Source organism: Scyliorhinus canicula, chromosome 1, assembly GCF_902713615.1.
Source record: "Scyliorhinus canicula chromosome 1, sScyCan1.1, whole genome shotgun sequence".
NCBI classification, from domain to species: domain Eukaryota; kingdom Metazoa; phylum Chordata; class Chondrichthyes; order Carcharhiniformes; family Scyliorhinidae; genus Scyliorhinus; species Scyliorhinus canicula.
Window position 1 is genome coordinate 154,752,293 of NC_052146.1, and position 144,179 is coordinate 154,896,471.

Consider the following 144,179-nt stretch of genomic DNA (forward strand, 5'->3'; position numbering starts at 1 on the left):
GGCTCTGAATACCTTCTGTCCACGTGCAGGATCGCCTCCACTGGCCTTTCTGTTTCCATCCACTCTGCCTTCTCCCTGTGTGCCCAGGGATAAGCTCCTCGAGATAAGCTCCCCTCTCACCACTGCCTTCAATGCTTCCCTTCGCGTGGCTGCCAAGATCTCCCTTGTGTCGTTTATCTCTACATGCCCCGAATGGCCTCATCCACCCACTCTCAAACCTCCTCATCCACCAAAAGCCCCACATCTAGCCCCCATTTTGGGCGTTGGCCCCCTCTCTTACTCACCTGCAAATCCACCCAATACGGAGCATGATCCGACACCATGTTCGCTGAATACTCCACATCGACCACCCCCGCCAACAGCATTCTAACCCGGACAAAAACATTAATTCCGGAGGACACCCTCTGCACATGCAAAAATAACAAAAATTCCTTTGCCCTCAGCCCCCCAAACCTCCACGATCACCCATAGCTCTTCCTGGGCCAGCCTCTAGTCCACGTTCCGTTCCTCCTCAGGCCCGCCCTCCAACACCCACCATCATCGACCCTCCCCATCCCAAGTTCAGCAGTTCTCCCCACCCCAAAATAACAACCTCAACTCCCATCAACACACTAACCACCTGCTTGGATTGACTCTTTAAATGCCTGCTAGTATGTTATCATTGTCGTTGTCGTAGCCAGTGGTGTCGTGCCAAATTCTGAAGTGCAGGAGTTCTAGGGCGGCACGTTGGCACAGTGGTTAGCACTGTTGCTTCACAGGCTTCACTTTTGATTCCAAGTTTGGTTCACTGTCTGTGCGGAGTCTGCACATTCTCCGTTTGTCTGCCTGGGTTTCCTCCCACAAGTCCTGGAAAACGTGTCGTTAGATGAATTCTGAATTCTCCCTCAGTGTACCAAAACAGGTGCCAGAATGTGGCGACTAGGGGTATTTTCACAGTAATTTAGTTGCACCGTTAATGTAAGCCTACTTGTAACACTCATAAAGATTATTATTGCCTCAGAAAATGTGTTGGCTATATAATTTCTAATGTACTGTTACATTTGTTTCCTATGTATTAATTATTTGAGTCCCCAAAAGTCAATCAGACTGTGCTTTTTAAGTGGAAAATATTACTGCTGGTAGGCATTTTATTTCAAACCATCTGATATTTTGAATCGTTTAGTCTTTAGCATAATTAGAATTTCATATGTAGCAGTTAATTGTTTAATTCAAACCCACTAAAATCATGAACTACAGAAAATGTTACTTCTGAATGTGGAATGGTATATAAAGGAATCACTGCTTTTCTTGATTTATGTTTATAACCGAGACCTGGGTGTACAGGACACAATTTCGAATAATTGAAGTTGATGCACGATTTGGAACTATTGTGGAGGATTTCATAGATTTCATCGACTTTACAGTGCAGAAGGAGGCCATTCAGCCCATCGAGTCTGCACCGGCTCTTCGAAAGAGCACCCTACCCAAGCCCACACGTCCATAACCCAACCTAACACTAAGGGCAATTTTGGACACTAAGGGCAATTTATCATGGCCAATCCACCTAACCTGCACATCTTTGGACTGTGGGAGGAAACCGGAGCACCCGGAGGAAACCCACGCACACACGGGGAGAACGTGCAGACTCCACACAGACAGTGACCCAAGCCGGGAATCGAACCTGGAACCCTGGAGCTGTGAAGCAATTGTGCTAACCAGTATGCTACCGCGCTGGATAGTGATAGACATGTGGAAAATGGGGTTTGGATCTGAAATGCACTGTCTGGGCATGTTGTGGAGACAGATTCAATTACAGTTTTCAAAAGGGAACTACACAATTATCTGGAGGGAAGATTTTACAGGGCTAAAGGGGAAAGGTTGAGGAGTGGGACTAGCTGAGTTGCTGTTGCAGAGAACCAACACACAGACAATGTGCTGAATGGCCTCCTTCTGTGCTGGAACCATTCTATGATCCGAGTATAAGTACATTCAGGGAACTTGATAAACACATGAGGAAGAAAGAAGCTGAAGGTTACCCTGATAGTGTGATCAAGAAGCATGGGAGGAGGATTGTGTAGAACATAAACACCAACTTAGATGGGGTGGGCCAAATGGCCTTTTTCTGTGCCGTGAATTGGATTCGGATTTGGGTTTATTGTCACGTGTACTGAGGTACAGTGAAAAGTATTGTTCTACGTACAGTCCAGACAGAACATTTCATACATGAAAAAACATAGGACATACGATAGATAGACAATGAAAGTATATAGGCACAGACATCAGGTGAAGTATACGGAGTACAGTACTAGTCAGCAGAGTAGATGTGTGAAGAGATCAGTTCAGTCCACAAGAGGGTCATTCAGGAGTCTGGTAACAGCAGGGAAGAAGCTGTTGAAAAAAATGAAATGAAAATCGCATATTGTCACAAGTAGGCTTCAAATGAAGTTACCGTGAAAAGCCCCTAGTCGCCTCATTTCGGCACCTGTTCGGGGAGGCTGGTATGTGTTCTCAGACATATGTATCTCCTACCCGATGGAAGAGGTTGGAAGAGAGAATAGCCCATGTGGGAATGGTCTTTGATTATGCTGACTGCTTTCCCAAGGCAGCGGGAGGTGTAGACAGTGTCAACGGATGGGATGCAGGTGTGTGTGATGGACTGGGTGGTGTTCATGACTCTGTCATTTCTTACAGTCTTGAGCCGAGTAGTTGCCATGTGATGCAGATAGGATGCTTTCTATGGTTCATCTGTAAAAATTGGTAAGGGTCAATGTGGACATGCTGAATTTCCTTATTTTCCTGAGAAAGTTTAGGCACTGTTGTGCTATCTTGGTCGTAGCATCGACGTGGGTGGACCAGGACAGATTGCTGGTGATGTCCACACCTAGTAATTTGAAGCTGTCAACCAGCTCCACCTTGGCCTCATTGATGCAGACAGCAGTGTGTACAATACTTCGCTTTCTGAAGTCAATGACCAGCTCTTTAGTTTTGTTGAGACTGAGGGAGAGATTGTTGTTATTACACAACTCCACTAAGTTCTCTATCTCCCTCCTGTACTCTGACTCATTGTTCAATATCCAACCCACTACAGTCATGTCGTCAGCAAACTTGTAGATGGAGTTGGAGCTGCATTTTGACACACAGTCATGTGTGTATAGGGAGTATAGTAGGGGACTAAGTATGCAGCTTTGTGGGGCCCCGGTATTGAGGACTATCATGGAGGAGGTGCTATTGTTTATTCTTACTGATTCTGGTCTATGGGTCAGAGCCTTGAGGATCCAGTTGCAGAGGGAGGAGCCAAGTCCTAGGTTTTGGAGTTTTGATATGAGCTTGGCTGAGATTATGGTGTTGAAGGCGGAACTGTAGTCGATGAATAAGAGTCTGATATAGGAGTCCTTGTTGTCGAGATGCTCCATGGATGTGTGTAGGGCCAGGAAGATAGCGTCTGCTGTGGACCGGTTGTGGCGTATGCGAGTTGCAGTGGATCAAGGCATTTTGGGCGTGTGGAGTTGTTGTGTCTCAGACCAATCTCTTGAAGCACTCCATAATGATGGATGTCAAGGCCACCATGTGGTAGTCGTTGAGGCATGTTGCCTGGTTTTCCTTTGGTAGCAGTCTGATAGTTGTCTTCTTGACACAGGTGGGAACATCGGAACGGCGTAGGGAGAGGTTGAAGATGTCCGCGAACGTACCCACCAGTTGATCCGCGCAGGATCTGAGTGCGCAACCAGGGAATTCCATGAAAAGCTGCCAGCAGGGAATAAAAACACTATACAGTGTCCCACATCCTTAGGCCATCAGAGCCAAGGAATTAATATGATTCACTCACTCTCCCCCAACCCCACAGCAAACCGCCCCTGTCCTCCCCAAATTCTCTCTCCCTTTAGCATTGTATCTACTTCCCCACCCCTCCCACTCTCTCCCCCCTCAACCCCACAAGCCGTCTTTCTTGCACTGTCAACTCAGTTGCCGGTGGATCCTGCTCTGACTGCCTTGCTTTCCGTCCTGGCTCATATAGGCCCCACTTGAGCTCAACTGGGCCCTGCATGGGCTTGTCTGGGTTCCACCCTGATCCACCTAGGCCCCACTCCGCCTGTCTCACACCCTACTCTGGCTCATCTGGCCAACCTGCGATTAGATGAGCAACTTTATAGCATTTTTCAAATATAAGTCATTTGAACATCCAACAAGTTTGGTGGGTTGCATTGAGTTGGACATGTCTGTTTTAAATAAAAGATGATGGAGTAGCGCTCCAGTGCACTCAAGCAACAATACACCACTGATCATCACGTATACCTCAATTTGACGATGGTGTTTATTCAGTGTCAGGAGCCTCTATTAGTTTTCTTCATGAGACTGAGCAAGCCAATTCTTGACCCATATATCTTTGAGCACATGGCGAAGAAAGTCCCAGGAGTTATTGTGATCTGGAGTACAGGGTTTGCTTTCACTTATTTCCTTATCTGCTGTCACTCTGCCTTATCATTAGGAAGCTGTGACTCACAGCTTGAAGCATGATGGACAAGTTGTCACCATTTTGAATGATTGGTAGCTGCTCCCAGTCCTTAATGTCAATGCTGCTGTGCTTCAAGGTGAACTTCAGAGTGTCTTTAAAATGTTTATATTGTCCTCCCCAAAACGTCAGTCATTGAGAAATTGTTTTCAAGTATCCATACACAGTGTACAGTCCATCAAAATTGATTGTGCAGGATGTTTTGCCTAAATGCTCAGGGAGCTGGCCTCAAGAAGGACACCAGCGTTTAGTCAACGGTCTTCCTATTGAATCTGGAGGATGGAGTGGAGGAATTGCTGAAGGAATTTCTCTTGAACTCTCATGTGTCGCTGGTACAAAGTCCAAGTCTCACTACAATACAGGAGTGTCCTGTCTACAAATATTCTGTGCAATAGAACTTGTGGTGATTAGCCGAGGCCTTTGATGTCAAACACTCAGCATGTTTGTCGGAGACTGAACTGGCCAATGGAGAAGACTGTGCGGGAGGTGTGTTACCATTCTGTCCTCTGCTTTTGATTGGACAGCAAACCTGGAAGTAAAATGATAAAGAGTCGATTGAGCTAATATGTCCCTGGCAGACATGCAGATTTCCTGCATGGTAACAGGCCCCATCCATTCCATTGTCTCCCAGTTAATATCACAGTCCAAATCTGTCAAACATTTTATTGAAAAACATTTGGAGCATTGAAGCTTAAAGAATCTGTGAAATAGTAAAAAAAATACAAACAACAAATAGAAATGAAGCTGGCAGATAATATATTTACTTTGAATTCTATCCCTTCATCGCTGAGACCTGAACTGAGCCCAGAGGCAGGGCAATCACATACTCCCTTACTGTCAGCTTTTAAAAGCTTCTAACTGGGAAGTGTTTGACCTACTCAACCCAGTTATTGAGAAATAACCAACCATTCAGCACAATTAAGATCATGTGAGTAATGTTATTCAAAGAAGTCATCAGCTTATACTGTTCAGCAAATAAGAAAGGCACACTGAGGCAGCACATTGTTAGTATATCCTCAATTCATCTCTGCCAGTTGGGTTGGCTGCAGATTGGCAGAATAAGCAGATCAATAGAGGTTAGCAACTGCTAACTGTGTCTTGCCAGGGACAATACCGAGGATTTTACTGGTAACGTAACCAGGGGCCATTGCCAGAGGCTTTGCTGGGGTCGCTACATAAAATATAGAAGCAGAAGTCAATTGGCCCTACGAGCCTGTTCTGCCATTCATTATGACCATTGTGACCATGGCTGATCATCAAGTTCAACACCCTGATCCCGCCTTTCCCTTAAAATGTTGTCAAAAAATGTCAACAGGGAAGCAAAATTTGAATCTACCCCACCAGACCGGCCCTCAACACCTCCACTAAAAATAACGGTGGCACAATGGTTAGCACTGCTGCCTCACAGTGCCAGGGACCCGGATTCGATTCCAACATTGGGTGACTAATTGTGTGGAATTTGTACATTCTCCCCATGTCTGCATGGCTTTCTTCCGGATGCTTCGGTTTCCTCCCACAGACCAGGAAAGGTAGATTAGGCATACTAAATTGCCCCTTAGTGTCCAAAAGATTTGGTGGGGTTACGGGGAATAGGGTGGGGGCTTGGGCTAGGTAGGGTGCTCTTTCGGGGGGTCGGTGCAGACTCAATGGGCAGAATGGTCTCCTTCTGCACTGTAGTGATTCTATGATTCTACAATACATTACATTACAATAAGCATTCTTTGAAATTCATTAATATGAAATTATTTTTGACCAGAACCTGAACTGGACCAGCCGTATAAATACAATGGCTACAAGAGCAGGTCAGAAACTGGGCACTCCACAGCGAGTACCCCACCTCCTGAGGCCCCAAAGCCTGTCCACAGTCTACAAGGCTCAAGTCAGGAGTATGATGAAATACTCCACATTTGTCTGGATGAGTGCAGTTCCAATAACACTCATGAAGCTCAACACAATCCAGGACAAAGAGGGTAGGAAAGTATGTTGTGAAGAAGACATAAAGGGTTTGCAGATGGATATAGATAGGTTGATTAAGTGGGCAATAATGTGGCAGATGAGGTTCAATGTGGAAAAATATTAAGTTGTTCACTTTGATAGGAAGAATAAAAGGGCAGAGTATTTCTTCAATGGAGAATGGCTGCAGAATTCGCAAGGTGCAGAGTGATCTGGGTGCTTGTGCATGAGTCATAAAAAGTTAGTATGCAGTTACAGCACGCAATCAAGAAGGCTAATGAAATGATGTTCTTTATTATGAGAGGAATCAAACATAAAAGTAAGGATGATATGCTTCAGATACACAGGGCATTGCTGAGATCACATCTTCAATACTATGTGCAGTGCTGGTCACCTTATTTGAGGAAGGATGTAAATGCTTTGGAGATAATTCAGAGGAGGTCTACTAGATTTATAACTGGAATAAGCTTTCTTCAGATTCATACAGACTCATAATATTAACTCTCTTTCTCTCTCCGCAGAAGCTGCCAGACCTGCCGCGTTTTTACAGTCCATATCCAAATGGAGCAAGACCTTACAATTTCCGGGCTTGGGCTGATAAGTAACAAGTAACATTTGTGTCACACAAGTCCAGGCAATGACCATCTCCAACAAGAGAGGATCTAACCATCGCCCCTTGACATTCAATGGCATCACTTAATGCCCTACTATCAACATGCTGGGGGTTACCATTGCCCAGAAACTGAACTGAACTGGACTAGCCATATAAATATTATGGCTACAAGAGCAGGTCAGAGGCTAGGAATCATGTGGCAAGTAACACACCTCCTGATTCCCAGAGCCTGTCCACAGTCTACAAGGCACAAGTCAGGAGTGTGATGGAACACCCTCACCTTGCCAGGATGAGTGCAGCTCCAATAACACTCAAAAATGTTGACACCATTCAGGACAAAGAAGCCAGTTTGATTGGCACCGCATCCACAAACATTCACGCCAAACACCACAGAAGCACAGTAGCGACCATGTGTACCATTTACGACAGTGGTCTCCAATCTTTTTAAGTATAAGATCACTTTCAAAATCTACATGCAGTACAAGGTCTACTTTAAAAATTTGACTTTACTAAAACTCCCAGAAATGCACACTGTTCATAACACGCGCCTATTTCTTCATGTGACACCTGTGCTCGCACACTATCTGTGAGTGTTGTGAAGTCTGGGTAATAGTTTGAGATGACCAGTCTCATACAATACATCTATGAGACGAGTATGATATTTGCACTTGGTGATTTTCACCTGGGAAGAAGCCATCTCACGGAGGTATGTGGAACCAAAGTAGGCCTTCACCTTGAGTGCACAGAACCTTAGAAAAGGGAACCTCTCTTTGTCTACAAGTCCCTAAAAGTCTTTGTCCCTTGACCTATCTTTCAGCTCTATGTCATTTTGCATGGTGATGATTTCCATGTCAAATCCACTGCTTATTCAAACACCTGCTGCAATTGTGCAGTCCGCTCTCCAATGCCAGCTTGAAGAAAAGGATTTGAGACAAACATAGTGATTCGTTCCCTTTTGGTTTGATCTCTTATTGGATTTTCTCCAGGTTTGGGAAGAGCTCAGTAATTTATTTCTTTCACTGAGAGGACCACAGGTCCAGTTTCAACTTGAACTTGTTGCAATGATTGCGTGTGATACGTCGCTGTACCTCCCCATCAGTTCGTGAATCAGCTCATTTAATTTTACACTTACGTGCTTGGGAAATGCCAAGTCTTACAACCACGCATTATCTGATAGTTCACCTCATTTCTTGATTTCAGAAAGATGACAATTCCAGGGAGCAGATCTAATAATCTCTGGAGGACTTTCCCTCGACTTAACCACCTCACATCTGCATGAAAGATGAACTCACCCTAGGTGGCATCAAGCTCATTGAGTAACGATTTGAAAAAATGTTGTTTCCGAGCTCTGGCATGAATTGAGTTGACGATCTTGGCAACAAAAGTCTTTACATGAGAAAAGTCAATAATCTTGCTCGCAAGCACTTTTTGGTGATAATACAGTGGTAATTGACAGTGGAGGGGAATTCAGGATCCTTTCTGCAAAGTGCAACAAAGCCTGTATTGACACCCAGCATTGAAGGTGCACCATCGACTGTGATTTAAAGCAGTTTCTTGATCAGAATGTTTTTCTCAGTCACATACGTTTTGAATTAGTTGGAGACACCCTCACCTCTTGTCCTCTCTTTGAATGGCAAAAGAGTGAGTAAGTCCTCCTTTGTTGTTGAGTCCTTGAGTGACTCGTGCGAACGAAAACAATCAACTGGGCCGCATCCGATATATCGACTGAATAATCAAACTGCAGTGAGAAACATTCACAGCCTGATGTCTTTATATATTTGCTTCGACGTGTTTCGGACAACAATTCCATCCTTCGGGCTACTGTTAAATCGCCAAGCAGCATGCTCTTGACGGCTGTGATAATTTCATCTTTGTTTTTAAAGTCTTTGAATAAAGTTGCAGCAGCAGCTGTCACAGTCTCCTTGATAACTACACCATCAGATAATTGTTTCTTATGTTTCACCAGCAGATGGTTAATGTGAAAAGATGCCCCTTTGCTAGCCTTGCCTTTAGCCACAGGTTTGGAAAACAGTGACTATTGAGCTTGCAAAATTCCCTTCGACTCCCCAACTTTCTTTGTCCAGATTGCACAGCTTAACGGGAGGTTTTGTTGAAATTTTGCATGCATTGTTTTGTGATGCCGTTTCAAATTACTTCTTTTACTGAAGGCTACACTCTGTTGACAAGTGAGCCAAATATTTTTTAACTGACATTCATAAAAGGAGATTTGCTTTTCCATTCCTGGTGGAAATGATACGTTTTTGCCTTCTTGGAGGTCCCTGGCTCCTCGCACAGTATTTTACCTTCAACCAGCTTATTCCAAATTTTGGTGCCTGCGAGAATCTCATTGCCTAGTCTCACACACTTTTGGCATGGTGCGACATGCAATGAGCTGATTCATACCTCATTACGAGAATGCCAAGTCTCGCACAATTTACTGTGGTTCGACATGCCAATGACTGATTCGCTCCTCATTACGAGAATCCCGAGTCTCGCGCAATTTCTGCGTAGTTCAGCAGGCAACAATAATCGACCTTTTGAGACCCTGGGATCGACCTGCCAATCACAATCAACTATTTGAAGACCGATTTAGAAGCTGTACTGCAGGAACTCACCAAGGGTCCTGAGAGAGCATCTTCCAAACCCACGACCACTTCCATCTGGAAGGACAAAGGCAGCAGACACATGGGAACACCACCACCTGGAAGTTCCCCTCCCAGCCACTCACCATCCTGGCTTGGAAGTATATCACCGTTCCTTCTCTGTCACTGGGTCAAAATCCTGAAACTCCCTCCCTAACAGCACTGTGGGTGTACCTACAGCACAAGGACTGCAGCAGTTCAACAAGGCAGCTCATTGACACCTTCTCAAGGACAATTAGAATGGGCAATAAATGTTGGCCCAGCTAGAAAAACCCACATCACTGAATGAATTTTTAAAAAATTGTATCAAACATACATTTCAAGCATTGGGACATACAGGCAGGACTTCAGTTTAATATAACAATCAAAAACACAGCAATCTCTCAGTATTGGTAAGAAAGATGAAAGGCAATTAAGAAAGACAGTAGGAGGTTATCAGTTAGGCTAATAGAGTGCCAACCCACAGCAGATTATGTGCAGCAATCAACAGGTTCAATAAAACAGTGTTGGACCATCTCCTGTGTCGGAAGTCTGTTTCTCGTTTCACTGCATCCAGTTGCAGTCGATGTTAGACCAACACAGATAACACATCATCTGTGACTGCATGGGTTTTGTCCGGGTGCTCTGGTTTCCTCCCACAGTCCAAAGATGTGCATGTTAGGCGGATTGGCCATTCTAAATTGCCCCTTAGTGTCCAAGGATGTGCAGGTTAGGTTGGATTACGGGGATAGGGTGGGGGAATGGGCCGAGGTAGGGTGCTGTTTCAGAGGGTCGGTGCAGACTCAATGGGCCAAATAGCCTCCTTCTGTACTGTAGGAATTCTATGAAAATTCTAAGTGGCATGGAACATGTACTACGATACAGCGGAGCTGCATTTGTGGTTGGAAGCTAAGAGAGATTTCGAGGGCTAATAAGCAAAGGAAGCTCTGTTCTGTAGACCCGACCCATGCTGAACCTTACCTGGGAGTTGGCAGGCTGACTGCACTACAAAGAAAGTGCCCCATCGCCCAACCTCTCGGGGTATTACTGGGCGGCCAACGTGTCGATGGGCCCAACCTCTCGGGGTATTACTGGGCGGCCAACGTGTCGATGGTGCGTAAGTGGGTGATGGAGGGGGAGGGGGCAGCATGGAAACGGATGGAGAGAGCGTCCTGTGGGGATACAAGCCTGGGGGCCCTGGTAACGGCGCCGTGGCCGCTCCCTCCCACGAGGTATACCACGAGTCCGGTGGTGGCGGCTACCCTCAAGATTTGGGGGCAGTGGAGGCGACATAGGGGAGAAGTGGGGGGCTCGATGGAGGCTCCGTTAAGGGGGAACCATAGGTTCGTCCCGGGGAACATGGATGGGGGATTTCGGGGATGGTATAGAGCGGGCATTAGACAGCTGAAGCACCTGTTTATCGACGGAAGGTTTGCGAGCCTGGGGGAGTTGGAAGAGAAATTTGGGCTCCCGCCGGGAAACATGTTTAGATATCTGCAGGTAAAGGCATTTGCTAGACGGCAGGTGGAGGGATTCCCTGCGCTCCCCGCGAAGGGGGTGAGTGACAGGGTGCTCTCGGGGGTCTGGGTCGGGGAGGGGAAGATATCCGATATCTACAAGCTTATGCAGGAGAAGGAAGAGGCGTCAGTAGAGGAGCTGAAAACGAAGTGGGAGGGGGAACTGGGGGAACAGATCGAAGACGGGACATGGGCTGATGCCCTGGAGAGGGTAAATTCTTCCTCCTCGTGTGCGCGGCTTAGCCTCATCCAATTCAAGGTGCTGCATAGGGCCCACATGACTGGGACGAGGATGAATAGGTTCTTTGGGGGTGAAGATAGGTGTGCCAGGTGCTCGGGGAGTCCAGCGAACCATGCCCATATGTTCTGGGCATGCCCGGCATTGGAGGAGTTCTGGAAGGGGGTGGCGAGGACGGTGTCAAGGGTGGTGGGATCCAGGGTCAAGCCAGGATGGGGACTCGCGATCTTTGGGGTTGGGGTAGAGCCGGGAGTGCAGGAGGCGAAAGAGGCCGGTGTGCTGGCCTTTGCGTCCCTAGTAGCCCGGCGAAGGATTTTGCTACAGTGGAAGGACGCGAGGCCCCCAAGCGTGGAGACCTGGATCAATGACATGGCGGGCTTTATTAAGCTTGAGAAGGTTAAATTCGCCCTGAGAGGATCGGTGCAAGGGTTCTTTAAACGGTGGCAACCTTTCCTCGACTTTCTGGCTCAACGATAGGGTACTGGGACAGTAGCAGCAGCAACCCGGGGGGGGGGGGGGGGGGGGGGGGGGCGTTGATTATGTTAGCTTATTTTATTTAAATTTGATTTATCTAATTTTAATTTATGGTTAAGTTCTCTTGTTTGGGGGGGGGGGGTGGGGGAATGTGATACATGTGATGTTACGGTATGGGGGGAATTGTGGGTGTTATGGGGCTGTTAGTTGCATATTACTGCTTTTTGCTATACTTTTTGTTATATTTTCTGCAAAAAATTCCAATAAAAAAATTAAAAAAAAAAAAAAAAAGAAAGTGCCCCATCATCCAGCTCCAGTATCATTTATCTTGACCATTAAATCCATCCAATTTTCAGCTGTGGCCTTGTGGCAGCACTCTCACCACTGTGTCAACACATTGTGCATTGAAGTCTCATTCAACTTTAGTATGTGTTCTAGGGAGCGCTGCATTGTTGCAGGTGATGTCAAGGTGAGACAGTAATCTGAGATTGAATCTGCCTTATCACGGAGATGTGAAGAATCCCCTGGTGCACTTGAATAAAAGCGCTGACTGGTCATAGAGTCAGAGAGATGTACACCACAGAAAAGTCCCTACAGCCTGTTATGTCTGCAATGGTCAAAAACAACCACCTACCTATTCTGATCCCATTTTCCAGAACTTCACCCATAGCCTTGTGTGCCTTGGCATCGCAAGTGCACACAATACTTCTTAAATGTTATGAGGGTTTCTGCCTCCACCACCCTTTCATGCAGCGAGTTCCAGGCTCCCAACATCCTCTGGGTGAAAAAGCTTTTCCTCACGTCTCCTCTAAACCACCTGCCCTTTAAATCAATGCCCCCTGGTCATTGATTCCTCCACCAAGGGTAAACATTTCTTCCTGTCTGCTCCAAATAATCATAACTTCATACATCTCAATGATATCCCCCTTCAGTCTCCTCTGCTCCAAGGTAAACAACCCCAATCTATCCAGTCTCTCTTCATAACTAAAACTCTCCAGCCCAGGCAACATGCTGGTAAATCTCCTCTGCACCCTTCCAGTGCTATCACATCCCTCCTGCAATGTGGATTGCAGAACTGCACACAATGTGGCCTAGCCAATGTTTTATACAGGTCCATAATCTCCTTGTTCTTAAACGCTATGCGTCAGCTAACAAAGGCAAGTATAGCATATACCGTCTTAACTACTATATCCACCTGCTCTGGTACCTTAAGGGACCAATGTACTCATACACCATGGTCCTTTTGATCCTCGGTGCTTCCCAGGGTCCTGCCGTTTATCATGTATTTATTCCCTTGCCTTTTTTGTCCTGTCCAAGTGCATCACCTCACACTTATCCGAATTCAATTGCATTTGCCACTGATCAGCCCATCTGACCAGCCCACCTGTATCCTCCTGTAATCGAAGGCTGTCCTCCTCTCTATTTACCACCCCACCAATTTTCATGTAATCCACAAACTTACTGATCAACCCTCCTACAGTCATAGAATCATAGAATTTACAGTGCAGAAGGAGGCCATTCGGCCCATCATATAAACCACAATATAGACCATATAAACAGCAAAAGCCCCAACACTGATCCCTGTGGGACCCCACTGAACACAGGCTTCCAGCTGGAAAAACACCCTTCGACCATCACCCTCTGCTTCCTGCCATTCAGCTAATTCTGGATCCAAATTGCCAAATTTCCTTAGATCCCATGGGCTCTTCCATTCTCTATCAGTCTCCTATGTGGGACCTTATCAAAAGCCTTGCTCCACACACCTGATCACCTCTTCGGAAAATTCAATCAAGTTGTTCAGTCATGACCTCCCCTTAATAAAACCATGCTGACTGTTCCTGATTAATCACTGCCTCTCCAAATGTGGATTACTTCTGTCTCCCAGCAGCGCTGAGGACCCGGATTTGATCCCGGTCCCTGGTCACTGTCCATGTGGGTCTCACCCCCACAACCTAAAAGATGTGCAAGGTAGGCGGATTGGCCATGCTAAATTGCCCCTTCACTGGAACAAATTAATTGGGTACTTTAAATTTTTTTTAAAAGAGAAATGCTTCCAATAGTTTCCACACCACTGAGGTTAGACTGACTGGCTTGTAGTTTCCTGGTTTATCCCGACCTCCCTTCTTGAATAATGGTACCACATTGGCAATCCTCCAGTCCTCCGGCACCTCCCATGTGGCCAGAGAGGAATTGAAAATGATTGCCTGCGCCTCTGCTATTTCCTCCCTTAGCCTCACTCAACAGTCTGGGATACATTTCATCGGCCCTGGAGATTTATCTACTTTTAAGCCTGACAGACCACACAGAACTTCGTCTCTGTCTATGTTGATCTCTTTTATTTTATCACAGTCCTTCTCTTTGATTTCTATACCCACAACGTCCCTCTAAAGAGCACGAACACAAAATATTCATTCAGAACTAATGCCCTCCAGCTTCACACACAAATTGTAAAACAATATAAGACTTTCCTTTATTTTACCTGCCAGTATCCTTTAATGTCCCCATTTTGCGCCCCTAATTTCCTTTTTAAGTTCCCTTTTGCGCATTCTATACACTTCTCGGACTTCTGCTGTTTTGAGCCCTCGATATCTGCCATAAGCTTCCCATTTTCTCCTTATCCAATGCTGTATATCTCTCGATATCCAGGGTTCACTGGATTTGTTTGTCCCCCCCCCCCCCCACTTTTTCCTGATTGGAATATGTTGGCCCTGTACTCTCCCTATTTCCTTCTTGAATGCATCCCACTGTTCAGCCACAGATGTACCTAAAAGTATCTGCTCCCAGTCCAACTTGGCTAAATCATAATCGGCCTTCCCCCAGTTTAAAACTTTTATCTCAAGTCCTTTTCCATAACAATCTTAAATCTAACAGAGTTATGATCACTGTCTGCAAAATGCTCCCCCATTGATACTTCAACCATTTGCCCAGCTTCGTTACCGAAAATTAAATCCAGGGCCTTCTACGTACTGGCTTAAAAGTTCTCCCGGATGCATTTTAAGAATTCTACTCCATCTAAACCTTTTATACAATGGCTATCCTAGTTAATGTTGGGGAAGTTGAAATCCCTCACTATTGCTACCCTATTATTTTTACACTTCTCTGAAATTTGCCTCCATATCTGCTCTCCTCTTTCTCTCAGACTGTTAGGGGGCCTGAAGAACACTTTCAGCAATGTGATTGCTTCTTCTTGTTTTTTAAGTTCTACCCATATGGCTTCAGTTGAAGCGCCTTTTGGATGTTGTCCTTCCTTACTGCTGTAATGATTCCCTGATCAAAATTGCAACGCCCCTCCTCTTTTACCTCCTTTCCTATCTCATCTGAAGATCCTGTATCCTGGAATATTGAGCTGCCAAACCTCCCATCTCTCAACCATGTCTCAGTGACAGCAATGACTGTCATCCCCCATGTTTTAATTTGTGCCCTCAATTCATCTGCCTTGTTCATCAGTCTCCTTGCATTAAAATAAATACCTTCCAATCTTCCAAAACTTCCTTCTGACTTAACTGGCCTCGACATTTTATGCCTTCCTGACTCACTTGATGTCTCTTCTAATTTTGGCTGTGCATCTATCCCTGCTGAACCTTCTCTCAGGGTCCCAGCCCCTGCCAAGTTAGTTTAAATCCTCCCGAGCAGCATTAGCAAACATCCCTGCAAGGACAATGGTCCCATTTCGGTTCAGGTGCAAACCGTCCAGCTTGTACAGGTCCCACCGCCCTCAAAAACGGTCCTAATGTCCCAGAAATCTAAAGCGCTCACTTCTGGTGTCCTGGCCAAAATTTATTTCTCAACCAACAGCACTAAAAGCAAAACATATTTTATACACTTTTAAGTCATTGCTATTTTTGGGAACTTGGCTATTATATTTCCTATGTTAGGCCAGTGAGTTAAAGAACAGGGGGCGGGCCGGAGAATCGCCGGGATGGATGCGAATCGCCAGGACGGGCGCGAATAGCGCCACGCACCCCGACACCGGTCCACCGATTTTCCGGGGATGGAGAATCGGCGCCATTGGCGCTGTCACTGTCGGCACGGTGACAGTTGGGGGGGGCTCTACGGGCCCCTCCCCCGGTGATTCTCCGCCCAGGATGGGCCGAGCGGCCATGCAGAAAAAGCCGAGTCCTGATGGCGCCATTCACACCTGCTCTTACCCGGCAGAACCTCGGCATGGATCCATCCGGGGGTGGCCTGGTGAGGGGGGGGGGGGGGGGGGGGGGTTCTGACCACAGGGAGGCCCTCCACTGTGGTCTGGCCTGCGATCGGGGCCCACCAATCGGTGGGCCAGCCTCTCGGGCTGGGTGCCTCTTTTGCCCATTTGACGGCGAGAATCGGTAGCTGGAGCGGCGTGGGTTACTCCGGTGCTGTGCTGACCCCCTGTAGCGATGGCGTTTACGACGGCGTCAACACTTAGCCTCAGGATCAGAGACTCCCGCCCAGGATTTAATTTTCTGAAGTGTTTTGGTATATGTTGAGGTCCTGAAACACATTATAAAAATGCTAGTCTGTAATTCTTTTCATGAATATTGCATTGAATATGCCGCAGATCCCTTTGCGATTGGATGAGCCTTGTCTCTGTACTGGAAAATGTGAATACGTGAGCTCATTAGCCAGCTGCAATCAAAATTCTTAATTTGTCTTCTGAATGAGACGCCTTGGATTAGAATTTCAACATCATGCAAATTGTAAACAAGAGAACTGCTGTTTGAATAGCTCCCTTGTGGAATTAAGTAATTTTATTACAAATGCAAATAAACTAACACAAACAACACACAGCTAAAGTCTGGTCAAAGCTTACTTCCAAAATGTTCTTTTGCACCGATGAATTTTCCTTTGCCTGACACCCAGGATACAACAACATTTCTCATTAAAGGGACATTAATCTTTTGGTTTGAAGGGCTCTGCATGAAAGATAAGGCTGTGCACAGAGCTGCAATGGAATAGCAATGAATTAGCGGAACAGAAAATGCTTCTTGTATCTTGTGACAGTTGTAAAACACCCAGCTCGTCAGTAAGATCAGCTACAATGCCAGTCTGTGTGGTCGAGTCCTTGCCAGCCTTGTCACTCTGAACTTTGCCCTTTTATGAAGGGAAACCAAAGTTGGTGGCTTTCCATCAGATTTATGACATCTTTTGGCCACCAGCTATTAAAAACCCCAACTCCCCATTGTACCTTACTGATCACTATTCCTTCAACCCTCTGTCAGCTATGGCATATTTCATCCACAGTGGGAGAAGGCGGGGCACAAACAGATTATGTTAAGCAGTTGGAAGTAGCTGTCCTTAGAAACGGAGAGGTTCTGGCAATGTAAAAAAGAAGAACAAAGAAAAATGACAGCACAGGAACAGGCCCTTCAGCCCTCCAAGCCTTGGCCGATCCAGATCCTCTATCTAAAACTGCAAAGAACAAAGAAAAATTATCTTAAGTTAACTTAAACTTAACTCAGGTTCAATAACAATGACCAGGATTTTCTGCCCGCGCTCACTCCTCATCCCGCGGCATGTTTTCTGGTGGTGGAGCTACCTCGCCATTGGCTGCCAGCAGGATCGTCCAGCCCCGCCGATATCTATGGCATCTTGTATGGCTCATCCGTCCCCACCCGCCGCCGGGGAGTCACCTTCGATCCCGCCAGTGGGAACGGCTGTAAAGTCATTCATTCTTCACTCATTCTTTTTTTTTATGTTAATTTTTCCAATTAAGGGGCAATTTAGCGTGGCCAATCCACCTACCCTGCACATCTTTGGGTTGTGGGGGTGAGACCCACACAGACTTGAGGAGGATTTGAAAACTCCACACGGACAGTGACCAGGGGTCGGGATCGAACCCGATGCTCGGTGCCGTGAGGCAAAATTGTAAGAGCCAGGAGTGCAATTAAATCATTGTAAAATGTTTGGGCTAATGGAATTTTGTTTTGATGAAGGGGATTCCTTGTGGAGTTAATTATATTTCAGCTTGGTAAGGTGATGTCATTGCTGGGTGGAGCTAGGCCATTAGGCATTTTCAGAAAGCAGTTCAGTTCTGATCTGAATGAAGCTGTGACCAGAAGTAAAACGGTTTTGCTCTCACACAGTTCAGTTAAAATATATTAAAAGCAGTGCAGACTTGTCTGAGAACAGGGGGGAGCTGAAACAAGCTGAGAAGTATCTTCGAAAGACATACAGCCAAGAGTTTCTGCATGGGTCTCAAAGTAGTCAGATCTTTTCTTCAACGCGGTATCAAGAGATCTCTCTTTCTCAAAGAATATCTCTGTAAAGCAAGTATTCCTATGTGCCATTGGTAGTGACAGTGGATTGAGAGCTTGTTTTTTTCTTGTTTAAGTAGGAAAAAATTAGCAGTTAAGGGCATTGTATTAACTGTATTAATTAGCATTGTTTAAGGGTAATTGTGAACTCTTTTTTGGTGAGATGCTAAAGATTTTAACACTGTGTTAGTAATAAAGTTTGTTTTAAAATACCATATCCCAATTTCTTCATGCAATCACACCTGGAGCAAATGAGGTAATGGGACCCTGTGCGAGACCCTCTCTGACTACATTGAGGGCATCTTGAAACCCAGCATACAAGGAACGCCCAGCTTCTGTCGCGATACGACAGACTTCTTACAGTAACTCAGCACCCATGGACCAGTTGAACCAGGAACACTCCTCGTCACAACGGACGTCTCGGCACTCGACACCAGCATCCCCCATGACGGCGGCATTGCTGCAACAACCTCAGTACTCAACACCGACATCTGTCAATCTCCAGACACAATTCTACAATTCATCCACTTCATCCTGGATCACAACGTCTTCACCTTCGACAACAGGTTCTTCATCCAGACACACGGAACAGCCATGGGGACCAAATTTGCACCTCAATACACAGAACACAGAACAGTACAGCACAGAACAGGCCCTTCGGCCCTCGATGTTGTGCCGAGCAATGATCACCCTACTCAAACCCACGTATCCACCCTATACCCGTAACCCAACAACCCCCCCCCCCCCCCTCAACCTTTTACTTTTTAGGACACTACAGGCAATTTAGCATGGCCAATCCACCTAACCCGCACATCTTTGGACTGTGGGAGGAAACCGGAGCACCCAGAGGAAACGCAAGCACACACGGGGAGGACGTGCAGACTCCACACAGACAGTGACCCAGCCGGGAATCGAACCTGGGACCCTGGAGCTGTGAAGCATTTATGCTAACCACCATGCTACCGTGCTGCCCCTTACGTCAACATCTTCATGCACAAGTTTCAACAAGACCTCCTCACCACACAGGATCAGGTTTGTGATCTGTAGTCCTTTCGGGATCTTGGCTGCTTTCTTGCATATTTGTAGAAACTTAATGTCAGTGTCTATATGCGCCGTGTCTATATCAACTGATGTTATACACCAGATACATCGATGCCATTTTTTTCTTTTGGACCCACGGTGAAGAATTACTGAAACAACTACATGATGAGATCAATAAATTCCATCCCACCATCAGACTCACCATGGACTGCTCTCCAGAATCGGTTACATTCTTGGACACACAGCTCCATCAAGGACAGTCTCCTCAGCATTTTGCTTTACCGCACGTCCAGGGATAAACTCACAATGCTCCACTTCTCCAGCTTGCACCCTAGGGGCTGGTTTAGCACAGTGGGCTAAACAGCTGGTTTGTAATGCAGAACAAGGCCAGCAGCGCGGGTTCAATTCCCGTACTGGCCTCCCCGAACAGGCGCCGGAATGTGGCAACTAGGGGCTTTTCACAGTACCTTAATTGAAACCTACTTGTGACAATAGTGATTATTATTATTATAAACACATTAAAGAAACCATCCCCTATGGACAAGCTCTCCATATACACAGGATCTGCTCAGACGACGAGGAGCGCAACAGACATCTACAGATGCTGAAAGATATGGCGCTTGACTCATCGATCGACAGTTCCAACGCGCCACAGCAAAAAATCGCACCGACCTCCTCAGAAGACAAACACGGGACACAACTGACAGAGTACCCTTCGTTGCTGTCCAGTACCTCCCTGGAGCGGAGAAACTACGATATCTTCTTCGCAGCCTTCAACACGTCACCGATGAAGATGAACACCTTGCCAAGGCCATCCCACACCCCCATTACTTGCCTTCAAACCACTGCGCAAGCTCAAACAAACCATTGTTTGCAGCAAACTACCCAGCCTTCAGAACAGCGACCACGACACCACACAACCCTGCCATGGCAATCTCTGCAAGACGTGCCAGATTATCGACATGGGTACCACCATTACACGTGAGAACACCACCCACCAGGTATGCGGTACATACTCGTGCGACTCGGCCAACGTTGTCTACCTCATACGTGCAGGAAAGGATGTCCCGAGGCGTGGTACATTGGCGAGACCATGCAGACACTGCGACAACGGATGAACGGACATTGCATGACAATCGCAGACAGGAATGTTCCCTTCCAGTCGGGGAACACTTCAGTAGTCAAGGGAATTCAGCCTCTGATCTTCGGGTAAGCATTCTCCAAGGCGGCCTTCAGGATACGTGACGAGGAATCGCCGAGCAGAAACTGATAGCCAAGTTCCACACACATGAGTGTGGCCTCAACCGGGACCTTCGATTCATGTCATATTACATTCACTCCCCACCATCTGGCCTGGGCTTGTGAAATCCTGCCAACTGTCCTGGATTGAGACAATTCACACCTCTTTAACCTGTGATTATCCCTCTCTCCAGTCGCTCCGTCTGGACCAGTAAAGACCTGCAAAGACTCGCATTCAAAGTATCGTCTTGCATCATTGACTTTGTCTATTTATGTTTCTGGAACCCACCTCATCATTCACCCGGGGAAGGAGCTACTCTCCGAAAGAAACCTAATGGACTTTAACCTGGTGTTGTAAGACCCCTTCTTTGTATTGGATGTGATGTTCTTTGCTTTGTGGATGATGATGGCTTTGAAGTGTAGTGTCTGACACAGAACATCAAGCTATGATTCAAACGAAGCTTGTTTATTAACACTACAACGAAACTAGATTCGAACTAACTTACTAAGATTCAAATATTTGTTAACAGCAAATTCAAGGTTGACAAATTATTAATTTGCAGTGTGAAATGCAATATGTAATAAAGAAATTCATCAAACATTGTTTTGCTCCAGTCCATATTGGGCATGTGTATAATTGCAAGCTGCCGGGCAAATGGTTGACGGAAGATTCACCAGAATCAAGAGTCATTAGCACATTGGCTGCAGCTGGCACAAGGATTGCTGCACTGCGGAGAACAGATGGAACGAGGGCCACAAATAATGCAACTGGCACAAGGGCAGGTTGAGCAGACAGCGAGTATAGTTGGTGCCTTTTTGAAAAGTTAATGAGGGCAGGGCAAGATGGTAAAAGAAGCAGGTATGAGGGGCCTGCATCCATGAAAGCGGGCAATAATGTTAGTCCTAGTGCTCCCACCTCTGAGTCAGGAAGGTGGGGAATCAAATCCCTCTCCAGAGACTTGAACACAAATCTAAGCTGCCCTTCCAGTGCGATGCTGAGGAAGTGCTGCACTGCTAAATTTGCCATCTTTCGAATGAGATGTTAAACCGCCTGTGCCCTCTCGGGAATCCACGCAGACACGGGGAGAACGTGCAAAACTCCACAGTCACCCAAGGCCGGAATTGAACCCCGGTCCCTGGCACTGTGAGGCAGCAGTGCTAACCACTGTGCCACTGTGCCACCCATATGGGACTGTCAATTATACATAAGCGGTTAAATCTCTACCATCAAGTCATCAATTCATTGTTAGGTTGCTCAGGTCCTCCACCTACCCAACTGTCGTCCCATCAGTGCCCTTCACAACACTGAGTTATACTACAGCTCCATCTGACCCTTTGATCAGATAAGAGGATATCTGTGCAGGTACAGAATGCCACATATCGCTAGATACATTTCAGTGTTAGAGCTGAATCGATGCAACAGTCACCTCTTCACTCACTCAAATAATTTGAAAGCATATGCCGGAAAACCTCCCCAGGTGGGCCTGCATTTTGAAATTTCACTTCAGACCAACTGTGGTTGTACTGTGAACGATCACGTACAGAGCAAAAGCCAAGGTGATATCAATCATGCTAAGATGTCACACCACCGCACCACCTAATACTGCAGATTTCCCATTAACATGACGCATAAAGCTTGGTGCACTATCAATTACGACGAGACAAGAGTAGAGAGTAATCGAGGCTTTATTACGCAGAGATGTGTAGCCGCCCGCAGCTGCTGCCGAAATGGCTGTAGCTCGGAGAGCACACACATTTATACTCCGCCTACTGGGCGGAGCCAGCAGGCAGGGATCTACCCCCATACCTGTAGTACAGGAGCCTTACCGTAATACTCCTCGTATGTGGTATATACAATACAACAATGGTGACTACCACATTCACCTCCTGTTAAAAAAGAGTCCAGTGGGGGTGGTGGAAAACTATTTACATACAGGTGTGTAACATTTAAGAAAAGATTTACAAATTCAGACGATCGGGCGCCTTGATCCGTCGTTGTGAGCACCGCAGTTCTGCTGTCGATTCAGGCGTCGGTTCGGTCGTCGGTGACTCCGGGAGCGTGTCGACCTCGTCTTCATCCCCGGGTGGGACCAAGGGGAGGGCGGATCGTCCTGGAGCGGGGGCTGTGGTGGGGTGCGCTGGGGGGAGGGAGAGTGGGTGGCGCCGGGGCGGGGGGGTGGGGGTGGGGACGTGGCGGCTGTCGGGGTATGCTACATAGGCGTACTGCGGGTTCGCGTGAAGTAGCTCACCCTCTCAACCAACGGGTCCGCCTTATGGAGCCGCACGTGTTTGCGGAGGAGAACAGGTCCTGGAGCTGCCAGCCATGTTGGGAGCAAAACCCCGGAGGTGGACTTCCTGGGGAAGGAAAAGAGACATTAATGGGGAGTTTCGTTAGTCGCAGTGCAAAGTAGCGACCGAATGGAGTAAAGGACGCCGGGGAGGACCTCCTGCCATCGGGAGGCCAGGAGACCTCTGGACCGTAGGGCCAGCTGGACGGCCTTCCAGATCGCCCCATTCTCCCGCTCCACCTGCCCATTTCCCCGGGGGTTGTAGCTGGTTGTCCTGCTCGAGACAATGCCCCTGTTGAGCAGGTACTGGTTGTTTTGTCTGTCCGCAGAAGTAGCACTTGGGTCCCCCTGGGTTGGTTGGCTGCCGCGCGGCGCAGGCATGGGGTTGGCTGGGGTCGGTCGCTGATGGGTTCCAAGATGGGGTGTTCGCTGGCGGGGTCCATGATGCCCAGGAGGGGTGGGCTGTGCGGTCGGAGGCATACGCCTGTACATTGCGTGAGGCAACTGTGAGCGAGATCGCTAGTTTCTTGGTCGCCGCGAGGTCGAGGATAGCCCCTTCTAAGAGGCGCTGTCGGATGTAGGCCGACCCTATGCCCGAAACGAATGCATCTCTAACTAGCAGGTCAGAATGTTCAACAGCCGACATGACCTGGCAATCACAGTCTCTCACCAGGGCCTGCAGGGCACGCCAGAAATCTTCCACAGACTCACCGGGGAGTTGATGCCGCGTGGACAGGAGGTGCCTGGCGTAGAGTTTGTTAGTCTGCTGAGTGTAGTTCTCCTTAAGTAGCGCCATGGCCTCAGTGTAGGTCAGCGCGTCCCGGATGAGGGGAAAGATATCGGAGCACAGCCGCGTGTAAAGGATCTGGAGCTTCTGTGCCTCAGGGTGGTTCTGTCGCAGATCCGATGTATGCTTCAAAGCAAGCTAGCCAATGTGCGAAGGCCGACGTGGCATTGTCTGCTTCAGGAGATCCATCGTTGTAAAATCTCTGCTCAATAAGTTGATGCACTATCAATTACAACAAGAGTAGAGAGTAATCGAGGCTTTATTACGCAGAGATTTACAGTATGAAAACAGGCCCTTTGGCCCAACTTGCCCTGCTGCCCAGTTTTTACCACTAAGATAGTCCCAATTGCCTGCATTTGGCCCATAACTCCCTCTACCCATCTTTCCCATATCACTGTCTAAAAGGTTTTTAAAAGACAAAATTGTATCTGCCTCTTTGGGGCAGCACGGTAGCATTGTGGATAGCACAATTGCTTCACAGCTCCAGGATCCCAGGTTCGATTCCGGCTTGGGTCACTGTCTGTGCGGAGTCTGCACGTTCTCCCCGTGTGTGCGTGGGTTTCCTCCGGGTGCTCCGGTTTCCTCCCACAGTCCAAAGATGTGCAGGTTAGGTGGATTGGCCATGATAAATTGCCCTTAGTGTCCAAAAATTACCCTTAGTGTTGGGTGGGGTTACTGGGTTATGGGGATAGGGTGGAGGTGTTGACCTTGGGTAGGGTGCTCTTTCCAAGAGCTGGTGCAGACTCGATGGGCTGAATGGCCTCCTTCTGTACTGTAAATTCTATGATCTACTACTACCTCTGGCAGCTCGTTCCAGACACTCACTACCCTGTGTGTGAAAAAATTGCCCCTCTGGACTGATTTGTATCTTCCCCCCCCCCTTACCTTAAACCTGTGGGGTGGGATTCACCCATGGGAGCTATGTCCCCCGCCGGCGTGGGAAAGGTGGAATTTTATGCCAGAAAAAATTATGCAAAATGTTCGATTCCCCGGTTTGCTGGGGACTAGCAGGGCGGCAGCGTAGAGCACCCGGCTCGAGCTGCCGATATGCCCCGGAGAAGTGCTCGGTCTGTGGCCGCGCATGCGCATGGCGGCGGCCTGCCGCGGCCGTGCCGAGCTACATGGCGGATGCAGCCCGCGGACCATCTGTCACAGTGCCCTCAGCCCCGAATAATGTCCCCCCTGCCTGTGGATCGGCCCTCCGCTGACTGTGGCGTCGCTGGACTGAGTCCGCAGCCACCACGCTGAATTCCCGACGAATGAAACCATGAGAGATCCACGCCATCGAGAACTCGGCTGGTCGGGGGCAGCGCATCGGGGGTGGGGGTGTGGGCTTCAGGCAATGTCCTGAGGCCGTCGATACGTGGCACAGCGTACTCCTCGAGTTCACCGCAGTGGAGGGAGCGGAGCATTGGAAAGCAGCGGCGCCCCCGATTCTGTCGTAAACTTGGATTCTCCAGCCGATCGCCGAACGCGATTTCGGTGTATAGACGTCTATAAGATCACCCCAAAGCTTCCTATGCTTCAGGAAAAAAGTTCCAGTCTAACCAGCCTCTCCTTATCACTCAGACCATCAAGTCCCAGTAGCATCTTTTCTGCACTCTTTCTAGTTTAATAATATCCCTTCTATAATAGGGTGACCAGAACTATACACAGTATTCCAAGTGAGCCCTTACAAATGTCTTGTACAACTTCAGCAAGACGTCCCTACTCCTGTATTGAATGTTCTGACCAATGAAACAATGAAAGGAGCTATGAACCTGTACTCCTAGATTTCTTTGATGTGTAGCCTCTCGCAGCTGCTGCTGAAATGGCTGCAGCTCGGTGAGCCCACACATTTATACTCCTCCTACTGGGCGGAGCCAGCAGGCAGGGATCTACCCCCATACCTGTAGCACAGGAGCCTTGTAGTATAGTTACACCTCGTATGCGGTATATACAGTTCAACAGTGGTGACTACCACAAAGCTTGAAGTAGAACTGGCATGGGAGAATTCCTCAAAAGGAAGAAAGCAACCCATGGGTGAAATGTGCAGAACAAAGAAGTGTAAACTGAACATCCAACTTGCCTCCTTCAGTGTTAATATATTTAAAAATTAACTGACATTCAAGAATTTGTGATTTAATGTGGGATTTTTAAATTGATCTTTAAGCTCTAAATCACTCTTGCTGTGGGTTCTACTGAAAGACCGTGAAGGGAAATAATGAAGAACAAACACACCCCGGAAATGAGTTCTGTTACATAAGCTTCACATAAATGAACCAGATATTTACATATGGACTACACAAACAGAAACCCTCCATTACCTGGTGGGTTTTACTTCGCTGCCGTCCTCATACACAGCTGCAAATATCATTGCTGTAACTTGTCATGACCGGTACAGGCTTGGAGGATCGAAAGGCCTGTTCATGTGCTGTATCGTTCTTTGTTCTATGAACAGAATACTACGGCTGCTGCAAATCGGAAAAAGCGGCAAGTGCTGCAAACACTCAGCAGGTCAGGCAGTAATTGTGGTGGGAGAAACAGAGGCCTGGATTATTTTTGCCCACTTGAGGCCCTCAATCAGGCCCCACTGCCAAAGAAAAGAGTTGGGCAGTAGAAGGCGGCCAAAAGTAAGAAGGCCATTTTTTCACCCAAGCTGGTGAAAAGCTGGGAGGGGGGAAGGGGGTGTACACCCTTTGTGGTGGTGGGGGACAGGGGCTGTGCACATCAGGGGCTCCCTTCCTAAGTACTCCCCCTTTGTGCCAACCCACCCGGCCTCCAAAACCTAGCCTCCCCCACTTCCCCTGCCTCCCTCCCTAGGGCACTTGACCCTAGAGGCCCGGGGCTTTCCCGTTTCCAGCTTCCATGGAACCTCTTCGTGGGACTGCTTGCAATCCCAGCAGCACCCACTGCTGAGTCCTGGTGTTGCTGGGACTGTAAGACTGCAAGCCCCTGAGGGTGCGACTTCCATCCATTGTAAGTGCAGAGGCCCGACCCTCAGATTGCTTGGGCCACCCACAGCATGATATCGTTGCAGGACAGCGGTTCTGGAATCTAGCCCAGAGTTAATACTTCAGGCCAATGACCTTTCATTAAAACTTGATGGTGCAGATGTAGCAGCTTAGGTTTTAAGCAAGCATGTGGGGAATGGGGGAAGCAGGAATGGGAAGAACAAGAGGGGAGCTCTATGAACGGTTTGAAGATAGGAGAGATTAATTCATAAAAGAAGCGATGGTGCAAGGCAAAGGAACAAATAAATTGGACAAGTAAAGAGAGAAAAGAACGGTCTAGAGGGGGTGTAAACGGGAAAACGTAAATGGTGCCAAAAACTGCTGAACAAAAACATCCGGTGCAATGGTTATGATCTGAAATTCTTGAACTCAGTGTTTGAACCACAGAAAAGATACAGCACAGAATATGCTCATCTTGTCCATGCCGGCCCAAAGACACCCAGGTGCCCTTTCTAATCCCACCTTCCTGCACACGGCCCATAGCCCTGCAGTTTACAGCACTTAGGGCGGCACGGTGGCACAGTGGTTAGCACTGCTGCCTCACAGCTCCAGGGTCCCAGGTTCAATTCTGGCATTGTGTGACTGTCTGTGTGGAGTCTGCACTTTCTCCCCGTGTCAGCGTGGGTTTCCTCCGGATGCTCCTGTTTCCTCCCACAGTCAAAAGATGTGCAGATGAGGTGGATTGGCCATGATAAATTGCCTTTGGTGTCCAAAAACGTTAGGTCGGGTTACTGGGTTATGGGGATAGAGTGGAAGACTGGGCTTAAGTAGTGTGCTCTTTCCAAGGGCCGAATGGCCTCCTTCTGCATTGTAAATTCTATGATTCTATGACTTAAGGTGTAGATCCAGGTACTTTTTAAAAGAGTTTCAGGTCTCTGCCTCCACCACCAATTCAGGCAGGGAAGTTCTGACACCCACTACCCTCTGCGAAAAAAGGGTTTTGCTCATGTCCTCTCTACACCTTCTGCCACTTATCTTGAATCGATGAACCCTGTTTTTTGAACTCTCTGCCAAGGGAAACAGGTTCCTCCTGTCTACTCTATCTCTACCCCTCACAATTTTGTATATCTCAATCATGTCCCCCCCCCCCCCCCCCCCCCCCCCCCCCCAGCCTTCTCAGTTCCAAGGAAAACAACCCCAACCTCTGCAATCGCTCCTCATAGCTGCAATTTTCTACCTCTGGCAACATTCTAGTAAATCTTCTCTGCACTCTCTCTAGAGCAATTACGTCCTTCCTGTAACGTGGTGACCAGAACTGCATTGAATACTCCAGTTGTGGCCTCATCAGTGTCTTCTACAATTCCATCATTATATCCCTAATTTTGTATTATATGCCTCTGCCAATGAAGGAGAGCATTGCATTTGCCTTCTTTACAGCCTTATCTATCTGTACTGCTACCTTTAGGGACCTGTGCACTTATACGCCAAGATCTTTCACTTCATCTGCCCCTCTCAATGTATTCCCATATATTCCCTTTACTGTTTGACCTCCCTAAATGCATTACCTCACATTAACTAAGTCTGGGAGGCTGTAAAGTATTTAATTGAGACATAAAGTGCTGGCCTTTGAGCTTACATCCATATTCATTGGGAAAGCAAAGAAGGAAAAGGACAGACAGAGGTGAGATCAGCAGCAGGAAGAAGAATCAAACTGACAGGTGTCTGGAAGGTGGACAAAGGTGATCCACAAATCAATCCCCTGATCAATATTCAGTCTCACCAATGTAGAGGAGACTGCATTGTGAGCAGCTGACACATAGATATCAAATTGAAAGAAGTGAATCACTTATTTACCTGGAAGGAATGTTTGGGGCTTTGGGTGGGGAGCAAGAGGACGTAAAAGGGCAACTGTTGCACCTCTTGCATTTGCATGGAAAGGTGTGTTGGGAAGGGGAGGGGCTGTTGGGAGTGATTGAGGAGTGGAAAAGGGTGTCATGAAACTCAAGCAGGCTTTACTGGCAGACATCACATGCAGGCAATTGCATTATGTAATCATGAGGGCCTAGTCAGAATCCTCAAAGCAGCATCCCCAAGAGCTCCGCATGTTCTTCACTATCAGAGATGGACTAACCGTACAGGATGGACTATACTGCATGGCCAGCGAATCATCATCCCTACAGTACACAACAACTTCACCAAGGGCACACAGGATTGGAAGCAACCAGATACAAGGCCAAGAAATCACTGTACTCCATGTATGGAGACTTGGCATGAAAGAAATCTCCAGATACACACTGTTCAATGTACTTAAGCTGCATCAGGCAAAGGAACCGTTGCATTTGCATGAGATCCCGGACATCCCTTGGGCATTCACAGCAGCGATATTTTTGAGTGGAATGGTAAACAATAATTAGTTTTAGTTGATTCATATTCTGGGTGGTTTGATCTTGTCTACTTGCCAAACACGGTGTAAGACATTCATCATCAAGCTTACGATGCACTCCACCACACGTGGCATCCCGCAGAGACTCATGACAGACAACACTCGCCAATTCGTCTCTATAGAGTTTCACAACTTTGCACGCACACATGGGACTTTGAGCATGTCACAAACAGCCCCCTATACCCACAGTCAAACGATTTGGCAGAAAGGGTGGTTCGCTCAGTCAAGCATCTTCTCGAGAAATATGCTCTGGATCATGCAGGCTACTATGCTGCACATACTAGCCTGTGAAATCTACCACAACAATCCAATCGCACCAAGACCACGATTCTGACTGACAAGGGTCTGCTGCAGGGTCTCCAAACATCAAACCAATGTGAATGAGGCTCTCCTGCATCACAGATTGCAAAACAAAAAGCATTATGATCAAGATGCCCACAGGCCCGGCCCCTAACACCAGATCAAATGGTCAGGATTGAAACTACACATGGCTGTGATGTTCTCTGTTGGGTCTTATCAGGAGGTCTTGAGAACATAGTGTTAACAAAGAATATCAAGCTGAGTTATTGAACAAAGCTGATTTATTTACACTGCTAAATTAAAGATTCTAACCAGTTAACAAGGAATAAGTTAATAAATAAAACTATATGGTATATCTTAATACAGAACTCTACACTATGTAACTAATCTATCTCACGCCTAAATACCTTCTCCCAGAATCCTAGAATCCCAGGAGTTACATGGGCCGGGATTCTCCAATAATGGGGCTATGTCCCCACGCCCGCCAGAAAACAGGCGGAAATCACTCCGGACTTTTTTCTAAAAAGTCCGGGGTGATTCTCCATTTTTAAGAGGGCTTGCATACGCTGCACAGCTCCGGCTGCCGATAAGGGGTCCTGCACTTCTGGCCACGGGTCTGTCACGGCCCAGCGAACCATGGCGGACCCACACAGCGGGCCGGTGTGGAAGAAGGTAGGCCTCCCACAGATCGCGTGCGCCAATTGGTGGCCCCCAATCGCGGGCCTGACCGTCATGGAGGCCCGCCCCGGGGATTGATCCCCCCACCCCCCACCAGGATGACCACCGCAGCCGCGGCGTCGAGCTCCCGCCGGGTGGAACCATACGAGAACCATGCCAGTGGGAACTCGGCCGGTCGACCACAATGGCCCCCAATTGGCGCCACGTCAATGCGCGTGTGCGGCTGCCGGCGATTCTCCGGTTGCCGGAGAATTGCGCGACAGCGTCGCAGGTCCGACGCCCCATTCTCCGCCCCTGCGCCGGGCATGATTGCGGAGCGGGGTCACGGAGAATCCCAGCCATGATATTTATACGACTGCTCTTTATCTCCATCTGTTGGTGAGAGGTATTAGCATCATATTGTTAACCCTTTGTATTCCTAACAATACACATATTGTTACAGTGGCCATGACCAATTGCCGATGGTACACAGTAATGCATCACAACCAAACAGCTACATGGTAATCACAGATGGTGCCCACTATGTATGCAATCGGTTTTACCTACACTAGTAGCAGAACCAGCACCAGCACCAGCAGACATGCCAACTCCTACAGAAGCCACCGCTGCGAATCCTGCAATTGATGTACATGCAGATGAAACATCCCATCTTGCTACCAGTGAGGACACTGGTCACAGAAACACGGCAATGCTACCTACTGATGTAATCACACACTCTGGGCACCTGAACAGTCAGATTCCGGACTTTATTACCAGATAGCCTTTAGCTGACTCTTGAAGTCCGTTTATTTTCCCAACAGGAAAGGGGTAGAGAAGGACAGGTGATGGGCTATACAACAGTTGCGTATTGAGCAAAACGGTGAGTCTCACTTTAATGTGCAGATTCCCAAGGCACCCGAGGCATGGGATCTATCTTCTTTGCCATAGAGACCTCGGATGAGCGCTGTTCAGTACTGGTCTCCACAAGCGGGTACCAGACGGAACGGCACTTTGGGGGTCTCCCAGGAGATCCAGGTTGGCGCTGTCAAGTTGGCATTTTTTGCACGGTGGTGATGAAACAGGGGGTGCCATGCGTGATTGTTGGAGTCCCATCGTGCGTTGGGTCTTGGGGGCGAATCGCTTCGGGGGCTCCAGAGATTGGAATACCATTCATCACCTCTCTCGCTGAGGTGTAAGGCTATGTGCAGCCTCGAGGCTGAGGCCTCCTATCTAATACGAGTGCCATTTTATAGCATTGTGTTTCTTGGCACTGTGAGCACCTGAAAACACAAGGCTAACCACACTTGCTTTGAGACTTTGTTCCCAGTTAGTTAAATCTCGCCCAAATTTGTTCACTGTGAGAAGAACTTCAGACAGATAGTAGGGCATCAGATGAGTCACGGATGTAGGTGAACAGAGACAGGGCAAGGGGAGAAAAAAATAGAGCCATGCTTGGAAAGAATCAGTTCCATGAGGCACAAGCAAACTGAAATGATGGGTGCAATAGGGCGGTCTAATTTGTTGATGTTAAGACTGTTCAGGGTTGGGAGGCTCCGAGTTTGGGTCCCATGGGGAAAACTACCAGAACAGATGAAGCCAGTGACAGACTAGGAAATTCTGGCTTGATTTATGGTGGCGGTGTCATATTGTGGAGAGGTCAAATGAAGTATCAAGGAGTTGGCATTTAGCCTCTTAAAGGTAGAAGTTGGTTCACTGAAAAACAACAGAGCCATTCTAGTCAACAGATTTAATAGCAGTGCAAAGATTGGACATGAGAGAATGAAGTGCTCGAACTGCCGTGAGAAGCAGGTTAGAGAGATTGAAGAGAGCAGAGAAATTGAGACAGCCGATGTCATGTTAGGTGGGGTTACTGGGGACAGGGTGGAGGCATGGTCTTAATTAGGGTGCTCTTTCGAAGGGCCAGTGAAGACTCGATGGGCCGAATGGCCTTCTTCTGCACTGTAAATTTTATGATTCTATGGCAGCAGTTCTCAATTGAAAGATCTAGGGAGGACAAGAGGCTGGGGGGAGGGTACAAATCAAACAAGGATTATGAAGATTGGAGGAATGGGGCACAGGGGTGAAGGTGACAAAAGAAGAGCTCAGTTTCATGCCAAGCTCAAACTTCATTGAGGTGGGGGTTTAAAACATTGAAACTGAGGGCTTTGTTGTGGATTAATTGCTCGGGGTCAGAAAGGAGAAAGTCATAGGTCATCGTGAAAACACGGCAAGAATTGAGATTGAAAGAAGGAATTGGGTTGGAGGAAAGTGAAGGGAAAGAAGGACCCAGAAGCTCGTTAGTGTTAAAAGTTGTTAAGCTTGCAAATATGAAAGGAAGAAAAGGGATTAAAGTGCCAGATGAGATGGACATAGAATTCCTACAGTGCAAAAGGAAGCGATTCAGCCCATCAACCCTTTGAAAGAGCCCCCCACCCAGTCCCCGTAAACCCACCTAACCTTTAGACACTACGGAACAATTTAGCATGGCCAATCCACCTAACCTGCACATCTTTGGACTGTGGGAGGAAACGGGAACACCCGGAGGAAACCCACACAGACACGGGGTGAATGTACAAACTCCACACGGACAGGCACCCAAGGCCAGAAGTGAACCTGGGTCCCTGGTGCTGTGAGGCAGCAGTGCTAGCCACTGTACCACTGTGCCACCCATTGAAGAAAGAAATGAAACTGCGGACCAGGACAACTTTGAGGTAGGGCTAGTTGGTGTTGTTGAAGAGAGAGCTTGAGAATGCGCATGTGGCAGTTCATGCTATTGACTTTGGATTCCTGGAACTGTGAGATCAGTTGTTTGAGGCGCACTTGGGGATATTTGTAACAGCAGGTGGATCCAAAACATGAAAGGTGCACGTTCAGTTGGAGTCTATTTGGAATAAGTCAAAGCCCAAGACAATTGCTGAGCAAAGAGATGTGGTTTGAAAATCAAGGTTCAGTAGATATCTGTGAACAATTACGAGAAAGGAAACAAGGCAATGAAGATGAAAAAGGTAAAAGAGACAAATGAAAATTCCACCAGAGTGAAGAGAATAATTTCTTCAAAGTGGACATACCCGGGAGAGGAGTGGGAGGGAATAAAATACTCAGACAAAAGCAAAATTCTGCAGATGTTAGAAATCTGAAATAAAATCAAAAAATACCAGAAATACTTGGCAAATCTGAGAACCTTTGCCCCCATTTTCTCAGACACTAACTGCTGGTGACATTTTTGCTGTTCCTACTTCCATCTCCTCTGGACAAATTTTTTCTTCCTTCCCTTGTCTCCTTACCATTTCCCTTTGACTTGCACCGTCAAGCTTTGAATCATTTAATTTGCTATCTTCCACCCAATCAGAGGGCTCTCCCAGCCCTCTTCCCTGCTTGTGTGTTCACTTCAAACCTGTTACTTAGCTAGGAGGCTGGTTTAGCTCAGTTGACTGCTTTGTGACTCAGTGTTGAGGCTAACAGTGTGGGTTCAATTCCCATACTGGCTGAGGTTATTCAACCTTCTCAACTTTGCCCCTCACCAGCTCCAGCTAAATCACCACCAGTCAGCTCTTCCCCTCAAAAGGGAAAGTACCTATGGTTATCTGGGAATATAGTGACTTTACTTAGCTAACATGTTCCAGTTCAGATGAGGGATCATGATCCGAATCCCCTGTTTCTCTTTCTCCGTTTATACTGTCTGACCTGTTGAATATTTATGTTTTTATTCCTGTAAGTGATCCTTTGTTTCCTGCAAATCAGAGTCTGCATCTTTGATGCACAATATCCAGGAGTCTAGATATTGTGACTCTATTTCATTTTCTGGGCACGTCATAAGCCAGTTTGTGATTTCCGAGGATTCAAAGGGCAACATGATAAACACTCTATCATGAAGGTGGCTTCATGTATTACCTACTCTGCTAGCATTTTTTTAGAAATTTAGAGTACCCAATTCATTTTTTCCAATTAAGGGGTAATTTAGGGGCTAGGGGCTGGTTTAGCACACTGAGCTAAATCGCTGGCTTTTAAAGCAGAACAAGCAGGCCAGCAGCACGGTTCGATCTACGTACCAGCCTCCCCGGACAGGCGCCAGAATGTGGCGACTAGGGGCTTTTCACAGTAACTTCATTGAAGCCTACTCGTGACAATAAGCGATTTTCATTTCATTTTTTTTCATTTAGCGTGGCCAATCCACCTGCCCTCCACATCTTTTGGGTTGTGGGCCCGAAACCCATGCAAACACGGAGAGAATGTGCAAACTCCACACGGACAGTGACCCAGAGCCGGGAGTGAACCTGGGACCTCGGCGCCGTGAGGCAGCTGTGCTAATTACTCTGGTAGCATAATAATTGGTAGGATGTATAACTTACACTGGGGGTTGGTTTAGCTCAGTTGGTTGGACAGCTGGTTCCCGTAACATCTGAGGTTATTCATAAAGGCCCCACCTTCTCAACCTTGCCCCTCACCCGAGGTGGTGATCCTCAGGTTAAATCACCACCAGTCAGCTCTCCCCCTCAAAGGGGAAAGCAGCCTATGGCCATCTGGGACTATGGTGACTTTACTTACTTTACACTGGTAGCAAATGAGTAGTTGCAAAATCAATAAAGCAGATCACAATAGTGACTTTTGTCCACACCTCAATGTAAAAATAACAAATGTGCAACATTTGACTAAATCTCTCAGTTGTAATGAAGCATCCTTCATGGCTTAATTTGCATAGACGTTCATAGTATATACAGCAGAGAAACAGTTGGTCCAACTAGTCTTTGCTGATGTTTATACTCTACATGACTTTGTAACAATTCCATCTGCCACAACTCAGCTGATCAGTATTACCTTTTGTTTCTTTTTTCTCTCAAGTACTCATCTAGTTTCCTTTCGAAAGCATCAAAACTATTTTCCCCAATGGGTGGCACGGTAACACAGTGGTTAGCACGGTTGCATCACAGTGCCAGTGTCCCAGGTTCGATTTCCGCTTGGGTCACTGTCTGTGCGGAGTCTATATGTTCTCCCCGTGTCTGCGTGGGTTTCCTCCAGGTGCTCCGGTTTCCTCCTACAAGTCCCGAAAAACATTTGTGTTAGGTGGATTGGACATTCTGAATTCTCCCTCAGTGTACCCGAATGGGCACCAGAGTGTGGCGACTAGGGGCTTTTCACAGTCACTTCATTTCAGTGTTAATGTAAGCCTACTTGTGACAATAATAAAAAGCACTTTCTGTTGTAGCAAGTTCCACAATCGAACACCGCTCGGAGTAAAATAAATCTCCTTAATTCCCTATTGGATTTATGAATAACTAGTATTTGTAGCCCCGTCTTCTGGATTCTCCCCCACCCTCTCTACATCTACCCTGTCTAACCCATGGATAATTATAAAGTTTCATTTTGCCCCACCAAACCTCAAACCTCTCTCCTCACTTCAGGAGAACCAATGGAATCGTCACAAGTTAGGCCATAATGTGCTTTCTGTATCTTTGAAGTTTGAACAGAGACCAACCATCAAATAAAATTCCAAATAAAGGTACCTATTTTAGGTAGAATTAAAGACACTGAGAATTTCTGCAGGCATAGGGCCTGCAGAGTGTCAACAAATACTATCTATCAGCTATTTATCGTTTCTATTCTTCACCGTGTTCCAAACCCGACTAGCCTCTATCGACCACTTTCAGAATAAAGCCAGCAATTAAAAGGAAAATGTTCTGGTGAGGCCAACTGAAGTGCTACAAAACTGCCATTATTATAGTACATCAAACCCATTTTTCGTAATGAGGAAGTTTATCTCTTAAAGTGGAATCACTGGCCAAATGAGCGTTGTAGCTCTTAAACTGGGTTACTCTTTTAAGTGAATCTAGTTTTAACTCTGAAAAAATAAAGTAAAAGACAACGGAAGAAAAATACACCATGGGGACTCTCCATTTTATGACAATTTTTGCATACGGACATTAAGAAATACATCTGATTAGTCTGATTAGTAAGTTTGCGGATGACACCAAGGTTGGTGGAGTAGCAGATAGTGTTGAGGATTGTCAGAAGATACAGCAGGACATAGATAGGTTGGAGACTTTGGCTGAGAAATGGCAAATGGAGTTTAATCCGGACAAATGTGAGCTAATGCATTTTGGTAGGTCTAACATAGTGGGGAAATATACCGTAAATGGTAAGACTCGTAGGAATATAGAAAGTCAGAGAGATCTGTGCATGCAGGTCCACAGATCTTTGAAGGTGGCAACACAAGTGGACAAGGTAGTCAAGAAAGCATATGGAATGCTTGCCTTCATTGGATGGGGTATCGAGTATAAAAACTGGCAAGTCATGCTACAGTTGTATAGAACCTTGGTAAGGCCGCACTAGGAATATTGCGCACAATTCTGGTCGCCACACTATCAGAAGGATGTGGAGGCTTTGGAGAGGGTGCAGAGGAGATCTACCAGGATGTTTCCTGGTCTGGAGGGTGTTAGCTATGTGGCGAGGCTGAATAGACTCGGACTGTTTCCATTAGAAAGATGGAGGTTGAGGGGTGACCTGAGAGAGGTCTATAAGATTATGAAGGGCATGGATAAAGTGGATGAGCAGTCACTCTTTCCCAAGGTGGAGGGGTCAGTCACCAGGGGCCATAGGTTTAAGGTCCGTGGGGCAAAGTTTAGAGGAGATGTACGAGGCAGATTTTTTACGCAAAGGGTGGTGAGTGCTTGGAATGCGTTGCCAGGGGAGACTGTGGAAGCAGATACATTAACAGTGTTCAAAAGGCATCTTGACAAACACATGGATAGGATGGGTATAGAGGAATACGGCACAAGGAATTGCTGAGGGTTTTGGCCATAGACGGTATCATGACCGGTACAGGCTTGGAGGGCCAAAGGGCCTGTTCCTGCGCTGTATTGTTCTTTGTTCTTTTGTTCTTTATCACTTTCTCCCCAAGCAATAAACAATGGATAGAGCAAATTGTATGTGCCAAGAACATAATACTATTCACTAACACGTGGCGACTTCCCATTATAATTTTCAATAATGTCAAATCTCAGAATTGAAATCTTAAAACTATCACCATAAAAGCATTAAAAAATTATGAGCTGAAACCTTCTCCTTCACAAAGCCTTGCCTCATGAGAATAGCAAAATGGTTTTAAAACCTATTTGATGAAAATCATAAACTATACTGAGGTGCATTAATACCTGAAATATGGTTCAGACCTATCACTGAATCTCACTTGGGTCTTTCAAAAGATCACACAATTAGAATAGATTATGTTGAATGTTCCTTTGGAGGCTTCCTTGTGGATTATAGCTGTGACAACAGAAGGATGCTGTAGAAGCCTCTATTAATAATAGCTTTGTTGCTCTCTGGGCTGATTTATAAAGAGGCAAGTCCCCCTGTTCCAAACACCAGCTTTCAATGTAATGTACTGCATGCCTGAGTTGGCCTTTCATTCAACCTCTGATTTGCATTAAGTTTTCTAATCTCAGTGCAATTTGCTTGTGCTCTCTGAACCTAAGAAAAATAACATTAGCTGGTGTTTGTACTCCTGTTCATTTATCCACCAACTTCTGTGGGAAAGTACCCATGTGTGGACATTGAGTCAGATTTGGCACAGCTTGGAAAGTCCATTGGTTGAATATACAGGCAGAAAAGTGGGGTGAGATTTTCCAGCTGTTCACGCCAACGGGATCTTCTGTGCACCCCTGCCACGGGTTTACCCGTAGCATGGGGTGGATTCAATGGGAAATACCATTGACAGCAGTGGTACCAGAAGATCTCACCACCCGCCAATGGCAGGCTACCATCGGCTGCCGAGAAACACGCCAAGGGGAGACCAGAGAATTTTGCCCATGAAGTTAAGGCCACAATCAAATGATCTTGCTGAATAGCGGAGCACACTCACTGAGCCAAATGGTCTACTCCTGCCACTATTTCATATGATCTTTTGATCTTCTAAATAGCCACTCACCATTTCTGGCCTTGCTCCATCAGCTCCCAGTCCCTCAGTTAAGTAAATGTAGGAGAACATCTAGGCAATAGTGACCATAACGCAATGCCATTAATATAATATTTGAAATAATTAGTAGGTTAATAAATAATAATTGAACTAATAATTACGACACAAACCAAATTAATAAGATTGAAGAAAAGCTCATTTTGAGCTGCAAACAGAACCTGGAAAAATAAAAAGAGCATCAATATTGGCAGCACAATTTCTAAATTTGCAGATGGCACCACATTGCCAGGTGGGAGAGCGGTGGTCGATTTTGGGAAGAACACATTACAGGAGGAATTAATAATTAACTTGCGAAATGGGAAATTAATTGCGGTAGTTCACTTTGGCAGGTAAAGTAGCAAGGTTAGCTACTACACCGAAGTTACGAGTGAGGTAGAGGAACAAAATGATCTTGGTGTACAAATAGATCAATGTCTCAAGATTGCAACACAGATTAGCAAAGCCAATGAAAAAGCAAACCAAGCACATGCCTTTATTTCCAGAGGGATAGATTTGAAAAGTAGAACACTTTGTTAAACCTGTATTTAACCTTAATTAGACCATGCTTAGCATCCTATGTAGATTTCTCGTCTATATTGGAAAAAGGATAAAGAAGCACTGGAGTGAAGATTTGCAAAGATGATACCAGAAATGCCCGGCTGTACACATCAGGAAGGGATTGACATGTTGGGTTTCATTTCTCCTGAAAAGAGGCCGAGAGGTGACCTAATAAAGGTCTTTAAAGTTACGAAAAGTTTTAATAGAGTGGTTCCAGACAGAATGGGCCTCATCTTTAAAGGTCTGTGGGATTAACAACCACTGCAGGCAGGGTTTCATAGTCATAGTCCTTGAGGCCATCACAGGATCCTGATGTCTCCAGGATTGTTTGTCATTTTTAAAGATGGTGAGGACGAAAGCCACTTGCCAGTAATTAATGATCTCTGAAGCTCCTTAAGGAGTTTGTTGAGGGGCCTGTCAGTGCAGAATGGGATTTTTAAATTTTATTTCAGTGAACCTGAACTTTCTCTTACACATTAATGAACAGCTATTGGGTTCACCACAGGGACAGGTAAAGTTTATTTGGCTTAATCTTGAAAGAAACTGTGTTTTAATGGGCCTAGTGTTCTATGTTCTATGTTAGTTATGTCATTGCAAGCACTGGACTTACATTTCCTGCATGGCCTCTTTCATTCCCATCAATGGTGCTGGCCTTGTAAGGGGCTGCCTGTCTTATCCGGCAAGGCAGTAGCAGTCCCCATCGTGGCTATCTTCTGCTTTTGCATCTCACACTCTGCAGGCAGCTCCCGCCACCTGGAGACAAATTGGGTGCTGAGCTCAACTTCAGCCGAATTATGACATTTAGCTTTTAAAACAGCTGTGCAGTAGTAGTGCAGCTTGGGTGTGGTGTTGGGAAAAATCCCGCTCAATAGTTCCACTTGTGCGAAGGAGCATGGCCGGAATGCTCCAGCCATTTGCTGGCGGCGGGATTCTCTCGTCCCAGCAGCAGAAGATCCCACCCATGGATTTCCCAGCAGCATGGGGTGGGTTCAATGGGGATTCCCATTGACAGCAGTGGGTACAGAGAATCCTGCCACCAACGAATGATACACCACCTTCCGCCACCAAGAAACACGCGGCTGGGGAGCCGGACAATCCTACCCCACAACTAGAGACAATCAATATAAGATAGTCAGCAAGAAAACGTTAATAGGGAATTCAGAAGAAACTTCTTTACCCGAAGAATGGTGAGTATGTAGAACTCGCTAGCACAGTGGGTGGCTGAAATGAGTTGTATAGAGATGCAAGGGGAATTTCAGCTCGCGTATAAAGAAGAATGAAATTGAAGGTTAGAATGAGGAGTAATGGGGGGAACTTTGAGTGGAGGATATACACCAGCATAGACTGGCTGGGCCAAATGACCTGTTTCTGTGTTGTATATTTTAGCTAGTAATGATCTGCTAAGGACCGACCCTCTGCTCATTGCTCCACACCTTGTGCTCCTGTGCTTTCTTCTTCAGTTGCTTATAAGAAACCCCCATTCTCAACTTCAATGAGAAAGGAGCAATATGGCTCTGGAATGGACATATGACGTGGTTTCCTGTTGCCTTCCTCATGTGCACTTAAAGAAAACACAATTCCCCCTCCGGAAGGATCTTCCACCTGGAAGCAGCTGTTTTAGCTCGAGGTTCTTGGCCTTCTGCCATCGCCGCCGAAAACCCACTGCTTCCGTCGCCTTTCGTCATGGTTCGTAACCTTGTGCCTGGGACCCTCACCTAGCCTGAGGTTATCGGGTCTAATGCAATCCCTTACAAATTGTTGTCTTTGTGTCTAAAGCCCTCTGTAGCCTCACCCATCCCTAAATTTGTAGCCTATCCAGTTCCACAACCAGCACCCCAACCCTGAACTTTCATGCTCTTGTTTTCCCCACTCCTCCTACAAATTTAGTGTCAACCCATGGACTTCTCTCACTGAACATTTCTGTCTCTCCACGTCCCTCTTTAAAACCCAACTCTTTGACCAAACTGGATGTCTCCACTCCTAATATCTACTTCTTTGCCTTCCTGTATGAGCTGGTTTAGTTCAGTGGGCTAGACAGCTGGTTTGTGATGCAGAACAAGGCCAGCAGCGCGGGTTCAATTCCTGTACCAACTTACCGGAACAGGCACCAGAATGTGGCAGCTCGGGGCTTTTCACAGTAACTTCATACTTGTGACAATAAAAGGCTATTATTAATTTTATTGTTATGTCTGTGCTTCGGGATTTGGGAGGTCTTTTATAGTATACCAGCTATTAGTGGCCTTGAAACAGTTTTGCTGCAGAAATATTTGTGAAATTGTAAAAGGGATAAGTTACAAGGAAAGATTGTGTCAACTCAATCTGTACAAACAAGAGAGAGGATTAAGTGGAATATCACTGAAAGATACGGGGCTGGATTCTCCGGCCTCCCAGCTGATTGTTTCTCGGCAGTGGCAGGTGGTGTGCCATTTGCTGGTGGCAGGAATTTCCATTGAAAACACTCCATACCTCCAGGAAACTGCAGGTCGGGGTGCGCTGACCGGTGAATCCCGCCGCCAGCGAACGGCTGGAGAATTCCACCCATGATATATGAAATAGAGTTGATCACCGACCAGCCATAATCAAATTGAAGAGTGGAACAGGCTTGAGAGGCTAAATAGCTTACTCCTTTCCTTACATACAAATTAGGAGCAGTAGGCCATTCAGCCCAACAAGTCTGCTCCACCATTTGATAAGATCATGGTTGAGCCAACTCATAGAATCATAGAATCCCTACAGTGCAGAAGGAGGCCATTCAGCATAGCACCAAGCCTTCGAAAGACCACCTACCTACGCCTAATCTCCCTGTAACCCCACCTAAACTTGGGACATTAAGGGGCAATTTAGCATGGCCAATCCACCTAACCTGCACATCTTTGGACTGTGGGAAGAAACCAGAGCACTGGAGGGAACCCACACAGACACGGGGAGAATGTGCAAAGTCCACACAGACAGTAACTCAAGGTCAGAATTGAATCCGGGTCCTTGGCTGTGAGGGAGCAGTGCTACCCACTGTGCCACCTTGTCGCCCCGATTGTGGCTTCAACTCTACATTCTTCCTCCTCCCCCCCCCCCCCCACCCCAGCCACAGCATTTTACCCTATTGTTAGTAAAGAATCTATCTACCTCTGCCTCAAACATTTTCATTGACCCTTGTCTCAGGGGAGAGACATCCAAAGATTCATGACCCTCAAGGAGAATGGTTTCTTCTCATCTCCATATATGAACTGTTCTAAGTCCCTTTGGAGTAAACCTAGAATAATATATCAAAGTAAATCTATTTAATATGACCAGTGAGTATAAATTTCAGCAAGCAAAGAATAACTTGTGAACAGACATTGGAAATTCTTCACCCTTTGGGGCAGATTTTGACTTTGTGCAGGAGAGGGAAACAATGGGGCAGCTCCTTTAACATCTGTCCGAATTATTTGCAATGAAATAGAAACATAGGAACATGAGTAGACCATTCAGCTCATTGAACCTGCTCAGCAATTCAATAAGGTCATGACTGATTGGCCACTTCAATGTATTTTACACCGATCAATCCCATAACCCTTCATGTTATTGTTAATCAAAAATCTATTCATAGGAAATCCGTGGGTGAAAAAAGGGTGGGAGAGATAATCCAATGCCAGGGAACCATTCATGGGGTCACTGGAATAACCTCCCAGTGTTACCTATAGCAAATCTGCCTATAACACTCAACACTTGAAAGGAATCAATGATGAGTTGCATTTGTACAATGCTTTCATGTGGTAAAATAAACCAAGGCACTTCACAGGCAAAACAGGTAAAAAGACAAAAAGGGGAATAATAGCCATATACCTTGATCAAACAGGTTAGGGTGTCACAGTGACGCAGTGGTTAGCACTACTGCCTCACAGCTCCAGGCACCCGGGTTCAATTCTGGCCTCGGGTGACTGTGCGGAGTTGGCCTCCTTCTGCACTGAAAATTCTATGATTCTATGAGGAGCAGCTCAAAGAGGCTGCTTGCATGGTGGAGATGCAGAGAGATTTAGGTTAAGGAGGGAATTGCAGAACTCAAAGTTGGCACCAAACGTGGGACAAAGGGCGTGGACCTGGAAAACAGAAATAATTAAAATGGCAATCAGCAGTCCTTGCAATTTGAAGATTAGGAATGGAAAAGTTCTACTTTTCCTCCCTTAAAGCAAAACTCAGTCATCTGTTAAATATTTATCCTCCTTGGCATCAAAAATTAAGATTTATACTGCCTGATTTCATTGCCTCACAGTCTTTTTGTTTTCAATCCACTTAAAAACAAGTGATTTTTTTGTGTAAATTTCCTTTCAGGCTACTGACAAGGATTGATGGCTTGTGATTTGGAAAAGGGTGGCGATTCCCCTCAGCGGAGGGGTCAGTAACCAGCAGGAACCCTCACAACATTTAAGAAGCCTTTGGATGAGCACTGCAAACACCATAGCCAGACAAGGATAGGGGGCAAGTGCTGGGAAGTGGGATTAGAATAGATAGGGTGTTTGATGGCCAGCACAGACACGATGGGCCGAAGGGCCTCTTTCTGTGCTTTCTATGTCTTTCCCCAACAAACCTCTCCCCTGCTCCCCCCCCCCTTGTGATTTGGAAACGAGGTACCTCAAACACCTCGAAACCCGAGTCACCCAAGAGACTACCGAGGAGCTCCTTACATATCCAGACGCCCCTCCCAGTCATATTGACAAGAGGCAATCATTTTTGCCACACACAAAAGAGAGAGAGAGAGAGTAAAGCTGCACAGTGCAGCAGCAGTACGTTTCCCCGTTCGATCTCTACCGTCAACATACCGGGACTGAGGTGTCTGCAACTAAAAGCTAAGAAGAGCAGGGGGACTGACAGGCTGGCCTGGACATCTCCTGGTGATGGCTCTCTGGAGGACGGGGAGGGAGGTCGGGGAAAGGTTATGTTGTGCGTGCGTGTGATTGAAGGTCCCTTTGCATATTGCCTCTTCATCGGCGGCCTCTCTGGCATTGTCCCTTATACTTAAATACAGCTCCATCCACACGGGAGGAGGAAAGAGGGGAAATAAAGAGGGGAGGAGAGAAAGAGAGGGAAAGAGAGGAAAGAGTGGAGAAAGGGTAGGAGGAAAGGGGGGGAAGGGGCTGAGGAGGGGGGGAAAGGGGCTGAGGAGGGGGGGAAAGGGGCTGAGGAGGGGGGGGAAGGGGCTGAGGAGGGGGAAGGGGCTGAGGAGGAGGGGAAGGGGCTGAGGAGGGGGGGAAGGGGCTGAGGAGGGGTGGAAGGGGCTGAGGCGGGGGAAAGAGCTGAGGAAAGGGAAGGGTCTGAGGAAGGGGAAAGGGTCTGACGAGGGGAAAGGTGCTGAGGAGGGGAAGTGGTCTGAGGAAGGGGTAGGGGCTGAGGGAGAGAAGGGGCTGAGGGAGGGAAGGGGCTGAGGAGGGGGAAGGAACGGAGGAGGGGAAAGGGGCTGAGGGAGGAAAGGGGCTGAGGGAGGGAAGGGGTTGATGAGGGGAAGGGGCTGAGGAGGGGAAGGGACTGAGGAGGGGAAGGGGCTGAGGAGGGGAAAGGGGCTGAGGAAGAGGAAGGGGCTGAGGAGGGGAAAAGGTCTGAGGAGGGGAAGAGGTCAGGAAGGGGAAGGGGTCTGAGGAAGGGGAAGGGGCTGAGGAGAGGAAAGGTGCTGAGGGGAAAGGGTCTGAGGAAGGGGAAGAGGTCTGAGGAAGGGGAAGGGGCTGAGGGAGGGAAGGGGCTGAGGGGGGAAGGGGCTGAGGTAGGGGAGGGGGAAGGGACTGAGGAAGGGGAAAGGGGCTGAGGGAGAGGAAGGGGCTGAGGAGAGGGGAAGGGGCTGAGGGAGGGAAGGGGCTTAGGAGTGGGGAAGGGGCTGAGGAGGGGGTAGTGGGCTTGTTGAGACTGTCAGTGACCCAAAGGACCTGGGCTTTTTTGTGGGAAGTTCTTGGACTGAATGCTGTGTATCTTCCAGGAGGGTATATTTCCAGGAGGGTATATATGGCTTGGCGAATTTAAACTGGGGCACCTTTCTCTATTTTTCTTGTTCTGAATATGTACATTTAAAGGAAAACAAGAAGGTGCCGAACAACAACAGTGATCTGAGAAATTATGGCCAGATTCCGCAGGAAGACCTGCATCGCTCTGTCTCTCTTCACAATCTTCATTTTCGGCACCATGATGGGTTTGAAGACGCTGAAAGCGGCCGATGGCTTGGGGGACCCCGGCCCCGGACTCCAGCGGCTGGCCCCCGCCGAGCGAGTGGACAGCCGGCGGCCCATCTCGGCCAAGGCCATCCTGATGCTGCCCCCCACCGTGACGCGGGCGAACGCCGCCCGCCTGGCCGGCTACCCTCCCGCCAACCGCGACCTCCACATCTTCTACTACGCCTGGTACGGAAACCCCCGCGCCGACGGCAGGTTCGCGCACTGGGACCACCCGCTGGTGCCTCACTGGGACCCCAAGGTGGCGGCGAGTTACCCGAGAGGCCGGCACAGCCCTCCCGAGGACATTGGCTCCAGCTTTTACCCCGAACTGGGAACCTACAGCTCCCGGGACCCCCAGGTCATTGAGGAACACATGAGGCAACTTCGATCTGCAGCTGTAGGTAAGGAGTCTAACAGCTTTTATAGTGAAAAAAATATTAATTCCGAGCCAGTATTTTAACAAGGCATTTGTAAGTGAAGCCAAGCTAAATCCTTGAACAAAAAGTGCCAACATATGCGTGCAGTTTTATAGATGCATAATTGTATAAGTCTGGTGCATTGTCTTTCATCTATCCTTGAACAATCTTTCTCCACTGAATTATATTTTCTGCTGCTCTCACTGTCCGTCCCGTAGAGAGGCCAGGCCACTCTCTGAGACTATCTGTCTATCATGGGTCTTCCTTGTGCACGTTTTCAGGGGTTTTTGTCTGGCATTGTCTCTTTCCCCCACCCCCAACCATTATCCCCTCCTGTTCACATCACATGTCCAAAATATGTGAGCTTCCTTGCTATCGGGTGGCACAGTGGTTAGCACTGCTGTCTCACAGCGCCAGGGACCCGGGTTCAACTCCAGCCTTGGATGACTGTCCGTGCGGAGTCTGCACATTCTCCCCGTATCTTTGTGGGCTTCCTCCGGGTGCCCTGGTTTCCTCCCGCGGTTCAAAGAAGTGCAGGTTAGGCAGATTGGCCAATGCTAAAATTGGCCCTTAATATCCAAAGATTGGGTGGTTTACCGGGATAGGGTAGGGGCGTGTGGGAGGTGTGCCTGAGTGGTGTGCTCTTTCAGAGTGTCGGTGCAGACTTGATGGGCTGAATGGCCTACTTCTGTACTGTATGAATTATGTGATCACTGCCTCAAACAAGTTCCTCTTAACATCAGCTCTCTCTTCCAGCACCCACTCATTTGCTTGGCCAGCCATAACATACCTAATATCTATCCAAGTCCTTTCATTTCAGATGCTCTTATTCGAGGCTTGCCTATTGTATGGTATGTGTATTATATGTATAATATCAATGTGGGTATATACACAGGCTGCATATAATGAGACACTATAATAGCTACAGAAAAACATTACCTAGGTTTAATTCTCTATCACTATATTTTAAACAGGTTTATTCCCTGTTGTGTGTCAAAGAAACATAATCAGGGGTCTTGTTACAGATTTTGATCACAAATGTGGAGATTAAAGTCTCTCAACAATGAGATTAGTTTCACTACTTCTGAAGAAGAGTAAAGGTCAGGCACAAAGGGGGGAATTTTCTGGCCGCTCTCACCAACGGGATCTTCTGATTCTGCCGATGGCAAACCCGCGCCGTGGGTTTCTGACATTGGAGGGGGGGAGGTGTGCGGATTCAATGGGAAATCCCATTGACAGGAATGGGGCCAGAGGATCCCGCCACAGGGCAATGGCGGGCCACCTCCCTCTGCCAAGAAACAAGCCACGGGGGCGTATGGAAAATCCCCCCCCCCCCCCCCCCCCCCATGGTTTATCAAGTAAATATAGAAAATGCTGGACTTCCACAGCAGGTCAAGTAGCATGTGTGGTATGGGAATTCTCTGCCCCCCACACGTATTCTCCAGTGGCGGAGACAGCTCACCATTGGATGTTGATGGGTTTCCTCTGGGTGCCCCGGTTTCCTCCCACGGTTCATTGATGTGCAGGTTAGGCAGATTGGCCATGCTAATATTGTCTTTTCATGTCCAAAGGTTGGGTGGGTTACAGGATGGGACAGGTGGGAGGTGTGCTTGGGAACCTGCTGCGAAGAAGATCACCAAAAAGTTCCACCGGCGAGAAGGGCTGGAATATTCCTCCCAATATTTCAGATAATTCAGACTTTTTATCAGTGCTGAGGAAAGTGAGAAATGTAATAGGTTTTAAGTAAGCGAAAGTTGGGGTGTGGAAAAGAACAAACGGAAGGTTTGCAATAGGGTGGAAGACAGCAGAGGTTAAATGATAAAAGAGTTGATGGTGCAAGGTCAAAGGGAGTGGTAAGGGAACAAGTAAAGAAACAAAAGACATCTCTAGAGGGGGTGTAAATGACAGAATGGTGAACAACTTCAGTCCGAAAGCAAAACAAGGGAACAATGAGACTAAAACCAAAACCTGAAGAGAAAGGAAACAAAATGGGGGGGGGGGGGGGGGGGGGGGGCAAAGATTATAGCCACAGTATTGAGTTTAGAATGTTACATAGACTGTCTAATTGAGAGATGAGATGCTGTTCTTCTAAGTTTACATTAAGCTTCACTGGAATATTGCAAGAGGCTGAGAACAGAGAGGCAAGCATGACAGAAGGGCGGAAAAGTTATTATGAGAGGCAGCCGGAAGCTCAAGGTTATACTTGCAGACTGAACGGAGGTGTTCTGAAAAACGGTTAGCCAATCTGTGTTCAGTCTCCCACTTGTAGAGCAGACTGCATTGTGAACAGCAAGTACCGTGTATAAAATTGAAAGAACTGCACACAGATTGCTATTTCACCTGGAAAGAATTTTTGGAACCTTGGAAAGGAAGGGGAGAAAAGTAACGTGGCAGATTTTAATCTTTGCACTTGCACGTGAAGGTGCCATGGGAACGGACAGGGGATCGGGGTGACTGAGAAGGTGACCTGAGCATCAAGAAGGGAACTGTCCCTTTTGAATGCTAAAAGGAGAGGAGAGACCAAAATGTGCCTTGGTGGGTGGAATCATGCTGCAGGTGGTAATAGTGAAGGATGATCCATTATTGCCACCTCTAACGTGTGGCAGGTGGGGTGGAAGGTAAGGGCAAGGGGAACACGATCATGATTTGAGGAGGGAGGGGATGGGGTGAGAGCAGTTGTGCAGGAAATAGAATAGACGTGTTTGAGGCCTTGTCAATTTTGAAGGTGGGGATTCCCACTGACCAGTGGGCCCTTCCTTAATAGTGCCCACCTTCAGCCTTCTGTACTCAATGTTGTGTTCAACAATTTCGGACTGTGATCTCTTTTTTGTCTGCAGTTTTGGGTTTCAGCTGTTTGAATTTGCTTTCAGAGGGAAGGTAGTCCGCATTCTGCGATTCACGTCTCCTCTCGATATTCCAATTGTCTCTTTACTTGTTCCATTGCCTTTTGCCCTGCACCACCAACCCTTTTGTTATTTAATCTCTCCTGTCATCCACCCAATCACAGACCTTCCCCTTTGTTCAATTCCTCCCAACCCTTCCACTCGCTTAAAACGGATTGGGCTGGATCCTCTGTCGGCGGGATCCTCCATTTTCCTAGCAGCGCACTCATGCCTGTGGATTTCCTGACAGCGTGAGGGTGCCGACATTGGGAAACCTCATTGGCTGGCTGGCAGGACGGAGGATCCTGCTGCCGGAGAGGGTGTGCATCATCAGAAAATGGATGCGGCGGGACGGAGAATCCCGCCCATTATGTTTCTCATTTTTTCTCGTTCCAATTGAAGGTCATTTGATCTCGCTTCACAGATGCTGCCTGACCTGCTGGGTATTTCCAGCATTTCCTGTTTTTGCTTCAGATTTCTAGAGTCCGCAGTATTTGCTTTTGTACCATGGTTTTTCAGAAGCGCATGGAGTGAAATTCTTAAGCAACCCAATATTCATATTGGAAATGTCATGATATATTGATTTGAAACAGAATTTCTAGCTGTTGACTCAACAATAGTAGATGTGGGATCAAGGTTACAATTCTGCAAATGTTTAGAGCATTCGTGGAAGGCTGCAGTATGAAAATCGTAAGCAGACACTGTGCTTGCTGAATGTGAAATTGCCTAAAATCTGTACCAAAATAGAGATCTCCAGTTCCAAAGGAGAATCATAATAGACTCAAAACATTAAGCTTGTTTCGCCACAGATGCTGCCAGGCCTGCTGAGTTTTCCCAGCGTTTTCAGTTTTTATTTCAGACCTCCAGCATCCGCAGTATTTCGCTTTTACTGCAGAACTTAGAACATAGAACAGTACAGCACAGAACAGGCCCTTTGGCCCTCGATGTTGTGCCGAGCAATGATCACCCTACTTAAACCCACCTAACCCGTATACCCGTAACCCAACAATCCCCCCATTAACCTTACACTACGGGCAATTTAGCATGGCCAATCCACCTAACCCGCACATCTTTGGACTGTGGGAGGAAACCGGAGCACCCGGAGGAAACCCACGCACGCACGGGGAGGACGTGCAGACTCCACACAGACAGTGACCCAGCCGGGAATCGAACCTGGGACCCTGGAGCTGTGAAGCATTGATGCTAACCACCATGCTACCGTGAAGCCTACTGTCTGCATCCTTTCAATTGTGCAATTAATTCCTGATAACTATTTAAAAAACACAAGAGTATCAGGGCCTCACAATGAAAGGGAACGTTGAGTGAAAGGCTGCAGCCAGTAACTGACAGAGGGGAGCTTGGTGAGGAGAAGACAAGATATGTTAATATGGAGAGCAAGCATCCGCCATCAAGCCTTTAGGTGACAGTAAATCTTGCTGAACCTTGATCAAACAACAATTGGATTCGTAAATCACAACCCAAGAAAAAGGGCATGATAAAAGTTAGATGAAAACATCCATTTCTCTGCAAATGAGAGAACCAGCATATAATAATTTCAACTTTTGAGGAGTGAGGATTTGATACTGGATGTAACAATGACTTGCTACAATCCTAAATGAAATGTGACTTGTAAAGAAATTCTGATTTTTGATGCGTGTAGAAAATGGGATCAGAATGTGCCAGAAGGACAGATTGTCAAACCCACAAACTGACAGAATCACAATTTGTGGTGTTCAAGATAATTGTCTGAGAAAACAGCTGTCAATGAAACACGGTCTTAGCTTAGCAGGAGTTGTGAACTGAAAAAGAAACCTTTAATGCTACAATTTGTAAAATGATCAATAAACAGTAAAACGAGGGCTCAAAAATGCTACCCACTCTGGGGGAATGAGTTCAGAGAAAATTGCGTGGATGATATAGAAAACAACATAGATCCAAGGGTTGGATCAAGAAAATGACTAGCTACTAAAGCATAATTATTTTTACAAGACAATTGTAGTTACCAACTGTCTGTTTGGACGAGCTTGACTAACAAGCGAACCATTAATGAGACGTGGAAGTAATACTGATGGCTGGCTGGGTGTGATTGGCAACTTGGATGTGATGGTTTGGTTTGTGTGCGCTAAATATGTTGTTTAAAGAAGACTGAATTGTCGATTCATACTATACAGAAGAAGACCATTTGGCCCAACATGCCTGTGCCAGCTTTTCAAAGGGTTAGTCAATTAGAATGTCTTCTTCCCCTTTTCCGTTTCAAGCATTTTTGGCCCCTGGCCCCTCAATGCTTTTGGAACGTCTTTTGCATGCCAATTCCACATACTATTCCACTACCCCACAATAATAAACATGGGTTCAAAGTCATTTCAAACCAGCTTTGATTTCCAATTCAAGTCAAAGTCCCAAAGTTTATCCTGTTGTCTTTTTACTCTGATGCCCTCTTACAACATTGTCACCTCTTCCTTGTGCAATACGCTTCAACTGAACTTCACAAAATAAATTGGAAATATGCTTTGAAATACGTTTGAAAGGGATAAGATGGTGGAGACAGGCTAATTGGCTCTTTAGCCATTGCTGTGACTGCTGATTGGTAACTTGTAAATTTGAAAAATGGAACGTGCAGACTTGCAACATATTTTGGGGGCAGCGGATAGAATCATAGAATCATAGAATTGACAGTGCAGAAAGAGGCCATTCGGCCCATCAAGCCTGCACTGGCCCTTGGAAAGAGCACCCCACTTAAGCCCACATCTCCACCCTACCCCCGCAACCCCACCTAACCTTTTGGACAGGAGGGGCAATTTAACATGGTCAATCCAGCGAACCTGCACAAGAGAATTTGTGAAAAGAAACATGAGTTTTTCTGTGATGGGCCACTAAACCCCTTGACTGAAACTTATCAGTGGAACTTCTCCACTTAAAATGCTGCTGACCCTATCCTTGCCACCTTTTAGCTGGTCTGCATTGAACAGCTCTTGAAAACCGACTGGCTCTGTGAAAATTTGGAAAGATTCAAAAATTAACTCCTCATAAATTCCTTAAATGGCCTAATCATTACTGCGGGCCGCCCTCCTTCCACCTTTACGCAAATCACCTGGGTTAGGAATGGAGGCAGCAGACCAGCACATAGGACATCAATGCCATTTATTGGAGACATATAACATTTTATATGTTTTTATCCATTCATGGGACATGGGTGTCACTGGTTGGGCTAGCATTGCCCATCCCTAATTGCCCTTGAGGAGGAAGTTAAGAGTCACATTACCAGACCAGGTAAGGATGGCAGATTCGTCAGTGAACCAGATGGGTTTTTATGACAATTGATTCATGGTCATCATAAGACTTTTATTCCAAAGATTTTGATTGAATTCAAATTTCACCCTCTGCAGCAGCAGAACCCGCATCTCCAGAGCATTGCCCCGGGGTCTCTGGATTACTAATCCAATGACAGTACCACAATGGCACCGCCTCTCCACTTCCATTCTGGCCTGCCCCCAGCAGCGAAGATCAAGGAGTCTGAACTTGTTGATGTTACAATCGTGTCATAGAGAAGTGCTTGCTCTTGTTGCAAGTGAGAGCAATTGTTAATAATTGGGGAAAGGTACGGGCATTATTCTGAAGTATATGTAAGAGCCTGTTTCCACCTGTCTGGGGAAGGAAAAGGAAGACTTTTGTGAATAAACTGTGTTAAGGAAAGACTGGCTTCAGATTCTTCCTTTACTCAGCTCAGATGAGGGTGGCAACACGGGATGGAGTCCACAAGCAATGTCCCAACTGTGGAGAAGATAGGTCGTTGCAGAAATTTACTTAAGTGCCACAGTTGAAAGACGAGCAAACAAGAGCCGCGTTGATGACCATAGGCTGCTTTCCCCTTTTAGGGGGAGAGCTGATTGGTGGTGATTTAACCTGCAGGTCACTATATCTCAGGCGAGGGGCAAGGTTGAAAAGGCAGGGCCTTCATAAATAACCTCAGCCGGTACAGGAATTGAACCCATGCTGTTTGCCTCGCTCCGCATCATGAACTAGCTGTCCAGCCACCTGAGCCAAACCGCCCCCTCCTGGTGTGTCATGAATAGTACTGCCCATGGCTCTTGTTTGCTTGTCTTTCAACTGCTGCACTTAATTAATTTTCTGCAACGACCTATATTCTCCACAGATTGGACTTGAGTTTTGTTGTTCTGTGATTTACAATCATCACTGTTACAGCTTAGAACCAATATACAAAGTCACATAGTGACTTTACTCTACAGTATTTAAATTAAATATTGGAGCCCAGGTGAAAGCATTGCCTCAGCAAGTATACAATCAGTTACAGAGTCGGCAGACAGTAGATTGGAGCTATGGTAGCAGTTTTATGTTACTGGACTACTAATGGATTGATGATCCAGAAACTTGGATTCAAATCCACCATAATAGCTGGGGGAATGTAAATACCATTAAGTAAATAAGTCTGGAATGAAAAGCTAATCTCAGTTATGGTGATCGTGAGACATCAGGATCATTATAAAAAACCATCTGGTTCACTTGAGGGCAAGAAATCTGAAATCTGCTGTCCTTACCCAGTCTGACCTCATGTAACACCAGGTTGACTCGAAACTGCCCTCTGAAACGACAGAAAATGTCTCAGTTGCTTTCAAGAAGGGAGTTCACCAGCACCTTCCCAGCAACAATTAGGAATGGACAACTAATGCTGGTCTTACCAGCGACGCACATTTCCTTTGAATGAAGAAAAGCACACTTGAGAACAATCGTAACTCATGAAAGGCAGGTGTTTACAAACATATAAATAAAATACTTAAATCTACACAGCACTTTCATGAACATAGGACATCCCAAAGCACTTTTTTGAAGTGACGTCACTGTTTCAGGAAACATGATAGCCAATTTGCTCATAGCAAGGTCTCGCAAACAGGCAAGTAGCTTTGGTCAGATAGCCTATTTTTGTAATATTGGTGGAGAGATACATATTGACCAAGACATCAGAGAGAATGCCACTGCTCATCTTTAAAATTGTGCTTTGTGACTTTTTATAGACCAGGATCAACCTGGTTTAATGACTCATCTGAGAGTTAGCACCCACCTGGGATGTACTGTATTGGAATGTCATGCTGGGTCAATAACTGAAACTGCAAGCACTGAAACAGATGCCTCTTTGTCTTGTGTAACTAAACATTATACAAATGACAGAAGAGATCAGAGAGCCAGAGCGATCAATCAAGCAATGTTTTCCCTGGGGCTCAGGTGTTTATGTGCTCTAATGAATTTCTGGGCTGTCAGCAAAGCCTCAGGGAAAACATTACTTTATTGACAGCTCTGGTTCTCTGATCTCTTCGGTCATTTGCACAATGTTTATTTACACAAGATAAAGAGGTATCAGTTTCAGTGCTTGCAGTTTCAGCTATTGATACTTTAAGGGGCCTATAGTAAAAAGGAGTTGTTTTTTTAAGAAAGTGGAAGGTTATTACTGAATGACATTTTTTTAAAAATCTATTTTATACATACTATTGTCACTACAGGATTCATTGGTTCTGTACCAATGGTATAGTGAGTGGCTGGGCATTAAAGTGCCATAGCTTGGCAGGGGAAGGCATTAGGGGTAATAGAGGGCGGTGGGAGCCATACCTTAGCATGCAAGGTCATAGGAGATTGTTGGGAGCATGGGGTGACATGGACAAACACAGGGAGTGTGTGGGATGGGAGAGCTGAGGGCCTTACTTTTTTCAGAACTAGGACGAGGTCCCGCAGCACAGAGGTGGGCTTTTTAAACAGCCCCCCTCAGCAACCTGCAGCTCCTATGGCTACTTCCGAGCTCTCTGCCGGGTCGGCTGGCCCAACTGGAGCTCAGAACCCAACTCCCACCCACCCCATACAATGCAAATCCAATCTTTTCTGGCATTTTCTCCCGAGACGAGCAGGCCAAGCCGAAAATTCTCCCGGCTCCCATTACCTGCCTCAAGGATGAAAATCCAGCCGACTAAGAGGAAAATCACAAGCTTCCGATTTGAAATGAAATTGTAGTCTAGTTTGCTGTTGTGAAATATCGCAGGAAGTCAGATCCATTCAGGCAGCTGAAACTGAATGAAGCACTTTTCATGTTCAGGCATTTTTATAATACTTCTTATCACAGATGACTGCCCTTTGGCATAGCCTCTGCTCTGGAAGTTCATACTAAACTACTCTTAACAGACTGAGTAGGTTAACTGTATCAAAATGATTGATGGATGGTAAAATGGTACAGTGTTCATCCAAACAGCAACATGAAGATCGGAAGATACCTAAAATTATTGCAAGAGTCGAGGTAAAATTCAGAGATAAATATCTATCTGATCCCCCTGAGTTGAGTTTGTTGGTGGAGGTGTTAAACCGGACAATATGAAAGTCTTACAATTGACCAGGTACTAATTTCTAGACCTCATGAATTAACTTGCGTCAAACCTTTAAAGGAGAAAAGAAGTATCAGATTTTGCAAAACTGTGAGAAAGTACTACTGAATGAAATTAGATTCTGATACAACAACTTTAATTTTAATAGTGCCTTTAATCTAGTTAAAGTACTTCACAAGAGAGTAATAAGGTAAACAAAAATCACAATGAGCAAGATGACATTAGGACAGCTGGCCACAGCGATAGTTACTATGGAGACTTTTAAATGAGGAGAGTGGGGTAAGACGTGGAGTGAAAGAGTTTCAGAGATTATTTGGATAAAAACATTGCTGCCAAGAATGGGATAAGGGGTATGAGAAATACACAAGAGACCAGAGCTGGATAAAGTTACAGAGATAGAGTAGGCCGAGACCATGAAGGGATTTGAATACCAGAATGAGGATTTCAAAACCGAGCACAGGGAGCTATTGAAGGTAAACAAGCACTGGGACACAGAATGAATGGGTTACAATATAGAAAGCAGTGTTTTGGACGAATAGGAAGAAAAATGGCTAGCCTTAAATGGGCTGCTCGGGTAAGAACTGGTTCCAAAGTTCTATGATCCTGAAAAACCAATAACAATTCCAACTGATGGAATAAGTCACTGCAAAAGTGTGATAAATGACATTTATTCACTGGTACAGGTTAAATATATCCAGATATTGAGAACAAACTGTTATTTTGAGCATCTTCCTGTGAAAATTCATTCAATCTGTCATGGCTCCACTACTAGTCCTGAAAGTCGGCATGTAAGCATTGCTCTCAAGCTGCCAGTCACTTAACGCTCACTCTAGCATTGATTGGCAATGGGTGGGATATGTGTCCACCTTCAGATTCAGGGAGCTACACCATGCGGGGAGGGAGTCCCAGAGCTCCAAGGTGGCAGAGGTGAGAGCGTCGCAAATCTGAGGGGGCTTCAGAGTGAGCCCCCTTCCCACCCGAGATAGGGAAAAGTTTAAATGTCACTTTTGCATCCTACCCGCACGGGCTCCCGTCAATTGAGGCGAGGTGGTAAAAGGCCCTTTAGTGCCCCTTCATAGTGAAAAGGCAGGATTCCCGCACAAGGTCCTGCCCACTTGTCATAACCCACACAGGACTTACGAAGTGACAATGATTAAACTCCCTGTGAGCCTCACTGAATGTGAGCTCTCCCGTTAAAGGGAGTAGGGAACCATAAACCATGTATTGCTAAACTTCTGTATAAAGTTGGCAAGTTTGGGTACCGACATAGAAGAGAGACCCAGCTGGGATCTTTTGTGCCATGTAAATAATAGTTATTGTAATAAATCATTATTTCCTTCTACGACTTGTTGGATTCCCTTTGTGGTCTACTAAACCACCAAAGCGTGAACTTGCATCTGGGTTTGGGCGGGTGGGTTCCCAGGAGGCGGGGGGAGGGGGGTGTGGGGGAATTCTATCCTTTCAACTTTATGTTCCCCGCCCCTCCATCCCGCCGCCTCAAAACCTGCCTTGGGGAAAGGGTAAAATTTGGTCCCTTGCAACAATTATTAGGCAGCAAAAGTATAGCATGGAGGCGATACACACACTGGGGAAGCTTTTAATACAGCACTGATTCAGCACCAAGAGCAATAGACCAGAATGCAAATGATAAACAGACTGGAGTATTGCATGGTTAATAGCTATTGTGAGTATTATAGAAGTGAATCAGAACTCAGAATGAAGGGCATGAGGTCCCTGTGATACTGAAATAAACAATATTGAAGGATGGTCACAAATTTTTTTAAGTCTTGAAGAACTATTAGAATGGAAAAGGGGAATTAATAGCAAAAGATGGAATTATACGAATGAGATCATGCAAGACAAATGTGGTTTAAAAAAATTCATGAGGGCATACAAGTGACGAGAAGCATAAAAATTGGGTTACAGAGTCACCACTTTCTTCTGGAACAATTCAGGACATTGATCATTCGGGTTAAAATGTAGACTAAACCATTGAAGCTCACATCAAGCGTACAAGAGTGTCAGTACTGCATTGTTCACTTGGCAGGGGAAAGACTGCTCGCTTGTGACTAATTACTATTCCATTTACCCAGAGGTGAGCAAACTGCGCACCGCCACTTGCAAAATGGTGATAAATTGCATGAAACCAATTTTCTCCAGACATGAAACACCTAATGGGCTACAGTTTGTAAAAGATTACTTCAGGCAGCATGCCAAAGAATGGGATTTCATTTCACACCTCTTCAAGTCCAAATTGTCCACTGTCAAATGGACTTCTGGAGGAGTAAGTGCATGCCATAACGTGGAAAAAATAGGACAGCGAGAGTGAAGGGTATGGAACTCCCATAGTTTAATGTGGCACCCTAATACAGAGCGAATTATCATTAGTACAAGTACTTACAGGAAGACTGATAGGAGCGAATCCACCTACAGGGAGAAATACTGGAGAACTACTAATTCAAAGCTGGCAAGGCAGAAGAAAGAATAAACATTTGTTCAAAAGAAATCTCACAGCCCAGAAATCTGCTGATCGTGCCTGAAAAATAGAACCACAAGTACATGAATACAGAAATTTCCAACCTACAGCAAATGTAGCCAAGTTGCAAGCTTGTGTGGTCATACAGAAGAAATAGAGGCCGTTCAGTCTATCATGCCAAAGCTGGTTCTTTGAAAGAGCCATCCAATTAGTGCCACTAACCTCATTGTTTCCCCAAAGACCTTTTCCAAGTGTACATCCAATTCCATTTTGAAAATTGCCGTTACATTTGCTTCCACTTCCTTTCCAGTCGATGCATTCTGGATCATAACAATCTGTGGCACAAAATAAATTCTCCTCATTTCAGCCGTGGTATTTTTCGACAATTATCTTAAATTTGCGTCCCCTGGTTATTCACCCTTCCTCCCCTGGATCGGTTTCTCCCCAGTTACTGTATCAAAACCACTCGTAATGTACCAGAAGCATAGAATCTTCGTACCATTGGAGATGTGTTTCTTATGCCTACGTATATTTTTAGTGTACGATGTATGAATAAATGCTTTTTGAAAGTTGTAATGACACATTCCAAAATGGATTCCAAGCTCTTAACTTAAAATGGTCGCTCTGAGGCAATAATGAAAATGAAATGAAAATCGCTTATTGTCACGAGTAGGCTTCAATGAAGTTACTGTGAAAAGCCCCTAGTCGCCACATTCCGGCGCCTGTCCGGGGAGGCTGGTACGGGAATCGAACCGTGCTGCTGGCCTGCTTGGTCTGCTTTAAAAGCCAGCGATTTAGCCAAGTGAGCTAAACCAGCCCCTAAAAAATTGCCTCAAAGCTGCTGTTGCTTTGTCACCAGAAGCCTTAATTTTACCACAGTTCCGAAGGGAGTAGCTTCAAGGTGATTCGCAGATATATGTCTCTTCTGTGACAATATTGTCTATTGCTTGTATCATTCCTGACTCAATGATACAGGTTGATTTGTAACTCTTGATCATCGGGTATTAATCAATAATAAGCTTTATTATTGTCACAAGTGGGCTTACATATACACTGCAATGAAGTTACTGTGAAAATCGCCTCGTCGCCAAACTCTGGCACCTGTTGGGGTACACAGAGGCAGAATTCTGAGTGTCCAAATTACCTAACAGCTCGCCTTTCGGGACTTGTGGGAGGAAACCAGAGCACCAGGAGGAACCCCACGCAGACACGGGGAGAACATGCAGACTCTGTACAGACAGTGACCCAAGCAGCAATCTAACCTGGGACCCTGGTGCTGTGAAGCAATGGTGCTAACCACTGTGCCACCATACCACCCATAAACAGGCCATTGCTCAGGGAGAACAAAGTAAACGGAGTGCCATCCCACTGTTTACTAAGATGTGGAGAGCGTTAATGCCGGACTGCTTCGAAGAAATTGCTTCAACTTCAGCGGGGAAAACAAACTTCAATTCCCAATCTTTCACCACCCCTTGATTTCTGTTTGTTGTGGAGCTGCCTTAGCCATGGCCGAGTACCAGCACACTTGCCTCAGAGTCAGAAGGTTATGGGATCAAGTCTCTCTCCAGAGGCTTGAGCACATAATCTCGGCTGAGACTTCAGTGCAGTGCTGAGGGAGTGCTGCACAGTTGGAGGTGCTATCTTTCAGGTTAAACTCAGGCCCCATGTGCTCTCTCAGGTGGATATAGAAGATCGCATGGCATTGTCTTGAAGAAGATCAGGGCAGCTCTCCCTGGAATCTTGGCCAATATGTATCCATCAAACATCACAACACCAAATCATCCAGTTATCCCATTGCTGTTTGTAGGAGTGAACTTGCATCTGGGTTTGGACGGGTGGGTTCCCAGGAGGCGGGGGCGAGGGGGGGGGGGGGGGGAATCTATCCCCCACACCCCCTCCTTATATGTAGATCACCTCACAATTAAATCATCTTGAATTTCAGCTTCGACCAACTGTCTACCAGGAAGGTGGTGCGCCAATTGAGACGAGCAAGGGGTACAGTTTATGAACATGGAGATAAGGCGGGGCATATTTAGCAGATCAGCTCTGGAGGGAAGCAGCGGCAAGGGAAATTCTTCAGGTGAGGGATAGGGCAGGGAAGTTGGTGGTGGCTCCGGAGCTGATTAACAAGGTTTTTGAGGAGTTTTATGAGAGGTTGTACAGGTCAGAGCCATCCGGGGGAGACCGTGAGATGCAGGAAGTTCTAGATGGGTTGGAGTACCCGAGGCTAGGGGAGGGGGACAGGGCTACATTAGAAGGAGCAATAGTGGAGCAGGAGATAAAGGATGCGATTGGCAGGATGCAGTCGGTGAAGGTGGCAGGGCCGGATGGGTTTCCGGTGGAATATTATAAAAAAGTCAAGGATAAGCTGGCACTCCTGATAGTGGGGATGTTTGAAGAGGCGATAGGGAAGGGGGTGTTGCCACAAACCTTGGGGCAGGCATCAAATTCACTGTTGCTAAAAAAAGATAAGGATCCGACGGAGTGTGGGTTGTATAGGCCCATATCACTTCTGAATGTGGACGCAAAAGTATTGGCGAAGTAGGCTGGAGGAGTACCTCCCGAAGGTGATAGGGGTTCACGAGAGGGAGGCAGCTTTTTTCAAACATTAGGAGGGTTTTGAACATCGTTATGGCACAGGTGGAAGGGAAGGAAACAGAGGTGGTTGTGGCATTGGATGCCGAGAAGGCGTTTGACCGGGTAGAATGGGGTGCCTGATGGCAATTCTGGAGCGGTTTGGGATTGGACCAAGATTTGTGAACTGGGTAAGGCTATTATATAAGGAGCCGAAGGCGAGTGTCCGCACAAACAACATCAGCCCGAGATACTTTTCTCTCCACCCTGGGATGAGGCAGGTATGTCCTATGTCCCCCCTGCTGTTTGCGCTTGCGATTGAGCCGTTGGCCATCGCATTAAGAAGTTCGGGAGCGAGAAAAGGAATAGTGCCGGGGGGGGGGGGGGGTTGCCAGACGTGGGTGAGGCTTCGCAGGTACAACATCTCTAGTTTGGTGGGGAGAGTGAAGGCCGATCTGCCAAGGTGGGATGGTCTCCCTCTGTCACTGGCGGGTCGGGTACAGTCAGTTAAAATGAATGTGTTGCCGCGATTTCTGTTCATTTTTCAATGCCTACCGATTTTCTTGCCAACGGCTTTTTTTTTTAAATTTAGAGTAGCCAATTATTTTGTTTCCAATTAAGGGACAATTTAGCGTGGCCAATTCACCTAGCCTGCACATCTTTGGGTTGTGGGGGTGAAACCCACGCAGACACGGGGAGAATGTGCAAACTCCACAAGGACAGTGACCCAGGGCCAGAATTCGAATCCGGGTCCTCAGCGCCGTAGGCCAAAGGCTTTTTTCAGGGAGATTGAGGGAAGGATTACCTCATTCAGATGGGGAGGGAAGGTGGCCAGAGTGAGAAAGCACTATATGCTAAATAGAGTGCTGCTACAGAGGGGAAGGCAGGCAGGGGGTTTGGGTCTTCCGAACCTGATGTACTACTACTGGGCAGCGAATGTGAAGAAGGTGCGGAGCTGGGTCAAAGGGGTTGATTCCCAGTGGGTCAGAATGAAGGAGAGTTCGTGCAGGGAGTTGGGGCTGAAGGCACTAGCAACAGCGCCGCTCCCGATAGCTCCAGGGAAATACTCAGGGAGTCCGTTAATAATAGCTTCATTGAAAATCTGGAGGCAGTTTCGCCAACACTTCAGGTTGGGGCAGGGTCGAGGGAAATGCCGATTCGGGGGAACCACAGATTTGAGCTAGGGAGGTGGGATGAAAATTTTGGGAAATGGGAAGAGAAGGGGATTAAGACGCTAAAAGATTTGTTTCTTAGGGGTCGGTTTGCAGGATTGAGAGAGCTGGAAGCGAAGTATGGGCTGGAACAAGGAGAAATGTTTAGATACATGCAGGTTTCGGATTTTGCCAGAAAGGAGATACAGAGCTTCCCAGAGGAACAGGCCTCCACATTGCTGGAGGAAGTGCTAACGACAAGGGAACAAGTGTCAGCGGTGTACGGAGCTATTTAGGAAGAGGATAAGGCACAACTGGAAGAGATCAAAGCAAAGTGGGAGAGAGAGTTGAGAGAGATTATAGAGGAGGGGGTCTGGTGTGAGGTGCTCCGGAGAGTAAATGCCTCCACCTCATGTGCGAGATTGGGGTTGATACAGCTGAAAGTGGTATACAGAGCACACCTCATGAGGGCAAGGATGAGCCGATTCTTTAAAGGAGTAGAAGATGTGTGTGAGCGTTTGGAGAGGGCCCCGCTAATCACGCTCATATGTTTTTGTCCTGTCCAAGGCTAGAGGACTACTAAAAGGAGGTTTTTAGGGTGATTTCCAAGGTGGTGCACGTGAAACTGGACCCGGGTCCCCGGGAGTCCATATTCGGGGTGTCGGACCAGCCAGGGTTGGAAACGGGTGCGGAGGCAGATATCCTAGCCTTCGCCTCGTTGATCGCCCGAAGGCGGATCCTGTTGGGATAGAGAGCAGCCTCTCCACCCTGTGCCCTGGCGTGGCGGGGGGACCTGTTGGAATTCTTGACTCTTGAGAAGGTTAAGTTTGAACTGAGGGGAAGGACGGAGGGGTTCTAAAAGTCATGGGCACTATTCATTATGCACTTTCAAGAGCTAAGTAACATCAAACATTAGTTGGGGGGATGGGTGGGAGGGTTGGGGGGGGGGGAGGGGGGGGCTGTGTGTTTTAAGGGTGACTACGGGTAATCCCTGATTCCTTTTTGTAATTTTTTATGTTTTTTTTTACAAATTAAAAAAAAATTTAGATTACCCAATTATTTTTTCCAATTAAGGGGCAATTTAGCATGGCCAATCCACCTACTCTGCACATTTTTGGGTTGTGGGGGTGAAACCCGCGCAGACACGGGGAGAATGTGCAAACTCCACATGGACAGCGACCCAGAGCCGGGATCGAACCTGGGACCTCGGCGCCGTGAGGCGGTTGTGCTAACCACTAGGCCACCGTGCTGCCCTATCAATTGTTTATGTTAATGTGCGGGGTGATGTTTGGTGGGAGGATGGGATTGTTGTTATTGTTATGGGGATTAACATATTTGTTGCCGATTATTGTTTATTGTTGGTGGGTGTAAATTCGGGAGAAAATATGAAAAAGGAGGAGAATAAAAATCTTTTTTTAATAATCTTCTTGAATTTCGATCATGTCACAATAAATCCCCTCGCTTTTAAATCACCTCATAATTAAGTCTCCTCACTTTTAGGTCACTTCACAGTTATACCCCATCAATTTTAGATAATCTCATAATTACATCTCCCTGAATTTAGATCCCCTCACATGTAGATCCCATCACAAATAAATCTCCTCACATTTAAATCGCCGTGCGATCTTCTCTTTACAAATTGCCAGTTCAGATTTCCCTGATGTTTCTTCTCCAAATGTCTCGCAAGGACCATAACACCCATCCTATCGGTGATCAAAATTCCACACCATTTTCCAAATGGACCCATCAACCCGTATTATCATGTAATTTTACTTGTTGTTTATTAACTCGGCTAAAATAATCCTGTTCCATTTTTGCCTTTATCTGTGTGTTTACCTCTGAAGGAGCTGTAAAGATTGCTATGATATCCTGGTGTTAATAACCTTTGTTATGATTTCTCCTTACTTGCCCTTCCCTCTTCGTAAGTTCCCATATACACCTTTGATCCTAAAACAGCAGACACCTGTTCCAAGGCCTCTACCATGATCACTCGATGGCTGACTGTGAGCAGGAGTGGAAGGCTAGCTACGGATGGTTCTTGAAAGGCTGTTATCTGACTGTGCACTCCTTTGACATCACTCTTGCCAGTCACTGTCTGGGCTACACCCAGATCCCCCTAATCTGTGCATATTGAGTTTGACGGAGACAAGCAACCTCTTTTTAAGACGTCCTACTCCTCTTTTCCCAGGGTTTTCCCTCACTACCTTTCACTAAGAACATAAGAAATAGGAGCAGGAGTAGACCATAAGGCCCAGCAAACCTGCTGGCGATCGTTCATCTTTGACTTCAACGTTTCTTTACTACCCGCTCCAAATATGCCATAATTCTCTGACAGACCAAAAATCTGTCTTCCCAGCCTTAAATGTATTCAACAATGGAGCATCCGCAACCCTCTGGAATAGAGAATTCCAAAGATTCACAACCCTTTAAGTGAAGAAATTTCTCCTCATCTCAGTGCTAAATGATCAATTCCTAAACTGAGATTGTGCTCCTGTGTTCTACATTCAACCCATGTTCTACATGGGTTACGGGTATACGGGTTACGTGGGTTTAAGTGGGGTGATCATTGCTCGGCACAACATCGAGGGCCGAAGGGCCTGTTCTGTGCTGTACTGTTCTATGTTCTATGTTCTATTCCCCAAAACAATCGACAAAACAATCTTCGCCGCCCCAGCGCCGATCATCAGACCAGTGAGGGACTAGCAGCCGCGTCGCGTAAAACACACAGCCTTCACAAAATAAATGGCCAGAGAATTGCCGGGTCCGTGGCTGCGCATGCGCACGGCAATGACCTGCAGCAGTCGCGCCATACAACATGGTGCTGTCTGTGCGTGGACACGACCTGCCAGATAGTGCCCCTGGACACCACCTCTCCACCCCCCACCAGTCTTACCAGTCCTCGCCGAAGCCCCCAGAGCCAGCAGCACGGTTCCCGCCCGACTGTGGTGGCGCTGGACAGAGTCCACAGCTGCCACGCCGGGTTCCCGACCGCTGAGACCGCACGTCAACCATGCGGTCGGGAACTCAGCCCATCGGGGGCAGAGCATCGGGGGAGGGCCTCAGGTGACACTCCTCGATGAGGTTGTTTTTGGAGGGGTGGAGCCTGTGAAAAAAGGCACCGCCTCCGATTCCATCATAAAAAGGATTACGAAATCTGCGTCGGGGAACGGAGAATCCCGCCCTGAGTGTTGATGCCGGGACTGAATTGAGTGTGGTTTGTGTTCGCTTGGGGGCTCTATTTGTGGAGCAATTCAGGACCCATGCGAATGGACCAACGCTCTGCTGGCCCGAATTCCAGGCAATTCTCGGCCCACCGGACGTTCCAACCACTGGGCCGGAGTTAGCGCTAAAGAGCCTGTAATATTTTTACCATTTTTTCTAATTAAGCGGCAGTTTTAGTGTGGCCTATCCACCTCCCTTACAAATCTTTTTGATTTGGGGGTGAGACCCATGCAGACACGGGGAGAATGTGCAAATTCCAGAGACAGTGGCCGGGATTGAACCCGAGTCCTCAGCACCATGAAGCAGCAGTGCTAACCACTGCGCCACCGTGCTACCCAGCTGGACCTGTTTTTAAGCACTCCGCTTACAACACACTCACTGCAGCCGCCAAGATGCTCCCCACCCGCTGAGGTAAGGAGTCCCAGGTGGACCCACAGTACCACGCCAGTGAGGAGTGAAGGGCCACAGACTCAAGCCTGCCCTTCGGAACATTGCCTGGGAGATGGTGGCAATGTGGGGCACAAACCTTGATTTTGGCCCGATGCCTGATTCTCCACCTGATTGTGATTTGCGTTTTCAGCATCGCAAGGTGGAGAATTTCACCCAATACCTCAGTGTCCACTCTTTCAAGCCTCTTCAAAATCAGATATGTCTCAAGGAGATCACCTCTCGTTCTTCTGAACTCCAGAGAAATTGAGACCTAATTTATTCAGCAGCTCTTCAGAGGAAAACCAACTCGTCACAGGCACCAATCCAGTGAATCTTTGCTGTTCTGCTTCCAGGTGATGTAGAGCGGTTCCATAACCCTGCTCAGAAACTAATGGGTATGTATGAGTTGCCCAGGATCATTCTGCTCCCATAAACCCAAAGGTCACTGTTATCATCAAAGCAAAATACTGCAGGTGCTGGAAATTTGGGGCAGAATTTTACGTTGTTCAGGTGTGAAATTGCACAAGAAGACGATGGCCGTGCACCCCAACATCTTCATAGACTGGTTGCGGTATTTTGGTCTCGAGTGCGAGTGTGAATCAGATGCATACCCGCTGACAATTAGGAAGCACAGTGGAAGGATTAAAACTCCAATTGACCTGGATTTTACGTTGCCGGTGCACGGGCAGCATGGACAGGCGGACAAACTGTTGTTGTCAATTTGGCATCCAATGGATAAAAGGGGGCAGGAGCAAAGGCAGGCTGAGTTGGTTATTGAGAGTTTGGGGTGGGCTCAGACGAGATTACTGTGAATGTTTCCACTGCTTTCTTTTGAGGTCTGTACACCATGTTTGGAGTTTTCTGGACATTTCAGTCTTATGACATCTCTCTGAGATTTCCAACACTTTGGGCATCCTCATTTGCATGGGACAGCCCTGTTATATTACTCTTTGGTAATATAGTGTTACTCTGCTTCGTAATCCAGAGTGGTCTGATGGTATAATTCTGAATTATACCACTCTCTAACTTAAAGCAAAACTGATTTATTGAATAATGATTCAATAATGATTGCCCTACCTGCAACAGTAGTGAACACGCCAACATTGAGGGCATTTAAAAATTTATTGGATAAGCATATGGATGATAAGGGCATAGTGTAGGTTAGATGGCCTTTAGATTTTTTCCATGTCGGTGCAACATCGAGGGCCGAAGGGCCTGTACTGCGCTGTATCGTTCTATGTTCTATGTTCTATGATTGATTAATATTGAGTTTGCACACTCCACAGAACTATAACTAGTAATCAAGTAATCTATATTAAAGTAATAACTAACTTAAACTACACGTGCTGCTCCTATCTAATATTAACTATGCTGTGATCTACCTCTCTTACACTCTACTGTCTAGAAACTCCTGGTTAGAAGTACCCAAGATCCCCTGAGTTCTCATATTTATAGTGGGAACTAGTGGTGCCCTCTAGTGGTTGTGTTACACTGAGATGTAATAATTAACCCTTTACTCGTCTACATATATACATATCATTACAAGCCCATTTGCAACTCTGCATACGGGTCTTGTGTGTTCAGCAGGGAGCACCTGCTCTGAGGAGGAAGACGGGGGCCAAAGAAAGAGGAGGCCAAGTTGTCATAGGCATCAACTCAGAGGAGAGGTGCAAGCACAAGGTGTTCAGGTCTAGCAGGGAGGGCAAAGAGGACATCCCCATCAGAGGATGTCACCATCTAGCTGCTTGGGTGTATAGGCAGCAATCCAACTACCTCTACACGACAGAGGTCCATTGTCACAGGAGGCTCCGGCTTTCAAGAAAAGCTGTCACGTCCATTTGCCAGATGATTGGCCGGAGATAGTGCGGGTGGATAACCAGTGTCTGTGGCTGTCAAATTCACAGTGGCACTTAACTTCAATCTTTCTGGGGGGGTTAATGGGGTGATCTTTGTGGATTATGGCCGAAGTCCTTATGAGGGAATAAAAAGATCCTACATTCTTTACACTCTCTGCCTGTCCTGCTTCTGCAAACTGGGCTCTTACCTTCCTCAGAGACTCCAACCTCTCCGGACCTGGACACTATCCTCTTCTATCGCACTCAAGCTTTAGGTCTCCCAGCTGGTGAGGATTTCCAGGTTCACCACCAGTCGCGTTACTAGGGATGCGCTTATCTGTCAGTGCTAAGCTCAGTTCAGTACTTAACCCTCCACCTCCAGCACCATACCATACTGTCCCCTATCCCATTACTTCACCCCCGCGAACCCTGGGGACGTTCCCAACACTGTTGCACACCTGAGCTTTTGATGGACCCAGGGTATCAGATCTTCTCCCAGCGGTAATATACAGACGCAGAGGTGTGTTCTGAGATTCCTAATTCCTACACCCATGAGCGCAACTCAGGATGGGAACCTTTCCTCAGTTCTCCACACTGGGCCATGCCAACTCAGAACTCACCTCTGCTGAGCAGAGGAGAACATTGAACTTTTTCCAGAATTATATCCACCTGTGCCGGGTCAGGTTGTGTCAGCTGACCTCAGCTGCCAACTCTGCCCGGGCCTTCTTGGTGAGTTGAGTGGCCTCCTCCTTCAATACCTTGGCATAAGAATGTCCCTCCTGGCAATCTCTGCCTCCACAATGACACACTGACAGTCTTCCGAGAATCTGGGGGCTGGCTCCCTACTTGATGTGCGCTCCCAGCTGGAGTGTTTTCTGGGTGTTGCTGCTGCCATGATGCAGACCTCCCTCTGACCCCTGACTTCATCAGTCTCTGGCAGCCACCTTTAAACCCCTCCCCATGCCGCCATTGGACCTGGCACCCACCACGCTCCCACCCCCATCCAGACTTGCTTCACGCTGACCGTCCACTTAAGTATGTGGGTTTGAGTAGGGTGATCATGGCTCGGCACAACATTGAGGGCCGAAGGGCCTGTTCTGTGCTGTACTGTTCTATGTTCTAGCCAGCCAGCATGATATTCGGCTCTTTCATTGATCTTGTGTAGAACCGGAAAATGCGAGCCATTCCTGGTTGCGCAGGTCGTGTGTAAAACCCTCGCCCTGTAGTAGAAACAGAAAGTGCAGGAAACACTCAGCGGGTCTGGTGGCATCCGTGGAGCAAGAAATTGAGTTGAAGGCCGGGATCTACTGGCCGCGTTGCGCCCAAAAAAGCAGTGTGGAACGGCGCTACACGACCGGTAGATGCCGGGAGATCCACTTCCAAGATCTACCCGGCTCGCCACACCTCACAAGATCTAACGGATCCCGCGAAGCATCGTGATGTGAATCCCACCCATTATGGGTGGGATCACTGTCTGGAAAATCTGCATATTAGAGTGAGATAGCGAGTTTCATTCTAATATGCGTACCTGAGGTTTAACCAAGGCGTGGGACCTGAACCTCTCACCTTGGAGATCTCGGGAGAGCGCCGTTCAATGCTGGCCCTCATAAAGGGAGACCAGGCGGAACAGCACATGTGGGGGTCACCCATGGGATCGGAGGCACTCAGGTGCATGCCCTCTGGGCAGGGTAGTATCCTGGCACTGCTGGTGCCACCTGGGCACCCTGTCACTGCCAGCTTGGCAGTGCAACCTGGGTGGCAGGCAGACATGTTTGCACGGTGGTGATTGGGCTGCGGGATGCCCTGTACAGGTGCGGAGGGGGGGAGGGGGGGGGGGGCGGAGACACCTTATAGTGAATTGAGGCTTTGGGGAGTTCGGGGGTCTCGGCAGGGGCTCGGGAGATTGGGACGCCATTTAAGGGATCGCTCGCTGCACTGAGGATTTGAGGTGGGCGGAGCTCCTCAGTTGAGCGTGGCCTCGTCAGGGAGCTCCCCGCTGAGGCCCCCGATCTACCCGCATCGCCGTTACCCCCGGCTAATCTCACACGATGGGACTCTGGGGAGTCTGGGAGATTGCGCCCCAATGTTTTGAATCCAACATGACTTCTTCAGAACAGTTAATGATTGTGCTGTCATCATCACCATTCAGCACTGTTGCATTTCATGTCCCATACTCCAGTGTATAGTTCATGGACCACTGATGGTCTGTGAAGGTCCCCCCGGTGGTCCACTTGCAGCTGCAAAGTGCGAGTCACTGATGCACAACCTCACAGTGAGGCCAAATGACAGAATAGGCTGGAGTCCCCATCCCCATCACTTGCATGATGGTCACACAACCAGACCGGCTCCCACACGTGCAGCAAAAGCTGACATAAGCACTAGCAATGTTTTATAAGCAAGATTCATGTTTATGTTGATATTTTTTCATTAATGTAGATGTAAGCTGAATTTTAGTTTCTCAGAAGATTAGAATAATGATGCTATAACTCATATTAAAATGTTACAAATAAACATGCACTCATGTAATATTAATGTTTATGATATGAAAATATCTATACTTCTGTTTCTGTCATGAATTAGTAATACACTTATAATATCTAATAAAATGATTGCACATAAATGTATTAAAAATCAGTAAAATATTTATAGTTCCCATTAATTCCCATTAAGCGTGATGAGGTTTTTGCAGTAAGAAGAGAAAGTGGGTGGAGTAGGAGTGGTAGGTGGGGGAGTGGGAGGGAGGCGGGGAGAGGGGGTGGGGGGCGCGTTTTGCCTGGTCTAAGTAGTCAAAAGAAATTGAAAACCACTGCCATGTTCTGTGATTTCTCACATGCCCGGCTCCTGTCTATCTCCCAATTTGGTAGATCCCAGTAAACGATTGAGTCACGGTGAGAAGTTTGGGTTGTTGATCTGCCATGGCGATACAGGTAGATTTGTGGCGGGAACCAGCACCTATGCAAGAGGCAAGTTGCCCAAGTGTAGCTCTGCTTGATTGGCCTTTACTAGTAGTTACCATTTCTGTGATATAACTGTGATAACAAGCTACCAACTTCAGGTCCACTGCTCCTCATGTGGAAAGTATAGGCATCTGAAATGAAAATGAAATGAAAATCCCTTATTGTCACGAGTAGGCTTCAATGAAGTTACTGTGAAAAGCCCCTAGTCGCCACATTCCGGCGCCTGTCCGGGGAGGCTGGTACGGGAATCGAACCGTGCTGCTGGCCTGCTTGGTCTGCTTTAAAAGCCAGCGATTTAGCCTTGTGAGCTAAACCAGCCCCTGATGGGTTAAATCATGCTGTTTGATGGAACCATCAATTCACCAGACACGTGTTTCCGATATGAATATAGGCTTTAATCGACTTACTACAGAGCCAGCCTGTTACCCGTTGATGAACTCTCAGTGAACTGCAGGCTGACTCTGGACAAGGGTCTTTATACAGCAGCACTAGGGGGAGGAGTCGTGGGCAGAGCCAAGGGTGGAGCCCTGTACAAGCTCCTGAGCATTCCCAGAGCTATTCCCCCTAGTGGTTGGATAACGCTACTGCGCTTACAAAGACATAGTGTGAATTATCATATTACATTCACCACACTGTTCAACGCCTCACACGTCTACGAGATGAGTAACTGGATTGTCCGGTCCCCCGGCCACATGTTTCTCGGCGATGCGCCATCCTCTGGTGGTGGGATTGACTGCTACCTCCGCTTGTCAATGGGACTTGCCATTGAAGCCACCCCAAGCCACTGTGTAACCTGTGGACTGTGGTATGCTGCCGGCAGGAACAGAGGATCCCAAGGCCGGAGAATTTTGGCCCACATCTTAGTTTTCATTGTTTGATTTTTAAGTTCTCATCCTTTGATTCAAATTCATTCATGGCTTTATTCCTTCTCTATCTTTGAAACCTCCTCCAGTGCTAGAACAATCCAAGAGCTTTGCATTCCATCTGCCATCTACAAGGCGAACTGGGGCAGCACAGTTTGCACAGTGGTTAGCACTGCTGCTTCACAGCTCCAGGATCCCAGGTTCGATTCCCGGCATTGGTCACTGTCTGTGCGGAGTCCGCACATTCTCCCGTGTCTGCGTGGGTTTCCTCCGGGTGCTCCGGTTTCCTCCCACAGTCCAAAAATGTGCGGGTTAGGTGGATTGGCCATGCTAAATTGCCCTTTGTGTCCAAAAAGGTTAGGTGGGGTTACTGAGTTACGTGGATAGGGTGGAGGTGTGGGCTTAAGTAGGGTGCTCTTTCCAATGGCCAGTGCAGCCTCAATGGACAAAAAGGCCTCCTTCTGCACTGTAAATTCCATTATTCTATGATTCCTCCAATTCTTGCCTCTTCTCTATCCCCAATTTTATTTTATGTTCTTTCCTGGGATGTGGGTGTTGCTGTCTGGACTAGCATTTCTTGTCATCCTATTTTTCCCTAAGAAGGTGGTGGTGAGCTGCCTTCTTGAACAGCTGCAGTCCATGTGGTGTAGGTACACCCACAGTGCTGTTAGGGTGGGAGTTCCAGGATATTGACCCAGCAACAGTGAAGGAACGGCAATATATTTCCAATTCAAGATGGCATGTAGCTTGGGGGAACTTGCAGGTGGTGATGTTCCCAAACTTCTGCTGCCCTTGCCCTTCTAGGTTTTAGAGGTTGCAGGTTTGGAAGGCGTTGTCGAACAAACCTTGGTGAGTTGCTACAGTAGAATGTGTAGATGGTTAACACTGTTGCCACTATGCGATGGTGATGGAGGGATTGAATTTTTCCAATTAAGGGAAATTTAGCGTGGCCAACCAACCTACCTTCCACATCTTTGGGTTGTGGGGTGAGATCCATGCAGACAGGGTAAAAATGTGCAATCTCCACACGGACAATGACGCGGGATCGAACCCGGGCCTCGGCGCCGTGAGGCAGCAGTGCTAACCACTGCACCACCGTGCCGCCCTTCAGGGAGTGAATGTTGATGGTGATGGATAGGGTGCCAGTCAAGCAAGCTGCTTTGTCCTGTATGGTGTTGAGTTTCTTGAATGGTGTTGGAGCTGCACTGATCCAGGCAAGTTGAGAGTATTCCATCACACTCCTGACTTGTGCCTTGTAGATGGTGGACAGGCTAAGGAGAGTCAGGATGTGAGTTACTCATCACAGAATTTCCAGCCTCTGACCTGCTCTTGTAGCCGCAGTATCTATATGGCTAGTCCCGTTAAGTCTCTGGTCGATGTTAATCCCGAGGACGTTGATAGTGGAGGATTCAGCGATGGCAATACCATTGAATGTCATGGGGAGGTGATTAGATCCTCTCTTATTTCGTTCCACCATTGACCACCGTCTAGGCTCCGACACCTGAAATTCATTTTCAACATCTAGCCAGGGTCTGGTTTAGCACAGGGCTAAAGAGCTGGCTCTTAAAGCAGACTAAGGCAGGCCAGCATCACGGTTCAATTCCCATACCAGCCTCCCCGAACAGGTGCTGGAATGTGGTGACTAGGGGCTTTTCACAGTCATTTCATTTGAAGCCTACTTGTAACAATAAGCGATTTTCATTTTTTTTCTGCCTCTCAATGTCTCTCCCCTCCTTCAAGATGATCCCTACAGTTGATCACCAGTTCTAATTTCTCCTTCTTTGAATTAGTGTTTGTCTTTTAACACTTTTATGAAACACCTTGAAATGTCTTGCTTCGTTAAAGCTGTTATCGAAATGTTGGTTATTTTTATAATTAAATGGTATTATACTATATGAAACTGCATTATTGAAGTCTACTGTTGGCTTTGTCAAGAATTATGAAGCAGAGTGTCATTGCCAGAACACTAGAAGCATTTTGTAACCATTGCCTCAGCATCAAAAAGCGCAAGTTAAAAAATAAGTAGAAGCAGGAGCTCCTCCCTGTCAGAACTACTGAAGAATGGCCTGGAATTATTTCCCACCTCTGCATCCTAAAGTAGCCCAAACAGATGAAAAAATACAAACAGGTGGGACTTCAAAATTGCCATATTAAGGGTTGACACGCGCTCCTTTATTGATTGGGTGTAGAATGTAACACCCATCAGGAGTTGCGCGGGAGTTGAATTTGATCAGTAAGATCGAAGGCCGACATGTTGCCATGTCAATGGTTACGAGCCCCACCTCCCTCCAAAATCTGCCAATAGAAGGGACCTTTGTGGGATGGCCAATCAGGTGCAGAGAGCCCACTGAGGAAAAAAGCAAATTACTACGGATGCTGGAATTTGAAACAAAAAACGGAAATGGTGGGAAATCTCAGCAGGTCTGACAGCATCTGTGGCGAGAGAATGGAGCTAACATTTTGATTTTGGATGACTCATTATGAGAGCTAGAGAGAACTGGAAATAGGATGAGATTTATACTGTGTTGGGGGGAGGGGGAGCTGTAAGAGCTGAATAGAGGGTCAGTGATAGTTGGAGGCCAGGGAGAGATTGACAAAATGTAGTGGACAGAAAGACAACGGGTATTAAATGGGGGTGATCATTTAAGAGCTCAGAATGAGAAAGCTCACTAGCTTTTCATTTTTTCAAAACTATTTCATAGGATGTGGGCAGCACAAGGAAATCAACATCTGTTGCCCAACATCTGTTACACAGTAACTTAATTGAAGCCTACTTGTGACGATAAGCGATTTTCATTCCTAAGTGCCCTTGAGATGAGTGGCTTGCCAGGCCATTTCAGAGGGCAGTTAAGAGTCAATCACATTGCTGTGTGTCACGAGTGATGTGTAGGCCAGACCAGGTAAGGCTGGCAGATTTCCTTCCCAGTGGACATTCATGAATCAGATGAGGGGCTGAATTCTCCGCTTTGCGAAGCCGGCAGGGAAATCGCAATCAAGCGGCGAATAGCGTGCAATGGAAAAATCGCAATTTACGATATCAAAGTTTGCTCCTTGCGGTGGGTCCATGCAAAACTGTCATTTGCATGGATTTAAATATCATTTGTGGCTTAGACACGTCCTTCTCCAATGCCCCGCGATGCTCTGTCCTCCTTAGGTGGACATCTCACAGGCGGAATTTGGTTCAAGTGTTGACAAACTGGAACTGGTTACCACAGCTGCTGAGGATGAGCAAGAGGCTAGAAAAACTCTGAAAACCCATCAAAGATTGTCAGACTCGCTGTAGTGGGGAACGGCCTGACTCAGGCCACCATTGCTGCAGCAGGTGATTTAAATGCACCCCTTCAGTGTTACAAACAGGCTCCTGACTGCTCACAGTGCTGAGTGCTGCCTGTGTCCTTTAAATGCTCAGAAGGCCTCTAGTCATCTGTGACTCCACTCTGGATACCCTCATACCCCAACCATATTATCAAGGTGATGGTCGTGGCCAAGCTCAATCAGGAGCCCACCAGGTGTTGGCACTCCTCGGAAGCACAGCCCCACTCTAGAGGAAGTAGGGGAGCAGCAGAGCTCACCCCAACCAGACTACACCTGCCACACAGCCTTTCGAACCCTCCCTGGTTCTCCGCTCCTCTCAGGACAGAGGCCTCACCAGTGACCCCCACCCCTCAGGATCACCAACTGTCTGATCCTGGTGAGGCTGGCAGTGCTGACTGCCTCTGCCACCACCTCTGAAGCGGTGTGCAGGAGGGTGGGCGTGAGTCTGCAGCCCACCATGGGGAAGAGGATGACCCTCCTCTCCTCATTGGCATCGCGCAGTGGATCCACCTCAGGCCACCGAACTCAGGGGGCAGGTCTTCTCTGAACCATCTTGGTGGCTGCAGTGAGTGTATGGTGATTGGAGTGCTTAAAAACATCTCCAGCTGTCAGGCTCTTTTGCGCATATTCCGGCTCCAGCGGTTACAACGCCCGCTGGGCAGGGAACAGCTTTCAATTTGCGTCGGCAGAGTGCTGGCCAATTTGTATGTCCTGAATCGCGGAACGGATAGCGCCCCAATGGAATCGTGAATCGCATGATATTCTGAGGGCGCAATCTAGCAGCGGACTTGATGAGGCTGGCAAATCTCGCAAGATTTACGAAGCCCGTTACACTCATGAAATTTCAGATCGTGCAGGTGCCCTGTCCATATGAGGTGGAGTGCGAGGGGCTCGAGGTGGGCTGCGGCGGATTCGAGGTGGGCTGCAGGGGGCTCGAGGTGGGCTGCGGGGGGCTACGGGGGGCTCGAGGTGGGCTGCGGGGGGTTCGAGGTGGGCTGTGGGGGGGCTCGAGGTGGGCTGCGGGGGGGCTCGAGGTGGGCTGGGGGGGGGCTCGAGGTGGGCTGCGGGGGGGCTCGAGGTGGGCTGCAGGGGGGCTCGAGGTGGGCTGTGGGTGGCTCAAGGTGGGCTGTGGGAGGCTCAATGTGGGCTGCGGGGGGATTCGAGGTGGGCTGCGGGGGGGCTCAAGGTGGGCTGCGGGGGGCTCAAGGACCCCCTGATTACTACGCTGGGGCATTTGGGGGTCCAGAAATCAGTGCACCATTTAAAAATGGTTCCCCGATCTCTTCCTGCACTGGCGAGCTGAGCTCATTAGTGCGGGAAATGAGCCTAAATGCAGCCTGAACGGAGCGTTCCTCACCGAGGTCCAGAAATGAAGCAGAATCCTGTTTAATAGCGGAGTCATTCTCGGCACTGCAAGTGCCAGGAAACACTAGGCTAAACACACCCAAAATGGGACTGTTTCTTTCCGTTAAACCATGCCCATCGTCTCCCAAATGGAGCATTTTGGCAGAGGTTTTACAACAATCCATGATAATTTCATGGTCACCATTACTGAGACGAGCTTTCCAATTCCAGGTTTTTTATTAACTGAATTTAAATTCTGTGGCTGCCATGGAGAGATTTGAACCTGTGATACCAGTGCTTGAGTCTGGGCGTCAGCATCACTAATTCAATGACATTACCATTTTACTACATTCTTCCCCCCGGCCCCCCAAATAACGCAATGATTACTGACATGGCAGCTGGCCACATGTGACGCTAATGGCACCATGCTGTTTAGGGTTAGGAATAGGAGCTGGAGTTAGTGGTTTGGGCTAAGATCATGGTGTTAGGATCATTGGCACGGGTCTATGGTTCTAGTTATAAGTTAATGGATAAGGTCAATGGTTAGGGGTCAGGATTAAAGTTACAGCCACTATTACCAACACTGTTGTCACTAGACTTGTCCTTAGCTCTTTCCCATTGCTACCATGGAAGTTTGTATTGAGGGCTTGAAGCAGTTCAGACTGCACACCCTCTCATCTTCATTCTTTAGATTTGGAATACCAGGGCCAGGATTCTCCAAAATCGGAGCAAAGTGTTGACGCCGGCGTAAACACTGGAGTGTTTCACGCCGGCATCAACGGACCACTTGCCACTGCGATTCTGCAACCTGCAAGGGGCCAGCACGGCACTGGAGTGCTTCATGCAGCTCCGGCTGCCGATACAGGCCCCAGCACTTCCGACCGGGGATCCGTGCATGCGTGTGGCGGCCGTTTTCGCACCGGCCCCCGCACAACATGGCGGAGCCCTACAGCGACCCGGCGCGGAAGAAGATAGGCCCCTCCGGAATGCACGCGCCTCCCGATCGGTTGCCCCCGATCGCGGGCCTGGCCATCATGGAGGCCCCCACTGGAGTCTGATCCCCCCCGCCCATCACCAGGATGGCCCCTGCAGCCACGATGCCGAGCTCCCGCCAGGTGAAACCATACGGAAACCACACCGGTGGGGTTCGGCGGGAACTCGGCCGCTCAACCACGGAGAATCGCCACGGGTGCCTCTTTCAAAAACCCCCGACCGGTGCCGCGTCGACAGTGCGCGTGACTGGTGCTGATTTTCCGGTCGCTGGAGAATTGCGTCTCGGCTTTGGGCCCGATCGCGGGCATTCTCCGCCCCCGCGCCGATTGCGATTTTGCCACGGAGGCTCGGAGAATCCCGCTCCAGAACTTTGGAATGAATGGAAAGAACGGTGTTCATTCAAAATTCCAAAACTTGAGAAAGATTTAGTTCCACAGAGAGAATTCTCAGTCATGCAATACGTTATGGCATCATGGTGGAGGTTAATTGGAATCAGTTTGACCACATTTGTTGTGGGAATCAAACAGCTATTCGACTATCATGTTCCTCACTCCCCAACTGACCAGACGACACTCAAGCGTTTCAACTCAAGGACTTTATTCGAGCTCCTACAGGGGAACTAAACATCCACCAAGTGGCTTGCCAGCTCCTCAAACAAAGAAAATACAGGGCAATTATACTTTTGTTTATCTTCCAAGTAATTAACATGTACCAATCAAAAAAATACATCTCTTTAGTAATAATCTATATCCATTCGCAGCTAATAATTCGGATTACATAATGTATAGCTGTAGCGCTAACAATTATACTCAAAGCCGAGAGACTGGTACAATAGAGGCTTTATTGTTGTACGATGTTGTCCCTCCATCTGCAACTGTAGACTAGGGTCTGAGTGACTCACACGCATATTTATACACAAGCTCCCTGTGGGCGGAGCTAGCCGGCAGGGGCTTACCGGAGGAACCTGTATTACAGGTACAGGCATACATCCCCCTACTGCAGTACGCATAACTACAGTGGTTATCTCACCACAATAGCATATGTGTATAATTATCTAATCACAATTTGGGCACGTATACTTAATTATAATATCACCAAGCACATATTTGTCTTTGCTTAGGCACAAGTAAGATAATAAAATATGCCTGACCAATGGTGAATGAAATGAAATTTGCTTATTGTCACAAGTAGGCTTCAAATGAAGTTACTGTGAAAAGCCCCTAGTCGCCACATTCCACTGTCTGTTCGGGGAGGCTGGTACGGGAATTGAACTGTGCTGCTGGCCTGCCTTGGTCTGCTTTAAAAGCCAGCTCTTTAGCCCAGTGCTGAACCAGCCCCAGTGTACCATATGGTGTACCATACTCCCTTTATATTGTCCTGTGTGTTAGTGAACACACATGACCTACCACTGCATAATGATCAATTGAATTTTTGTGTACGCGCTGTGAAATTACAGCCTCCCTGTAATTGATATAGCAATGGTCTTTGAATGCTGTCTATAGGCAGTCTCAGCTGAAACAACTACAGCAGAATTCTCTGTCGGCTGGATCCTCCGGTCCGACGACAACGCTCACGCCCGCGTGTTTCCCGACTGTGTTGGGTGGCCACAATGGGGAACCCCATTGGACAGCTGCGGCAACAGAGAATCCCGCTGCCGGCGGAGGCGCACCGCGCTGGAAAACGCATTTGGGGGAACAGAGAATCCCACCCTTTGTTTCTCATCACTAGTTTTATGTCTTTGAGAATTTAGCAGCTTGTGTGATTTTTAGCTAATTGTTAACTAATCAATTTAAATAGCTCATCATTCCTGAACTGGTCAAATAGAGTTTTGAAATAAAAACCTTTCAAATGTGTTTAATCTGTCCTATTATTGTCAATCTCAGATGATACTTGACAAAGTAAATGGAGTTATTTCTAATGCAGCAGACTTTATGTGGATTACAGATATGTGTGCAAACTCACTGGAAAATCTGTTTTACACTGAAGTCCTTGCAGGGCTGGCTAAGGAGATCTAAATGAGAACTAATTGGAGGTGAAGCCCATACTTTACATCAATGATTAACTTATTTTGGCCCATAAACTGCACAGAGGCTCCCGGCTGCATTACGATTCTAATTGAGAGCCGTGCTGGCAATGCTAATAATGCAGGAGCTCAATGTTGCTGCCATTGCATATCTGCTCTCGTTTACATTGCTGTAAAGTCGGCGCTGTGAAAACAAAGCCCCGTAATGTTGCAATAGTGGAAGCAAATTGTTTCGTCATGGTATTCCCTGTGTGGCACACAGAATCATATACTGCAAAAGCCTTCCGAAAACTTTGTGAAGAATTTTAAGGTCCGCCCAGAAGCAGGCTGGAAGACGGGGGGGGGGGCACTAAATTTGGTGCAATGCCGTGGGTGCTGCCCCCACCACAATTTTAGGAGCAGCAGGGGAGGTGTCAGGCAAACTCAGCTCTCCCACCAACAAATGAATGGCCTCTTAGTAGTGTTGCCAACCCTCCCGGATCGGGCTGGAGTGTCAAGGAATTAAAGCTCAATCTCCAGGAAACGTTTGTGGGCAACCCTGGGGAAAAGATCATTTCAAAGGATTTTTTTTTGTCATTTTCTTTGAACATTTCTGTTTACAAGTTATAGAAATATTAATCTTCAGGGAAGGAAATCGGTCTGGCCTGGCGTACAAGTGACTCTAGATTCACATCAATGTGTTTGGCTCTTAATTGCCCTCTGGGATGGCCGAGCAAGTCACTCAGTTCCAGGGATGGGCAACAAATGTTGGCCTTGCCAGCGACACCCACATCCCATCAAAAGATTTTTTTTAAATGCCCAGCAACCAAAGGAATGCCTCAAGGCCCCTGGGCGACTGCTAGCATCCCAAACTTCATCCATGGGTTATGGGCCACACGAATGGCACTATGATAATCACAGCAATTGTATCAAGTTTCAAACAGCAATTTATTGAAAGTGTATGGTGACAAGACATATTCCAATAAGGTCTCAACTTCCTTTCTATGCGATCGTCACTGTATTTCCTCTCATCCAATTCCAGGTGTATTGGTATTATCCTGGTATCCTTCTGGATTAGAAGATGAGAACAGCGAACGGATGGATGACCTTGTACCTGCCATACTGGACGCTGCCGACAAGTACAGTCTAAAGGTAGTATTATAGGCAGACAGCAGTATATCAATGTCATATCCACTCTTTGGCAGAACATCTTCACTTCACCATGTCCGAGGTGATTTTCTCTCCCTTTGTCTCTCCTTTCACTCTTAGAAAATCCTGAGAAATATCACAGGAACAGTAAGAAGATTTTAAGAAAAGGGAAATCTGAAGCGTTGGATGTGAATATGAACATGTGCTAGCAGATGTCATAGTAGGAAATAATAAATCTTTTACAAGCATCCAAAAAGATCATTAAGAGAAAGTATAACTGCCCAGCATGAAGTGGGGAATTAATTATGGATGAAAAAAGTCAGAGACAGTAAATAATTAGTTAGCAGATGGTAGAAGCTAATACAGAAATATGTACCAGTAAATCATTGCTTTGCCTGGAATGAGTATTTGTCGGCGTGAAGGGGTGGAGGAGGGAAATATGATTGACTTTGACTTTCAGTTTAATAAACTGAATTCATTGCTCACGGTATGGTCTCTTCTACACTTGAGGCGATTAAATGCAGGCAGGCAGAACATCTCCAGTCTGCAAGAACCTCACTTTGGCATTTTAATTCCCTACCTTGTTTGCACACCGAAAAAAAAAGATCAATTTCAGATTGTAAAGTCTGTCCACCCATTTTGTTTCTTTTGCCTTTGTTGATTTTGTTTTTTCTACCTTTGGCCAGATTGGCTGGCCATTGAAATCTCCATTAACACCAGCTGGACCAGAAAATACTGCCAGCTGGAAGGGCTGGAAAATTCTAGCCTTAGTATTTTGCTTTCAGATGGCGTTCTTGATTCTGCCATTCACACCTCCTCTACGTACATCTTTTGTTTCTTTACTTGTCCCATTACCAATCCCTATTGACGTGGACAATCAACTCTTTTAGCATTTAATATCTCCTGCCTTTGACCCTATCACAGATCTTCCCTGTAATTCTTTTTCCACCCTTCCCCCATCCACTTGCTTAAAACCTATTCCATCTCAAACTTTACCCAGTTCTGATTAACGGTCACAGACCTGACGCATTGGTAAAGATTCTCCGTTTGGGAGTTTATGGGCTGGATTTACCAATTTGGAGGCCAAGAGTCGACGCTGGCGTGGGGACTGTGGCATTTTACGAAGGAAAAATCGGCGCCAATCCTGCGGCCGGTGAGGGGCTAGCAGCCGCGCCGAGTAAAACCCCCGGCTCCCACGACAAAAACGGCTGGAGAATGACCAGCAGCAGTCGCACCTTAAAACAAGGCGCCGGACGAGCGTGGACCCGGCCTGCCAAATACAGTGTTCCATGCCATGCAAAATTATGCCTGGTGTGGAATTCAAGGGGATTCCCGGGGGAATCCCGATATCGGGCCGCCATCTTGAATGAGCGGCCCAATTGCGGAGTCCCGCAGCCTCCTTTCCCTGCACTGCAAATCGGCCATGACCCCACCCACCGCACGCAAGTTAGCCCCAATCCCCCCACTCACGGCAACCCCCCATCCCCGGATTGCCTGGGTGTCCCCTGACCCCTAAGTATGGGGGTTACCTGGCCCACCACCCACCTTCCCCAGGGACCTCTGTAATATGGGACCCCCCCACAGGGACCCTGTAATATGGGGACCCCCACAGGGACCCCTGTGATAGGGGGACCCCCAGTGACCCCTGTAATAGGGGACCCCCAAAAGGACCTCTGTTATAGGATGAATCCCCACAGGGACCTCTGTAACAGGGGTCTCCACCACTGGGACCCCCTTGCCTCAAGGAACCCCCTCCACAGAACTCCCCCAAACCCCCACACAAACAACTCCCCACACACAGATCCCCACCACACACAGACCCCCACCCCGCAAAGACCCCATCCTGTCTTCCCCCTAGAAAGAAAACCCCTATCTGGAAGCTAGAGAGCAGTCCAGATAGGGGCTGTGGGAAGGACATTAGCTGTAATACTTACTTTTCAGCTCCACGTGTCCATTCCTCGAAGGAGAGCAGCTGTGCCTGCATCTGGATCCCACAGATCCCCTATCTGTAATCCATTTATGGCTTTCGTTTATGACTGACAGCTCGTAAAAAACATCTATCTCTTTGATCCATTCATATCCCTTCAAGCTTCAGTGGCCTAACTGGTGAAACCCCAATGTTTATAAATATTGTCCAGATCAAAGGGAGGTAAGTGCAGTGAAATCACTGAGTGATTGGAATGCACTTAGGGGGAGGGCCCAGGCAATCCGGGGGTTAGAGGCTGCTGTGTGTTGTGGGGGGCAGAGGCTGATTTGCGGCTCGGGGGAGAGGATGGCATCAGATAGTCTCTACAATCATGGGCCTGACGTGATGGACCTCGCAATGGGCCATTGGGCCACCGTGAAGTCCACTACATCAGGGCCATGATTATAGAGACCACAAGTGAACGTCAGCCATGTGCTTCCCAGCTGACTGGAGAATCACCGGAGGGCGCAGAATAGGGCGCAGGCCCGCTAAATAGATGCGAATGAGTCATTATGGCCCATATGCATTTATTTACATGCTCCCACTCACATGCTGCCTGGAACTTGTTCATGCCACCAGCGAGGGATCAGAGCATGGCATTTGAATCGGCGCCCAGCACCGATCCCGATTTTGCCCCAACAACCGATTCTCCGTCGAGGAACGCATTCTGGGCATCCCAGGGATGGTTACCCCAATAGGAAATCCCGCCCATTGTTTCTCTCTCCATAGATGTTGCCTGACTAGCTGAGTATTCGCAGTATTCTCTGTTTTTATTTTGGATTTTCAGTATCTGCAGTATTTCACTGTTGCATTCGTGCTCGGTTGCTTCCTGTCCCTTCTTCTCTCTTCCATGAACTCGCCCTCTGTTTTATTTTGTATCTGTTGGCTCTCTTGTTCCCACTTAAGGGGGTGTGATTTTACTCCCATTTGAGCTGTCAGGGAGAACGGCGATTGCAAAAGATCGCATTTCCCGATTTTTAAATAATAATGATCTTTATTAGTGTCACAGGTAGGCTTACATTAAAACTGCAATGAAGTTACTGTGAAAAGCCCCGCGTCGCCAGACTCCGGAGTCTGTTTGGGTACACTGAGGGAGAATTCAGAATATCCAATTCACTTAACATACGTCTTTCGAGACTTGTGGGAGGAAACCGTAGCACCCAGAGGAAACCCACGCAGACACGGGGAGAACGTGCAGACTCCGCACAGTGACCCAAGCGGGAATCAAACCCGGGTCGCCGGTGCTGTGAAGCAACAGTGCTAACCACTGTGGTACCGGCCATCCCTCACCCACCCCTCACATCCCTCCACCGGTGATGTAACTAGGTTCCCACCACAAAGGGTGAGAACCTCATTGTATTACATTTACATATAATTAGCAAGCCCCCACCCCTGGCAGATGATCCCCTCTCACTGAATAATCATGATTCGTTGATGTGAGGTTTACAACAGCTAATTAAAAATGTGAATTAGTTGAGGGGATCCTCCCACGGCGCAAAGGCAAATATAGCCCCCCGGGGCATGCGGTGGAGGATGGGAGGAGGGGTTCTCCTTGTGTGTGTGGAGTAGGGCTGACGCCTGTGAGGGGCGGGGGGGGGGGGGGGGGGGGGAGAGATTGCCCATGAGACTGCAGTGCTGAGGGGAGAAGGCGGTAGAGTGCCTCCGAGACTGTGGTGCTGGGAGGAGGAGAAGAGGGAGATTGCCTCCAACACTGCGGTGCTACGGTGGGTGCCCCAGTGTTGGTGCCCCAGTGTTGGTTGTGGGGGAATGGTGCCCCCATGCTTGCGAGGGAGGGTCTGCATGTCCATTGGGTGACGGGGGGTGCTGGGAGATGTTTACTTTCTTTGCTGATTGGAGGCCATCTTTAAAGGGTGCCCCCCCTCCCCCCCCAGACTGAGACTGGAAACCCCGCCCACTCATTTTGTTTCTCAGGGAGCCTGCAAATCTGGAATAAAACCTGACTGCAGTTGGAGAGCTACACCCTGATTTTCAGCCTGAAACTCTGAACAAAATGGAAAAATTCCATCCAAGAGCTGCATCCTCATTTGCTTTTCCTCAACTACCCTCAGTGGGATTGCTTTCCTCAATGTTTGTTCTTGTCACTCCATCTCTCTTTCTCTCTTACACTTATCATGAAAGTCAATAACTCAAGGTGTTTTCCTTTAGGCTGATGGAACTGAATCACGGATATTTTGTTCAGTATGGAAATGAGGTGGACAGTATCCATGGTTACCACATTATGCAAATACACCGCCCTCCGCTGTGATACTCCTATATTAAAAGATTCATGGATTGGACAGGGTGCAGAGATGAGCAATTAGAAAGATTCCCATCTGTGAAGAGCATGAGTTGTGAGGAAAATTAAAACTTATGAAATATAAATTTTAAGCAATTATTCAAAAAAGCCTGTTTATTCGAAAAACTGCTGAATATTTTCAATATTCTGGCAGGCGTAACACAAAAACATCTGGGGAATTCAAAATGCAAATGAATACAAATTCGGACGGTCAGGGTAAAAGATGTGATGAATGGACATTGCTGGCCAGAATGTATGAACAGGAGTGGGTCATTCTGCCAAGCCTGTTCTATTAGATCGTAACTGATCTTTCACTCCTTCCTCTTTACTCCATATCCTTTATCTAATCCCTTACCAAAGTTTTAAATTTTTAAATTTTTCCACATCCTCAACTGGTTTTCGAGTCAGAAAATTAGCGATTTCCACTACGCTTGTAGAAATCCTTCCTGACATCACCCCTGAATGGCCTTTGTGATGGAGTCATGTTCACACAATGGATATCTTTGAAAATGTTGCCCAACACAAAGGTCTGGAGCTTCTGTTCGTTTGACGAGGGCCGTCAGCATGATCTATGCAAAATCAGACAAACTGACCCAAAAGCTCATGTTTAATTAAGTTATGCCCCAAACCACAATGTTTCGTGTTTACTGCGATTTTGTTTACACCAGTTTAAGATTCATTTCGCCAGATCATGTTCTGCCCTCAGGGTTGGCCGCATCTGAAGGTCAAAACTCAAGAGATTCCGACGATTACAATTGGTGCGGAAAGGCTCTTCAAAGCGCATTCATTTTCTGAGTTGCATGAAGGCACCAGGAGGCACAAATTAAGTTACTTCAAGTGAAAAAATACTTAATTCACTCGGAAGCTGACTTGTGTACGCCAATGAAACTGTTAAGTGATTCAGTATAGTTTTATTTAAAGCAATTTTTTGGGTGATTTTATATCAATTGCTCGTAGATGGAGGACTGGACGTCCTTCTTCTCTTTTCAGTTGCAGTAATATAACTCTGCAGGTTATCACTCAAGGAAGACTTTCTAATTGAAAGAAACAATTATGCTCTATTACACAGCTAATTGTGCAATTGTCTGAGGATTTTATATTTGTGCAAATTAAGTCTATTGGAAAATTGAATTATTATCTAACCACTCCTGTTTGCTCCACAAATCTAAATTTTACCCCCAAAATAATACTTCTCTGTATATGCATCTTTGGTAACAGTGTCAACGATAATGTCACCTGTGTTTAGCACTGCTGCTTCACAGTGCCAGGGACGCAAGGCCTTGGGTATCTGTGCGGAGTTTGCACATTCTCCCCATGTCTGTTCGGGGTTCCGCCGGGTGCTCCAGTTTCCTCACAAAGTCCAAAGATGTGCAGGATTTGGTGGATTGGCCATGATCAAAGCGTGGAGTTACTGGGATTGGGCAGGGGTGTGGGCCTAGATAGAATGCACTTTGAGAGGGTCAGTGCAGACTTGATGGGCTGAACAGCCTCCTTCTACACTGTAGGGATTCTATGATTGTGTAATCCATTGCTCCCAGGAAATAATGGGGCTCCCAGGAAAGTGTATCGTGGGCCTGGATTTTACAGGGCTGCAGGGAGCTTCTTGGCCTTTTGGCTAAGATCAAACATAGGATCAAGCCCGAGAGCAGGTGTAACGCCTGTCCTTGTCAGCTTGGAACCTTTGTAGGGATCATGAATTGGATTCAGTTTGAATTTGAATTGATTTTGGAGATGGACTAAGGGCTCACCCTGTCCACTTTCTGCACTGACTTTGTAACTTTGAGAAAGGAATAAAATGTTTCTTTTAAAAGACTGTGGGATGGCGTGGTCATTGAGAGGTTTATCACGTGGTGACTGGCAGCCTCCCTCCAGGCTTGGAAGGGGCCTCGCTGATTGGGCATCCTGTCATCTATGGAGGGCCCAGTTCTGCTAAAGACACCACCCTTGCCGTCGCAACAGATTACCCCAATAGGAAATACATTTTTATTTTGTTTCGTCTGTAAAAATGATTTAAATTGTGGCCTGTACATAGAACATAGAACATAGAACGATACAGCGCAGTACAGGCCCTTCGGCCCTCGATGTTGCACCGACATGGAAAAAAACTAAAGGCCATCTAACCTACACTATGCCCTTATCATCCATATGCTTATCCAATAAACTTTTAAATGCCCTCAATGTTGGCGAGTTCACTACTGCTGCAGGTAGGGCATTCCAGGGCCTCACCACTCTTTGCGTAAAAAACCCACCTCTGACCTCTGTCCTATATCTATTACCCCTCAATTTAAGGCTATGTCCCCTCGTGCTAGCCACCTCCATCCGCGGGAGAAGGCTCTCACTGTCCACCCTATCTAACCCTCTGATCATTTTGTATGCCTCTATTAAGTCACCTCTTAACCTTCTTCTCTCTAACGAAAACAACCTCAAGTCCATCAGCCTTTCCTCATAAGATTTTCCCGCCATACCAGGCAACATCCTGGTAAATCTCCTCTGCACCCGTTCCAAAGCTTCCACGTCCTTCCTATAATGAGGCGACCAGAACTGTACGCAATACTCCAAATGTGGCCGTACTAGAGTTTTGTACAACTGCAACATGACCTCATGGCTCCGGAACTCAATCCCTCTACCAATAAAGGCCAACACACCATAGGCCTTCTTCACAACCCTATCAACCTGGGTGGCAACTTTCAGGGATCTATGTACATGGACACCGAGATCCCTCTGCTCATCCACACTACCAAGAATTTTACCATTAGCCAAATATTCCGCATTCCTGTTATTCTTTCCAAAGTGAATCACCTCACACTTCTCCACATTAAACTCCATTTGCCACCTCTCAGCCCAGCTCTGCAGCTTATCTATGTCCCTCTGTAACCTGCAACATCCTTCCGCACTGTCTACAACTCCACCGACTTTAGTGTCGTCTGCAAATTTACTCACCCATCCTTCTGCGCCCTCCTCTAGGTCATTTATAAAAATGACAAACAGCAACGGCCCCAGAACAGATCCTTGTGGTACGCCACTCGTAACTGAACTCCATTCTGAACATTTACCATCAACTACCACTCTCTGTCTTCTTTCAACTAGCCAATTTCTGATCCACATCTCTAAATCACCCTCAATCCCCAGCCTCCGTATTTTCTGCAATAGCCGACCGTGGGGAACCTTATCAAACGCTTTACTGAAATCCATATACACCACATCAACTGCTCTACCCTCGTCTACCTGTTCAGTCACCTTCTCAAAGAACTCGATAAGGTTTGTGAGGCATGACCTACCCTTCACAAAACCATGCTGACTATCCCTAATCATATTATTCCTATCTAGATGATTATAAATCGTATCTTTTATAATCCTCTCCAAGACTTTACCCACCACAGACGTTAGGCTCACCGGCCTATAGTTACCGGGGTTATCTCTAATTCCCTTCTTGAACAAAGGGACCACATTTGCTATCCTCCAGTCCTCTGGCACTATTCCTGTAGCCAATGATGACCTAAAAATCAAAGCCAAAGGCTCAGCAATCTCTTCCCTGGCTTCCCAGAGAATCCTAGGATAAATCCCATCAGGCCCCGGGGACTTATCTATTTTCACCTTGTCCAGAATTGCCAACACTTCTTCCCTACGCACCTCAATGCCATCTATTCTAATATCCTGGGTCTCAGCATTCTCCTCCACAATATTATCTTTTTCTTGAGTGAATACTGACGAAAAGTATTCATTTAGTATCTCGCTTATCTCCTCAGCCTCCACACACAACTTCCCACCACTGTCCTTGACTGGCCCTACTCTTACCCTAGTCATTCTTTTATTTCTGACATACCTATAGAAAGCTTTTGGGTTTTCCTTGATCCTACCTGCCAAAGACTTCTCATGTCCCCTCCTTGCTCGTCTCAGCTCTCTCTTTAGATCCTTCCTCGCTTCCTTGTAACTATCAAGCGCCCCAACTGAAACTTCACGCCTCATCTTCACATAGGCCTCCTTCTTCCTCTTAACAAGAGATTCCACTTCTTTGGTAAACCACGGTTCCCTCGCTCGACCCTTTCCTCCCTGCCTGACTGGTACGTACTTATCAAGAACATGCAATAGCTGTTCCTTGAACAAGCTCCACATATCCAGTGTGCCCAACCCTTGCAGCCTACTTCTCCAACCTACACATCCTAAGTCATGTCTAATGGCATCATAATTGCCCTTCCCCCAGCTATAACTCTTGCCCTGCGGGGTATACTTCTCCCTTTCCATCACTAACGTAAAGGTCACTGAATTGTGGTCACTGTTTCCAAAGTGCTCACCTACCTCCAGATCTAACACCTGGCCTGGTTCATTACCCAAAACCAAATCCAATGTGGCCTCGCCTCTTGTTGGCCTGTCAACATATTGTGTCAGGAAACCCTCCTGCACACATTGTACAAAGAACGACCCATCTAATGTACTCGAACTATATCTTTTCCAGTCAATATTTGGAAAGTTAAAGTCTCCCATCACAACTACCCTGTTACTTTCGCTCTTTTCCAGAATCATCTTCGCCATCCTTTCCTCTACATCCCTAGAACTGTTAGGTGGCCTATAGAAAACTCCCAACAGGGTGACCTCTCCTTTTCTGTTTCTAACCTCAGCCCATACTACCTCGGAAGAAGAGTCCCCATCTAGCATCCTTTCCGCCACCGTAATACTGTCCTTGACTAGCAGCGCCACACCTCCCCCTCTTTTGCCCCCTTCTCTGACCTTACTAAAACACCTAAACCCCGGAACCTGCAACAACCATTCCTGTCCCTGCTCTATCCATGTCTCTGAAATGGCCACAACATCGAAGTCCCAGGTCCCAACCCATGCTGCCAGTTCCCCTACCTTATTTCGTATACTCCTGGCATTGAAGTAGACACACTTCAAACCACCTACCTGAACACTGGCACCCTCCTGCGAAGTCAAATTTGTGCTCCTGACCTCTATACTCTCAATCTCCCGTACCCCAAAATTACAATCCAGGTTCCCATGCCCCTGCTGAATTAGTTTAAACCCCCCCAAAGAGCACTAACAAATCTCCCCCCCAGGATATTGGTGCCCCTCAGGTTCAGATGTAGACCATCCTGTCTATAGAGGTCCCACCTTCCCCAGAAGGAGCCCCAGTTATCCAGAAATCTGAATCCCTCCCGCCTGCACCATCCCTGTAGCCACGTGTTTAATTGCTCTCTCTCCCTATTCCTCATCTCACTATCACGTGGCACGGGCAACAACCCAGAGATAACAACTCTGTTTGTTCTCGCTCTGAGCTTCCATCCTAGCTCCCTAAAGGCCTGCCTGACATCCTTGTCCCCTTTCCTACCTATGTCGTTAGTGCCAATGTGGACTACGACTTGGGGCTGCTCCCCCTCCCCCTTAAGGACCCGGAAAACACGATCCGAGACATCACGTACCCTTGCACCTGGGAGGCAACATACCAAACGTGAGTCCCTTTCGCTCCCACAAAATCTCCTATCTGTGCCCCTGACTATTGAGTCTCCAATTACTAATGTTCTACTCCTTTCCCCCCTTCCCTTCTGAGCAACAGGGACAGACTCCGTGCCAGAGACCCGTACCCCATGGCTTACCCCTGGTAAGTCGTCCCCCCCACAAGTATCCAAAACGGTATACTTGTTACTCAGGGGAACAACCGCAGGGGGTCCCTGCACTGACTGCTTCTTCCCAGTCCCTCTTACAGTTACCCATCTATCTCCAGTCTTTGGTGTAACTACTTCCCTGAAGCTCCTATCTATGACCCCCTCTGCCTCCCGAATGATCCGAAGTTCATCCAGCTCAAGCTCCAGGTCCCTAACACGGTTTTTGAGGAGCTGGAGTTGGGTGCACTTCCCACAGATGAAATTGGCAGGGACACTGACGGCGTCCCTCACCTCAAACATTCTGCAGGAGGAGCATTGCACTGCCTTCCCTGACATCACCTCTAGATTTAAAAAAACACAAGAAAAAGAAAAAGGAAGAGCTTACCTGATATTACCACAAACCCTGCTCCCGCTGAAAGGTAAGCAAATTTAAAGGCACTCACTCACCTTCACGACAGGCCCCTGCTCCCGCTTCCCAACCACCGTGGGGTGGGGGGGTTGGTTAGAGGAGGAGGTAGGGTGGGAAACACTCACAAAGTGTTTCGGGTTTAACTATCTCTTGACAACAGCCCCTCCACAAACCACCTTCAACTTAGGCTGACCGCACTGCACGTATGCAAATTTCCCCAGAACAGCTGATCAGGAGCTCTGCTCTGCTGCCCTCTGCTGGATGCTTGACTTCACTCAAACTCCTTGGGTCTTCTTCACAGGTTCACCTTCAACTTAGGCTGACCGCACTGCACGTATGCAAATTTCCCCAGAACAGCTGATCAGGAGCTCTGCTCTGCTGCCCTCTGCTGGATGCTTGACTTCACTCAAACTCCTTGGGTCTTCTTCACAGGTTCACCTTCAACTTAGGCTGACCGCACTGCACGTATGCAAATTTCCCCAGAACAGCTGATCAGGAGCTCTGCTCTGCTGCCCTCTGCTGGATGCTTGACTTCACTCAAACTCCTTGGGTCTTCTTCACAGGTTCACCTTCAACTTAGGCTGACCGCACTGCACGTATGCAAATTTCCCCAGAACAGCTGATCAGGAGCTCTGCTCTGCTGCCCTCTGCTGTAGTATTATTGATGGAAATACTAATAAATTTGGTAACATAGAGTCTGCCGCCAGCATGTCATACTCATAAAATTGAAGATTTACAGAGCACAGAAGGGAAAATTTAACCTATTTTGTCTGGGTTGGCTCTTTCAATAAACTATCCCAAATATTCCCTCTTACTCTGCACTTTCTCCATTATCCTACATTTCTTTCCCCTTCAGGATATGTCCATTTGAAAGTTCCAATCCATTCTTCTTCCACCATCCTTTCCCGACCCTGGCCACAACCCCAAGAAAATACCAGCAACAAGGCGACAACAGACAGTGACGCCAGCCCCAGATGCCAGCCCGAGACACCCTGGAGCACCAGTCCAGGGAAGACACTGACTTTCCGTCACAGCTGGCTCGAACACCCTCCACCATCCCAGAAATCCCAATTTGCACTGCAGCCCCTGCCCCCCATGATCCTCTCACATCCCTAACCCTCCTTGCCCGTTCTACCTGGCACTCTGACTTCCGCACCACACCCTTCGCCCTGTCGGCACTGTGGGGACCTCTTGGCCCAGCAGGGGTAACTGTTGCTGGGACTACCCATTGCAGCTGTATGATCGCAACCACCGCCCGCCGCCCTTCCGTAGGGGTTACCATGGAAGTTTCCCTTGGGTGGGCCGCGTGATGCCCCACCGGTGGCCAGAGTCTGGTTGTGGGTTGTGGAGGGGGCTGTGGGGGTGGAGGGAGGGGTTGGTTGTGGATCGTAGGGGGTGAGTGAGTTCATCCATATGGCTGGTGTCACTCTGCGCAGCCACTGGCCACAGTGGGCAGTCAGTGGAGAGCGCAGCAAGATGGCTGCCCTGCAGGCTGCGGAAATGGCGGTACATGCCAAGATAGCACCCCAATCTCGGGGGTCACGCCAACTCCACGGCCGATCCCCTGCTCCACTACCCACCCCAGCCCCCCGCACCGACCCTGACAGACGCCCCACCCCCACCACCGGCAGATCCAGCAGCCCACAGACGCACCTCTAGGAACATAACCAACCTTCTCTCTCTCACTCAGCAGCCACGGCACCTGTTTCTTGATTTTTAAAACCACAAGTGAACCTCAACATCGGTAATTCCTCCTGGCAGAAACAGAGCACCACGGAGGCCCCGGAGAATACCATGTCAGGCCCGTTAATGGTATAGCAACAGCGTTTACAGTACGTATGGAATAGAATGCAATGACACCGCTGTTGAGGTACCAGAGCATGGCATTCTGTCCGGCGCCAGCCACAATTTGTGGCTCATGTGCGATTCTCTGCCCAATCGCGTTTTCAGATTCCGGTGTCGCATTCCGCCATGGGCTTGATTCTCCAATTTCCACATTAAGTGCTGACGCCAGGGTGGGAACAGTGGCGTTTTATGCTAGAAAAAACGGCACTACAGCTGCACTGATTCCGGGACTGTTGGGGGGGGCTAGCAGCCACACCGGGTTAAGCTCCCAGCTCCCACGCCAAAAACAGCTGGGGAATGGCCGGGCCCATGGCCACACATGCTCACGGCAGCAGCCTCACTGTGCAACATGGTGCCGGCCCGGCCTGCCAAATAATGACCCCCAGTAACCCCCCTCACCACCCCCCCACCATTCCCCCCAGTCCTCGGCGAAGGCCCCCCCTGGCCTGCGACACGGTTCCCCCCCCCCCCCCCCCCCCCCCCCCCCGACTGTGGCAGCGCTGGACACAGTCTGCAGCCGCCAAGCGGGGTCAACAAAATAAAATAGCATATGTTCCACGCCGTCGGGAACTCAACCCATCGGGGGCGGAGCATTGAGGGAGAGGCTTCTGATGACGCGCCAACGCCTTTCTAATGGCGTGCGGCGCGCAACATGATGACGCCATTTCGGAGGGAGCGAAAACTCAAAAACCGGCGTCAAACCACAACCGCCCCTGATTTGGGCATTAGAAGATTGGGCAATTACGATATTGGCGTCGGGCAACGGAGAATCCCGCCCTTCATCTCTGAAACGGAGTATCCACCCCTTAGTCTCCCAAATGGAGAATCCCGACCAGTATTTATTTAGTCTCTGCCATTTCTTATTGCCCATTTTAAGATTATCTGTTTCGTCTTCTGATGGGCCCCACATTTAGTTTCAATTATATCTTCCTATTTGCGTGCCTATTGAAATGTTTACAATCTATTCTTAGGTTTCCTCTCATATTCAGTTGTCCTTTTCCTTAAATTCCTTCAATTCCTCAAGCCCATTATTCTTTATGCCAGCGTTATCAACATTTGATCTATTAACTCCTCTTGTTAGGTATGACTGCACCATTTCTGCTGTGAGACTTTTGCGCCTTAAGGAATTTGTTACAAATTATGCACTAAATTTTTAAATGCTAGTCATGCTCTTTTGTAACATATTTTGAGATGTAGTTTCCCAATATACCTTAGCCAACTCATCCTGCATTGTTTTGTTTAGATTCAAAACAACAATTCTGTGTTCTATTCTGGACGGCCAATTGGTCAACTACTGGAGCCAATCTTTATTCAGCCTCACATTTATTTACAGTCGGTAATGCTGTAAGCACATGCCTCCTTCAGGACAACGAACCAGCTTTAATAAAACCATCGTGTCTAATGCACATGAACCCAAAAAAAGAATCTAAATCCTGAATGACATGATCCTATATTTGGGGTATCGAGGAGCAGGAGGAGGCCATCCAGCCCTTTGAATCTGCTCCGTCATGTAATAAAATCATGGTTGATCTGATTGTGGTCTAAACTCCATTTTGCCATTAGCACCCCTTAACCCTTAACTAAATATAAGGAAAGAAGATAGTCAAGCAGAGATAGAGATTCTGATGAAAACGGTTGCATCTGTACAATTTCTGCATTGACTTGCATACTTTGGCTAAACCGTTGCTGAGTGGTACTGGCAGCTGCTTGATGACAGGGAGGGAAAGCACCCATATCTGATGGTTCACATCCCCCTAACAGTTCAGAATCTGTACTCCCAGGGAAAGAAAAGTGCAGAGGATAGAGCACCCAGTCTGTGTTCAGTTATGTCCAGCTTTTGGGCCTTGAAGCTGTACTGGCTCAGATAGACATCAAAAAAGACTTGGATTTATATAGCGCCCTTCACAATCATTGGGCACCTCAAAGCACTTTACATTGTCATGGGAGATCTTTATTCTTTCTTTATCGCTTATTGTCACAAGTAGGCTTCAAATGAAGTTACTTATAGTGCGTTCCAGGCCTGTTGGTTGGGTTTCCACCTGCAGTGATTTATTTCTTGTCCTTGTTTTCAAATTCTACCAGGACCTCACTCGTCTCTATCTCTGTAGCCTACTCCAGCCCTTCAGCCCTCCATGAAATCATGTTATGGGAGTGGCGTTTTCAGAACCCCAAAATGTATCATGGAGTTCAACCAACCTCTCCCCTTAATGGATTGTTGCTTTTGAAGCACACGGCTTGGTCTCCAGGTGTGGTATTACAATTATGGACACGTGAGTTTTTAAACACAAAACAATGTTATTTCCATGAATTCAACTTAACCTTTTTAAATAAACATTGGATCCCTTAACACCCCTTCAAAGATAACCCCAAAAATAATACAGCACTAAATAATCCCTCAAAATGTTCCTTCAAACCTCCAAAAGACTTAACACCTTTAAACAGAAACACATCAGTTTAAAGACGTTACTATTATGAGTTTAAATCACCCAAAGGATTCAGAGATAGTCTTTCCTGGCATAGATCACCGCAGATCTAGCTCACTGCAAACACAGACACACCCAAGCTCTTTTTCTTCATGCAGCTCTCAGCAAACCAGTCAGGCACTTTTCAGCTGCTCTCTCAAAACTGAAAGTAAAACTCCCAAAAAGCAGAAGTGAGCTCAGCTCAACTCCTCCCACCCTCTGACAACACTTCAGTAATATGAACTGCTCCATTTCTTAAAGATACATTGCTTAAGCATCCATTTCTTAAAGGTACTCTCACATGACACTCAGTATTCCTCCAATTGGATTTCGAATTGCAATTACCTCACCATTGGCAGCTGCGCCTTCAGTTGTGCAGGCTCTAAACTCCCTAAACCACTCCACTTTCCTCTCCTCCTTTAAGATCCCCTTAAAGCCCACCTCATTGGCCATGTTTTTGGTCACCTGTCCTAACGTTCTTTGCCTCCTTGTCAATTAGTTGACTTTTGATTGTAGACCTGTGAAACACCATGGGTGGGATTCTCCAATAATGAGGCTATGTCCCCATGCCGGGGGAAAACTGGCGCCAACCACTCCGGCATCAACGGCCCCCGAAAGTAAGGAATTCTCCCCTCTCTAGGGGGCTAGGTTGGCGCCAGAGTTGTTCCACAGCTCCAGCTGGCGCCGAACTGCCCGCGCGAGTTTGCGCTTGCACAGAACGGCTGGCGTATTTCCACGCATGCGCAGGGTTTCCCTTCTCCATGCTGGCCCCAGGACAATATAGCGGAGCGCTACAGGGGCCTGGCACGGAGTAAAGTACGCCCCCATGAAACTCTGGGACTAAATCACCCGCCCGCACACTTACCTTCCAGGTCCCACCGTGTGCGAGGTGAGTAACCCACGGCGGCAGGACTGGGCAAAACTCATCGACCACTTGGCCCATCGGGGCCCGGAGAATCGCCGGGGGGGGGGGGGGGGGGGGTGCCGCAGTCAACGGCCCCCCCCCGACCAGCGGGGCGGGAATCCTGCTGCCGCCCAAAAAACGGCGCTGGAGAATAACTAAGTCGGGGTGGCGGTGCGGGATTCGCGCCTCCCCCCCGGGGATTCTCCGGCGCTGCGTCGGAGAATCCCGGACCTTGAGGTTTTTTTTTGTTCTTCCAAGGCATGAGTGTCAGTGACGCCACCAGCATTTAGTGCCCAACCCAAATGCCCTTGAAAGAATGTGGTGAGCCACCCTCTTGAACCGCCGCAGTCCATGTGGGGTAAAGATCCAGGTTGTGCTGTTATTGAGGGAGCTCCAGGATTTTGCCCCAGCAACAGTGAGGGATATTTTTACCATTTTTAAGGCACTGTACAAATGCAAATTATTGTTATAGAGATACAACTAACTGCATTATTGTGATTTGATAGAGTGGCAGTCACACAGGGAAAAGTAGGACCCCCACTCTCAATAGGTATCTAGTGATTGCTGCTGAAAAGTGCAAGCTGTTATAGACAAGAGTACAACTAGTCTCAGCTAGGATTCTTGCTAAATAGCCTGAAGGTACTTCATGTTCGTGGTTTACAGAAGGTACAAAGGGAAGACATTACTGAAAGGACTGTACATCAGGAGAGCAAGAGAGGTCATTAGCAGGTCTAAAAGATTTGAGATTTCAGTGAACCCACATATTTATCCATGCAGTGTAGGAACTCCCAGTGCCTAATGTCATCATTAACTACACTCCACTCATTAGTTTTCTTAAAAGGTAATGCATGCTATCTGAAGCTCTGAAATGTTCTTTTTTCACTGGCGTAAGGGCAATGCGTTGTGCCTGATTAAAGCTTTTAATTAATTTTCTGGGCTGTAATTAGATGGAGAACTCTATTGCTCCCGCTGGGCCTATCTTGCATTCACGTTTATTATCCTGACAAACAGGGAAGAAGTTCAGCAAAGCTGCTTTCATTTGGCTGATGGATAAGTGTTCCTACTTAATTATGCATTTTCTCCTGTACTTAGCCTTCATTGCACTTAAAACAAGCTCCCGGCAACCTCTATGTTGATTCAGTCATGTAATGTAGCTATAGACCCTGTAACTGGGTATGTACTTCATCCAAATTTAGGGTAGTGAAGAGACTCTCAAACTCAATCCAAATAAATAAGAATCCCTTTGTTTAAAGCAACTTTTGGGTTTTATCTCCATATACATAATTTAACAGGCCTGTCTGATTTATAAATATTCATGTGTTTCATTTAATTGCTCCTCCACACAAGTCAGGGGAGAGATGGAGCAGCTGTAGTCAGTCTGCCTGAACTCAACTCTTTACCCACTGGGATATGCCCTTAAAATGTACACAGACACATTCTTCTTTGCCTCAGTGAATGCGTTGCCCCTGGACACACTGAGCTTTTGCCGTGATTAACTGATTCCTCAGAAACAGTAAGTTGGCGGGGCAGGGCGTTGCGGGGGGTGGGGGGGGAGCATACAAGCGAAAAACTTGTAATGAGCTGAGGTAACACTGCATAGTAGTCTCAGGATGGGAGGTCTTGTGGCTGGATCTGTGTTTTTTTCAAGAATCTGTCAATTAAAGAAAGAGATAAAGATTTATTGTCCTTTATTGCTGAACAAGACATTTTGTCCAAGTTTTTCGTTTGCACTCCTCAGGACAATCGCAATAATATGAATCTCGGGGGAACAACAACTTTATTCTGTTATGGGAAGAGGGTCCTGATTAGTTGGCAAGTGGACTCTGATTGGTGGAGGCATTGCCATGGAGAATGCACCAGTTTGTGATGACTGAGAGTTAATAGCCAAGCAAAATTTAAACCAGGTAGCTTAATTCTGATTGGTCAAGGCATTACCCTGAGGTATGAACCAGCAAACAGCTATCACTTATTTTCTTTAACTGAAATGGGCGCAATGTGTGTACATAGTCTTTCTGTCTGCAAAGAACATGGCCCTGTGCCTTTGATGGAATGACACCTAACCTTATATCCCTTGCCTATTTCCGCTATGTGGATGATACCTTCGCTATACCTAAATCCATAGCAGCATAAAATAATTTCCTTACATGTCTTAATGGACTCCATCCTGCGCTCAAATTCACCTACGAAATTGAGCAGTCAAATTAACTCCCTTTCCTTGATGTACTAGTTGAGGAATCTGCCAATGGGTTTGCTACCACAGTCTACAGCAAGCCTACCTTCACTGGTGAATACACGATTTCGGATTCTTGCTATAGGATTGGCCTTATCGGCAACCTTGTAAATAGGGCAGCACGGTAGCACAGTGGTTAGGACTGCTGCCTTACAGCTCCAGGGATCGGGTACGGTACAATTCCAGCCTCAGATGACTGTGTGGAGTTTGCACTTTTCTCCGTGTCTGCATGGGTTTCCCCTGGGTGCTGTGGTTTCCACCCACAGTCCAAAGATGTGCAGGTTACTTGGATTGGCCATGCTAAATTGCCCCTTAGTGTCCAAAAGGTTAGGTTAGATTACGGGGATAAAGTGGAGTCGTGGGCTTAAGTAGGGTGCTGTTTGCAAGGGCCGGTGCGGACTCGATGGGCCAAATGGACACCTTCTGCACCGTAAATTCTATTAAATCTATGAAATAAAGTTGATGCTGAAATAAGGTGCCTCAAAAGCATCTGGCAAGATAATAGCTGCCCTGATCAGATCATTTTATGCTGCATATTGTTCAAACTCATGAACGGGCCTAAGGCCCTGAAACATTCCGAGTCTACCTCAGATGACCTTGCGTGGACAAGGTATCTGAAAAGTTTGAGTAACAGGTGAAGCAAGGGTTTGACGCTGCTATAATGCAGTAGAAACATTAGTGGTGTTTGCCATTAACAGGATGCCGCTGTCAAACCAAAAGGACATTCTGCCTTTCATGCATATGAGTAATGTGGTATATGAAGTTCAGTGCTAGCGTGATGGTAGGTATGTAGGCCATACGTCCCAACACTGGAGGATCGTATCAAACACCATGTCCCAGCCACTGTTCACATTGAGCAAAGTACAGACTGTATTCAACCAGCCTGTGCTTGCAAAACTCAAAACAGTGTCCAACAGTAGATATGATTCTGCAATTGGATAATATTTTCTAAATAATCCCCAGTGTGCTAAAAAGTACACTGATAACCAATTTAAGATTATCAATTAGGCTCGCAGTGTGACACATTTGCATGTACTGGAAGCTACAAATATTAATACACAGGCCCTGTTCTTTGCAGGCAGAAAGAACATGTACACACCTTGCACCTGTTTCAGCTAAACAAAATAAGAGAAGACTAACCACAAACTGGATGGACCAGTTTGTAGAACACCTTCACTCAGTCCGTAAGCATGACCCCAACCTTCCCATTGTTTGCCATTTTAAATCAATACCTTGCTCTCATGCGCACATGTTCATCCTTGGTCTGCTGCAATGTTCCAGTGAAGCCTAAAACAAGCTGGAGGAGCAACACCTCATCTTCTGGTTGGGTACATTACAGCCCTCAGGACTCAACATTGCGTTCAACAACTTTAGACTGTGACCTTACTCCTCTATCTTAAACCCCATTTTAAAATATCCCATACATATATTGCCACAATGCAATAACCCTCTCTCCCACACCAGGCCATTTGTCTTTTGTTCTTGAAGTTGCTACACCTTGTTGCAATCTCTCTGAAGCTGCAGTTTCATATCCAACACATTTTTCTTCTCTTTAGCCCTGATGAAGAGCCAAAGAGACTCAGAACGTTCTTTCTTCCTTCAGATGCTGCCAGACCTGCTGAGTTTTTCCTCATTGTCTTCTTATTTCAGATTCCAGAATCCACAGTATTTTGCTTATTTAAGTGATAGATGATCGCTGGTTCATTCCTCAGCGCAATGCCTTGACTAATCAGTCAAGCTGCCCTGTTTAAATTTTCAAGCAATGCTTCGCAGTTACCTGTCAGCCACCATGAATTGGTATATTCTCCATGGCAATGCCTTACCAATCAAAGTCCACTTGCCACCATGGCAATATCTTACCATCAAAGTCCACTTGCCAACCAACCAGCTCTCTTCTCAGTATAAAGTCTCCGGTCCCCCCCAACATCCCAACTCGGGTCCCCCCCCAACATCCCAACTCAAGCCCCCCTCGTAAGGACAGGGACCTCCTGGGACTGATCTCTGGCACGGGCAAACTGGCAGCAAGACACCTTGGCGCTACCAGACTTGCACTCAGCCAGTGCCCATACTCTGGCAATGTCAGGATGGGTGCTGCCAAGATGCCCGGGAGGCATGGGGGGGGGTGCCAGGGTACCACCCTGCCCAGAGCCCGACCACCGGGGGGCCTCTGATTGCCTGGGAGACCCCACCCCCCAAGTGGTGTTACACCTCGGTCAAGTTTGTGCTAAAGCACACCGCAGCGAGGTCTTCCAGGTGGATTCTGCGCCTTGGGATATTCCGGTGCAGGCATATTCAAGTGAGGGCAAGATCCAGTTCGCGATGACTTCTGGTGGCGGTCATTGTGTCAGTGGTCGTACACAGGGTAACTCCTGCTTAAAGGCACAGAAAATAACTCTTTTTTTACCTGAGGGGGCATAGGTTTAAGGTGCGACGGGCAAAGTTTTGAGGAGATGTACGAGGCAAGTTTTTTACACAGAGGGTAGTGGGTGTCTGGAACTCGCTGCCGGAGGAGGTGGTGGAAGCAGGGACGATCGTGATGTTTAAGGGGCATCTTGACAAATACATGAATAGGATGGGAATAGAGGGATACGGAACCCGGAAATGCAGAAGATTTTAGTTTAGACTGGCAGCATGGTCGGCACAGGCTGGAGAGCCGAAGGGCCTGTTCCTGTGCTGTACTTTTCTTTGTTCTTTGTTCTTGTTTCCCCTGACACTGGTATTCTTGCGAATGTTCTGATGAGTGCAAGATGAAAAACTTTGACAACATATTTTTTTAAGAGATACTCAAGAAAAACTTATGGTCTTAGAGCACCTTTCATGTCCATACAACATTCCAAAGCACTTTTCAGCCAATGCTTTAAGTGTAATCACTGTTGTAATGTAGAAATACAACTGCCAATTTACAAAGCCAGCCCCACAAACGCCAATGAGATGATGACTAGATAATATATGTGTTCGTAATGTTGGTTGAGGGATGAAGACTGACGAGGATAGAACTTATTTTTTTCTCTAAAATACCTTGAAGTGATCTTTTATATCCACCTGTAAGAGCTTTGGACATCTTGACCCATGGCTGATAACTTCGCCCCCAAAGCCTCCAGTGCAGAGCTGGGCTGAGAGGTGGCAAATGGAGTTTAATGCAGAAAAGTGTGAGGTGATTAATTTTGGAAGGAATAACAGGAAGACAGAGTACTGGGCTAATGGTAAGATTCTTGGTAGTGTGGATGAGCAGAGAGATCTCGGTGTCCATGTACATAGATCCCTGAAAGTTACCACCCAGGTTGAGAGGGTTGTTAAGAAGGCGTACGGTGTGTTAGCTTTTATTGGTAGAGGAATTGAGTTTCGGAGCCATGAGGTCATGTTGCAGCTGCACAAAACACTGTTGCGGCCGCATTTGGAGTATTGCGTGCAATTCTGGTCGCCGCATTATAGGAAGGATGTGGAAGCATTGGAAAGGGTGCAGAGGAGATTTACCAGAATGTTGCCAGGTATGGAGGGAAGATCTTATGAGGGAAGGCTGAGGGACTTGAGGCTGTTTTCGTTAGAGAGAAGAAGGTTAAGAGGTGACTTAATTGAGGCATACAAGATGATCAGAGGATTAGATGGGGTGGACAGTGAGAGTTTTTCCTCGGATGGTGATGTCTAGCACGAGGGGACATAGTTTTAAATTGAGGGGAGATAGATACAGGACAGGTGTCAGAGGTAGGTTCTTTTCTCAGAGAGTAGTAAGGGCGTGAAATGCCCTGCCTGCAACAGTAGTGGACACGCCAACACTAAGGGCATTCAAATGGTCATTGGATAGATATATGGATGATAAGGGAATAGTGTAGATGGGCCTTAGAGTGTTTCACAGGTCGGCGCAACATCGAGGGCCGAAGGGCCTGTACTACGCTGTAATGTTCTATGTTCTATGTTCCACCGCAGATGCCACCCATACGATGTTAGCCTGGGTGGCACACATTGTCGGAACCGCCTCTTAGCCTGCACATGGTTTGATTCCTCCAACTGCACCTCCAGGTGCTGGATGGTTGCTGACAGCCCCTCATGTTGCCTCTGACTCTGTGTCTGCCTCTCCATTATCGATTGGACCACCCTTTCCAGATGCCCAAGACCCATCTAGATAGCAGCTAGTCCCTGGGATCGGTGCGCCCCCTCGGAGGTTCCTACCTCCACCTGATGTACCATAGCAAACGTGTGGTGCGCACCAGATAGTGCCCCAGGAGCCTCTTCACTAACATGCCCAGTCGAGTTGAGTGTCTCTGGGATGGTGGAGGGTGTTGGAGACCGCAGTGACGGAAAGTCAGTGTCGTCACCGGACATGTGCTCCGGGTGTCTCGGGTTGGCATTTGAGAGCTTGTGTCACTGTCCATTGCCTCCTCGTGGCTGGAAATTACTTGGAGTGGGGGTGGGGGACAGCAGCCAGGCCTGCCTTGTGTCAGGTGATCCTGCAAAACACAAGGCATGATGCATGATTGGATCGTGGGTTGGAGTGTGAGGGGGTGATGTGGGGGGGGTGTAGGGTAGGGGTCATGCCACACATGCCATGGGAAACAACAATGCAGCAAGCAGGTCTCACCTGGTTGCCCAATGCCAACCTTTGCCTCAGAAACTGCCCTCCCGACTAGGTCCAGTGCCCGCCACTCTGCAGCGATGAGTGACCGCAGGCCTACCGGTCCCCCTGCGATTTTCCGGTTATGCACCACCTTTTCCTAGGGAGGAGACAGAATGTGCAGTGTTAGACTATAGGGCATGGGCAGCATAGGGGGTAGGCAGCTGGTGGTCTTTGTGGCCAGGGCACCCGGCCATGATGGCCGGTATGGGTGCTGGGTGGGGAGCTTGCACACTGCCGGAAGATAGGGTTTGGTTGCCCTCCGGGTGGGGGGCTTGGATACGGGGATTGGTGCTAGGGGCACAGTGCTGCCTACTCACCCTGGCCACCCTGAGGAGGTTGTGCTGCTTCTTTCTGCACTGCTGTCCGATCCTTGCGGTGGGGCCCACAACGCTCATGGTCTCTGCCACCTGCGCCCAGACCCTGTGTACGGCAGCAGGTGGCAGCCTCCTTACCACCCCGGGGAACAGGGTGGCCTGACTCTCCTCCAGGGTCTCCTGCTCTGCGTCCGCAAACTGGGGTGCCGCTCTCCGTGCTGCCATCTTGTTGGCTGGGATGAGTTTGTGTGGGGAGTGGAGTGCTAATATGTGGCTGCAGCTTGTCAGCTTCTCGAGTGACAAACTCGACCCCGGCGAATTGGATACCATTTTTCATTGGAATCAATCGAGTCCCAAGTGGCGCCAGTGCTAGCCCATTAACAGATCATAAATTGTTCCAGCACCAATTTAGATGTCGTGGAAGTCCACCGATTCAATTCAGGCGTCAACACTTATTGTTTCTGATACAGAGAATGCCGCCCCCTGAATCCACACTTACGAAGAGCAGCCCCTGTTGTACCAGTGCTAATCCTGTTTCCTCCACCAGCTGTATCCTTACAGTCTGTTTCCAGGTGAAACTAACTTAACTCCGATCTGTGGGCAATTTTGCACAGTGAGCTCTGACTTAAAAGAAGCAAGGCTCAGATCACCACAGATTTATTTACTGCACCATCCTCACAGGAGCAGAGAGGGCAGTCAATACCTCATTGATCTGGACTGTGGGTGAACCCAGGTCCCAGAAATGAAAGGATAATGTTCCAGCTCAGCATATCACAGAGTCTCCAATCTTTTTCAAGTCTTTAAATCTTGCCTTCCCGCACACTTAGAGGATTACAGGGACATACCAATCAATATACATCAACTAAAGTGTACTTAAAAGCTGACATGTTCTCATTCTCATCAATAACCCCTGACAACAGTTCGAAAAGATGAAAAATAAGCATGCCAAGGGCAGAAGGAAGGCAAGTAATTATGCATTTGATTCCTCATTGTGCATTAAAAAACTTTCCATGTTTAATTATAAATAGCCGGTTATTTTAGTTTTGAGATTTTGTGAAATGCTTTTTATATTTTTAAAAATAAATTTAGTGTACCCAATTATTTTTTTGCAATTAAGGGCAATTTAGTGTGGCCAATCCACCTACCCTGCACATCTTTGGGTTGTGGGGGCGAAACCCACGCAAATACGAGGAGAATGTGCAAACTCCACACGGACAGTGACCCAGAACCGGGATCGAACCTGGGACCTCAGCGCCATGAGGCTGCAGGGGTGAAATGCTTTTTAGAGGATGACAACATTGGGCTTGTGAGATACTGAAATAACAGATTAACCACAAACAACCCAAAACAAAACATGGAACCAGCCTCACAATTACTGCTTCTAACCCTTTCTAATTACTCCTTCTAACCCTTAATACAGACACACAGAATTAACCTTACTTAAAGCTACACTCTATTTCCAATATCCATAATACAAAGATAGATGACTCAACATTGCCCCCATTTCCTGACAATGTGAAAACATTTGCCTCAAGAGGGATGTCAGTGCTGCAAATTTCCCTTTTACCCAAGACGACAGGATAAAGGGCTGAGGCCATTATCTAGTATCAAATACCATTAAAGTTGGAAAGAATAAGAGAGCTATGAAAATGAATCGGGAATAGTGATTGACGGTTGTGGTTAATGCAAAACAGATGATACCCATTCAACCACCCGTTATGTTACCCCCTGCATTGGTTTTGATTGCCTGACGGGGTCGGAGAGAAATTTTCCAGCTCGATTTTCCTTTATTAGCCTTGGGTGGGATTTTCATTGAATCTCAACAGTGCAGATGGTGGCCACTCAGCCCATCGAATCTGCACCGGCCTTCCGATAGAGCATCTCACCTAGTAGCCCTAGCACAGTGGTTTGCACTGCTGCCTACACCGCTGAGGACCCGGGTTCGATTCCCGGCTTGGGTCACTGCCTGTGCGGAGACTGCATGTTCTCCCCGCGTCTGCGTGGGTTTCCTCCAGGAGCTCCAGTTTCCTCCCACAAGTCCCGAAAGACGTGCTTGTTATGTAAATTGGACATTATGAATTCCCCTTCAATGTACCCGAACAGGCGCCAGAGTGTGGCGACTAGAGGATTTTCACAGTAACTTCATTGTAGTGTTAATGTAAGCCTACTTGTGACAATTATTAATATATTCCCACCGTACCATTTCTGGACTGAAGTGGTAATTTGGCATGGTCAATCCACCTCACTTGGACTGTGGGAGGAAACCGGAGCACCCGGCGGGGAAGCCACACAGACACATGGAGAATGTGCAAACTCCACAGTCACCGGAGGTCAGAATTGAACGTGGGTGGGCAGCACGGTGGCGCAGTGGTTAGCACTGCCTCTTCACGGCACCGAGGTCCGAGATTTGATCTCGGCCCTGGGTCACTGTCTGTGTGGAGTTTGCACATTCTCCACGTGTTTGCGTGCGTTTCGGCCCCACTACCCAAAGATGCGCAGGGTAGGTGAATTGGTCATGCTAAATTGCACTGAGACAGCGGTGCTAACCACTGTGCCACCGTACCACCATTTCCTTTCTCCCGTCTGTTCCAGGAGATTACATTGTTAGGAGGAGGGACAGAAGTGGCTGATCCCAATGCATCATGATGGGTGGAGCCGGCTTGATGGACCAATTGGTCTTTCCTTGGCCGTGAATTTCATACGTTTGTATTTCTGCAATGGGATTGACAGGTTTCACACCATTGACAAAGTCAACATTACTCATGTGAGTTTTAAAAGTCTTAATCAGACCAGTGCGGAAACAACAGAAAGAAAAAAACGACAATCATATCACATCTTATTGATGGAAAATATAGAAATCTTAGTGAAGACTCAGGGAAGGATCATGAAAATGATGTCTAGGCTCAGGTCTTTTAGCTACCAGGACAGACTTAAAGGAATTTCCTGGATGAGTACAGCTCCAATAACATTCAAGAAGCTCAAGACCATCCAAGACAAAGTAGTTCACTTTACTGACAGCCTATCCATCAAATTAAACGTACATTCCTTCTACCACTAGCGCACAGTGGCTGCAGTGGGTACCATCTACAAAATTCCCTGCAGCAACCCTTCATGGCTTCTCTGGCAGCAACTTCCAATCCCACAATCTTACCACCTAGAAGGACAAGGACAGCATGTATGGGGGAACACCACCCCTTGCAAGTTACCCTCATAGTCGCAGAACTGACTTGACTTGGACATATAAGCTACCATTCTTCATCATTGCCGGGTCAAAATTCTTGACTTTCATAGTGCTGTGGGAGTATTTGCACCTCATAGATTGCAGCAATTTGAGAAGGTGGCTCACCAAAACCTTGTGAGGGGCAACTAGGACTGGGTAATTAATGCTGGCTTTGCCAGTGACACCCTCACATTCCCTGAATGAATAAATTTAAAACAGTTAAAACTGGGTCTTGTTCACAGGAGAAGCCTAGACTTTGATGTGTGGTAACGCCGCCCTTTTAAGGGAGCGGGCTCGACGGGCCACACGACCTGCTGAGGGCCAATCACGCAGGAGCGCGTGAACCTCAGCCAATAGGGTGTTTGTGCGGGGTCCTGGGAGCAGGACCCCGGGCAGCGTGGACCTGTTGTATTGTGTTCGGTGCTTGTTACTTAACTGCCTTTGCCTTTCACCAATAAACCCCTTTGTTAACTACTGAAAGTCTCCAATGTGTGTCTCAAGCCACCACTATATGATTCAATATTTTTAAATGATGGTGGAAATAGATTATGTTTGGGTGGATTGGTTATCTGAGCCTGATTGGAATTGGAGAATAAAGAAGCATTCCTATAAATATGAAACCAAAGAATTAGATTAGACGCTATCAAATATTCCCTTTCACTGTGTCATCAATTTCTGAAATAGATTACCAAAATGTGCATTAAACATTGATTTACTGCAGTCCTTCAGATGGAAGATGGACAAGTTCCTGAATTTCAAGGACACCTTAAGCTATAGAAGGTAGGGGAAGGGTACCTGCAACTATTGCGGCTCCTGGAGCCTGCTCAATTCCATTAAAATATCTGAACAGGATCTTGTACATACACTTTGAGGGCAGAAACGCTCTCATTTTCACATGTTCTCTGAAAGACGACATCTCTTACAATGCAGCACTCCCTCAGTGCTGCATTCCGGTGTTGGCCTTGATTCTGTGCTCAAGGTCTCTGACTCAGAGAGATGAAAGTGCTGGCCGTGAGCCAAAGCTGGCACCGTCCATTCTAGCGTCACTCTCCAGGAACTGGCAATGAATCCTCACTGATTGTTTTGCTTATCTGGAAGGGTGCTAATGTCAATTGCAGAGAGCCTGACAGCCCAGCTTAAAATAAACTTATTGTAGATAGAGGATGAATCTTGCAGGTTGTCTGACGCAACATTCTGTGTCTGTTCCTAAGCCACTCCAGCAGCATCGCCAAATCAAACTTAAGTCACTTGCAACACAGTTGACAGTAGAACACTTGCGTACCACCTGAGGAAATAAAATCAAAACACTGCATGCAGATGCTGGACATCTGAAATAGAGACAGAACAAATTGGAAAGACTCAGTAAGTCCAGCAGCCATTCTGATGAAAAGTCACCAATCTGAAATATGAACTCGCTTTCTCTCTGTACGGATGCTGCCAGGTCTGCTGGCTATTTCCATTATTTTGTTAGTTTATCACTGTAGAAAATGAAGGCTGTTTAAGTTCACAGTAGCTTCAGTTTGTTACATCCAAACTATTCTGAAAGTATTATTCTGTAACAATTCCCTTTCCAAAATGAAACACAGTTGATTGCTGGCCGGTTAATATCACTAATATTAATCCAGCAAAACTTTCCTCGAACGTCCTATTCATTTTGTCTTCAATCTAAAATAACCATGCTCCCTCTTACCTTTTTAATTGTGCACCCCATTATTTTTCCTAGGTGGCATTTCACATCATGCCGTACATGGGGCGCAACGACCACTCCGTGTCTGAGAACATCAAGTACATTGTGGACAAGTGAGTGAGTGCAGCAAAAGGACCTCGTCAATTCCCTGGGCGACGGGCTCAAGAAGCACGGGGCAGTAGATTGGGCAACCAGAAATGGAGATTAGAGGGGAGAGGGGGGTGACATTTGATCCCCATCAAGCAGTCTCGTAGTGAGCACTTCGCATTTGGTTGGAAGAGGGTGGAGGGGAGAATGGTTTAGGAAGACGCTGTGCAGGGGAGAATATAAACCAGGGTTTATCTTTGCATTCCAGAATGATCATGGAATAGTGAGCCATTTCAGCAGATGAGAGCAGGATCTAACAATATGGTCCAGCCAGATCTGAATGTGGAAGGCTCAAACAGTTGTCCACCATGTCCTTTCAACTCTGCGCCTTGGATTTAGGAGAGCAAAGATGAGGGTCATACCAGAGAAACAGAGTAATGTTTTATGGGGACTAGAGCAGTAAAGATGGAGGTGAGTGTGCAATTGAGCAAAGTAGTAACTGCAGAAATGATATGACAAATGGACCAAAGACAGCTGGGATTTTTAAAGTGCAGTTCTAAATGAATTGGGAGATAGATTTTCCAAAGGTGTGGGCAAGGGATCAAATGTCACTCCCCTCTAATCTCCATTTCCGGTTGCCCAATCTACTGCCCCGTGCTTCTTGACCACATAAAAGGGAGTGGGCAATGAATTTAGAGGAGAGTGATCATGAAGTGTTGAGATGGAGGTTTCAATCAGCAAGAATGAGAAGTTGTTCAGTGCAGATGATGAGGAAGGAAAGTGAGGAAAATTGCTCAGTGAGAAACTTATAATTATGCCTTGAAACTGCTGGTTAGGAGTAGAAATATAGTGCCCCAATATCACATAATTTTGAATGCCAAGGACATCATTAAAAGAAAAGATGAGTTAATGAGTAGAATGTAACACATGATGGAATTTTCCTCCGAATACGGCACGGTGGCACAGGGGTTAGCACTGCTGCCTCACAGCGCCAGGGACCCAGGTTCAATTCTGCCCTCCGGTGACTGTGGAGTTTGCACTTCCTCTGACTGTGTGGGTTTCCTCCGGGTGCTCCGGTTTCCTCCCACAGTCCAAAGATGTGCAGGTTAGGTGGATTGGCCATGATACATTGCCCTTAGTGTCCAAAAGGTTAGGTGAGGTTACTGGGTTATGGGAATAGGGTTGGGGCCTGATCCTAGGTAGGGTGCTCTTTCAGAGGGTCAGTGCGGACTCGATGGACCAAATGGCTTCCTGCAATGTGGGGATTCTGATTCCACTCAGCCATAGTGATAAAGACTGATAAACACACACCTCACTGTATGATGTTTTAAAAGGAACAATTTAATGGATTATCTTTTGCATTTAATACTTTGCTCACCACTACCAATCTACAATTACCCCAAGAACAGCTCCAAACCCCTATCCCAGCAGTTTCTAATGCAGAAAACAGGACAAGTGATGGCCCATGCAGCCATGTTATGACCAAGATGGGCAACACTCCCAAAATCCTTGTTGTCAGCCAGATCTTCCCTGAAGCTTAAATGCAACAAAGTCTTCTTGTCGGAGATTGTTGTTCTTTGCGTGTAACTAATTATTTTTCTTTTTGTAGATATGGGTCTCATTCAGCCTTTTACAAGTACAGAACCAGCACAGGAAGGCTATTGCCTATGTTTTACATCTATGACTCCTACCTGACACTCCCGGCTTCCTGGGCCAATCTCCTCACATCCTCAGGATCTCACAGTATCCGCAATACACCATATGATGGCGTGTTTATTGGGCTGATAGTGGAGGAGAAGCACAAGCAGGACATCCTGGAGTCAGGATTTGATGGATTATACACCTACTTTGCATCCAACGGATTTTCATTTGGGTCATCACACCAAAATTGGAAGACTGTCAAGAATTTCTGTGATAGCAACAACCTGATGTTCATTCCAAGTGTGGGGCCTGGATACATAGATACCAGGATACGCCCATGGAACAATCATAACACAAGGAACCGGGTCAGTGGAAAGTACTACGAAACTGCTCTCCATGCCGCTCTCACGGTGAGGCCAGAGATAATCTCCATCACATCTTTTAATGAGTGGCATGAGGGCACACAGATAGAGAAGGCGGTGCCAAAGAAGACTGCACAGTACACATACCTGGACTACCTGCCACATGAGCCAAACTTGTATTTGGAGCTGACGCATAAATGGGCTGAGCACTTTTGCAAAGAGAAAGAACAATGGCTGATGTAAAGGCCTTATAGACAAAAAGCTTCTCCTAAAATACCTACAACTGAATCTCGACTTTGTTGTTTTAAAAATAAATTCGTCACAAGCCTTTTCTGATCCATGAAGTTTACAGAATATGTCTTCAGCAGAATCCTTCAATATTTATTCTTGTGTGTTTTGTCATATTTCTCACACAAGAGTTGAATAACTTGTGTCAACAGGCCTCCAAGGCATTTTAGCTATGTGCCAGTCCCATGGGACCATTCAACTGGTGGTACATTGTTGAAGTTTTGGATGAGATTTTCGATTGAGATAATGTAATAGCTGGGTTAGAGTAATGTCCACTCTCATCAATGTTCAGCTGCTGGTCAATCCAGTGACAATGCGCTCTTCCTTGTCCACACCAAACACACCCCCAACTCAGAAATGTTCCAGAAGCTTCCTACACTAACTGGTACATGTATTTTCTGTAGGGAATTGACTTCAAATGCAAATAAGACATTTCTGCTTTGGGCTACAGTAGGTTACCAGTTCATAAGGAGCACAATCTAATTACTGGCACTATTCGATGCTGCAGTTCACAAGTTTGTTCCTTTGGACAAAGTAGAAGCTGAGAATGGAGCATCTCCCATCAGACATTCCCGTTGACCCTAAATTATCAAAGTCAGCCAATGGTGTTCATTGCTGAAGTACACCATCAAGGGGGAAGGATGTCTGGGTGAGATTCCAGTCAAGGGCAAGCACAAAAACATGTTATAGGATTTTATTCATTCGATGTTTTATGCGATCTGTTTAAGTGATAATGCGCTGCACTAAAAAGCAGTGAGATTGAAATGTGAGATAGTCAAGTAAGATCTTTCTTTCTGCAAATTGGTCCTTCATTTCCTGTCTAATCTTATAGCAGCCAAACAAAAACTATATTCAACATATTTCTCTTTCACCAATTCAAAAAGTTCCAGGCAGCAACTACTGTTGGCTTCAGCTGGTTATCCGTCCTGCCTCAATGGGATTTAGATACCCTTGCACATAAAATACAGTTTAAGATCTATGATTCACTACATACCCTAAATATGGGAGCCTTGGGGAGAGGACAGGCATTTAAGAGAAAAACTAAATGGACAATAACTTACCTTGGCTATTCTGAAACATCCAGTAATTTTCTTTACACAAAAACATCAGCTACATCTGCCCCTTGAAAGCAGGGTGCCCTGGAGAGAAATTTGGGACATATAGGAGGGCAAGAATTGAATGTAAAACAAGTAATATGCAGCATTCATCCAATACTATAGCACATCATAGAGCTATGCTTGCACTAAGTTAGGGTGTCAGTGTATGGAAGGCCGTGATCATATTGCCCTGAAACAAAGCCAGTGGTAGAGAAGGGTCAAGAGAAACTGACAGTGTCGCACTTGTGTATAACTGGAGACAGCTTTTAAGTATGATGTGCACACATGTACATATTTAGCTGCAGAAAAATAAAGAATAAAAAGCAAAATGTGCAATTTTATTGTATGCAACTTCAGCATCCTATGTCAGTGTTGTCCAATATGTTAGCCGCTAGTCACGTGGCTAATTGGGAATCCAGACATTGACAATAGCATTGAATTTTTAAAATGAAAACACCATTGTTGGTCAGTTGATCTGTTATAAGTCCACAGAGGCAGAAGTCCCTTTACCAGAATTCCTTTTATTTACAAAACCAACAGCTGAACAACCAGGTGCATTCAGCTTGCTGTCTACATTGGGAGTGCAGAGGATCTGACACTCCCTGTTATATATAGGGAAAGGGGTTCCCTGATTGGGCCACTAATCAGGAAACTCGTATTCTAATTGGCCAATTTCAAAGGCCTGGCCCAAGTCATTACAACCCTCCCTCCCCAAAGTCCGAGGCGCCCCCGTGGTCCTCGTGACTCAGGTGTCTCTTTCTTTTACCAGGATGTTGCCTGGTATGGAGGGCATTAGCTATGAGGAGCGGTTGAATAAACTCGGTTTTATGGGCCTCACGGTAGCATGGTGGTTAGCATCAATGCTTCACAGCTCCAGGGTCCCAGGTTCAATTCCCGGCTGGGTCACTGTCTGTGTGGAGTCTGCACGTCCTCCCCGTGTGTGCGTGGGTTTCCTCCGGGTGCTCCGGTTTCCTCCCACAGTCCAAAGATGTGCGGGTTAGGTGGATTGGCCATGCTAAATTGCCCGTAGTGTAAGGTTAATGGGGGGATTGTTGGGTTACGGGTATACGGGTTACGTGGGTTTAGGTAGGGTGATCATTGCTCGGCACAACATCGAGGGCCGGAGGGCCTGTTCTGTGCTGTACTGTTCTATGTCTATGTTCTCACTGGAACGACGGAGGTAGAGGGGCGACCTGATAGAGGTCTACAAAATTATGAGGGGCATAGACAGAGTGGATAGTCAGAGGCTTTTCCCCAGGGTAGAGGGGTCAATTACTAGGGGGCATAGGTTTAAGGTGCGAGGGGCAAGGTTTAGAGTAGATGTACGAGGCAAGTTTTTATACACAGAGGGTAGTGGGTGCCTGGAACTCGCTGCCGGAGGAGGTGGTGGAAGCAGGGACGATAGTGACATTTAAGGGGCATCTTGACAAATACATGATTAGGATGGGAATAGAGGGATACGGACCCAGGAAGTGTAGAATATTGTAGTTTAGTTGGGCAGCATAGTCGGCACGGGCTTGGAGGGCTAAAGGGCCTGTTCCTGTGCTGTACTTTTCTTTGTTCATTTCTGCAGCAGGTCTGGATCCTCCACTTCGGCCTCCAACTTGGGGGGGGGGGATAACGGCTAGGCGCCCGTCTTTTCTGATCAGAACGCCTGAGGGGCGATTCGCCACCTATCTCCGGCGGCAGGGGACAGTCACGGCGTCACCCATGGTGTCCATATCCGAGTCCAATGTCCTCACAGTGGTGCTGGAGGGGCGTGAATAGTCTGTCATGGAGGACTCTCCATGGTCTTCGGTATGCTGGTCTGAGTCAGCTCCAGGGGAGGAAACAAGTCTGAGACTCACACCTGCTCCAGGTGCTTTTTTACTACGTGTTCTCCCATACGTATTGCATACGACATAAGTCCTGTCCTGGCCTTGACCGTTTTGCTACCCATGTGGGGCCATTCCCATAATTTCTGACCCATACCTTTTCACCCATGTTGAACTGCCTTTCTCGGTGAGTTTTGTCGTTGCCCCTCCATTGGGCCTATTGGTGTCATTCTACTCTTCCGCCTAAATCTGGGAATAGTAGACTGAGCCTCGTTCAGAGTCGTCTGCCCATGAGTAGCTCCGCCAGTGCTCTTCCTGTTGTGGTGTGTGGAATTGTCCTATAATCGAATAGCCAGCGGGACAGTTTAGTCTCTACTGATGCTGCTGACTGTTTTTCAACCCGAGTTATAGGAACTGAACGGTTCTCTCCACCAACCCATTTGATGCCAGGTGGTATGGTGCCGACCTTATGTGCCGAATGCCATTTAACTTCATGAAATTTTGTGAATTCCTGGCTGGTGAACACCGATCCATTATCTGAAACTAACACCTCCGGGATACCATGTGTGGCAAACGAGGTGCAAACCTTTTTGATGGTTGCTGTTGTATTTGCCGAATTCATTTTGTAGACATCCAGCCATTTGGAAAGGGCGTCTACCAGCACAAAAAACATTGAACCCATAAACAGGCCTGAAAAATTGACATGAAGTGAAGTGGTGACCATGGTCCACCCGGCCATTCCCATGATTTCAGCGGGGCTGCTGGTGGCACTTGGTGGTCTTGTTGGCATTCTTGGCACCGACCTACCAATGCCGCTATGTCTGTGTCCAGGCCGGCCACCAGACTCAGCTCCTGGCCAGCATCTTCATTTTTGAGACTCCAGGGTGCCCATGATGTAGTTCAGCCAGAATGGCTTGACGGCCTTGACTTGGAACTATTATTTGAGCTCCTCTTGGCAGTATCCCGTCTTCCACAGTGATCTGCTCTCTTTTGCTCCAGTAGGGATGGATTTCCGCCTGGACCGGTCTTTCCATCACCCCCATTAGCACCGTGTCTTTTATTTTTGCTAAAACTGGGCTGGGATTCTCCCCTGCCCGGCGGGGCAGGGGGTCCCGGTGTAGCGGAGTGGCGCCAACCACTCCGGTGTCGGGCCTCCCCAAAGGTGCGTAATTCTCCGCAACTTTAGAGGCTAGGCCCGTGCCGGAGTGGTTTCCGCTCCGCCGGCAGGCGCCAAAACTGGCGCCAACGGCCTTTGGCGCTACGCCGCCCGTCGTCGGGGCTGGGCGAAAGGCCTTCGCCAGTCCACGCAGGCGCCGGTGCGTCAGCGGCCGCTGACATCACTACCGGCGCATGCGGGTAGGTGAGTCACTTCCGCCTCCGTCATGGTGGCGGCCGTGGCGGCGGCGGAAGAAAAAGAGTGCACGCACGGCACTGGCCCACCCGCCGATCAGTGGGCCCCGATCGCCGGCCAGGCCACCCCGGGGACACCCCCAGGGGTCCGATCGCCCCGCGCGCCCCCCCCCCACCCCGGGGGCCCGCACGCGCCACCAATCCCGCCGGCACCAGAGGTGGTTTAAACCACGTCGGCGGGATTGGCCCGTCAGCGGCGGGACTTCGGCCCATCGCGGGGTGGAGAATCGGCAACCACTCCGGCGTCGGGCCTCCCCAAAGGTGCCAAAGGCCGTTGGCGCCAGTTTTGGCGCCCGCCGGCGGAGCGGAAACCACTCCGGCGCGGGCCTAGCCCCTAAAGGTGCGAAGAATTCCGCACCTTTGGGGAGGCCCGACTCCGGAGTGGTTGGCGCCACTCCGCTACGCCGGGATCCCCCACCCCGCAGAGTAGGGGAGAATCCCAGACCCAGTTTTAGCAAAAACAAAACACACTGTGCTAATGGGGGTGATGGAAAGACCGGTCCAGGCGGAATTCCATCCCTAATGGAGCAAAAGATTCCCGCTCCCGCCGATTCCCGGGTGGTGGAGAATTCCGGCAATGGCGGGGCGGGATTTATGCCGGCCCCAGGCGATTACCCGACCCTGCGGGGGGGGGTCGGAGAATTCCGTCCTGGGTCTCTTTGTGTCCACAAACAAATGTTTTGTCCGGCCACTGGGTGGCCAGGAAATGTAGTGTCATCACCGTTTTTTATTCTGGTACCAATGGCGGAGTGTCCGGTAATGGCAGCCTGCTTAGTGCATCAATGTTTGCCGCCCGGGTTCCCAGCTAATGCTCCAGTTGATATTGGTATGCTGCCAGTAGTGGTGCCCAGTGTTGGGTCCAGGCCGAAGCTATTGGTGGCACCGCATTGTCTTCTTTCAGCAAGCCCAGCAATGGCTTGAAGTCTGTGATTATTCGTCAATTTCCGCCCATACAAGTACTGGTGAAATTTCTTCACCGCTAAGATCAGAGCCAGTCCTTCTTTTTAAATTTAGCCATACTTTTGCTCAGCTGCTGCTCAGTCCTCCAGCCAGCTTTGCATACAAATCTTCAAACCGGGGAATTGGGTATTTGTCCAGTTGTGAGTAGCGATTAATCGATTGTTTGAAATTTCCACAAAGGATAGGCACCATGGGTGCCACCCACTCTGCAAACTGGACCAGTTTTATTATTCCTTCACTCTCCAATCTTTTGATTTCCGTATCGACTTTCTGCCTTAATGCGAAGGGTACCGGTCAGGCCTTGTAGAATTTTGGGACTGCCTCTGGATCAACTTGCAACGTCACCTTTGCTCCCTTTATTGTTCCGAGCACTTCTCAGAAAACCTCCAGCGCTGTTTTTCAAAGTGGAGGCCTGTGACCAATGGTGTGCCTCAGGGATCAGTGCTGGGTCTACTGTTATTTGTTATATGTATTAATGATTTGGATGAGAATGTAGGAGGCATGGTTACTAAGTTTACAGATGACACCAAGATTGGTGGCATAGTGGATAGTGAAGAAGGTCGTATAAGATTGCAACAAGATCTTGACCAATTCAGTCAGTGGGCCAATGAATGGCAGATGGAGTTTAATTTGGATAAACGTGAGGTGATGCATTTTGGTAGATCAAATCAGGGCTGGACCTACTCAGTTAATGGTGGGGAGTTGGGGAGAGTTACAGAACAAAGAGATCTAGGGGTACAGGTTCATAGTTCCTTGAAGATGGAGTCGCAGGTGGACAGGTTGGTGAAGGCATTCAGAATGCTAGTTTTATTGGTCAGAATATCGAATACAGGAGTTGGGACGTCTTGTTGAAGTTGTACAGGACATTGGTAAGACCACACATGGAATACTGCATTCATTTCTGGTCACCCTATTATAAGAAGGATATTGTTAAACTAGAAAGAGTGCAGCAGAGATTTACGAGAATGCTACCAGAACTTGATGGTCTGAGCTAGGAGAGGCTGGGGCTTTTTTCCCTGGAGTGTCAGAGGCTTAGAGGTGATATTATAGAGGTCTATAAAATAATGAGGGGCATAGATGAGGTAGATAGTCAACGTCTTTTCCCAAAGGTAGGGGAGTATCAAACTAGAGGGCATAGGTTTAAGGTGAGAGATACAAAAGAGACCAGAGGGGAAATTTCTTCACAGAGGGTGATGAGCATCTGGAACGAGAGGCAGTGGTAGAGGTGTGTACAATTTGTTCCTTTAAAAAAGTTAGACAGTTACATCGGCAGGGTGGGTATAGAGGGATATGGGCCAAATGTGGGCAAGTGGGACTAGCTTAGTGATAGAAACTGGGTGGCATGGACAAGCTGGGCCAAATGGCCCGTTTCCATGCTGTAAACATCTATGACACTATCTGCACAGGAGTTCGCTCAGACGACTATTTTCCAGCTGGAAGTCGTTTACCCAATCCAGCTGGATCTCTTTTAGCCAGTTTTGTCCCAATAAGCTCAGTCCCACACGTTTCTCTACCATTAAAGGCAGCCTAACCAATTTCTCTCCATAAGCCATAGGTACATATGCTGTGCCCAACACTCTTATTGTTTCCCCTGTATATGTCCTCAGTTTTGCCACGGTCCAGGTTAGGGATAAGGGTTGGAGTCCAGTGCGAATGTTATTAAATACTGTTTCCCCCTATCACTGATACGGCTGCTGCCATGTCGACATCCATTAATGTGGGACGTCCATTCAACCTTATGGTTAATTTAATGGGTTTTGATTTAACCATCGTTACACAATTTAGTTGTTCCTCGTTGAAGGTAGGTGAGGCTTCTAGGGCGTGCATTATCCTGTACCCCAGCCTGCGTGTCCTTCTCCAAGATGTTGTTTTGGGCTTCTATTTCACCTCTCTGGCTAAAACTACAATATCTTGCTGGGCAAAAGGCTGCATGGGGGCTGCCACCTGTCTGATCCTAATTTTCCCTTGCTTGGGAGCGGTTCTGCGAGTTGGCCTGGGTTCCTTAGTATCTGAGTCATTCCCGAGGGTGACTATGCAGTTGCCTATCCCCCGGCGGTCGTCCCTTAACTCAGTTTCACTGGTGTGGGCGTCTACCTCCATCGTAGTACCCTGTAACTCATGCTCTGCTCGGCAATTTTTAAGGACAAAGCCAGCTGCAATGCAGCTTGGCCTCTGCTAGCAGACGTTTTGGTATTGCTAAATTATTTATTTCTCACACCAATCAGTCTCGGAGCATCTCATTTAGCATCAGGCCAAATTCACAAGCCTCTGCTAATTGCCTTAATCTTGTTAAAAGGTTAGTGACTGACTCCCCCGTGTCTCAGAACGCTGGGTAAAAACGGTACCTTTGCAGAAGCAGAGGTGGCTTAGGGTCATAGTACTCTTCTACTAAGTCCGTCAATTTCTGGAAAGTTTTCGTGTTCAGTGCTTCCGGAAAAGTGAGACTGCACATACCAGCCCACACGCAGTCAGCAGAATGTCCCGTTGCTTTTCATCCGGAACTATGTCTTTTGCTCTAAAAACAGTACTTCATCCACTCTACATATTGGGCCCAGTCTTCCATTGCAGGGTCAAAAGAATCCAACTTCCCAAATAAAGGCATTTTACCTGTCAGTGGCTTACCTTCAATATGTGGTGGCTGCTATTGAGCAGGTTCTTTCAGGTAGTTCTGTTTTCTTCATCGCCACTGTAATAAGCCCACGGAGGCAGAAGTCCCTTCATCAGAATCCCTTTTATTTACAAAGCCAACACTGAACAAACAGGTGAATTCAGCTTGCTGTCGACACTGGGAGTGCAGAGGATCTGACACTGCCTGTTATGTACAGTGAAAGGGGTTCCCTGATTGAGCCACTAATCAGGGAACTCATATTCCAATTGGCCAGTCTCAAAGGTCTGGCCAAGTACATGATCCCAATATTCACAATCTATATGGGTAAACTTTAGTCTTACCAGGCACTGATTGGTAAACTGATAAGATGAAAAGCAAAGTATACACATGTTTTTTTGTTGGTTGAGAGTGCTCTACATGTTTTTAACTATGAGGATGTTTCCACCTGTGGGAGAAATCTAGAACTCGAGGGCCGCCATTTCAAAATAAGTGGTCTCCCATTTAAGGGATGAGGAGGAATTTCTTCCCTCAGGTGGCCATTGTTTCTAGAATTATCTGCTCCAGAGTTGTAGAGGCTGGATCATTAAATATATTTCAAGATTGGAGTTACACAGATTTTTTTCATCCGAAAGTCAAAGATTATGGGGACAAGCAGAAAAGTAGAGTTAAAAACCACAATCGAATCAGCCATGACTTCATTGAATGGCGGAGCAGGCTGGAGGGGCCAAATGGCCTATTCCTCTTATTTCTTATGCCCTTGATTAACGAATGGTGGTTGGTGTTTGTTAAGTGAACATGTATGTGCATTATATTTAATTAGATGTGAGAACATCCGAGAGGTTCTTTTCACTAAAGTTAGTGCATGTGGCTAAAATGAGATCACTCTGGCCCCATCTTTAGATGATCTGCCTTTTCCAATGGCCAACACTGCTCTGTGTGTCTATTTTACCAGACTGGAAAAGATAAATTTCACCTTCAGGAACTGAGGAGAAGCTTATTGATGTGGAGCTCATATTGGGAGGAGACATTGGAAGGGAGAAAAATGAAAATACTTCTATGCCAACTGTGGCCGGAGGTGGAGAGAAATTTTCCAGGCTAAGGAGTCGAGTCATGTAGCCATCTAGCAAAAGTTACCAGTGCCCATGTGCGTCCAGCCGAGGAGTTGTTTTTTTTCCCCCCAACTGCAAAGAAAATTGTGCACGTGTGGAAACAATTGTTCAGTGAGCAAATGATCGAATTATGGAGCAGACCCACCAAGCAAAGATATTTAAAGAGTCCTGACCTCAACACACACTTGCATGAAAATAACAAGTCATACATTGGAGGTTACTTTTTGGCCAAAGCGCTGGTGTCTGGGGTTGAAGCAGATTTTCTCCCTTGTGGTCTTGAAATCCCAGTCTTTTTATATACATATAGTCCTATTTTTTCCAAAATTCGAACCAATTGTATTTGAGGTTCCTGTCAAGAAAAATTCTCTATCTCTGTGATAGATTCAAAAATGTATCAGAGAGGGCAGAAAAAATGAGGGTATGGACAGCTTACTGACCACTCCCCACCCGTGAAACAAAGAGAGCATGGAGCCTATATGCTCAATAACAGCCTGTCCCGTAGCAATAAAGTGCTGCAGAAGGGCTAAATAGTTGTGTGGGAAGAGATCTTGTCCTCAAGAGCTGCCAGCGTATTAGATTGGCTGGCAGCTCCAACTAATGTGCTCTTGGTGATGCTGGGACTGCAAGCAGGAAGGCTGTGGTGCTCTAATGGATCCGGGACAGAGGCAAGTCCAGGGTCTTGGACAGGGAAGGTTTAGGCAGATTGGGGTTGGGGGGTTAGTGTTTCAGGTGGGTAGGAAGGTGGTGGTTTATCGTAACAGGGCTGCCCTCTGATCCACAAAGAGAATCCCTCAAAGAGAATACCCCTCTTCCTTCCTACCCTTTGAGATTTTTTGTTTCTAAATCGCACTGCCTGATCCCGCCCAACTCGCCACACCAATCATTTTCTGGAGTGGGTAGTGTATTATCGGAGTCAATACCTTCTGTGGTAGGCTTGGGGGTGGGTGGGCTGCCACCCTACTTGTTCCCTGCTAAAAACATGCCAGGCGAGAGACTGTAAAATGCAGCCCAGGGTCTTGAACTTGAGAGAGAGAAGGATCATGGTGTCACTGTTCCACTGTTGGGTTTCTTCCAGACTGATTTTACTAGCTCAGGTGTTGGAATAAAATACATTTAAAAATGGTTATTTTGGTCACATGCTCTCTCCTTCCATATACAGTTGGGCACTCCACAGAAGGTAATTGATCAGCTTGTATCTGAACAGACATTGTATATACTGTATTATGGCTTAGGTGATTCATTTCCTTGATTTCCCAGCCATCACTTTTGAATGAACCCTTTTTCCCTGTGATGAGCTAGGAACGACACTTTCTATATTCATTGACCTACTACACTTGTGTCTCTAGATGAAGGGTAGCCTTATACAAATGCAAATGGTGAGAGTCAATTCAATTTCTGTTAATCTTTGAAGTCATTTTTGTCATGAGCAGGTGGCCTTGACCTGTCCCAATTGTAACCCACATAGGAAATGTCCAGGCGCTGCAATACCAGGCATATCAGGTGACCTGTGGCAGCTATCACAAGTCAGTGTTTTTGTTTTTCTTTATAAATCCTTTTGACAAACCGATGAAATAAGATTACATATACACACATCACATCATCGTGACACCTCCACCTCACAGGGAAGGGGGAATGAAATATGAATTAGGAGTGTTTCATTACACAGCATTCAAATAGTAGGAAATTAAAAATAACACGCACAGCCATTCATACTTTTAATCTAATTGCATCAGTTATGCTTTATTCTGATTTTTGTACCCAGATAATTCTAAACTGAATCAAACTCAGGATAGCATGCTGTTACTTTGCTTTTTCATTTCAGGTGGTGGTTACAAACAAAAGCCACCTTCACAGGAAAAGATGAGCCTTGCATCAACGTTCCAAATTTGTGATTTTTCTTCTGGAGTTAGTCATAATAGTTAATTTTGTCAGCATCCCTGAGCCTGTTCCCTTTTGTAACTTTGGATTAAGTACCATCTAAAGGGTTTTGGCCTTCTGCATAGGCTGTTAGCTCCCAGATCATCATGCAAATGATCCTGACAGCTAGCCTGGTCTGCTCTGATCAGTTTTCATCCTGTCCATGTCTCTAAACTGTGAATGTCTGTGCTTGTTGGGTCTTGGGCTTGTTAAAGTTGGTTACCAGTGGGAAACCAGCATGGATACCCCCCCCCCCCCCCCCCCCCCACCCCGTGGTTCCCCACAAATGTTTACTTTGGGGCATGTTCCTTTCCTCCTTTGTCTTGGGAATGGGCATTTCCCTAACACCCCCCCCCCCCCCCCCCACATGTGGATGTTCAGCTCCTACTGTACTTCCCTGTGGCTCTTTGACAGAATGGGGCATTATGCTCACTCTCTTGGACTATCCAGGAGGTTCCCTGGTCCCCATTTCAATCTGATAAGTGTCTCCTAACCAAATCACTGGCTCTCTTCCTTCATCCTTTTTAACCATTACAGATCCTTCATGGATCTCTTTTACTCTTGCTGGCCTGGCTTCTGCCTTTTTAATTTTAATTTAATTTTAATTTAATTTACCTACTTCAGCCCCTAGGGGTTCTATTACCCCTGTAAGGTGTCTGCACCTCTGCAGATCCATGCAGGCTTGCCCCAACCTTTTCAGCCTCTCTGAACTGTTCTAGGCTTTCGGGGGTAGTACCCTCGTCTGCCAGGTCACTCGCTAACAAAACATCTATCCTTTGCATGGGTAAGCTCGAGATCACACACATTGTGACTAGTACTGGAACAAGTTCATTAAGGAGTAAACTTTAATTAGTGGTTTCTCCACACACTCTCCTGTGAGCCCTTTTGCTAGCAACTGGAATTTACCCTGTTCTCAAATGGAAAATTCTCACGTTTCCCAACCAGCAAAGTCTGTAAACAGCCATAGAATGAGAGATTCCCCACAATGTATTTTTCTTCAATTTACCTGCATCATTCTTCAATATTTAATAGATGTTAACCAAGGCACCAGTAGTTTGAGGTACACATTAAGACCATATTCAACAAAAATACGTTTAGCTTAAAAGAGGGAAGTATTATACTCAGAACAGATAAACAAATAGCTGGTCTCGTTGAAGGGAGACTGCATGACAGAGGGCAACTTTCACGGACTTCTGAATTGTAAATTTACCTGACAAACCTAAATTTATAAATATTTGTTTGCATTTCTCATACTAACAAGTAATTAATACCCTCTGAATCTTCATCATAAGAATTAAGAAAATGCTGGTTGTAATTTCTTCATGTTAACAATTTAATTTTCAACGCAGCATAGAATGTCATCTTTAATTCAAAATCTGCATGGTTGCTCAAAAGTGAGTGCTGTCACACTCTTGACCCAAATCAAAATCTTAGGACATCACTTCAATGTTTCTGTTCTTGGTTTTGATTATTTTAAGTGCCACTGCTTCATATTTTCACAAGGGTATACCCACCAGTTGGGGCAGATGGGCGATTGCTATCTTCAGCACTTAAACACCGGACTCCACAACAGTATTTATATGGTCGAGCAATGCACACAAAATGACAGTCATGTCTCAAAGAGGCCCATGGCAGGTCCCAGAAGGTTAGCTGTAGGAAGTGGCGAAGCAAAAATGCAACTTACTAAACATAGCTCGGTCTTGATCAACTTAAGTTGACAGGATTGTTGTACACTGAGAACATGACCACAAGTAGCACAAGTTCTCAGCTCATGACTTGCATTTTTCCTTGGAACAGGCCTTCGTTTCTATAAACTGTGCTTAGGGAGAATAACAGCAGGGCAACCCTGAATTGGAAAATCCATCAGCAGATACAACAGAGCCAGCAAGTTTTCTCAGGAATCAAACCTTCCCATAAGAACCGATAGAGACACAGATGCAGGGCTGGCGTTTTGAGAGATTTGTTTTCTTATATAGGAAAGACACCACTTCCAATGAAGGTTCTGTTAGTTCTGGGACTGCAAGGATAGACCATGTTTATCCTGGAGGATTTTCACGGTGGCAGCAAAGGCACTGGGTGGGGGCAAAAATAGAGAGAAAATAAAATCAGTTATATACTTCAGCAAACTTCCAAATGATGAAGGTTGTTCGAACACCACAAGCTTATATAAAAAGAATGACTTACTGAATCACAGATAAAGTTAGGTCAATTAACCCATTACTCAATTAACTTGAAACTGCACATGGCAGCATGGTGACAGAGTGGTTAGCACTGTTGCCTCACGGGTCCGAGGTCCCAGATTCAATCCCGGCTCTGGGTCACTGTCAGTGTGGAGTTTGCACTTTCTTCCCGTGTTTGAGTGGGTTTCGCCCCCACAACCCACAAATGTGTAGGGTAGGTGGATTGGGCATGCTAAATTGCTCCTTAATTGGAAAAGATGAATTCGGTACTCTAAATTTATTTTTTAAAACTTGAAAGAACACTGTTGCATCAAGGGTCAGTAACCAAGGGTCAAACTTGGTCAAAAAGTAACCAAGGGAGGGGGAGGTGAAATGAGGACACTTTTGTTTTAAACCGTAGTGAGTGATCCACTTTATCTTATAAGGCAGGTAAACATGGATAAATGCAGATGAATTACGAAAAGCCAGCATGAATTTCTTCGGGAAAATGGTGTTCATTATTTTGTTGGTGTTTTTGAAGAGATAACAGAAGGTTGATCATAGAATCATAGAATTTACAGTGCAGAAAGAGGCCATTTGGCCCATCAAGTCTGCACCGGCCATTGGAAAGAGCACCCTAACCAAGCCAAGCCCACACCTCCAGCCTATTCCCGTAACCCAGTAACACCTCCCAACCTTTTTAGACACCATTGCCAATCCACCTAACCTGTACATCTTTGGACTGTGGGAGGAAACGGGAGCACCCGGAGGAAACCCATGTAGACACTGGGCGAAAGTGCAAACTCCACACAGACAGTGACCCAAGCCTGGAATCGAACCTGGGACCCTGGAGCTCTGAAGCAACTGTGCTAACCACTATGCTACCATGCCCCCCCCCCCACTTGATGAGGGCAGCACTGTTGATGTGGTGTACATGGACTTCCAGAAGATATTTGATACAGTGCCACACAATAGACCTGTGAGCAAGATCAGAGCTCATGGAGTAAATGGGACAGAAGCAACTCATATTTACTCATATATTGAATATGGTTCAATGGAAGATGGTTTCGGTTGTTGAAAGACAATTGTGTCAGTCCCAGGACATCACTGTAGGAGTTCCTCAGCATAGTGTCCGAGGCCCAACCATCTTCAGCTGTTTATCAATGACCCTCCCTCCATCTGTTGGAGTGTTCGTTGATGACTGCACAATGTTTATCACCATTCACAACTCTTCAAATACTGAAACAGTTTGTGTCCAAATGCAGCAAGACCTGGACAATATTCAGGCTTGAGCTGATCAGTGGCAAGGGACATTTGCGCCACACAAATGCCAAGTAATAACCATCTCCAACAAGAGATACAACTGTCTCCCCCAACATTGGATGGAATTACCAATCGCTGAATCCACCACTGTCAACATGCATTGACCAGAAACTGAACTGGACCAGCCATATAAATATTGTAGCTGCAAGAGCAGGTCAGGGGTGCAGCGACAACAATCTCTCCCTCAATGCCAGCAATACTAAAGAGCTGGTCATTGACTTTAGGAAGCAAAGTACTGTACACACCCCTGTCAGCATCAACGGGGCCGAGGTGGAGATGGTTAGCAGTTTCAAGTTCCATCTCTAAGTATCCCTAAGTACACTTAGGGGTGTACATCTCCAAAAATCTGTCCTGGTCCACCCACGTCGACGCTACCACCAAGATAGCACACCAGTGCCTATACTTCCTCAGGAAGCTAAGGAAATTCGGCATGTCCACATTAACCCTTACCAACTTTTACAGACGCACCATAGAAAGCATCCTATCAGGCTGCATCACAGCCTGGTATGGCAACTGCTCAGCCAAGGACCGCAAGAAATTTCAGAGAGTCGTGAACACCGCCCAGTCCATCACATGAACCTGCCTCCCATCCATTGACTCCATCTACACCTCCAGCTGCCGGGGGAAAGCGGGCAGCATAATCAAGGATCCCTCCCACCTGGCTCACTCACTCTTCCAACTTCTTCCATCAGGCAGGAGATACAGAAGACTGAGAACACGCAAAAACAGACTCAAAAACAACTTCTTCCCCGCTGTTACCAGAATCCTAAATTACCCTCTTATGGACTGACCTCATTAACACTACACCTTATATGCTTCATCCGATGCCGGTGCTTATGTAGTTACATTGTATACCTTGTGTTGCCCTATTATGCCCGGTTTTCTTTTTTTCCCTTTTCTTCCCATGTACTTAATGATCTGTTGAGCTACTCGCAGAAAAATACTTTTCACTGTACCTCGGTACACGTGACAATAAAAAAATCCAATACAATTCTGCAGAAAGTAACTAATTTTCTGGCCCCCTAGTCACCTATAAGGCGTAGATCAGGAGTGTGATGAAATACTCCCCACTTGCCTGGATGAATACCAGCTCAACAACACTCAAGAAGTTGGATACCATCTAGAACTAAGTAGCTCATTTGATTGGTGCCTCAACAACTACATTCAACATTCACCCCATCCGCCACCAACATAGGTACCATCTACACGATACACTGCAACAACTCAGAGTGGTGGCACTTGAGGCTGAGGTGGGACTCTTGGAGACCTTTACAAGATGTTGAGAGTAACGGTGGAGGAACAGGAAAACAGGTCGAGGAAGAAGAATCTGCAAATAATTGGCTTGCCTGAGGGTGTGGAAGGTGCAAGTGCCACGAGATACATTGAGGATGCTGGCGGCGGAGGGAGTGCTGGACAAGGCCCCCCCGAGGTGGACAGAGCGCACAAGTCTCTGAGACAGAAGCCAAGCGCCAGGGAGCCACAGGGGCGTGATTGTGGAGGAAGAGAACATCTTGCAGTGGACCATGTTCCCAACCCATCCCGCCATCTTCAATGACTTGTGCGCAAATACACACAGGCACATCTGCTCCTTAGAGTTGTACTTTTATTTTTATATCCTCTCCGTGTACTTCCTATCAAAATGAATTAGTTCACATTTCTCTGCATTGAACTTCATCTGCCACCTGCCCACCCATTCCATTGTGAAGTTCTACACTATCCTCCTCACTGTTCAGAATACTTACAAGTTTCCTATCACCTGTAGATTGTGGAATTGTGCCGTAAGCACATAAGATTAGGTCATTATTTTTTTTCACATTTGTTCATGGGATGTGGTTTCTGCTGGGTAGGCCAGCATTTATTGTCCTCGAGAAGATGGGGATGTGCTGCCTTCTTTAGTTGCTGCAGTCCTTGTCGTTTAGGAATACCCACAGTATTTTAGGGAGGGAGTTCCAAGTTTTTGATTCAGCGACAATGAAGGAACGACAATGGCTATATAATTCCAAGTTAGGATGCTGTGTGGCTTTTTTTTTTTAAATGTATTTTATTCCGAACTTGTATAAAAAGGTTACACAGTATAAACAATTTGGGGAGCAAACTCCCCAACACACAACAATACAGTTTGTACAAATACCCCCCCATCTCGGCAACGAACAGCTTCTCAAACTCGGCCACAAACATCCCCCACCTTGCCTCGAAGCCCTCCACTGAACCCTTCAACTTGTACTTGATCTTTTCCAACTGAAGAAAGTCATGCAAGTCCCCCAGCCAGACCACCACCCACGACATCGTTACTGACCGCCACTCTTAACACAATTCTTCGCCGGGCAATCAAAGAGGTGAAGGCCACAACATCGGCCCTCCCCTCCTTCATCAGCTCCGGCCTCTCGGATATCCCAAATATCACCACCAAAGGGTCCAGCTCAACCTCCTCCCCCAATATGGTTGTTAGCACTGCAAATATTCCTGCCCAGAATCTCTCCAACGTTTTGCAGCCCCAGACATGTGTGCGCAAATCGCTGGTCACCGCCCACACTTCGCACACTTGCCTGCCACTCTCTGGAAGAACCCACTCATTCTTGCCCGAGTCATATGTACCTGTGTACCATCTTGAAATGTTTCAGGCTGATCCTCACTCCATACTCCCGAGTTTAAATCCCCTCCCAGCTCCCCCTCCCACTTCTCCTTAATCTTCAGCACCTGCTCACCTCCCTGCAATCCCAGCCACCCGTTTTTGTCTCCAATCCTGCTCTCCCCTTCCACATCCGGAAGTACCAGTCGCTCCAACAGGGAGCCCTTGGGGCTGAGGGTGTTATTGGACAGTATAAGAGGTATGAAGTTGGGGAAGGTCCCGGGTATGTATAGGAAATGGAGAGAAGTGGGGCTGGTTGTGAGGGATCTGTACCTGGAAGAGGGGTACTGCACGTCCCTTGCCGGACGCAGCTGTCCTACCACCCTCCCTGTCGTCAAACTACCGTATTGCCCCTGCAATGTTTTCCTCCTCACTAATCCCTCCGTGGTGCGCACCCTCGAGTATTCCCTATCTACCTCAACTATCTTGTCATTAGCCATTCATAATCCTCCTTCCTTTCCCTATATCCGCACGTGCATTGAACAAGATAATCTTCCCCCGGACCACCCCTTATAATGCTTTCCAAAATGTGGCCGCCGACATCTCCCTGTTTTGGTTCAATTCTACATATTCTTTAATCCCAGCCCGCACTTTATTGCAAAACCCTCTATCTGCTAACAACCTTCAATCGATTCTCCATCCCGGCCTCTGCCATCGCCCCAATCTAAGCCGAATCTCTAGCCAGTGGATAAAAGCTTTTGGTTCTAGCTTATTCCTGTTGTATCCTTGTGCCATTTTAAATAATGTGGTATCTAGGAATTAAACGCTTTCATTATGTTGTAGCTTTAAATTTAATGGATTGATGTGGATTATTGAGGATATTGATGAGCTGTTCCAGCTCTGCATCTGAGTGAATCCAAATGCCCCATGTGTGTCATCCGGGTATCTGTAGTAACACATGGGAGCGTGGAACATTTCTTAAATACTCTCCCATCTCACTCTGCTACATATATGTTTGCACGGGCTGGAGCAACTTTCTTACCTAAGGCTGTGCCTTTGATTTGAACATAAAATTCATTACAGAACTCAACATCGTTTCTTTTTGCTAAATCCAGGTGTAATAACAGGATTACGGTTTCATCTGGTCTATCAGACCAGGGAAATGTATTATATTTCAAACAGCCAGCTAACGTCTGTCTGTTTCTATAGTTGTGTACAGACTTTCAATGTCATAAAAAGTATGAAATTGGGGGCTTTGTTAATGAGTTCATCACCTCTATAAAGTTTGTGTGTCTTTAACATGGGTGCTTCTGTGCTAAGATGTTCCAATCTATGTCCCATTGAAGCACAAATGATCACATGAGAAGGTGGATTAGCTTTTGGGGGGGGGGGGGGGGGAGAGGAACACTAAAATTGAAGTATATGTGAATTAAACTATTTGTTATCTGATGGTTAGCTTGGTGCTGCAGAATTAATTTGTACATACAGCACATGGACTATTCATGACATCTCCAGTGTGGCGACTAGGGGCTTTTCACAGTAACTTCATTGCAGTGTTAATGTAAGCCTACTTGTGACAATAATAGATTATTATTATATTACCTAGTCTTATAGCACATGTCATGGGCAGATTTGCGAGAGTTTCTGGTGAGTTTTGTCCATGTGAAATTGAAGGAAATTTGCATCAGGGGATTTGAAGCCATTTTACATTCCATGTCAGTGTCAGCCACTCTGTGATTAGGATGCAGAATCATGGAATAGTACAGCACAGAAGGTGGCCATTTGTCCCACCAATTCCATGCTGGCTCTTTCAAAGGGTGTTTAAAAGTAAAGGGTCACCCATCTAAGACAAAGAGGAGGTTTTCTCTCAGGGAGTAGTGAGGCTTTACAATTCTCTTTCTCAGAAGGCAGTGGAAGCAGAATCTTTGAATACTTTTCAGACCGAGCTAGATAGATTTTTGATAAGCAAGGGGTGAAACATCAGGGGCAGGTGGGAATGTGGCATTGATCTTATAATCAGATCAGCCATGATCTTATTGAATGGTGGAGCAAGCTCGAGATGTATGTGTACGTACATATGATGTTCAATCCAGTTGGTCCTATATCACTGACATTTTCTATCTTCAAGTATTTATTGAAGTTTCTTTTTGAAATTCCTGTTGAATTTGTATTCACCACCCTATCTGGCAGTGCATTCTAAACCTCAACCCCTCATTGCACGAGCTTTTCCTCATGTCACCTCTGGTTCTTTTGCCAGTCACCTTTGAACTGTGCCCTCTAATTATCCACCCTTCAGGCACCAGAAACTGTTTTTCTTTATTAACTGATTCCATGTTAAAGATTTTAATAATACGTTTCCAGTCCTTGGTACATGTACTACCTTTCCAATCTAAAAATGGAAACCCTTAAATTCAAAACAAATACAGTAGGTTATGGTATTACTGGACTGCATCACCAATATAATGAGATTGGGGGGGGGGGGGGGTGAAAGAAATATTATCTATTCAAAACATAAAATGGATGCTCACCAGCCAGGCCTGATGATGCTGTATTTTCCAGGTGTGCCCAAGCCAACTACTGTTGATCCCAACCGACATTCAGGGTTCATCATGTTGCCAACAGGTCCACCGTCAACAACAAGACCCAGCAACGGCCAAAGGTCCCGAAATTCCTGCAGAGGTTTAGGAGAACATTTTTCAATGGTCAAGTTCCTTTTCTACTCACAACTTTTATTTATGTATAAGCAGTATGAACAGGAACTGGGGTGGGGGGAGGGGGGGGGAAAATCACTGGAGTTCAGAAGAATGAGGAGGGTATCACATAGAAACTATGAAATTCTAACAGGACTGGACCAGGTAGATGCAGGAAGGGTGTTCCCAATGGCAGTTCAGAACAGGGGTCACAGTACGAGGAAGCCGAGTAGACCATTTAGGACTGTGTTGGGTAGAAATGTCTTCACCCAGTGAATAGTGAGCCTGTGTAAGACGCTACCGAAGAAAGCAGTTGAAGCCAAAACACTGTTTTCAAGAAGGAGTTAAATATAGCTCTTGGGCGAAAGGGATCAAGGGATTGGGGGGGGGGGATCAGGGTATTGAACTTGATGATCAGCCATGAGACAAATAACCTCCTTCTGTGCTGTACTATTCTATGATTCTAATCAGTGGTTGACAATGACATTGGATGTCCAAGATGGCTTCAATTCCCCCCTCCCTCCCCATTCTCCAAGCAAAGATCTTTCACAATACTTGCCAGAAGCTCACATAAACTAGCCCATGACATGCGCTACAAGACTAGGTAGTAGGAAATATTACAAGTGGTGCATGAACACAATGCCAGAGGGCAGCACGGTAGCATGGTGGTTAGCGTAAATGCTTCACAGCTCCAGGGTCCCAGGTTCGGTTCCCGGCTGGGTCACTGTCTGTGCGGAGTCTGCACGTCCTCCCCGTGTGTGCGTGGGTTTCCTCCGGGTGCTCCGGTTTCCTCCCACAGTCCAAAGATGTGCGGGTTAGGTGGATTGGCCATGCTAAATTGCCCGGTGTCCTAAAAAAAGTAAGGTTAAGGGGGGGTTGTTTGGGTTACGGGTATAGGGTGGATATGTCGGTTTGAGTAGGGTGATCATTGCTCGGCACAACATCGAGGGCCGAAGGGCCTGGTCTGTGCTGTACTGTTCTATGTTCTATGTATTATACACTGAAAATTTAAAACTCGGGGAGAATCCCAACAAGAAACTCAGGAGATAAAAGTCACTCAGTTGTTTGCTGGATTTTTGTTTTTAAATTAATTGGGCCAAATATAGATGATGCAGACTGAGCCACTAATAGATCGGTGAGTGTTGGTTTCCATAGTAATCTAAAATCAACAGTGAAAATTCAAGAACAGTTTAAGTGAGTTTAGTATAGATAAGGGAAACAAACTGACTCACTACAGCCTCATAAATAAGTATTGTGCGCTACTCAGAGACTTTTCCAGGTATTCGGCACTGTTTGAAAATTCAGAATTGCACATAGGAACAAGGCCATTCAGCCCAGAGTATGGCCGTCGACCCAATTAGATCATAACTGGCCTGCACCTCAAACCCAACTATCCACCTTGGGTTCATAACCCTTAATACACTTGTCCAACAAAATACCAGCAATCTCACTTTTGACATGCCCATCGAACCAGTCTCAACAGCTTTTTGAGGAAATTAATTCCAGATTTCCACCAGCCTTTGAGGGAAAGTGCTCCCCGTCATCACTCCTGAATTGCCTAGTTGTAATTTTAAAGTTAAGGCCCCTAGTTCTAAACCTTCAGAAGAATTAGTTTCTCTGTCCATCCAATCAAAGCGTTTAGTCATAATAAATACCTAATTTAGACCACCCCGCAATCGTCTGCACTAAAGCAGTTACAAACCTATTCTGCCACAATTTAATCTCAACATCATTTTCATTGATTTGTACTACACCTGCTCCAGGGTTAACTTGCCGAATACTAATTCATATCCATGTCGCCTTATCCTACAACTAAAGCTTAACTTGAAAGAGTGCACTGGATAAACATTTTCTATTCAGCTTAGTATCTTATACTCTGTAATATTCCTTCTAATTTACCTCCCTTGAAGGTTGGAAGACCAAATATTTTTTAACCATTCCTCATAAAACAATCCTCTGGCATTGTAGGGATTCTATTCGATGACACTCACAGGGCCATCTCTGAACTGCTTACAGTCTAAGGAGGTGGTCTGCTCACCTCCATGATCACAACTAAGTGCAGTATATTGCCTGGGCTGCTCAAGTCTGCTCCGTAGGTCAGTTTATTTCCTAGGTCCATTTCCGCCTACCTCTCCTCCCATTGCGTCAGCAATGCATTCAGTCTTGGTGTCTGGAGAATGTCTAATTTCTCATTATAACTCGCACAGTCTCATATTTACTTGTGTCTTGTGAAATGGAAAGAAGGACTATTGATTTATTTCCAATGACGTCTGCTAGAAAGGTCAAAGAACAAGTCAAGCTCATCTATCAACAGCCACCCGCCATGTCAATGCATGCTTTGTTACATTGTCACAATAGAAAATCGTCCACCCGAATAGAGATTAACAAGGATCTGCAAGGAAAAATGGAAGAGCTGGAAAACAGATCCAGGGAACAGAATTTGAGAATTGTGGGGCTGCCCAAAGGAGTTGAAGGACCGAGGCCGACTGAGTATTTTGCCGCGATGCTGGCAAAAAGCTATTGGGGGAGGGGGAGGATCACTCCCGACATGAACTGGATCGGGCTCATCGGTCGCGGAGGCCTGTACCAAAGGCGAGTGAGCCGCCAAGGGTAGTGACTCTGAGCTTCCGTAGATACAGTGTGAATGAGAAGGTCCTGTGCTGGGCCAAGCAGTAGCGGGTGGTGCAGTGGGCTGGAGCAGGTATACGTGTATACCAGGACTTTACGGTGTAGCTGACATGGAGGCGGGCTGCTTTCAACCGGGTGAAGAGGGCACTGTACATTAGCAAGGTGCAGTGCGGCATTGTATATCCAGCGAAGCTGAGGGTGACTTACAAGCTCAAGGACTTTTATTTTGGAACAGTGGAAGCAGCGGAGGAGTTTGCAAAGGCAGAAGGACTGTGGCAGAACTGAGAAATTGAGAAATGGCCATGTGCCGATGTAACCTCATGACTGTATTTTCTTCTTTTTTGTTTCACTGCGTGCGGGTGTATGGGCTAAAGGAGCCAATGTTGTATAGATTTGGACAAGCGAAGTGATGGTACTTTCACACGAAATGAGGGCTCTTTGGGGTGTAGGTGGATATGCGGGGTTTGTGCGCTCAAAGGGGATTTCTGGGCTTTCCCAGGGCCGGAAATGGGGGAAAAGGGACCCGGGCGGGGGCCGACACGCTGGCCGGTTTAAGCCGGCCAGTGAACAGGAGTGAGGTGGGGGGAGGGGCTGGGGCCATCGGAGCCTGGCAGAACAGGGTCCGAGGGGGTCTAGCCAGGGTGGAAAGTTGGGGGGGGAAGGGGGGGGGGGGAGGAACCGAGGTTGGGGGGAGGAGTTTTACAAGAGGCAGTGGAGGGGAGGAGTTGGATGAGGGGCGGGGGTGGGGGATGTTTACAACTCTTGGATATCATGTACGGTACTCCGTCAGAGATTGGATGGCATTGAGTGTGTGCGGGGGTGGGGGAGTGGACTCTATAGGTTAATGGTGATCATGGGTGCTCCCAGACTCCTTTTTCTCCTTTGTTTTTTGTTTCCACCGTGGGAGGGTTTGTTTTATTGGATGCATATATTGACAGGTGGGCCGTTGTTTGAGGTGGTGGGAGGATGGGATCGTTGTTATTGTTCAGGGGTTTGATTTTGTATTTGTTACCGTTTACTGTCTGTTGGTGGGGTGTAAATTTTGAAGGAAAATGTGAAAATGGAGAATAAAAACATTTTTCAAAAAAAGAAAATAGTCAATACGACAATATTGGAAGGCTGTCAGAAGCCAAACTGTGTTGAACAAAAAGCTCGGCTTTTAGGAATCAATGAAATGGAGATGCCGGCGTTGGACTGGGGTGAGCACAGTAAGAAGTCTTACAACACCAGGTCAACCGGAGGAAGGAGCAGTGCTCAGAAAGCTCTTGATTCGAAACAAACCTGTTGGACTTTAACCTGGTGTTGTAAGACTTTCGGAATCAACTCAACAAATATTTATTGAAGTTAATGAAAAGACAAGTGATCAAATAGAGAAAGGACCTAAAACAAATTTCAGGTAATTTAACAGTGGTTACCAGTATTGAGCAACACCCACCTCTGTGGTCAGTGGACTGGTTTGAGAGCTGAGATTGGCACTCGTCAAAGCCAGAGGTTCACCACACATCTGTGCTAACTTCTGAATAAATGGATGCTTTGGAATACGTACTCCCACCAACTGCAAGCAAAATAAACAAGTTGGACACAGTGGCAAATTCAGCATCACAAAGTGACAGCAATCATTTTCTTTTTTTTTAAATTTAGAATACCCAATTATTATTTTTTTCAATTAAGGGGCAATTTAGCATGGCCAACCCACGTTAACTGCCCATCTTTGGGTTGTGGGAGTGAAACCCACGCAGACATGGGGAGAATGTGCAAACTCCACACGGACAGTGATCCAGGGCCGGGATTTGAACCCGGGTCCTCAACGCCACAGTACCAGTGCTGACCACTGCGCCACATGCCACCCTCAAGTGACAGCAATAATGATAAAATATCAAGCATCAGACATTCTGAAGGGCTATTCTTTTTAATCTGGTCACAGTTCGAGTTTAGTGGCTCTCCAATAAACATATAGGAAAACCACGTGCCCAAGCACGAAGCACAAATTATTCAATTCATTCTTACCTCAGTGAAAGGGTTCAAATCTTTGTTCAGCTCGTCGGACCGCTTGAAAACCAATGTTACAGGTCCTGGCAGGAGATCTCTTAATACCTGATCAGAAACAGTGACTTTACAGTACCTGCGGAAACAAAGGAAATACCTGAATCCACAAAATATCTGCAAAGTAGTATTTTATACACTACCAAATGATAAAGGGTGATAATCTGTTAAAAAGATAATTTTTAGAAACAGCAAAAGGACCAACACAAAACATTTTTAGATCAATTAACCCCATCCATTCACCTTTATGCCATCTCTTCCAATCCCTTCTCTTTGCAGGGACACATCCAATTCTCCTGAGCCCATTTAGATTGTTGGTTTCCCCATTAACCTATTGCATTACTCTATGAGCTTCTGGAGTGACAAAACCTTCCAGATATCCCTGCTTACACACAACCAGCAGCTTACTTTCCTTGGTCCTTAAAGGCCTTCATGAAATTGACCATTTGCTTGGATCAAATGCCCATTTACTCCATAATCTTTAACGTTTGAACGAGGCCATCTCCAGAGAAGAGCCTGGTCTCCTTATGCCTGTACTTAGAAACCAAACAGAACCTTTAAAATCTGTTGAGTTGTAGACAGGAATTAAAGAACAGTCTGAAACCATACAGATTTGCATGCATAAATACAGTGATGTATCAGACAGTATTTTTAGATTCAATAAGTTCTACCCTCTCACTCACTTATAAATATCTTCAACATTTCCAACACAAATAGCTAAAGGTTTTTTCTCATTCCGTCCTTTGATTTCATAAATCCTTCGGATGGCTTCAGAATTCTGCGCAAGGCAGGTGATTCCGTAGATTGTGTCTGTAGGGACTGCCACAACCCGACCACACTGGAGAACTTTTACAGTCTCTGCTAAGACCTCGTTCCAATCTGGGGGAAAAGAACAGTTGCACTTTGAATCGTAGTTTCATCAAATGTTGCATTGGTGAAAACAAGCATGTAGCCACATGCCTTTTCTAGCCGACATTCTTGTACAATGATGTGCTGATCACCTCAAAGGTGCTCAGGAAAATCAAGGCCGGCCAGAACCCAATGATAGCAAAGTAAAATATTCCAGACGCTAGAAACACTCAACACATTTGCAGGAATGAAACAGAGTTAACATTTCAGATTATAGATCCTTCATCAATGCTGAAATAAAGCCCACAGATTTTATGCAAGTACAGAGGCAGAGAAAGGGTGGGTCGGAAGGGGCAGAACAAATGGTAGCGTGTGATAGTGTGAAAATGAGGAAAGACTGATTGTCAAAAGAGATGCGAGGCAAAATGAGAGGTAAAGAAGTAAAAGATGGGTGTAACGTGGAATAGCAGAATCATTGCCAAATAATTGCCCTCTGATGAACATCTCTCCGGTATTTCAACTCTCCCAGCCTTGCAGCCAATTGGGTTCTTTAAAGTTTACATCTCTTTTCCCCATTCAGAATTTATTCCAGGCATTTAGTGCCAGTAGCAGGTCAAGAAACATAGAAAGTAGAAGCAGGAAGAGGCCATTTGTCCTTTCGAGCCTGCTCTGCCAGTCATAGAGATCATGGCTGATCATCAAGTTCAATACCCTCATTCCACCTTTGATCCCTTTAGCCCCAAGAACTATATCTAATTCCTTCTTGAAATTACACAACATTAATCTCCTCATGTATGCTTGGGTCTCACCCCCACAACCCAAAGATGTGCAGGGTAGGTGGACTGGCCACACTAAATTGCTCCTTAATTGGAAAAAAAAATTGGGTACTCTAAAACTTATTTTTTATTAAAATTCTTCAAAAAAAATACATAGCAATAGAAAAACCTGATACTCAGCCAGGAAAATGAGTATTACAGCATCATGCAACTACCAGAATGGTAGAAAGCATTTGCAGAGATCTTACAGAAACGTGCAACATAATTAGGGAAATAGAAAAGCTAAATTCAGAATATTGTTTTTAATTAAATTGCAAGAATGGAACAAAAGACACAGTTAGCAAACGCTAAATTTAGGACTGATAGCAGGAAGTTTGTCCGACAAATACATGGATTGGGCTTCTAGATACAATCTTGACAGCAAAGAACCCTGGAATTATTTTGGAAATTAAATTCCATAAGATCTAGGAGCGGAATTAGGCCACTTGGCCCATTGAGTCTGCTCTGCCATGCAATTGTGGCTGATCTCATCTTGGCCTTAACTCCACCGTCTTGCCCGTTATCCATGACCCTAAAACCATTACCAATTAAAAATCTGTCAAATTCCTCCTTAAATTTATTCACTGTCCTAGCATCCACCACACTCTAGGGTAACAAATTCCACAGATTCACAACCCTTTGGGAGAAGAAGTTTCTCAACTCTGTTTTGAATTTGTTACCTCTTAATCCCAAGAACCTCTTGTTCTAGAAATAAATTAGGTTGGGTCATCGTGGATTGGACAAATGGTCTTCCTGCATAATTTTTTAAAATAAATTTAGAGTACCCAAATCATTTTTCCAATTAAGGGGCAATTTAGCGTGGCCAATCCACCTAACCACATATTTTTGGTTGTGGGGACGAAACCCATACAAACACGGGGAGAAGTCTTCCGGCATAATTAACCTGTCATTGCCAATCTATCTAACGGGCGAAATTCTCCGACACCCAGCAGGGTCGGAGAATCACCCGGGGCCACCAATAATCCCGCCCCCGCCGTGACAGAAATTCTCCGCCACCCAGGAATTGGCGGGGGCGGGAATCACGCCCCGCCGATCGGCGTGACGTCCGCACTGATCGGCGAGGCCCCTGCGGCGATTCTCCAGCCCACGATGGGCCAAAGTTCCGCCGCCGGGAGGCCTCTCCCGCCGCCGAGGTTTGAACCACCTCTGGTGGTGGCGCCGGCCCCCAGGGTCCTTGAGGGGGGGGGGGGGGAGGGGGGCGCTGGGCGATCAGACCCTGGGGGGTACCCCAACGGTGGCCAGGCCCACGATCGGGGCCCACCGATCGGCCGGCGGGCTAGTGCCGTGGGGGCACTCTTTCTCTTCCGCCACCACCACGGCCTCCACCATGGCAAAGGCAGAAGAGAATCCCCCAGCGCACATGCACCGGTGGCGACTGCCGCTGACGTCACCACCGGCGCATGCGCAAACCAGCGAAGGCCTTTCGGCCAGACCCGGCGCCGGGCCTGAAAGGCCGCTGGTGCCGGCTTTGGCGCCAGCCGGCATGGTGCCAACCACTCCGGCGCAGGCCTAGCCCTCAAAGGTGCGGAGAATTCCGCGCGTTTGGGGAGGCCCGACGCCGGAGTGGTTGGCGCCACTCCCCTACACCGGGACCCCCCGCCCCGCTGGGTAGGGGAGAATGCCACCCAAGCTGCGCATTTTAGGACAGTGGGAGGAAACCAGAGCACCTGGAGGAGCCCCACGCTGACACGGGGAAAACGTGCAAACTCCAGAGTCACTCACCAGGCCAGAATCGAACCGGGTGATTGGCACTGAGACAGCACTGCTAACCACTGTGTCACCCCAATCAGAATCAGAGATATATTTATAATTAATTCTGGTCTAACATAAGGCAGCCATATACACAAGCTGTCTACGGGCTGGTTGCAGGGTTATAGTCACAGCACTGGCACAGCCCAGGTTAGCTGGAAACATCTGCCATTCTCCACTCCCTGCCTCCGCGGATGATGCAACGTGCAGAGGGCCCCAGCCTTGGCCAGGCTCCCCGATGGATCACAGCATCCCTGGGGGTGGGCAAGAGGGAGACGAGCCCCGGCGAAACCGGGCATCTTGTCACGGCGGCCAAACCGGTAGCAATACCATCCTTCGAGTTCTCCACCCCACCCAACCTACCTCCAACTCCAGCCCGAGGCTGCGGCCTGAGTGTAGGCCCAGGTCCCGGCGCTGGCCTGGCTCCGGTCCCGGCCGCCGGCAGCCACAGCAGGCGGGCCTGAACCGGGGCTTGGGCCAGAGCCGAGGCGCAGTGTCGCTCGCCGTCCGCCGCCACTTGGCTCATCAGCCGCAGCAGCAGCCGCCAGGTCACCATGGAACCTGCTCCATGGCAACCGACTCAAGGCCCGGCTCCCGTTCCCAGGGCAACCGTTGATTAACAGCCCCGATCGGGCGGGCGCTGCTCACACTCACTTCCGCAATCAGTGGGAGGCTGCACTGGTTTCACTTTTGCAGCAATGGTTATTCGCTGAATGAATGAATAAACATGCAGCGCAACAAAAATAAGTCTGCCTGACCCGTGCTCACCACATTTGTATTCCAACCAATTGAGAAAAGATGGGAGGCATGGAATTGCTGGGCCGAATGGCCTACTCCTGTGCCTCAGTCTTCCCTCTTTCCTCTTGCCAGGGAGGGTGGTAGAGGCGGGCTGCCTCACATCCTTTAAAAAGTACCTGGATGAGCACTTGGCACGACATAACATTCAAGGCTATGGGGTTGGTAAATGGGATTAGGTAGACAAGTCAGGCGTCTTTCCCGTACCAGCCTGGAACAGGCGCTGGAATGTGGCGACTAGGGGCTTTTCACAGTAACTTCATTGAAGCCTACTCGTGACAATAAGCGATTTTCATTTTCGTTTCATGTTTTCATTTTCTTTCACAAGTCCGTGTACACTTGATGGGCTGAAGGGCCTCTTCAGCACTATGTGATTCTGCTCTTATGTGCTTGACTAGTTTTCTTTTGAAAGCACCCTATGGGGCAAGTTTTCTTTTCTGTACCAACCACTCCCTGAGCAAAGAAATTTATCTTTATTTCCATTTTGGATTTATTAATGCTCATGTGAAGTACTATATAAAATATTAAGGACGCAACATATATACTGGTAACAGTATGAAAAAAATAGAACAGGCTACCTGGACCTTTCGCCATCCTTTAATTAACTTGAGCCAAAAAATGATATTCGCCTCCAGTTGAAAGTATTGAAAGTAAATACATTCCATCTATCGGCTCTTCTGACGGAATTGCTGGATGTATAGAATCATTGCATTCCTACAGTGCAGAAGGAGGCCATTCAGCCCATCTACTTTGCACCAGCCCTTGCTCCAATAGAGCACCCTGTCTAGGCCAATCCAATCCCCCTCCCCTATCTCCGTAACCCCACCTAACCTTTGGGCAATATTAGCATGACCAGTTCACCTAATCTGCACACCTTTGGACTGTGGGAGGAAACCCACGCAGATACACGGAGAACATGCTAACGCCACACAGACAGTCACCCAACATCGGAATTGAACCCAGGTCCCTGGAATTGAGGCAGCAGTGCTAACCACTGTGCCACTGACATACAAAAAACACAAGTTAAGTCATATGTCTTCTTTCTGCAGACTGCACTCTCACCTCCGCCAACACATGAGGAGCTCACGAACGTCTTTGTGAAGAAGACCATATGTGCAGCTGCCATCCTGAATAGTTCTGCCTCTCCACGTCCATATGATCCTCCATTAAACCTGACCCTTCAGCAAGCTATTTGGTCACCACCTCCCTCCCACATGATGTTTAAATGAGTTGCAGTTAATGTAGAGTCATTATGGCACAGAAAGAGGTCATTTGACCCACTCAGCACATGCAGAACAGTCCAGTCACTCCCATTCTCCCACACTAACTTGGCTTGCAGGTTGACTTCCCTCAAGTGCCTATCTAACTTCCTTTTGAAATAATTGATTCACTCTGTCATAATATGCACTCATGTATATAATGAGATGCAGACAGGCAGTGATTGACACATAGGATGACCGGTAAGCATACAAAACAGTACAGCCAATCACCAGACAGGACACTACCACTATAAAGCCAGAGGCCACTAGGTTTCCCACTCTCTCGGGACCCAGCTACTGAGACAGTCAGAGTCCACGAGCTAGCAAGTGCAAACACCATGCGGTAGCTAGTAATCTGGTCAGGCTACTACAAGGTCACCAGTCAGATCAGTATAGTGTTGACCCACAGCTGAATATGTATAGCAGTTCTATAGTTGAATAAAACAGTGTTGGATCTTCTCCAGTGTTAGATGTCTGTTTCTAACTTCCCTGCATCGAGTGCAGTCCACATCGAACCAACCTGCCTAATACATCACACTCAATTTCCACCAGGTCATTACCACACTGCATAAAGAGTTCTTCTTCACACACACACCCCCCCCCCCCCACACCCCCCCAGTACAACTTGCTCAAAACCTTAAAACTGTGGCCCCTTATAGCATTGTAGCATTAGCTAATGGGAATATATTTTCCTTGAATAACAAGGGATGGGGATTACAAAGCTTAGATTGAAGGTCCTGCTGTCAATAGCGGGGTGAAGAAAGACAGGTGAGGAGAAATATTTTTCTCTCACGGTCGTGAGACTTTGGAATGCTCTTCCTCAGAAAGGTTGGTGGAAGTAGAGTCTTTCAATATTTTTAAGGCAGAGCTAGATAAGATCCTTGATTAACAAGGGGGCGAAAGGTAATCAGGGGTCGGCGGGAATGTGGGGTTGAAGTTACAATCAGATCATCCACCCATGATCTTATTAAATGGTGGAGCAGACTTGAGGGACCGAGTGGCCTACTTTTGCTCCTAATTCGTATGTTCGTACATAAACTGACCACAGCACCATGGGGCATGGGGACAGTATAGTTAAGGGAGATAAATACTGTCCTCTGAAACAGCGAGTGAGAGTATCGAAAAGAATGATGCTTGCCTGGTGCCAGGGTTAAGGGCGTCACCAAGGCTAGAGAGGAACATGGGAAGGGAAGGGTCCAGTTGTCCACGTGGTTACCAATGACATAGTCCTAAGAAGTTCTGCTAAGATTAGCCACGAGAAAATTCATATATGGTAAATATGATCATAGAGTTCAATGTGTGGTATGGGAGAAATTGGTTTCAATTAATGAGACATTGGCACCAGTACTGGGAAAAGAGGGAGCTGTACAGTTCAAATGGGCCCCATGTGGGGACTGGAGAATACAGGATTGTACAAAAGGTATTCAACTAAATAGTGGGGGGTGGGTGGGAGGATGCATATGATGAGAGATTTGGAAAGATAAAGAGAAAGGACAAGGCAATAGTACAGGGCAACAATATTGTGGTGAATGTATTCACCATAATGCATGCATGATATCGTAACGTGTGACCTGGAAGTGGTGATATGAACTGCTTCCAGGTACTGCACTGCCCCTCCCGGAGCCATATATAGGCCGGCCGCCTGTGTACTACTGACTCTGGCTAGGCAAGTTCATGACTAATAAAGCCTACTGTTCACTCGCACTCTCTGCCTCACGGTGAATTGAAGGTATATCAATTTATTAGTCATAGACAGCATTATGGAAGCCGCTCTAAAGCCAGACAGGCTCGAACTCAACGGCCACACGTCCGAAGCCAAGGAAATATTCGAACATTGGCTCTGATGCTTCGAGGCCTATCTCGACTCCTCCACAATGCCTCCTTCAGAGACTTTCAAGCTGCGACTCGTCCATGCTCGGGTGAGCCATTGAATCTCAGTAATGATCAAGAAAGCGGCCACTTACGAGGCGGCGGTCGCAACTCTCAAGGCACACTTCATGAAGCCTCCTCACTACTCGCCATCAACTCGCCAGAGAATTGCTGGACGAGTATCTCAAAACCCTGACCCTACTCGCGAGGAACTGCAGCTATCGAGATGTGACGGCGGAGGAACACATGAACTCACAGATCCCGGACACCTACATGGCGGGGGTCCGCTCGAATTATACCAGTCAGCGCCTGCTGGAAAACGGGACCTCCGACCTGCGGGACATGGTAAAGCTAGCGACCTCGCCAGAGGTGGCCTACCAGAACTTCAGCCCATTCCCCGCGGGCCTGGTGAACCCCTCGTGGACATCCTCGTCGCGGCCCCTGTCGGACCCAACTACGCCACAGGCCTGTGCCACGTGTCTGCCAGCCCAGCCCGGGGAACCGCAGTGCTACTTCTGCGGCCAGGGTCAACACCCCCCGGCAGTGCTGCCCAGCCCGCACGGCGACGTGTAGCGATTGTGGGAGAAAGGGGAACTTTGCTAGAGTCTGTCTGGGACGGCCTAAGGCCCAGAAATCGAAAACGCACCAGGCCCGACCCATGGACTCGCAGCCCCACAGACCCCGCAATGCGGCTGCGTGCTGCCCGGAACGCTCACGTCAGATGCATCATCGGCATCGTGCGACTCGTGGAGGCCACCATCTTGGTCGCCGGCCCCAACACCGACCAACACGTGCGATTCATGGGGGCCGCCATCTTGGCCGCCGGCCCCGGCACCAACCAACACGTGCGACCGATGGGGGCGGCCATCTTGGTCGCCATCTTCACCCCTGCCCGACACGTGGGACTCATGGGGGCCGCCATCTTGTGACTCCACCAACCACACAGACTACCCGCAGCTGGGCGCAGTCACCCTCGACCAGTCGCAGCCAAAACAGCTGAAGAACTCCATGATGGTTGTCAGAGTCAACGGGCAAGGTGCCCCCTGTCTTTTCGACTCCGGGAGCACGGAGAGCTTTGTCCAGCCCGACACGGTAAGGCGCTTCTCCCTCCACACCTACCCAGCCTCCCAAACAATCTCCCTTGCCTCCAGGTCCCATTCGGTTCAGATCCGGGGGTACTGTATCGCCAATCTCGCGATGCAGGGCACACAGTATGCTCGTTTCAATCTCTACGTCCTCCCCCACCTCTGCGCCGCCCCACTGCTCAGATTAGACTTTCAATGTAACCACCGAAACCTGACCCCACAGTTCGGCGGACCCTTGCCCCACCGCCTCATGATGTGCAGCCTCACGACCCTCAATGTCTCCCCCCCTTCGCTCTTTGCGAATCTCACCCCTGACTGTAAGCCCATCGCCACCAGGAGCAGGCGGTACAGTTAGCCAGACATGACGTTTATCAAGTCGGAGGTCCAGCTGTTGAGTGAAGGAATCATCGAGGCCAGCAACAGCCCCTGGAGAGCGCAAGTGGTGGTCGTCCGGACCGGGGAAAAGAATCGGATGGTTGTGGACTACAGCCAGACAATTAACCGCTTCACGCAACTGGATGCATACCCCCTCCCCCGCATAGCGGAGATGGTCAATCAGATCGCGCAGTACCGTGTGTTCTCAACGGTCGGTCTGAAGTCGGCCTACCACCAGCTCCCAATCCGCCTGGCAGAACGCCACTACACTGCTTTTGAGGCAGCCGGCCGGCTCCTCCACTTCCTCAGAGTCCCCTTCGGCGTCACTAACGGAGTCTCGGTCTTTGCTCGTGGCCCGCCGCCACCCACAGTGCTCCCCTGGGTCTCCTGTATTGTCCCGCGCTGACACTGCCACCACCCATCACCCCCCTGCCTACCCCAACACCCCAACCGTCTTCGACACCCCGGACTGAGGCTCAAGCTTCAGACACAATGCCCCTGGAGTCACCACCTACGACAACTGTGCCTGCCGCACCGCCAGAGCTGCGGAGATCGAAGAGAACGATCCGGCCTCCAGATAGACTGAATATGTAATGACTCCCCTGAGGGAGTTACTGAACATTTGGGATAAACCAGAGACCAATTCCGGGGCGGAAACATGCCTGCCTCCCACGTCCCTGATCTGGACAATCTCCCGAACCACTGCCTGCCACTTTAGTTGGTGTGCCAAGAGATAACCCCCCCTTCAGGCACCTCAACTGGCGCACCACCCAATCAATAGGCAGCAGGTCAAACTGCATCTGCACAGCTTTTCCTGCTTGCCAGCAATTCGGGTCTCTCAAGTTCACTTCCAAAATGTCATCAACTAACTTCTGCCACTTCTGTATAGCCTCCCTGCCCATGTGTTTCTTATGTAATATAATCTCCCCTCTAATCACCACCTTCAACACCTCCCATAGAATAGAATAGAGGGCAAAACCATCCCGTTCAACTTCACATATTCATCTTTGGCTCTCAAAACTCATACGCAAAACCTCACATCCATCCTCCATCCTGTGCGCTGCACCAGGCCCCCCTTTGAAATGCAGAGCATGGTCTGAGGTGACTATCACTAAGTATTCCACCTTCCTCATCCCAGGAAGAAGGGACCTGCTCATCGCAAAGTAATCTATCATAGAGTACACCAGGGAGAAAACAAGAACTAGTTACTCCCAGGGTGCATGAACTGTACATTCCCCCTGCCTCCTCCATAAACATCAACAGCAGCTTCACCACCCCTAAAGGGGCCAACAACTTCAGCTTAGATCAGTCAAATCACAGATCAAACACACTATTTATACTGCCCCCGGAATCAGTTGATGAAATGAAAATGAAAGTCGCTTATTGTCACGAGTAGGCTTCAATGAAGTTACTGTGAAAAGCCCCTAGTCGCCACATTCCGCCGCCTGTTCGGGGAGGCTGGTACGGGAATTGAACCATGCTGCTGGCCTGCCTTGGTCTGCTTTAAAAGGCAGCGATTTAGCCCAGTGTGCTAAACCAGCCCCTGATGAGTATTTCGATCCAGTATTGCAGCCAAAAGCCACCTTCTGAACATCACATCATCCAATTCAAGGCATACACATTTACCAAGTCTACCAACTTACCCACCAGCATACCTGTGACCATCACATATCTACCCCCCGATCAGCCATTACCCTTTCCAATGTGAAGCAGACCCTCTTGTTGATTAAGATCACCACCACCCAGGCCCTACTATGAAAGCCCAAGTGAAAAATCTGGCTCAATCAACCCCTCCGAGCCTGGTCTGGTCCCACACCTGCAAATGGGTCTCCTGTAAAAACACCACATCAGCCCCCCGATCCTTTAGGTGAGAAAAAACTCTCACCATTTTCACAGGTCCCCCAGGCCCCACACATTCCAGGTAACTAGGCTTGTCAGGGGTCTCTCATCCCCCTTTACTCTTAAATCAGCCATATCCACCATGATGAGTCATCCCATCCTCATTGCAAATCCCTAGATACAAGGCCCACCTAAGATGGCCACCAGCCTCCCCCAAAGGATGAGACAAAGAAAATCCCCTGGTCACTGTTAGCTCTTTGCCCCTCCTCCCCTTCAGACTCATAGACTGCTTGCCACCTTTGCTAATGTCCTTGAAGTAAACAGCAAAGGGATGGGGGCGGGGGGGAAGAGAAAGAAATACGGGGGAGGGAGATGCGGGGAGGGAGCTCACGTTCACTGCCCTGCATCTTCTTGCTGCTGAGATAGCCCCTACATGAGATCTACACCCACTGTACAGGAACCAAAGAATTGACACACAGTATTATACCGTCTCCAACAAACCATTCCCGTCCCCCTCTTTAAAGTCCCATTGAGCGTCTTAGACCACAAGACCATAAGACATAGGAGCAGAATTAGGCCACTCGACCCATCGAGTCTGCTCTGCCATTCAATCATGGCTGATATTTTCTCGTCCCCATTCTCCTGCCTTCTCCCCATCACCTCTGATCCCCTTATTAATCATGAACAATACATAAGACCATCCTCAGTCAAGTCCCAATCCTTTCTCCTTTTTTTAATAAATGTTTTTATTCTCCATTTTCACATTTTCCTTCAGAATGT

At 47.2% G+C, this 144,179-nt stretch overlaps 2 protein-coding genes across 3 annotated transcripts; one reads left to right on the forward strand and one right to left on the reverse strand.

Moving 5' to 3' along the window:
- Window positions 1-44,199: 44,199 nt before the first annotated feature.
- Window positions 44,200-109,836, forward strand: LOC119968685 (glycoprotein endo-alpha-1,2-mannosidase-like protein). Its single transcript, XM_038801287.1, has 4 exons — window positions 44,200-44,909; window positions 78,390-78,499; window positions 106,075-106,151; window positions 107,735-109,836. Exons 1-4 carry the CDS (start codon window positions 44,414-44,416, stop codon window positions 108,369-108,371), a joined length of 1,320 nt encoding a protein of 439 aa, XP_038657215.1. The 5' UTR covers window positions 44,200-44,413; the 3' UTR covers window positions 108,372-109,836.
- A 10,485-nt stretch (window positions 109,837-120,321) lies between these two features.
- On the reverse strand, window positions 120,322-137,140 carry yrdc (yrdC N(6)-threonylcarbamoyltransferase domain containing). 2 transcript variants are annotated; one of them, XM_038801303.1, is made up of 6 exons: window positions 136,946-137,140; window positions 133,427-133,622; window positions 132,708-132,822; window positions 132,136-132,255; window positions 127,911-128,053; window positions 120,322-121,403 (listed from the first exon to the last, which is right to left on the reverse strand). In XM_038801303.1, exons 1-6 carry the CDS (start codon window positions 137,118-137,120, stop codon window positions 121,337-121,339), a joined length of 816 nt encoding a protein of 271 aa, XP_038657231.1. In that variant the 5' UTR covers window positions 137,121-137,140; the 3' UTR covers window positions 120,322-121,336. The 2 variants fall into 2 exon arrangements, with proteins under 2 accessions (XP_038657231.1, XP_038657222.1); XM_038801294.1 differs by lacking the exon at window positions 136,946-137,140 and adding an exon at window positions 136,541-136,807.
- Between the last annotated feature and the right edge of the window lie 7,039 nt (window positions 137,141-144,179).

What these genes read in the sequence shown, in the direction of transcription:
- LOC119968685 (XM_038801287.1), top strand. Translation starts at nt 44,414, where the DNA reads ATGGCCAGATTCCGCAGGAAGACCTGCATCGCTCTGTCTCTCTTCACA. An exon ending in ACTTCGATCTGCAGCTGTAG is followed by an intron (nt 44,910 to 78,389) that starts GTAAGGAGTCTA and finishes ATCCAATTCCAG; the next exon opens with GTGTATTGGTATTATCCTGG. An exon ending in CCGACAAGTACAGTCTAAAG is followed by an intron (nt 78,500 to 106,074) that starts GTAGTATTATAG and finishes TATTTTTCCTAG; the next exon opens with GTGGCATTTCACATCATGCC.
- yrdc (XM_038801294.1), bottom strand. Translation starts at nt 136,733, where the DNA reads ATGGTGACCTGGCGGCTGCTGCTGCGGCTGATGAGCCAAGTGGCGGCG. An exon ending in GCCTCGGGCTGGAGTTGGAG is followed by an intron (nt 133,623 to 136,540) that starts GTAGGTTGGGTG and finishes CTTTTCCCCCAG; the next exon opens with ATTGGAACGAGGTCTTAGCA. An exon ending in AGCATCATCAGGCCTGGCTG is followed by an intron (nt 121,404 to 127,910) that starts GTGAGCATCCAT and finishes GCCCCCACCCAG; the next exon opens with TGCCTTTGCTGCCACCGTGA.